General features: G+C 39.5%; 1 protein-coding gene across 1 annotated transcript; it reads right to left on the bottom strand.

The window, feature by feature from the left end:
- Positions 1 to 9,000: 9,000 nt before the first annotated feature.
- SLC7A11 (solute carrier family 7 member 11) lies at positions 9,001 to 96,322 on the bottom strand. Its single transcript, XM_006124420.4, has 12 exons — positions 95,623 to 96,322; positions 92,617 to 92,743; positions 87,306 to 87,421; positions 77,787 to 77,912; positions 72,392 to 72,491; positions 68,751 to 68,795; positions 35,472 to 35,595; positions 34,365 to 34,468; positions 33,750 to 33,846; positions 29,707 to 29,856; positions 27,716 to 27,893; positions 9,001 to 20,685 (listed from the first exon to the last, which is right to left on the bottom strand). The coding sequence occupies exons 1-12, from the start codon at positions 95,897 to 95,899 to the stop codon at positions 20,618 to 20,620; spliced, it is 1,512 nt and encodes a 503-aa protein (XP_006124482.1). The 5' UTR covers positions 95,900 to 96,322; the 3' UTR covers positions 9,001 to 20,617.
- Positions 96,323 to 120,118: the final 23,796 nt, after the last annotated feature.

Here is a 120,118-nt window from a genome sequence, read left to right as displayed (position 1 = left end):
GAGTCCTGAAAATTTCCCGAGCCAAGTTTTGTTAGCCACTACACACTTACATAGGTATTTATGTTTTCACCATCATACAGTTATGGATATGAAGAAGAATTTCCCATCTCTCCTAGCAGCTGCTTTCTCTGCAGTTTTCCAAGAAGTTGCTTTACACTTATCTTGGGCTTTTCCCATGCACTACCAAGTATCTTAGGTTGTTAATGGTCTTTACCAAGCATCAGAAGTCTGTTGGTGGGGCTTCAATTCACAGTACCCTTTCAGCTGCACCGAAGTTTCCCAATGTTCCCTCACATTTTTTATATCCATATATGGAATAAATTTTGTTACCTCCACTGAGGCATGTGTGGATGTTCACCACCAGCAGAATCACATGCTGTCACCTGTGGGCGGCTGGGGGCACTCTGTTAATCAGCTGGCTGGCATTTGATTTTTTTCTTGAGTAACTGCCCAAGCTCTCAGCTTGCAGGGAACACTCTTGTTTCCCCTCTTCCAGATGGAGTTTTGGTAACAACCATACTCAGCTCTTTCTCAGTTTCCCATTGATGCTATTGTTCTGTAAATGTCTTCCAGTTCCACTATTGTCAACAGACTCATTTGCAATGTCAGAAACTGAAAAAATCAAGAGTGCAAAATCAAATCACCATATGGGTTGCTCTGGCTTATAATATACTCTCTCTCTTTCACTCTCTCTCATATACACATTGCTAAATCAAATTTTTCTCATAACTTCAGATTCAAGACAAATGAAATCCCCCAACAAAATAATCAAACCAAGTCAAATTGATCTCTTAAGTGAATCAATAGAAGCTTAACTTAAATGGATTGGGGAGCTTATCAAACTTGATGTAGTAAAACACTAATAAGATTACTTCCAATTCACACATATAGTACTAAATTTTCAGCACAAATTGATCTGATTACCAAGGATGAATGGTCACCTTTAATAATGGATTAAGGCTGTAAAAGCATCCCCCTTCTATTCCAAGAGCAGGTTTTCCTCTTTTGCTCCTATAGATTGTATGCCTCTAAATATTATATTCCTGCTGCTGTTTTACTAATGGTATTATAGAAAGGTTTTAGAATGCTGTGATTCTGTAATTTGGTTAGAGAGGGATATGTATATAAAATATTCCATGGTATGATTCACATTGAAGTACATTTACTTCAATGGGATCAGAAATAAACGTAAGCACCAGCTTCTGCCGTATTTCACAACAAGCAGCTATTGACACTCGGCTATGTGCATAGCAAGTCAGTACTTAATGGGCCAGCTCTCCAGGGGCTGTGAATCACTACAGTTTCATTGCCTTTATGGCACAATGAACATAAAAAGTGGAACAATTCGTAGGGACAAAACCAAAAAATAATAAATCTTTAAGTCAATAATTTCACTCCTTTGCACAGAGCTATAATTTGGTAAATTGTATACAAAACAACTGAGGCCCTTTTGGAGTTCTAACACTTGCAAACAGTTGATCAGCATATAGCCATACAGGGGCAAATCCATGCAAGACAACAGCTGACATTTCCAGTTGAGAAATAGAGTTCCAGGGATGAAGGTAATCTTATCAGACTCCTGTGTACTCTGGAGAACATTGAAACTAAACTTGTGGTCTAACATTGCTGGAGTCTGTTCTATGTTGACATTTCTACAGGAAGATTTATTCTCCAGAGGTTTCCAAATTAGACTTCCTAATGAGAGAAGAGGTTCTACCCCACATTCCCCAGGGATGGAAGGAAGAAGTTCCTTACTCCCTCTTGGACTTCACTAGAGGCCAAAACAAGACAATTCAGGACAATTCAATTTTAGTTCAATAAATCACAATGTTTTAATTCAAGTCAACCTGATCCAACATGGATATTTCATTTAGATTTTCTCCATAGGAAATTTAAATATTTCACCAAAATGGAAAATTTCATTCAGAAAATTTTTGATTTTATAGAAGCTGCATTTGTGCTTGAAAACCATTTTGATGGAAAATTCTCCAACAGCTCTTCTCAAAATCATCTTTCCTCTCTGTGACTCACTTCTGATTCTCTTAACATTTTGTGATAAGCCCTATCAATTCTCTCATACTCTACTCCACAAAAATAGTGTAGAGAGGGCTGATATTTCTAATACAAAAAATGAGTCCCTCTTTATACGTGAAAGAGAATAACAAAAGGCACAAAGAAAACAAACAAATTTTCTTTAAAGAAATTTTTTTTCAACTACCCAAATGATTGTATGAATTCCAGGGTAATGTTTTAGTTTCATGGTGGTATAAAACCTATATAACATTACAGGATTGCCAAGCATGGCTTGTAACAGAAGGTGAGGCAGTATCAGATGGAGGATAAAATGTCACAAACATTTTTGAAAAAAAAAAAAGAAGTCCTCTTTTTCTTCTAATAATTTCAAAATTTTGATGAACATTTTAATTCAGCCCTACTGAATGCACTAGAGGAAAGATATCCTGACTTTTATTATTTAGAACATCTTAAACAATGTTTTATTGATATAGTTTTAAATTGCAGCCCATATTTCAGTCTTACTCTGTCCATATACATTTTTAATGCGTGATTATAATATTGCCTGATGGATTCTACTTTGTGTGCCTACATTGAAGAGGTCAGAATGGATCTCCCTCCAGTAGTCAATCGGTGGCTGAGACTCTGAGGCAGGAAGGCTTCCCTGTTTTTCTAACAGCCTGACTCCATCCTGTTTCTCTTGGAGTACGTCTAAACTGCATGCCTCTGTCGTCAAAGGCATGTAGATTTGTTGTTTTGGCAAAGGCAAATGAAGCCGCGATTTAAATGATAGTGGCTTCATTTACACTTACATGGCTGCCGCGCTGAGCCGACAAACAGCTGATCAGCTGTTTGTCGGCTCAGCGCAGCAGCCTTGCAAATTTAAATGAAACTGCAATCATTTAAATCGCGGCTTCATTTGCCCTTGCCTATGTGTCTAATCTACATGCCTCTGATGACAGAGGTATGTAGTCTAGACACAGCCTTGGTTGCAACTGTCCCCAGGGTCCTATGAGTCTGGCTCAATAGAAAAGAGAGTACGGTCCACAGTAGAGATATGTCTACACAGCAGAAAATATTATTCCAAAATAACATATTGCGCATCTACACAGCAAGCTCGTTATTTCTAAATAAATTCGAAATAATGGGCTTCTTACTCTGACTTCTGTAAATCTCATTGTATGAGGAGTCAGGGAAGTCAGAGGATAACTAGGCAAATATAACTTAGATAGGGCCACGATAAGGTGGGTGCATAATTGGCTGGATAACCGTAGTCAGAGAGTTGTTGTTAATGGTTCTAAATCCTGCTGGAAAGGGATAACAAGTGGAGTTCCTCAAGGGTCTGTTTTGGGACCCGTACTGTTCAATATCTTCATCAATGATGTAGATATTGGGATAGAGAGTACGCTTATTAAGTTTGCAGATGATGCCAAACTGGGTGGGGTTGCAACTTCTTTGGAGGATAGGGACATAATTCAAAATGACCTTAGCAAGTTAGAGAAATGGTCAGAGGCAAACAGGATGAGGTTTAGTAAAGAGAAATGCAAAGTGCTCCACTTAGGAAGGAACAATCAGTTCCATACATACAAGATGGGAAGCGACTGTCTAGGAAGGAGCATGGCGGAAAGGGATCTAGGGGTCATAGTGGACCACAAGTTGAATATGAGTCAACAGTGTGATGCTGTTGCAAAAAAAGCAAATATGATTCTAGGTTGTATCAACAGGTGTGTTGTAAGCAAAACTCGTGAAGTCATTCTGCCGCTCTACTCTGCACTAGTTAGGCCTCAGCTGGAGTACTGTGTCCAGTTCTGGGCGCCACATTTCAAGAAAGATGTGGAGAAATTGGAAAGGGTACAGAGAAGAGCGACAAGAATGATTAAAGGTTTAGAGAACATGACCTACGAAGCCAGGCTTCATGAACTGGGCTTGTTTAGTTTGGAAAAAAGAAGATTAAGGGGGGACATGATAGCGGTTTTCAAATATCTAAAAGGGTGTCACAAGGAGGAAGGCGAAAATTTGTTCCTCTTGGTTTCTGAGGACAGGACAAGGAGTAATGGGCTTAAAGTGCAGCAGGGGAGGTTTAGATTGGACATTAGGAAAAAATTCCTAACTGTCAGGGTGGTCAAATATTGGAATAAATTGCCAAGGGAGGTGGTGGAATCTCCCTCTCTGGAGATATTTAAGAACAGGTTAGATAGACATCTGTCAGGGATGGTGTAGACTGAGCTTGATCCTGCCTTGAGGGCGGGGGGCTGGATTCGATGACCTCTCGAGGTCCCTTCCAGTCCTATTATTCTATGATTCTATGATTCTATGAAGTGTGCTCTGTTTTGAAATAAGTGCTGTGTAAACATGTCTGTGTAGACATGTTTTGAAATAAGCTATTTCGACTTAAGCTACGCAATTAGTGTAGCTCAAGCTGAGTAGCTTATTTCGAGTTTAGCCCTGCTGTGTAGACGTACCCTAGGTAGGAAGGAAAGGGATTTGAAAAAACTTTTGCAAATTTTTCAAGGTTGAGCCTCCTGCCCCCACTAAAAATGAAATATTTCATCTGAAGTTATAGTATCTTATCCAACTCAAGTTAACTATCTAAACTCATCAGTATTACAGAATGTTTCTTTACACTGATCAATTCTAATTCATTGTATATAACTTCTCTAGATTTCTGGAACAAGACAGACTTTCTGTTATAAGCAGTTATGGCACAAGGTTTATTAGAATCTACCAATAATTTTGACCTAAGTACATTCTGCAGTGAATTGCTATGCTTTTTGCTATACAAATTACCGAATTAGATTGTACAGAAACATTCAGATCTAAAGAACTCTCTGTATATAAAAAGAATAAGGTGGGAATTTAGTACACTTAAACCTCTTTAATTTGGCAACCCTGGGAAACAGGGCATTCCAAACTAAAGAATTTGCCAGGCCAAGGAGAGCACTCTTAGGTCTGGGCATAAGGGGAATGGGAGTGGAGTCTTACTTGGTGTTCCACTACTAGGGGTTCACGTGGCTCCACATTCCCAAGCACCGCCCCTGCGCTACTATGGGAGCATGTGATGGGGCGAGCCGCCTCCTCCCCACGGACGCCAGCCCACCCCACACTGAACGCGCGGTCGCCCTGACGCTCCTGGGAACCACCCGGAGAGCGGGGATAAACTGCCGTGCCTGTTCCGCCGCCACGGCCCAGCTGATGGGTGGCGCGCAGGAGGTATGGCTGGCTGAGGATCAGGGAATGGGAAAGGGGGGCGGAGCCAGTCGGTGCGGCGCCTGACGTCATCAGGGCCAGACGCCGGCGCGGGCCCTTTGAAAAGTCCCATGGAGTCGGGGACAGGGGGGAGAGGAGAATGGAGCGAAGCGGAGCGGAGAGGGAAAGGGAAAGGAGAGGAACCAGGAACGAGAGGAGCAGGGTGGAGGGAAATAGGAACAACACCAGGAGGGTGGGTGAAGGCAGCACGGATAGGTGGCGACCACGGAGGTACTAGATAGGGGGTAGGAAGGAGCCCAGGGCGGGCGAGCCCCGGCGAGCTGGTGCATTTCAGGCAGGCGCCCCACCAGCAGGACAGGTCTCGGTGCACCTGTCCTTAGGGCCCTGGGTTGGGGTCCGGGAGAGAGGGTGGGCCCGGACCCCCCTACCCCACCTCGGGGAACTACAATCTAGGGAATAACCGGAGGACCAGAGAAAACAGGGTGAGGGACTGGGCTCACCTGTTACAGAGCAGCAGGGAAAATGCTCAAGGGAAGCACTCACTGCACTGCCATTCTCCCAGCTGTGAGGAAGGGAGAGCAGCAGTGTGAAGAGCCACTTCCTCCTCCACCTACCAGGGCCCATACCATGGATGTTCCTGGATTAGGAACACCTAGAGCTCATGTGTATCAACATACAAAACACTCAACAATATTAAAAGTTCAGGTTTTAGCAAAGCATAATATTAAGCCCTTTCAGTTTGTTAATATAAAATATTATTTTCACAATAACAATCTGTGAAATTAAATTTGTGGAGGGTTTAAAATCAAGCTAGAGGACACAAAAGTTGGTGTTTTCAAATACATTTTTTTTCCAAAGAAGGAATTCTCCCACCATAAAGCAATACCTAAGAAAAACCTGTAGGCAACAGGAAAAATAGGGTGCATACTAAGCAAACTGGAATGATTCTGAGGATATCTGACAAAAAAAAAAAAAAAAAGACAATTGGAAGGCACCGGCAGGTTTTTTAAATATTACCAATTGATAAACATGGAGATAATGAAGGCCAGACAAATTTAAAGAGATATAAAATTTCCTGGACCGTATCAGCAGACTATGAATTACTGCTTGGAAAACCCATTAGACTTGGCACATTATAATATATGGCAAAACCAGCTAACACAGAGTTACAGTAATCAATTCCTGAAACAACTGAAACATAAATTAAAATCATGAACATTATGGTAGGGATCAGACCTAAGTTTTATTAATGAAGAGAAGGGAGTTTCTAGTAAATAGGATGTTAATGTAAAATCTATAATCATGCCTATGTCTCAGACAACTGTCTCTGTAATCATAACCTTTGATCTACTGAACATTACCAAGGCATAAATTGTGCCCAGTTCACTAAAGAATAGTCTCTTTTTTTCAGTTTCAAACAGAAATATTTCCCATGAATGAATTATAGAAAGACAGACTGCGTAGTCAAGATTTTCAAAAATGCTCTTAAACTTATCTTTTGTGTGTGCACTTTGAAGACATTAAGCTTCATTTTTTAAAATTATAAATCTAGGGCTCACAAGGTTATTCTGAAAGGGGTCAGTGTTGCCACCCTGATTTCTGCACTGCCTTGAGAGTTAGGTGGCTAGAGAGTGGCAACTGCTGACTGAAGGCTCAGCTCTACAGGCAGAAGCATAGAAATGAGTGTGACAATACCATACTATGCTATCCTTCTATGCTGCTGGTGGGGGCACCGCTGCCTTCAGAGCAGTTGAAGCTCTTCAGTTCTCCAGCTCACAAGATAGTACCAGCAGCAGCAGTACAGAAAGAAGCGTAGCAGTATTGCAATTCCTCATCCAAGAAAAGCTTGCAACCCCTTTCTCTGCCCTCCACCTCCCCCCCCCCCCCCCCCCCACAACTCTGTTTTGGGTCAGGGCCCTTGCAATTACAATGCTGTGACATTTCTAATGTAAAAGTTAAAAATCCTATGAATATGAAATTTACCAAATGGGCCATGAATTTAGTATGTTCTAATACAGTCCACCAGGGTTATCTCTAGTGGACTCTAACCTCTATGTGTACCTGTGCCTTTATGGGTATCAGGTGATCACAGCTCCCACTGGCCAGGAACAGCAATCTGTGGTCGACAAGAACTGTGATCACCCAATACCTGTGGAGATGCAGGTAAACATAGCAATGGCAGCCCATCAGGGACTATCCTTGGCAGGCTGCCACTTTTTTACTGCCCACCCCTGCCCTATACATTATATGGTCCTCAGAATTTGTTGTACATGCACTCAGCTATATATGTGAACTAACGCCAGGATTTCTGCATCTGGCAGTTGGGCTCACCACTACCTGAGAAGCAAATTGACTTTGCATGTGTGTCTCCATTTGTATGAATGAAATTCAAGCACACAGTTGTGTGATTTGAAAATTTGGCCTAGCCATTTGTCCAACAGCTCATGTGTTTTGGACGTTTACTGCTTTTTTTCTTTCTGTAACCTTTTCAATTCTTTATGCTATCTTGAGGCATGTTGCGCCAAGTTCAGACATGTTCAAAATTCCAGGCCTACATTTTGTGCATAATATTGGTACATTTAGTAAATTCAGTAGAAGGTGGTAGAGTTCATTATCAGTAAACAATACCCATCACCAACTGTTGTTTGTAGTATCTCCCAAAACTATCCACCGTAGGTGAGAACCATCACTTCTAGATGTTTCACCTTAAGGTAATCAAAATCATTTAGTGAAACTAAGCATAAATATTTTAACCATATTCTGAACATACACCCACCATTGTTTTGAGTCTTTCCTGGTATTTCTTTTTATTAAAATTACAGGTACAAAAGGTTGATGGGCAAATATTGCTTGAAAATTTAAGATTATAACAAGAATCCTTACTTTTGGTCATGGCTACTTTCTGCTACTCAAACAGGGGCATATTCATTGTGGCAAAATAGCTTTGTAGTTCAGTGAAAATGATCCGGTAAACTACCAATTGAATTACAAAGTCACACATCTGGATGGAAGATGCTAGCAAATCAATTTATTCTACAGTGCATTATGTGCCTTGAATTCTTCATCTAAGAGACAAAAAGTATCACAAGCTACCGATAGCCAAGAAGTACCTTTTTCTAGGGCTTCAGGGTGTAGCTGAGTTAGTCTGTACAGGATTAACTTAAAAAACAACAAAAGGTCTGGTAGCACTTTATATGTTTTGTCAGTCTATAAAGTGCTACCATACCTTTTGTTGTTTTTTAAGTTTATCCTTTTCTTGGGACATTTCATTATTAGCCATACACAGGGAAAGAAAAGGCAGTTATTTTATGATCAGTCAGTCATGTATGAGAAAATTCGGTCCCATCTTATTTTGCCCCATTTACTTTGGGGAATAGGAGATATTTTAAAAGGTATGGAGAGAGAGATTGAAGAGGCTATTAGTGCTTTATTGTACCCTATTTTATGATGTCATTGTTTAAATCATTTAAGTGTTTGCCTAGATTATAAATCCATTGCAATAAAACTATTGGGATGATTTTTTTCTAGGACATACCAGTATCCCTATGCCATGCCAACCAGCTTTTTTTGGATGCTTTGTGAGTGCAGTGCTTTCCCATGATTCTGATCTAGAGCCTTTTCCCCATACACTGTATTGTGTGTGTGTGCGTGCAAGTGCACAGCAGGTGATTTTACGCTTTCTGGTTGTCTCTTCTTGCATATTAGGGATGGAAACTTGGACAAATGCATCAGCAATGCAGCCATTCTAGCTTTGCCTTAGAAATATTATTACAATAATGAAACCGACATATTAAAGAATGTTTTATTGATTTTTTTATTAAACTTCCAACACAGAAATGCATTTCTACACAACTTGCTTTGAACAAATATATCAAAACCACATATACAGTGTAAGAGGAAGCCAACTAAAAGCATTACAGGTTGAGTATAAATACATTTCAAATTACACTACATAACAAAACATGTGCGAACTCATATTGCACCAATCTGTCTTCTGTACATTGGCACATACATAACAGTTACCAATAGGAGCACATCTTCCAAATGAGCCACAGTATTACTGTTAATACACAAGCCATCCATACACAAACACAGGCAAGAAGCCTGACACCATAATTCCTTTTCACCCTGGCTGTGTCTACACTGGCATGAATTTCCGGAACTACTTAAAACGGAATACTATTCTGTTTTCAGTTTTTCCGGAAAAGGAGCGTCTACATTGGCAGGCTGCTTTTCCGGAAAAGCCCTTTTTCCGGAAAAGCGTCTGTGGCTAATGTAGACGCGCTTTTCCGGAAAAGAGCCCCAATCGCCATTTTTGCGATCGGGGCTTTTTTCCGGAAAAGACTACTGGGCTGTCTACACTGGCCCTTTTCCGGAACAGTGTTCCGGAATAAGGACTTATGCCCGAGCGGGAGCAGAATAGTTTTTCCGGAATAGCGGCTGATTTTGTACAGTAGAGCGTCGTTGCTTTTCCGGAAATTCAAGGGCCAGTGTAGACAGCTCGCAGCTTATTCCGGAAAAGCGGCTGATTTTCCGGAATAAGTGGCCCAGTGTAGACACAGCCCCTTTGTTCAGGGCAGTTGCTTAGCTGCAGAATGTATTATTTCAAGTATTGAAGTTTGGTGCAGGCATCATTGTAAGGAGCCCATCAGCAACAGAGCAAAACCTAATAGTAGTGCCAGCACGGTCTAAGATATTTGCCCACATACAAAAATATCTCTAAAGAATGGATAAAAGGAGTATTGGGCTTCCACTTCACTAAGTATCCAGTGGGGAATGCTATTCCATTTCTGAAAGTAGTAACATAGCTGAACAGGGGTATGGAGAATTTTATCACCCGCATGTCCACTTCAGATAAAAGCTTTACATTTCCCTCTTTCTGGAGTGCTCTAAAAATTGTTTTCAATTTTGGGGAAAAAATGGAAAATTGTTTTGTTTAAGATATGGGAGAAGGAATTAAAATTGCTTCAGGATTTTCATTGTAAGATATAATAATTATCATGCAATATAACCTGAAGCACTTCAGAGTTCATATATTGTCACACATATATGGCACCAGTACACTACATGCTATTTTATAAGTTACCATGCTTTTCATGCCCTAGAATGCCTTTGCCTGATCTCAAGCAACAGTCAAGCTGTTTGAGGCTTGCAGTCAAATCCAGCCTTGTCAGAAAGGTAAGATAAATCATTTCTGCCAAGCTGACAGTACAGGAAATGATTTATTGTGCCTTTTTCTGATTCATGTTTATTATAAAATCACAGGTAGCTAGACTTTAGCATCAGTAAAAACTGCTGCAGTTTTGTTCATTGGTGTGCCGTTGCATGCAGAATAAACATCAAATCTCACAGCATTTAATGATTTATTTTAATATATCTGGCACATAAATTAGCCAACAGAGCTATGAAATATGAACTGCAGCCAAGGTAATTTATGAATATTGAATTTCACTATGCAGCATGTCACCTGCAAAATATAGTGAGGACTCCCTGGAAACGTCATTCCCTGCCCCAAGCAGCCTATAGTCAGATCAGATCATCTGAAAGATTAAAAAATATGGAATGAAATGCCCTCAGTCTCAAAAAATTCCAAACTTTTCCCCTTAAAACTGATGGGGAAAATTTTTCCAATGCGGGCCATGATATTTGAAATCATGCTTGTGTCAATGCATTAAAATCTACACTTGCATACACAAGTGGTTAGTTATGAAAATGAAAAGCTGAGCCATAAATTGGATGTTATGCACACAACTACCCATTATGCATGTGCAAATGTTCTGGTGTCCATGCAGAGACCGATATGCTCATTTTAAAAATCTGACTATATCTCTATTTTTAGTACTTACTAGTTTCCTAATACACATTCTAATTTCTAAAAGTGCAAATGGCAAAAACTAGGCTGGTTTTTATACTTGTCCTCATATCTTTCGTAAGTGGAATGGGTTAGCATTGGCGATAAATTAGAAATACAGCAACACATGCAAGATACTCTTCAGAGGCTTGGTAGTGAATGTGAAAAACTCTTAATAGCCTCTGTTTACAGTATCTTGAGAAGAGTTGCTGTGGAAGTGCTTGAAATCATGTACCGTAAATTAGCGTATATAACCCGGGGGTTATACACATTTTTACAACACTCCCCTCCCCACAGGTATACATGTCTGCGGGGTATACACATTTATTTTTACACACAAGCCTGCGCTGTGCTCTCCATTCCCCCGCCCAGAGGAGGATGGGTTGCTCCTGACTGTAGCTGCGAAGGGCCTGGGGGCAAGTGCAGCTCCCTTCCTGCAGGCCGGCCAGCGTGCCTGTGCTGTGCTCTCGTTCCCCCCACTGGCAGCTGGTATGTGCAATCACCATGAATTAGTGTATAGAACCCACGGGTTATACTCATCCACGGGTTATCTAAGACTTTTTCTATACAATCAGAAGAAGCCGCGGGTTATACTCGAGTGTGGGTTATACTCGAGTGTGGGTTATATATGCTAATTCATGGTAGTTATGTGAAAATCAGGAATACTTTAATTTGGAAAAAACACTATTTCATCTGGTATCTGCTGGATAATTCATTTTCTGTTTTGACATGACAATTCCCAAACATGAAAAAAAAATGTTTTAAAAATGTAGGAGAAGGGTGCCCGGGTTTAAAGTAAATGCAGATCTCATAAAATGTTCACTTGCAATAGAGCCACTAAAAGGAGATGCTTTCACTTGATAGATACTCAGAATCTTCAAATGAAGTCAGGGTGCATCTTGAAAATGTAGGCGAAAGAAATAGAATACCAAGGATGTAAACAATATATCCCAATGCAAAGGCTCAATTTGAAAGAAGCACATATCAGTTTTCCAATAAAAACAGCTGCTGGGGTTCTTACAGCAAACCTGTAAATGAGTAAATAATGCCCAAGACTTTCAAAAAAAAATTCATTGCTTCCACCTGACTGTGCTCTATGTATTACACTGTTTGCCCCTAATAAAGCGATTCCATATTTACAGTAGTGGGAAGCTTTTAACTAAAATGTTTGCTACATATTCAATGGATACCACACTCCTATAAAAACTCTACATATGGTTTTCTGACAGTTGTTTTAGGTATAAAATAAGAAACAATTACAAAAATCCACAACCAAAGAACCTGTTTGTCTATACACAGAGCAGAGTTTCCAGTGCTGTGTCAATTTGGCACCTTTTATAAGCACTGTACTCATTTTAAAGCCAAGATCTTTTTGACACTTTTATAACCATTAAATGTGCAGAGACTGAGAAAGAGCAAGTGCACTCCAAGACTTATTCACTCAGCCATACAGTTCTCAGTCTACTGCACTATGCATATGCATTGATTAGTATCCCTAGAAGTCAGCTAGATACCACAATTAGGCAAGCAAAGCTTGCTACTAGTAATTTATACAATGTACTTTAGATCCAATTACACAGTAATGACTGAGTAGCAGATAGTTGCTGGCAGCTAAAACTGCCTCAAATGGCTTTCCTTGAGGGAAAGCCAATGGGCATCAGGGAAAAAATAAAAACAGTCCCACAATATTTAAAGCCATACTTCCCATCCACAAAGTTGTAATACTCCAATCAACAATTGGATGGAAAAGGTTTGTGTCACAAATAGCACTTTTAAAATGCAATTAGAAACATTGGTTTAAAAAACCAAATGCATCTTAGAACTCTAGGATCTAATCCATTTTAAAAGAGAGCACTCTGGACTGAGGGATGTGTTATGAGTATAATTACTTCAGGCTCATTTACTCTACGTGCACCTCCAGATGCGTTAATTCTAAGTGGTGAACTGGGGTGCTGGAGCTAGAGGTTCTTGTAATGCAGCAGCACCCTCCGATTTGAAGTGGATTCCATCATATAGAAGGATTACAGTTTTGTTCAGTGGCTTTCAGCATCTCCACCCTAAAACTTATTCTAACACCACTGCAATGAGATCCCAGCAACATTAAGAAAGGGGTGGGGGATGAAGAGGAGTTTTTCCATTTCAAAGATCTAGCTGGGAATGGGAAAACATCTGAAGAAATGACTACCATCTGGAAAATTTTGTAGCTCTCCCTATGAGAGAGAGAATGCATAAAAAGAATGAGTTATGTGCAATGAGCACTGGTCCTAGCCACAGACGTTATTGTAGAAACTGTAGATCCTCATAAATATGACAGACTGAAAATATTAAAACCCAGTTTTAGAACGTAATTTTGTTAGCATTCTTGTCATAATGTGTTTAAAGCAAATTGAAACTGCCAGCTCTTTTGAGCCTTTATTGAGAAGTGTATTTTAGCTACTTGGTACATTTACAAGAATCCCACTCCTCCCACCCCGCAGCCCTCTCCCCCACCCAAAAACCCATTTGCTTGAAGAAAAAAATAACATTTTTAAGTTAAATTTCCTTTAAATATAAAACAAGAACAAAAAAATGTAAACAGGAATTGGCAAGTCAATGTAGTTATAATTTCTTGGAGTTCCTTGCCAAAAATGCAGCATACAAGCAAAATCCAGTCCTGGCTAACAAAGTTTGGTAACAAGAGAATCCATTGGCCAATGTAAAAATCTGTAATCAAAGTCAACATGCTAATATATTGCACTTTAACAAAAATGGGGTGAACAGAAAATACATTCAAGTATGACCCGATGTATACAGACAGCTGAACCCTAAATCCCAGCCACAAAGCATAAAGTGAAATTACATTATCATTAACATTGTGCAGCTTAATGATACAATTGTTATGCAGACATAACAGTTAAGATATCCGGTGCCAAAATATAACATTTTACAGAGCGAAAAAAATGAGAGTCCCAAATATGTCTCAACTAGACACTAGTGACAAGGTATTTAATGCAAGGCCAGCCATTACCAAAACACCATTGATACAAAAAGATGAGTGGGACAATGCAGGGAATCTCTTCATAAACATATAAAGCAGAAATGACCTTTCATGATGTGCGGAGTAGCCTTCATAACTAAACATCTCAGTAGCAAATCTTGCCTTTATTTTGCAGTGTCTCCAGTAGTCCTAATGTATCAACCCTACATCAGCCACTGGAACTGCTTGAACAGAAATCCAGACCACAAATTACTGGGCTTAGTTCTTTGGTAGTATGTGAAAGCAAGCACAGCTTGCATACAGCAAAGGATGGGCACAAGCATAGGTGACAACCCATATGAGTACACTGTGCTAATCACGGAATACCATGCATACTTCACTTCCTGCTCTTGGCATCTTACTGACTGTAGAATGCTGGCTGAGTATTACAACTTTATTAAGCATAACCTGGCCTGTCTACATTGGAATTGTATTCATTCTATGGTCCAGCTGAAGTAGTGAGCCCACCGAGGTTAGTAGCACCAAATTAAATTCATCAGCCTGGTTTTACTTGCTCTTATTCTGGTTAATTTATGTTATAATGGAAGCTGATTCTTCCAGAGCCCAGCTCCAGCTCTTAGTTGTCCTACCCACTTCTAAACAAGATCAGATGTCCTACCCTATATAATACTTGTCAGGATGTAAAAATCATTGGATACAATGTTTGATATGGATATAGTACACATCAGGAAATATTTTAGCTGGAATATCTTCTTCATAAACACATACCACCTGTTTAAGCTAGGCTAAATCCTAATATAATGGCCAGGTTTGCATAGGGAATTTGAAGGCATTAGATAATATGCAAAGTCCCTTTCATCTTACTGCATGTTATGAAAATTAACTCTCCATTATACTAACAATAACTTAAAATCTTTCCCCTTTAATAGTAGAATCCTCATGGTTAAAATTAGGAATGATTTGCATTTAGAAATAAGAACAGTCACATTCAACCACCAAGAAAAGTTATATTTCTTTGTCTCTTTCTGCGATTAAAAGAAAACAGAAGGCTTTTTTTTAAGTGTTGGATTGAAGAAGGTAGGGCATCACTTTTTAAAATATATTTTTCTATGTTTAATTCAAAATTCCAATTTTCTTTTTTTTTTCAAAACTAAAAAAAATATGCACTTGCTCTATACTAGGTAATCAAAAACAAAAAAAAAGGGCAAGAGAAAGTTTTCAGGGAAAGCTTATTCAATTTCTTTCCACTGGAAAAAAAAATTAGAAATGTTACTGAAGTGACAAATTTCAAAAAATTTAACTATTTCCGGTCAAAACAATCATACCACATTTTGTATAAATAAATATATTTACAGCCTTCAAGATTAAATATATCACATGAAGTTTAAGGCCAACATGGAGTTTATAATGGATATACTTTCAAAGCCTTTATTATACTGGCTTTAATTGTTTAGTGTCTTGTTTTTGATGTTGTTTCTCAGCCACAACCGCTAATATCAACTGACCTTTTAACTGATTGTGCCAGATCAGATATATATTTATAACAGATCATAATAAGCAGGTTTTGTGACTATATATTAGTAAAAAGATATTACTTGTCTTGAACTGCAAAATCAAAGTAAAATATTTGAAAATCTGTACACAAAGTAAATTATCTCTATGTATTTAGAAAAATATAGCACAGAAGTTGTATTCATTTTTCTAGTAGCCTCTTTCCTAGTGTTTATAAGTGTTTATTTAAACAATTTTAATATATGAATTATGGAAATAATGCATACCTATGTACTATAGGGGTGTGTGTGTGTGTGTGTGTGTGTGTGTGTGTGTGTGTGTGTGTGTGTGTGTTTAGAACTGAGCATATAGGTAAGCTACATTGCAGTTAAGAGTTTGGTTGCATAAGAAGTGTTAGATATTTGGAAAATATATAGAAATAGGTTTTTAAATTTCAGGAAAATGCTACAATGTTGCATGTCTACATTGATAAAATGCATCTTAGCATCTTCTCAACATTTGTAAACATTCACAGTCCTACAGTAATAATATTTAGATATGAATGAAAGAGTGCATACATACACGGACTGATTTTAAAAATATGGAAATAATGTCTTTTGTTTAAAATATAGACTTAGTTTTAGCAAGCATGCTAATAAAAACCAGATTTGTTCTTAGACTGCCCTTTCTATGTTATATTAGAAGTTATAACTACTCATAGATGGTGGAAATAGTTACATAGTCTTATTAGGAATTTATATGGCCTTTATCTAGTATTTTAGCACCAGTCACATACATCACAGCTACATCTACATTGGCAAGATTTTGAACAAGTACTTTTAACACAAGAGTTTTTGTGTTAAAGTATTTGCGCAAAAGAGCATCTATACTGGCATGTGCCTTTGCGCAAGAGATGTGCTTTTGCGCAAAAGCATCCATGCCAGTGTAGACGCTCTCTTGCGCAAGAAATTAACGTTGCCTGTCTACACTGGCCTCTTGTGCAAGAACAGTTGCGCAAGAGGGCTTATCACTGAGCAGGAGCGTCAGCGTATTTGTACAAGAAGCACTGATTTTATACATTAGAACGTCAGTATTCTTGTGCAAGTACTCGCGGCCAGTGTAGACCGGTGGCAAGATTTTGCGCAAAAGCAACAACTTTTGCACAAAATCTTGCCAATGTAGACACAGCCCACTATACTCAGACCATAAGCTTTTTTAGGGTAGGCACTGTGTTACTGTTGCATGTTTGAACAATGCTTAATACAATGGAATCTTGATCCCTGACTGGCACCACATTATCTGGAGGCAATGCAGTAACAAATAACACGCAGATATTCATAATTGAAAGTAATGTCCATGTAATTCCTCTCCTGATTAGTTAAGGAATCATAAAAATGTAGGGTTGTAAATGACCTACGGAACTATCTAATCCAATTCCCTGCTCGGAGGAAGAATTACAGGGCAGATTAAGACTATGTAGCTGCTGGTCAATTTAAGATGATTCTTCATTGCCTGTACCCATGGAATTCTTTATGCCTGTGGTAAGCAAGTGCAAAGCATTGCTGTTCTGATTTAGTAGTGATTTATACAGACTTTACAACAGGGACAATAACATGGCAGTGGCTTGCTAGAGTTAGCCACGGCTGCTATTTTTACCTGCATGGAAACAGGTATTGGGATTACTGCTCCTATTGGCTGCAGATCGCCGCTCCAGGCCAATGAGAGTGGCGGGAAGCGGAACGGACCACAATACAGCCAATGGGAGCTGCAATCACCAGTACCTGCAGCCATGCAAGTAAATATAGCAGTGGGGACCTCCAGGAGCTAACCCACATGGACCAGATCTAGCCCAAAACCTGGTATTTACCCACTCTTCCTTGACATCAAGGTAAACAAAAGCCATGGTTCTCAGGACCTAATGACCTGTTCCTGAAATATGAGATCCTCACAGCCACTCCAACTCCTGCATGCTAGGTGAAGGAGCAGCATAAAAGGGGCTCTAAAAGCCCTGGATCTGAATAGAGGAGAATAGCCCCAGTGCACTAATTTAGTAAGATAACATCAAGCTATTATATGATAACCCCTTCATATGGTCAGGCATAGATGGTGGGAGGCTAGGAATGGGATGGGCATGTCAAGCTGGACCTGCAGCACTGCTGAAGTTCTGGATGACACTGATGCCCATAGAGAGCTATGGGCAGGATGCTAATAACTTAAACATGCCTCTAGACCACTTCTGTCCCCAGAGTACTCTGGAGTAGAGAGCGTGCAATGATGATTTACCTTCACTGTGGCCTGCCCTTTCCCTGGGCTGAAAGCTATATGTTGTGCTCTAAGGACTGCAACTCAGAATCTCTCTGAAGTCTTTCCAGTGATAACATTTTCATTGGGAGTTCTGCCTGCATAGGGAATATCAGACAGAGCTTGAAAAGATCAACACTAAAAAGAAAAAAAAATCATGTCCCATCTTCCCAGGAACTGGTGTTTTGGTAGTAGTTGCCTGGTAAAGATGTTGAGGGTGAAAAAAAGGAGTATAAAAGTTTACAGTCCTGATTCTTATCCAAACTAGTAATAGTAGGACACAAATCTTTAACACTATACTAGTTTCATTGATTTGTGTGGGTGCAGGATTGGGCCCTAAATGAGAAAAACAAACATAGATTTAAAATGCTATTTTGGGGGATCTTGAAGATGACACCTTAGAAAAGGTGAAGAACACCATTCAAGGATTTCTATATTGTCTATTTCTTTTGTTTTGTGCAACCATTCCCATTGCTTCAGCACCCAACACATGTTCTTAGTACTGACTTTTTGTAACTCAGTGGACATCCCATCAAAATATTTTTGCATTAACATTGTATGTATTCATGGAATTGAATAAATACTTAGTATCATAAGCCTATGTGTGCCATTTTAAAAATAATTGTTATTTCACAAGTTATTTTCTTCTTTCAAATGCACAATTGCAGAAGATGAAATGATTTCTCTTAGGAAAAATAATTGCATGAGCAAAACAAATGCAAGTGAAAAGTGAATGTTGGAACAGACTCTCTTAACACTTCTAAATTTCAGCCTCTCTAACAAGAAAATGAAAATAATACAAGAGTAAACTTAAAGGGATCCAGTCAACTTAAAAATGTGTCTGAAGATATTTGCCTACTCTAGTTTCAAACAACTTCTTAATGTTACTGTAACAGAAAGAGATTAGAGGAAAAATACTGTCCTATTTACTTTGTCCATTTAACAGCACAGAGGAAACAGTGACACTAACCGCACACAATCTAGTCAATTATTACATCTTCCCTGTTTCTGTGGGTCTTTCACACAAACAGGAGAGAAAAACAGTGCATAAAAATCAGGAAAATGTGATTGTAAAACCACAAAAACTGGCAGGAGAACTCAGAAGCAATGTACAGACTTCAAACCTCTTCTCTGTTAAAATTGGATTACTTCAGGTTGACAGGATCCATTTAACTGTAGAAGTTTTGATAGTTCTAGTGTTTCCTCAGCATTTATCACTTTAAAAGACTTTTGTCTGTTTCATAAAAATTTGGAAAAAGCAAACGATCTAATAGGCAACAGTTTTACAAGTAGTGCATTAAATATCTAATTACTTTTATTCTAACATATTAACTGTAAAATCTTATCATAAGGCTGGAGTAGTCTTTGAAATATAGAACCATTTTCTTAAGCATTTAAAATATTTTAATGTTCACCTACTGTGCAAAGTATTATCAACAGGAAGGGACAAGCTAAGTCACAATTGAGCTAAACTTACCCCAAACCACAACCTGAAAACCCCCAGCAACAACAACCTGTTTTGATTGTCAACCATTTTGCCTTCAATTTTTGCAATTCGGTTTCCTCTGTAATTTCTAGTTTCAGTTGAAACAATTGGGAACAAGGATGTAAGTTTTGTAGGAGAACATTATTTGATGAGATTTCGAGGTCTAAGAACATGGTATGTGTATAAGAAAATATCCCATAGGTTGTGTATATATCCAATTCAACATTCCAAATTTCTCTAGTTTGCCTGTCACTTAGAATGTTTATTCCAAAATAGCTGTCCTTCCTTGGACAAAATTCCCATTGATTTCAGAACTGGTGACACTTCCAATCACATCTGTTAAACAATTGTAATTGACTTTAATGGGAGCTTTGCCTAAATGAGGACTGCAGATCCACATTTGCCTAGACAACAAATATTCATGTATGTTCAATGGTTGAATTTTAAATGTCTTGTCTTATTTGAAAGAATTTACTCGAAGCAGAGATATTTCTTATACATTTACCATGGAAGTAATAAAACCAGTGCTAACTAGTAGGCTGGTGGAAACTTATACAATGGGTCAAATTACTAAATATCTATTTTCAATACTCATCTATTGGGAAAAAAAAGCCTTAGGAAATGTAACAATCCTACTAGTCCACCACAAAGATGGGTGAAGTCACTATGTTTGTATAAGGGGAACTGATATGCTACTTAAATTGAGACAAGGGAAGTAACATGTGAAACATGTGAGTGAAGAATGGAGGAAGAGGAAGAACAAGACTGACCCAAACTTTTAGCTAAGGAGTCTTACCTTGCCCTTCTCTCCAATGAAGTCTAGGTTCTTCATGAGCAACGTGTAAGAAACACTATTTCTGATTACAAAAACATTTCCAGAACAAATGGTCATTGACAATGCAGCAAAATCCCCAAATTGAAGAATCTAAGGCTTGCTAAACTTGAATATTATAAAAGAGAAATATGGATGAGATTGTTCTTTGTTTTCTACTCTCACAGACAGAAGAGATGGAATTGATGTCCACAGCAGTTCTGTGGCTTCTGTTATTTTATAACACAGAGCAAATATACTTTCTACATACCAACTGTTTGTATGAAAACTTGAGAATGTAAAAAACAAACAAAGAAAAACCTAAAGCTCTGGTAACCAATTCATTTTCAGGTTTCATTGTAATTGTCTTGCTCTTGTAATTCATTGAACGTCCAGGGAGGGAAAAAACTCTCCTCACGTGAATGTTCCAAGCTGGATTGGGACATACAGGCAACATCTGTTTCTTCAGGATGTAAGTGATCATGATTTCAAGTTATCTTCTGTTGGGACAACTTCCAGGATGATCTGCAGGGTTTCAGTTACCTTACCTGGAAAGATAAAATATTAAAGAAACTATTAAAGAAACTGGAGATATGTAGGAAGCAATCAAAGAAGATTCTCCTAGAAGAGCTGTACAACTCACCAATTATACATGTCCATAAATATTTAGATGTACCTGTCATAGCATCATAAAATGTACCATTTAAAGAGCCATACCACTGTCTTACCCTTTCAAGTAATATTTTGCTCAGCTCTGTGCCAAAGAGAACAATTATGAAGCATAGAAGGGCTCTCATTTGTTGGCGAGACTTTTCTCTCTATTTAGACATTATCTCTAGAGTTAATTCTCTGCACAGTTGTTTATCTGAAAATAATGTCAGTGTTGGACTAAGGCCCAAATATGCTAAATGATGCACCCATATTCTGTGTCAGAATCTCCTTGATCCAAAATAAACCCAAATAAATAGGTACATATAATATAAATGCACTGGTTTAAACATGTTACATGTTAGAAATATTTTCCTATTACATAGGAACAGCCGTACTGGGTCAGACCAAAGGTCCATCTAGCCCAGTAGCCTGTCTGCCGACAGTGGCCAGCACCAGGTGCCCCAGAGAGGGTGGACCAAAGACAATGATCAAGTGATTTGTCTCCTGCCATCCTTCTCCAGCCTCTGACAAACAGAGGCCAGGGACACCATTTCTATCCCCTGGCTAATAGCCTTTTATGGACCTAACCTCCATGAAATTATCTAGCTTCTCTTTAAACTCTGTTATAGTCCTAGCCTTCACAGCCTCCTCTGGCAAGGAGTTCCACAGGTTGACTACACGCTGTGTCAAGAAGAACTTTCTTTTATTAGTTTTAAACCTGCTACCCATTAATTTCATTTGGTGTCTTCTAGTTCTTCTATTATGGGAACTAATAAATAACTTTTTATCCGCCCTCTCCACACCACTCATGATTTTATATACCTCTATCATATCCCCCCCTCAGTCTCCTCTTTTCTAAACTGAAAAGTCCCAGTTGCTTTAACCTCCCTTCATATGGGACCCGTTCCAAACCCCTAATCATTTTAGTTGCCCTTTTCTGAACCCTCTCCAAGGCCAAAATAACTTTTTTGAGGTGAGGAGACCACATCTGTACACAGTATTCAAGATGTGGGCATACCATAGTTTTATACAAGGACAGTAAGATATTTTGTGTCTTGTTTTCTATCCCTTTCTTAATAATTCCTAACATCCTATTTGCCTTTTTGACCGCTGCTGCACACTATGTGGAAGTTTTCAGAGAACTATCCACGATAACTCCAAGATCTCTTTCCTGATTTGTCGTAGACAAATTAGCCCCCATCATACTGTACGTATACTTGGGGTTGTTTTTTCCAATGTGCATTACCTTACATTTATCCACATTAAATTTCATTAGCCATTTTGTTGCTCATTCGCACAGTTTGGTGAGATCTTTTTGAAGTTCTTCACAGTCTGCTTCTGTATTGACTATCTTAAACAGTTTAGTATCATCCGCAAACTTTACCACCTCACTGCACCCCTTTCTCCAGATCATTTATGAATAAGTTGAAAAGGATTGGTCCCAAGGCCGGCCCCTTGGGGGACACCACTAGTTACCCCTCTCCATTCTGAAAATTTACTATTTATTCCTACTTTTTGTTTCCTGTCTTTTAACCAATTCTCAATCCATGAAAGGACCTTCCCTCTTATCCCATGACAATGTAATTTACACAAGAGCCTTTGGTGAGGGACCTTGTCAAAGGCTTTCTGAAAATCCAAGTATACTATATCTACTGGATCCCCTTTGTCTGCATGTTTGTTAACCCCTTCAAAGAACTCCAATAGATTAGTAAGAAACCACGCTGACTTTTGTCCAACAAATTATGTTCTTCTACGTGCCTTACAATTTTATTCTTTACTATTGTTTCGACTAATTTGCCCGGTACTGAAGTTAGACTTACCGATCTATAATTGCCAGGATCGCCTCTAGAGCTCTTTTTAAATATTGGTGTCACGTTGGCTACCTTCCAGTCATTAGGTATGGAAGCCGATTTAAAGGATAGGTTACAAACCACAGATAATAGTTCAGCAATTTCCCATTTGAGTTCTTTTAGAACCCTTGGATGAATGCCATCTGGTCCCGGAGATTTGTTAACATTAAGTTTTTCTATTTGTTCCGAAACCTCCTCTAATGACATTTCAAACCGAGACAGTTCCTCAGATTCATCACCCACAAAGGACGGTGCAGATTTTACATGGTGGTTAAGCCACGGTGACTCTTTTTTAGGTCTCTTGCTATGTTTTTTAATTTGGGGTATACGTTTAAGTTGGGCCTCTATTATGGTATCTTTAAAAAGTTCCCATGCAGCTTGCAGGGATTTGGCTCTAGTCATTGTGCCTTTTAATTTCTTTTTAACTAACCTCCTCATTTTTATGTAATTCCTCTTTTTGAAATTAAATGCCAGAGTGCTGGACTGCTGAGGTGTTCTTCCCACCACAGGACTGTTAAATGTTATGGTCACTATTCCCAAGCGGTCCTGTAACGGTTATCTCCTGGATCTGATCCTGCACTCCACTCTATTCTTCTTTATTGAAGATAAGAATTAGGGATTAGTAGGATTTGTCCTTTAAGAGTTTTTCCTGTTTACACTGTTGATTCATATGCAGGCACCAATAACAAATATTGACCAAGGAAAGAGTTGCTTCTTCCTCAAAGCTAATCTTAAACTGTGAGGCATCCTTGCCAATAGAAGGCCTGATTCTCCACTGCCCAGTACCTTGTGTAGTCATTAATAACAGTGCAAAGTGAGGGCAATATGGGTCCAAAACACTACCATTCTGATTTGTTAGCATTTTAAACTCACTCTGCACTGGCATAAATGACTTAAGGTGCAAGGCAACGGAGAATCTCTATACTGCTCTTCTTTTTCTACCCTTTTAGTTTCGGTGGAGAGTTTGAATACAATATTTAAGGTAAGGATTTTTTTCCTGAAGAAACACTTTTTATTGAAGCCTGGATTATGGAAGTGAGACACTGAAAAACTGATGGTACTTACGTGCTTTCAGCAGTGGCTAGAGATATTTAGTCTGATTCTCATTTACACCATTCTGGCACCACAGGTCATATCTGTATCCACTGTAAAACCCTTTTTATACTTCCAGACAGGGTTGTCTTTATAGGTTATGGTGTCCTACAAGAAGGCAGGGGGAGGGGAAATGGAGGAGGGGCAGGCTGGTGGCATCCAGGACTGCAGGAGGAGCAGGAGCAGGACAAGAAGGCATAGTCATGGGAACTGGGGGGTACTGCAACCCTCCACACATACATATTTTACTTGTGTTCCCAACTGTCGCTAACCCTGTGCCCAGGATCCTCACCAGCTTCACAAACACAGTCCCATATCTCCCACTGTGCATTCTACTTGTGCCTAAGAATGGCCCTGCTTCCACAGCAGTTTAAAGAGACCTTAGCATAAATGAGAGTCAGGTTTATTGTCATCTAGACCTCCTGTGCAGGAACTCAGCATTGTTATCTATAACCACAGAGCAAAGGCTTGGAATGGAAAAGAATTCTCACAGTAAAAGCAGTGATTTAGTGGACATGTATATGACAGGACAAGGAACCTGCTGCTGTTCTGTAGCATAAAGCTAAGATGAATTCCTGTGGAGCCCAACCTCATTAACTCAACAAGCAGAGCTGCACTGAACATATCATACTACTCCTTGAATGGGCAAGTGGCACCCTCTGATGTCAGGAAATAGCAGCTAAAGAAATAGATGGATTTTATATATACAGCATATCAGATTTTATATGTACAACATATCAGCATATCAGGCTTGATATGGACTCAAGCCTCAAAATACAGAGCCATTGCTGAATTTTAAACTCCTCAAAGGTTGGAGTTACTCAGCTCATTATACTGAGACAGGGCACTGGGTAAATAGAGATCCAAATATGGGGCTGCTAATGAACACCCCCAAGTTCATGTGTTTTGAATCAGGTACACCTCTGATCTCTGTTACATTCTTTTCATTATAGATTTACTTTTGTGGGTGCCCTTTTTTTTATCTTCAGTTTTAGGTTAATTCTGTAAATGGTGAGAAAACAACCCGGTACAGATACGATTTGTCCAAGCACTGTGTGTCCTAGGTGTCTAATACTAGTGAAATATTAGCTTTCTAGTGCAAGATAAGGAGACATTTGAGAGTTGGGGAAGGCAGGGCAAACCCAAACATCTTTCTGGCTACCTGCATAGGCCAGGCATATTAATTCCACAGTGAGAAAAGTTATTTTTTATTAAATATGGTAATTTGATAAATAAGAAGAATGTTTATGTTGTAGTCTCTGTGGGAGATCAGCTAACTGCATTATTCAGATCTCAGAGAAGTATCTTAAATGGACTTATCCTGAAACAATGTATGTGAAAAATGCTCTTTGGTCTCTACAGTGCAACAGTATCAACTTCTGCAAAGTAAGATCTTTTTTTTTTAAATGACCCCAGGGATATTTCTCACTGCTTACTCTGAAACAAAGCTGTTTATTTAATGAGTAGGTTATCACCTCCTCCCCACCCCAGAACTGCCAGCATTGGTTTTCTCTAACTACTGTTGTTACTATAGGAATAACACGGGGAAAGTGAACAAGCTGTTTCACCCATATTGACAGGTGTCTGCTGCTTTCTCCTCTGAGCCAGCACTATGTGACTATATGTGTTACACAGACATCTGGCTTGATTTCCTGCATGAAGATCTGATGTTCTCCAAAGGGCTAGAAGAATCAGTTGGTAGAAAAGGTTTAATGTATATCCAATCTCCCTTAAAGAGAATATTTTCCTTTCACCTGAGTAATATAGTTCAACACTGGCATCCTGTGGCCACAGAGTTTCAAGGAACCATGTTGCAAAACCTTAGAGCTTCTCATCAGAAAAATGCAAACAAGTAGTGTTGGTTTATCAGGAAAATATATTCCAGTTGCTAAACTTCAAGCCAGAGAAATCATACAGTAAGAAGGACATCACCTCTTCAGAATAAGGTTGGTTAATTGCTGTTCAGGAGTCTATTAAATCATTGTCATTTGTACCAGTGCTTTCCACAGAGACTCTTGTGACACCAGTAATAACAAAGTAAGTAAGTAATTATAACACAGCACCTAATACATATATTTATTTTAAGATTTTGACTAAAACCTCAATGGCCAAATTTAGATTTTCTTACATTGGCTAACACTTTACTTTGCAAACAATGCTATTGACTTTAATAGAACTTTCCCAGAACTCCATGCATTGGGTGGCACAAACTGGCCTATCATTTGCAGAAGTACAGGCTGCATTCACACGAGCATTTTAAGCATCTTTAATAGGACAAGCTCATTTTAAATGCCCAATAAAGCCCAGTGGCATGGAGTTGGGGAAAGCTCTTGATTTTTTTAATTTCATAAACTACAGGGGAAAGTCATCTTCTGTCAATGTCTGTAGATTTTGCAAAATGTCTGCAGCATAAGGCAAGCTTTTCACCCAAGTTTGTTTAACATTACTCACCATTTCGCAAATCTCTTAGGAGATAGTTTTCAGTGCAAACAGAAGCATAAGCACTGTCTTATGATAAAACCTCATAAAATAGGGCTGAGTGACAAAAGGAAACATGGGAATGGAACAGCATTTTTTAAACTAATTGTGCTGTTTTTCCCTCTCTAACCAAAAGAAATTCAGGCAGCTCTTCCCCAACATATCAAAAGTTTCATGTGATTTTTAAAAAAAATCCAAAAATAATAAATAAACATTTTCCTCAGATTCAGATGTTAAAAAATGACAGCTAAATTCCTTCAGGTAAATATGTTGGAAGTCATTCACAGAAAAGATGTAAACAGCCATCATAACAATATGTCAAATATAGAGCTTTTTATCTCGTAACTTTACTTTTTAATAGCCATTCTTCCTTAAAAAATGAGGTGTACAGGGTTCTTTCAAAAAAGGGGAGGGGGTTCTTTAAAAAAAAACCCGTCTAAACTGCGTTCACTTTTGAAAAAGTTTTCAGAAGATTATATGCAAATTAGCACCGAATTTGCATATCTCCTTTTGAAAGAATAACATAGTCTAGATGAAACCTAAGAGTCACATCACCATCTGTTTTTTATGAAGGGCTTGATTCCAGCAGCCTTGAAACTAAGTCCTGTGGAAGGTGTTTGGTTTGAGTAGCATGTGCAGAATCTGGACTACCTTTGGGTCAGATGCTGTTGTCCTCTCATGGAAACATTTAATCTATTGAAATGGGCAAATAGCTGTGGTCAGTAAATTAAATGGGATCCGATGCCTGTGGCGTGAGTGAAGAGGCATTCAATTTTCTGAAATGTCTTGGTTGTTGTTTTTTAAATGCTTGACTGTCTGATTTGGTTGAAATTTCAAAGAATGAGCTTACTCCAGACATGACCCTTACAGGCGAGTTAGTTTAACTGGCAGAACACTGGCTACAGCATTTGACTGAAAATCAAGTGGCTCTGCTGTCCTTGGAATATGAGGGGTTGACTCTTTAAGAGGAGATGGGCTTCAGCACCATTTGTGACATTCTTAACTTGCTCCCCTGGAAAAATGGCTTAATCAGGCTTCTGGAATGGATAAGGGAAAAGCCTGGATAGTGAGATGCCAGAGGAGAGAAGGAAAAGTCAAGGAAGGCCTCTAGGAAAGTAGCAAGCTTTGGAAGTTACTGCTCAGTAGAGAGCCATCGCAATTCAGGAGGGACTAAAGAGGGAGACACAGAAAAAGAGGTCTGTGATTGGCTGAAAGCTGAGACAGAGGGAGGTGCATCAAGTAGTATTAGTTATTGAAAATGGACCAGATCCTCCGTATGGGGGGACTAAGCCTAGTTTGAAATTGGCAAGACATACTTGACTTTGTGTTTATGTTTGTACTTGGATAATGATGGAGTTTTTGTTAATTACTTAGCTGGATGGCCAAATCACTGCATCTACCAAACCAAACAGTGGAGTTTTTGAGAAGACTTAACATGGGGGAATTGAGGCAGGAGTTATGGAGGTGGCAACCCTATTACAGGGATTGACCAAAAATGTGGACTTACCCAAGAGTCTTCTGAACCATCTTGGCTTCTTGTCCCATATGATAAAGAGGTAGTAGGCAGGGACACCCGTCAGGGTTATGGCAAAGCCTATCCCAGTATTAACAGGATCAGAGTAAAGTGACAGTGCAACCATGAAGAGGCAGGTGAAGGAAAACAAAGCTGGAATAAATAGCGGTACCTGAAACACAGGCAAAAAAAAAAAGTTATTACTTCCCGCTAACCTTGGTTATTGAATGACACAGGTATTTAATGTTCCATGAAATGTAAATTGGATAAAACACAGCAGCACACTATAGTTCTTCAGAAATACTAATGTTTAGAACATGCCTTTGAAATGTAACTAAAGAAAATAAATTAAATACAGCATTATGCAGGAAGCACTACAGCAGTCTGTTAATTACACACTAAAACACCAGTGCTTTGCATCTTTTAAAATGTAAAGGTTGTAAATACGTTACACTACAAAAGTCCTTTTCTAGTCTTCTATTAGACAAGAAGCACTAACTATAGTAAAGATTTCCTCAGTGATAATTACCTATTAGATCCCATTTTAATATAAAGCTAGGCGCTCAAGTCGCCAGCTGCCTTTTAAAATTATAATGTACATATTGATATCCCTCTGAAGGTGCAAAACAAAATCTGGCTAGAAGAGCACAAGATTGTAATTTAATCATGGATAAAAGATATTTGATAGCATGAGATAACTGACAGGTACTGAAGTAGTATTGTGCTTCTGACAGCATGACTGATAAACTTATCAGTGTCTCTCTGAAAACAGAAAAAAATAGCAATTAATTCTCTCAACTTTTGACAGTGACGATATAAACTGTCTTTTCTCCTCTTGGAAGAAGGTGCCTGATGCTACTGCTAACTAGACACCTGGTGTAATGGCGAATTCTCAAGAGAATTCCCTTGCCCTTAGACATTACTGATACTATATTATGCCCTGTTAATGTGTAGTAAAACGAAGAAATCGAAGAGAAATATGCTAACCTGCTGTCCTTTCATTTACATGCCTAAAAGAATGCAAGGAGACAGACTTATTTTTAAGTTAAGTTTCTTTCACCTGTTTAAAAAGAGATCAATTTTTGCCACTTTTACTCATGCTATGTACCATCTTGCTTTACAAATAGCCTCAATGCGAATACTCATATAGTAAGCTCATATAAATAAGGTATAGTATACTCATATAAATAAGGGTGGCAGAACAAAGGCTGGAATAAGTATTAGGCCAGATTTGAGCAATTTTTCAGGGTTCAAATCAGTGCACACACATAACAGTGCCTGCAATTAACTGTGGGCACAAATATCGGTAATTTAATGTCCAGTGACCTGTTTGCACCTGAAATGTGTGATTGATTCCAAATAAGATTCTGTAGAGAAATTAGGAAAATAAAAATAAAAAATATACCTTTGACATCTAACTATAATTATTTGTGCCTGACATTAACTCACATTGCAAAAACACGGATGACATTGTTTGGGCCTGCAAAACAGAAACCAGATATGGGTCCAGATGTAATGTCCCAAAACACTGGCCTTTTCATAGATACACAGTTGTGTACAATTAGGAGGCATCTTCACACAGTTTGTTAGATTAGACATTAATCACAACCTACTACCTTACTCCCTCAACATAGCCTGTGTGCAAAATTGAAGAACTTCATTTTCACACACCAACCTACATATAAATATACAACTTCTCCTCAGACCTCATCAACAGTGAACAAGAAAGACTTCTCTAGAGAGAAGCAGTGCTAGATTAACATTTTTGTTCTTCTTTGGAGATCTTGCAGAGAGAAACAAGCTGGAAATTCTAATGTTAAACATTTAAACTATAGTTAAAGAATCAGTTCTGTAAACACAGCTTGCTTGCAAGCAGTTTACATTTTACTCCAGAAAATCTACTGCCTCATCAGGCTATGGGAATAGAGGAGGGTTAAGTATATGGAGAGAGATTTATGTAAAAACAGTCAAATTGCTAAAATTACCTTGAAAGGACGAGGCATATCAGGACGTTTATATCTGAGGTAAATCAGCCCTGCAACTACCAGTCCAATAAAAAGCCACCTGGCAAAACTTAAGAAGTTCAGGAGGCTGTAGAGATCCCCAGTGAAGAGCATTATCATTGTTAACGGGTGCTGCAAAAGAAATTCAGAGCATAAGAGAGTCTTAATGTCCCAACTGCTTTTATTTACATCGTCATCTTGTATTTATAGTACACTATAGGTGACTCATGGTAGCATTTGGGGAATACACTACCCCTATTCCCCCACCTAACTTTAACTGCTATAGGGAGTGCCCCCCATACTGCCTCCCTGCTCTTATGGGTGGCTCTCCCCCTCCTACCCTCAGGCATCAGACCACCCTGCTCAGAACCAAGAACAAACACATTGCTGAAATGCAATAATCTCTGGGGTGAAGAACAGCAGCGAGCTTCATACAGAAGGATGTACACAGCAAGAGAAGGGGAAATTTTGGTCAACACCAGGACACACCCCTACTATGAGATCTTTAATGTCTACGTACTTTGGCAGTTAATTAAACTTATAGTTACTAACGTGAATCTAAAGCAGAGGTGGGCAAACTACAGCTGGCAGGCTGCATCTGACACATCAGTCCTTTTCATTCCTGTTCCACACGGCTCCCGGAAAGAGCAGCGTATCCCCTTTCTGGCTGATTCCTAAGCTTAGGGCAACCAGAGGGCTCTGTACGCTGCTCTTGCTCCAAGCACTACCCCCACCGCTCCCATTGGCTGGGAATTCCTGCTGAAGGGAGCTGCAAGGGCAACACCTGCAGACAGGGGGAACCACACACAGAGCCACCTGGTTGCACCTCTGCTTAGGAGCCAACCAGAAGGGGGTCATGCCGCTGCTTCCAGGAGTTGCTTGAGGAGTAAGTACAGCCTGGACTCAGCATCCCTTGTCCCCCCCAAGTCCCAGCCCCCTGTCCTATCTCTGATGCCCTTCCCATGCTCTCAACTCCTTGGTTCCAGCCTTGAATCTTCTGTTGCACCTCAAACCCCACCCTGGCCCAGAGTCTGCACCCTGAGTCAAAGCTCTCATACTCCCTCCCCTAAGCTCCAACCTCCTGACCCAGACCAGGGCCCCCTCCCATCCTCTGAACCTCTCAGTCTCAGCACAGTCCCTTCCTGCACACCAAGCCCCTCATCCGTGGCCACCCCAGAGCCTCCACCCCCATCCAGAGGCCTCCACACACACACACACACCAACCCCCTACTACAACCCAAAGCCCCCTCCTGCACCTTGAACTCCTCATTCCTAGCGCCACCCCGAGCCCTCACCCCATCCTATATCCCCAACCCAATTTCATGCGCATTCATGGTCCTCTATACGATTTCCACACTTGAGGTGGGCAAATCAGAAAAAGTTTGCCCACTCTTATTCTAAAGAGTAGTGTAGAAACTCCCACACACATTTGATTTGTTCTATGCTACAAACCTATTTTAATAAAAGGGGTTAGCTTAGGTTAAAGAATTAACATTTAGAGCCTAGATCAAATGGCTGGGGAATGTCCACACTTGATTTTACAAGCATGTTAAGAATCACAAGAACACAAATAAAAAATGTCAAGTGAAAACTGGCTCTCAGTTTTTATGTCCTAATTCAAAAGACACCGCCAATTTGTATTTTTTGTTTTTTGAATGAAGGGCTAGGTCGACCTTGCTCTAGGCTATGTGTTCACTGCCAAACAAAAAAAGTGAAAAATCCTAGTGGAGACACACTGGGCAGTTTTTACTGAGATGTAGTGAGGCAAGGTCAGGAGGCGAGGGGAGGGGGGGTGGAGCTCACAGGGCTGGCCTTTCTTGCTAAATTGTGATAAAAACCACTTCTAGTAGGATTTTACAGCAAGAGCTAGTTAACTTGTATTCATTTCTCCATTAAAAAACAAAACACACATATATTTTTGGCCATATCTGGGCTTTGGACAGACAGTGTAAATATATCAAACACGGGGTTTACCCCACTGAGCATCTCCTGTGACTTCCAGTCCATTATGATTTACACAGTGCTCACACTGTGTTAAGTTCTTTACAAATAAAAGAAACAGGGCAAAATCCTTACCCTGCTGAAATCAAGGGCAGTTTGGCATTTGATTTCAGTGGGGACAGGATTTCACCTATAGACTCGGCCCCCTAAAAAATCTTTAACCTTAAGCATGATGCTGCATGTCAGGTCAAGCAAAGGTTGGAGGTGAGAAATAAAAAAGGCTGCAAATAAGATCTCACAGTTACTAGGGCTTGATATATGCAGGTTTTGGTCTTAAAAATTCTCCAAGCCATAAATAAGTCAGTACGTAATATGCAATGTTTTCCTTTCTTCACTCTGTGTACATGCTCATTTTCCTTCTCTTCCCCAAATAATCACATTGCATTCTTGTGGTGCTCCGCCCTCTCCATACCACACAAAAGGAAAACCTGCAGACATGCGACAGGTCAGAGCAGAAAATATGTTCATAATGACTGCACTTAAATCTAGGATTGCATGAACAAAAGGAAAGACTCAGAGTACACTCCATCTTCCTACAGAAGCACACTGCTTTTGCATGGAAAAAGCAGGATGTGTAACTCGAACTCGCACAATAAAAGGGAACTAAGGGAAGCTGCACTGCCCATGCACTATAATAAAAATGTAAGTCACGAAAGAGCCAATAAAATAGTAAGCAAAACAAATGGAATGTTGCAGGGTAAAACAAATACACTAAAACATCTCCCTCCCCCAACCCCTGTAAGTACAGACCCCAATTTTCAAACTTGGGCACTACATTTTGATATCTAAATGTAACATTCAACATTTGGTGGATGGTGACACTGCAATTGGATGTGTGATAGCAGCACATGGAGTCGTACTGGAGCTAGCTTTGATCTCACCAGTGCAGATACCAGCTACAGTGGAACCATGGCAGCATGGGAGCCAGCACAGTATGTCCCCAGACTCCCTAGTGGGCTTGTAGTCAGGCACCTAGGCCATCCTGCTGTTGCTATCAGCACCTGTGCTAGACAGACTAAAGTTAGCTTGAGTGTGTCTCCACATGCTGGGCCTGACTGCAGTGCAGACAGAGCCTTAACCCGACACTCGCACATCCCAAAGTGCACCTACTGTAAGTATTGATTTAGGCCCAAATCCTGCAATCTGAGACTTCCACACCAACATGGAGTCCCACTCAGATCCGTGGGACTGTGCAGGGGGACAAGGGTCAAGCAGTCTGGAGCAAGGCCATTGGTTTAACGGGGTCTGATGTGGAGCACCCACAATCCCCATGAAAGACTGAGCCCCACATGGAAATTTATTTACAGACATAACAGCGGAGTTTAAAAATTAGGGGTTGAACGACTGCTCTTTTTTCCCCTAATGCTTTATTATAGAAACTAGTATCCAATGAACACAGAGCCAACTTTTAGCTGTGAGTCTGTTGTAGGAATTAGTAACTGGCCCATCACTATACTACCTGCTGCTTTTCCTTTCTTCTCATAGCCTTTCACTATTGTTTCTCTTAGCCATCTTATCTAGCATACGCTCTCACAATGACTAAAAAAGCAATCACTGTACTGCTCAGGACTCCCCCCTCCTGCATTGTCTTTGTGTATAATTGCTTGCATTTTTTCACTTTAGGGTGCTCTCAGGCAGTACTGTTTAGCGGCACTTCCAATTACGTGAATTTGAGTTTTATTTCTCTACTTCCTTTTCTATGAGACTTCATGTTGCTGAAAGAGGCCCAACTAATCACTTTCTTTCAACCTCCCAAATCCTTAGAAATAAAGTGTAATGAGACAGGATTTAGGTAGCAGCCTCAGGGAATTAAATGCTGCTATCAGAAACACAAAGCAAGCGGTACTAGAATACACCACTTCAGAGTCTCACGTCTGTGCTTACTGTCCTCTGCCCCTCACCAAACCCCACAATATAAATTAATAATAAATGAAACTCCAGCAGTGCCCACGTTCTGCTTGAATCCTCCCAGGCAAGTCTGTAATACACAATCTTGTGCAGGAACATTTGTTTGTATGATTTACCAAAACAATGACAGCTGGCAGAGGAGTGTGCTTGCGGACATGAATCATGGAGAGAATTTCCGGAAGGTGACCCTCACGGGATGCAACGTAGAACATCCTAGCGGGAAGTAAATGTGAACAGACTTTAAATACACTCATTATAAAGAAGAGTCAAAAACATCTCACTAGAGATGCAGAACACGTTGAAAGTTATCCTGAGCAGTACTACTTATTTTTAAAATGTTCAGCTTTCAAAAGATGTCAGAAGCCCATACTCAGAACCAAAGCAAAAGGCTTCTAACCATGTTCCATCTCAATATTATCAGTCTTTACAAGCTGTTAATAGAATGTTTTCCCACATTTACCACATACGTTAGAAATAAAGCTTTAATGAGTTAGGTATTACACTAATAGGGATTAATATTTAAAACAATTCACAAGATTTTAGCAATATGTTGGTAATGCATGCCAAACATGATAAAAGTCATAATGATAATTGTAGCCAACCTCTCCTGATACGTAAAGGAATTAATCCTGGTTTAATTTGCCCTCTTTGGTTTTGAGTCATTCCTTAATTGTACCCACTTTTCATCCCCACCACCTTGTGCCTCTCCAATAATGTCTTGATTTTCTTACCTGGAGACAGCAAAGATGCCACCATTCATAGACCCAAAGCAGGAAAGGGCAACAAATATTGGAACAGCTAACGAAAAATTTCCCATTAACCGTTCAGCAAAGGTCTGGTACAAGAGAGAAACACGAATTAACAGAAAAAATAAGAGATTTCACATGACCCTATTCTATAAATTTGTGACATTGTGTACTGCATGTTTGTTCTCTTTTTTAGTGTGATCTATATGGGCAAATGTCTGCTCCTACTCAGTGAGTAGCATCTTATTTGGACAGCAGTGTCTTATTTCAATGTGCCTACTTGCCAACAAAGGTACTATTTCATGGAAGAGGGGCAGAATCTGTCCCTAAATATTTATTGTTTTAAATAGTCGACTATTCATTTACATTATGCAAAGGAAAATCTATATCTAATCTCCTTTTGGCATACATATATAAACATTCTCAATAGATTTAGAATGATCACCATTCTGTGCTTCCATCATCCTATAGTGGCACCCTGTCACATCCTACTCTCCTAGGTTTTTACCATAAGAGTCTGGTTTTTTTATCTTTATGGTTTGAAGGAGCACACTGGTGCTGCCCAGGATTTTCTGTGTTCCCACAAAACATTCTGCTGCTAAAGGTTGTACATTACAGAATTAGTCACTTGGAAATAGTGTGTTCAGAGTCTCTCATTTTAAAAAAACAATCCCTTAGCCGTGTCAACCTTGGTATGTGGTGTTATACTTGTCTATTGCAAGACAGATGCCACAAGAATAATGAACTCCATCACAATTCAGCAAAACACTTAAACACATACTTAAGGGCATGCTTAAGATCAAGTCCCAGTGACTCTAAAGATTCAGCTGAATAGGGATCAGCTAATGTTATCAATAAGCTTAAACTCATCGGTATTCATCAGTAAGGGATCCAGTAAAAATCAATGAGACAGGAGCCCATGCTTAAGTGTTTTGCTAACTTGGGACCTTATAGGAGTATTTCTGTGTAGCTTCATTGTAAGTTTCCCACTTTTTTATTCTTATTTTCAGGGGAAATGACCAACTTTAACAACTGCACATCTGTTATACTATAGCCAGATCTATACATTCGCATTTTTCCTCCATAACTTACCACTGCCACAGCCTTTGAAATTAGCAGTTCCTCGGGGCTTATTGCAGTGAAATAAGCCACATTTGTTAACACATAGCCAACTGTGACAATAACCATCGAAATGCATATTGCAAGTGGTATGTTTCTGGAAGACACAAAAAAGCTCATTAGTTGCAATCTGCTAGTCATTCCCTCAAAATGAAGCAAATGAGAACATGAGAAAAAGTCATTTGGTCTTTGTCCTTTGTATGCCTAGATCTAAGATTGGCATGAACAGATGAGCAGCTGGTGATCTAGAAAATTATAACTACAAGCTACAGATTTAAAAAAAAAGAAATTGACATTCCATGTCTCTAATTTGAGTCAGCTATTCAAATAATAATACATAAGCAGAAAAATTCTATCCCTCAGTCATGCATATGCAACAATATCCTCAATAAAGCTCTACCGTGTGCCAACTGACATTCACACTGAAGACTGGACTTTATGGAGGTAACAGAAGACTGAATTTGCCTCAGAAATTGTAGAAATAAGCATTAAAACCTTGTTATTTTATCAAAACAGGATGAGGACAAAGGAAGTGTTAATAAACAACCACTATGTATTATACAGCACTTTTGATCAGTAGTTCTGAAAGAAGACAGTGTCATTACCCCTGTTTTAAATAAAGGAAAACTGCATTGTGGAGGCAAAATGACATGACCAAGATCATGCAAGGATGCCAGCAACTGAACTGGGAGTAGAAACCAGGTCTCCTGAATCCCAGTCCAGTAAGCAACTCTACTCTGTAAGCAACACAGCCTACCTAGAAATTACATGCTATGGCCCAGATTAAGTAACGATTCAGATTTGAGAATTAAAGAATCAGTCTTTAGTTTGAGCTAACAGAAAGAAGCATGATACATACAGGATACACATTTCCTTTAGAAGGGGATGCTCCTGCTTCATGGCTATTCCCATCATCTGAGTCAGTCAGGAGTAAAGTTAAGCAAAAACTGATTTAGTTCACTACTACTACTAAACCCATGTACTCCAAGTGGAATACAGGTCATCTACAAGTCTCTTCCACTTCACTCTGTCTTGAGACAAAACTTCTAGCTGACTCCAGGAGTACACCAGTTGTTGGGCAATTCTAAAAATGTTCACTGGCAATTCTAAAAATCAGAGAAGAATGTACTTGGGATTAAACTGAAATGGATTTTTTTTTTTAATTTCAGCAAATTGAAAAAAAGGTTTGTATCTGATCAACATCTTGTTGGGCTTAAAGCAGGGTGCTTTAGTTTTGAGCATTTTTAGTAATTTTAAGTTTTTTGTTAATGTTTTGAAACAAACATTTGTTTTGAACCTAAACCAAAAAAATGTTTCAAACATGGCAAAACAAAACAATTTGATTTAAAAATGTTGCCCAGCTCTATTCATGAATGTATTTCATAGGATCAAAAGGCTGTTATGTGTAGCAATCTTTTGTATGAGAGACATCTGTGGGAGTAAAGACGGAGGAACAGGAGTTCTGAATGATCCAAAGAACCTGCTAGCACACCCCCCAGAAGAAACAAAATCAGGTAGCTCAAAGAGCACCTTTGGGATCCATTATGTACTGGTTTTATCATAACTCTTGCAAACTACATTGCCACTCCTGGGTAAGAATTTAACAAGGACCTTTAACATTGTAGGCTGCTGGCCTGTCTCCTGCAAAAGGCTGATATCTTGCCCAAATTCTGGATTAGAGCTTTCTCCTCAGAGCTTAGTTTATTATTCAAAACATAAACACACAAAAAAGTTATTCCCTGTCTTTCTATAGGCAATCCTGGAGTCCCCTATCCAGTGCCTGCCACAGGAATCCATGGGATTGCCAATTTTAGTTGGATGTATTCCTGGAGATTTCATCACATGACATAAATCTTTAATTAAAGATTAATCTTTAAATCCTGGAGACTCAAAGACAATTCTGGAGAGCTGAGACACGTTGGTTCCTAGGGTTTTAATGCAGTGCTGTTTCCTTGACCCAGGGATTTCCTCCTCCTACCATCACCACCTCAGCTGAGCCATTTCTGGCTCTTATAATTATCTCACCCTCCTTCCAGATGGATCTGTGAAGACTTTCTACCAAGCCTAAACACCTTTCATTAAAGGACTGTGCCTGAAACCACAGCTGACTGACTCCAGGCCCTTGGAACTTAAAGGGGCAGAACACCCCATGGCAGATGCCTATATAGAGCTTTCGAGTTTAAGGGACGTTATGGAATGAGAGACATTAAAAATACAGATAGAAATGTAGCCATGTTAGTCTGGTGTAGCAAAAACAAAAAACAGGACTATGTAGCACTTTAAAGACTAACAAGATGGTTTATTAGGTGATGAGCTTATGTGGGCCAGACCCACTTCCTCAGATCAAATAGTGGAAGAAAATTGTCACATCCATATATATACACCATATATACTTTGGTATATATGGTTGTGACAATTTTCTTCCACTATTTGATATGAGGAAGTTGGTCTGGCCCACGAAAGCTCATCATCTAATAAACCATCTTGTTAGTCTTTAAAGTGCTACATAGTCCTGTTTTTTGTTTCATTAAAAATACAGTGGCTGTGCCACTGTTCCAACATCTTAATTGCATTCAAAACTATGGTGAGTATTAAAGGAACTACTGATAAATAAGTAAGTGGTCATGTAGCAATGATTGAAATATGATGGACATCGTGGCACTGCATAAGTTCAATGTCATTTAAGGAAGAGGCCCGCTATCTTAGGTAACATAAGAAAAAAGGGAACCCAGCAGATTATACATGTCATTCAAGGCAAGAGCGAATGGGGTGGATGGGACACTACGCGGAATTCAAATACTGGTAGAAAAGCCATGAAATTACTATTGCATTGTTACCAATATAAAATGTCCTCTGTCTGCTGGCATAATCTCCTGTTCTGACTTTGAGTTCAGGTAGTCAAAACCACCTGAGCTAAAACTGTCTGTTCTTCATATGGAGTACTTATCAACCCCTATAGAGCTTAGTGCTACACGGTGCCCCTAATTCAGAGGTCGATATAATGTCCTCTCAAATAAAATGGCAGTTCAAATTAAAGAGGAAAAGTGCACTTTAAAACCTGAGTGTATATAGCACACTGAGTCCTAGCTCATTATGCTGAGTAGCACGAACCTCTGCTGATAGAAGAAAAAAAAAAACCCATAACTAGTCAGCAAGTGCCATTCATTTTACATTGCCTGAAGATTGGGAATCATTGTGTTTCCAAAAGCCTTGAGCAGAATAAGAGGTTTGGTGACCTCTCAATTCTTAGTGCTCTTATGTAAAAGAAGTGTTCCATCTATACCTCTTTTTTCTCTCCCAGAATGATCAGGACCGTAGGGGTTTGCAATATATTATCATGTAACACCAGTGAGTGCTGCTTGTTAGATGGCTGCTTGCAATGGCAAATTTTGACAAAAGTATCTATCTAGTTTCATGATTTAAGGGATGAGTCATCCAATACTGGTTGATTTTTCATTCAGAACTACATTTTGTCACTTCATCATTGTATAGTGCATAAAGTCAGATCTGAACACTATATTGAAATACTGAGTAGGAGCTTTAAGAGAGTTTTTTCTACTGGTCAAACTGAAGGAAGAATTCCCAGTGAACAATAAGATACCTTTATTCACCTCAGTCTCATAAATTAATCCTTTCACTAATACGTGAGTAGTTCTAATGCTAGAACAAAAACTCTAGTTACAAATCAACTGCAAATGAGTATTCTCAGTGAATTAAATTAACTCCAGATATACTAGATCCATAAGGTCATGTGAGCGATATAATCTGTTATCTATGAGGCACTGAAAAGTTTGTGACATTTTAACAAATTCACAAAGGAACCTGAGCATATAAAATCCAAATTTAAGGACTACCGAGATCTACAAAACTTCTATTCAGCTGCCACCAAATACTGTAGGCATCTGAACTCATTTGTACCTATATTTTCAAAGTCCCATAGGCACTTAAGTGTCTGCTTCTGAGCATGTTGCCTGATGCAGGTACTGGAACACTTATTTCATAACTAAGTCCTAGCATGATCTTCAAACTAGGTGCTTACTGGCAGAGAAACATCCATTTTTCCTATGTAGCCTGGACTAATAGAGTGCTTGGAGCATGCCTGACTCCTCACAAAACAGCTCTGAGAAAGAAAAGCCTCTGATACAACCGCTAGGCCAATGGTGAGGGTACAGAAGACACGCATTGGTAGTAAACCATCAATGTTCTCTTGCTATGTTGTTCCTACACCGTTGTTGTTTTTATGGGTGGTGTCAACAATTCACAGCAGGGAGTGTTCCCAGGAGAAAAGTTGCTTGTTACAATGGTTGCTATTACAAGATGTTGCTGCAAACAAGTGTCTACTGTTCTCACCTGGGACACGTTATTCACCTGATTCAATTCCCTCTCTGCTTCAGGAGAAGGGATTCCCCAACTCTCCGATGAGTGCCCTATATCTTGAACTATAGTGTTATTCTCACTCTTTCTCTGGGCCAGTTCATATTTAGGGAACTTTCAGTCATCTGGGTGCTTATCCCAATCAAACCAAACCTCTGAATTTTTTTATGATTTACCGATGACTAATTATCACTGGGGGACAAATCCCACTATCCTCCCCCAAATATGGTGCAGTTCCCATGCAGAAACAGAAAAGTCTGAATTGGAAGTGTACAAACCATGTGGTTCACAGAACACAAGTACACCCCAGAAAATTAGGGGATAGGAATGGAATTGGTAAACCCGCAATTATGTGGATCCAAAAGTTCATCATCTGCACCTTCTGTCAGAGCTCCACTACTTACTTATGGACCGGGAGAGAATTTGTTCCTTCCTGGATTTTGTCTCCCACCTAAAGACAGCCCAGTTGCTCAGACTATACAGTGATTTCAGGATTTGTTCCTAAGTTCAGTAAAATCATAGATCATCTGTCAATCTGCTCCACTACTGCATTACTTACTGCAAATATTTTCAAGAGAAACATACAGGGAAGACACAGGAAGAAAAAGATGAGAACCTGGGGATAGGAAGAACAACTTCAATAAGTCAGGTTATGAACATTCCCAGAGGTCTACAGCTCATATCCCAGCTTTAATGACAAGCTTTATAACAACAAACTGTAAGTGTTCAGAGCTGAGACCACTGCAGGCTGATCTTCCCATGAAATGACAGGTGCACTCTCAAAATATGCTCAGCACAGTCAGTTGAGTTCACAGCCATAAAGTATGTTGACTCCGCACACCTTATAGTTCCATGGCCAAACCAAAAGTCATTTCCTTGTCTTCACTTTAAATGTGGATTTTACTAACGGCTTAGCTCAGTTCACTGTCCAGGGAAAAACACCATACCCAAAAAAGTGAGGCTTGAGGCCTGCAATAAGATGTGAGAAATGAGCAGTTATAGGTTAGCAGCTGAATAAAAGCAAAGGAACAAATATAAAAAGCAAAGTAAGAGAAAAACTACAGTAAAGTAGGCACAGCAATTAAAAGTAAACAGAATATAGGAAATGCAGGATATTCCCCAATAAATAATTTGCTGATATTCCCTCAAATTTACTGCGTAGTCAGTACAAAAAGATTAAAAGACAAACATGCAAAAAACTATGTGAAACCACTTAGTTTGGCTGAAGCCAGATTTATTTCAGTATAGCTTAAATTGATTAGAAGAAAGTTTGAACTGATCTGAAGTATGCCACTCTTAAAACAGAAATGAGAATACTGCATACCCCTACGTTGGCAGTCTAGCTAAATCTGTTTAATTTGACTGATGCAAATTTTAACATGTAGAAGATATTTGAAACCAATAGCAATTCTGAAATGACATGAAACTTTCAGTCATTAGTAATTCAAACAACAAACATCCATTATCTGCCACAGGCCTGTCTGCCAATGTCCTATCTAATGAGGGTATATTACTCTTACACTGAAGCTGCTTCATATTACATTCATTGATAAAAGGCACAAGCTCTGTTAGAACTCAACTCTCCCTTTCACACAATAAGTCAGATTTCCTACTTAGTCCAGCAAAATTGCAGATTTTTACTTTTTAAAGCTATTATAAATTATGGGCCTGATCCTATCACTAAAAGCAAATGGATTTTAGGTCTGGATTTTCAATTTAGCAGGATCAGACCCATTGTTTGCAAAACATAATGCAACTAGTCCAGTGTATCAAAATAAACAAAAAATCTCAAATAACTTATTATCATTTTGGGTAATAAATTTGCTGTCTTGTAATAATGGTGAAAGCCATTTAATATTACATCTGTGTAAAGTCTAATCAGCAAAAGGGTTAACTTCTTTCACATGGTTACAATGTTACTATGACAGGAAATTAAGTTTGGTTTTCATTATGCAGCACTGTACATTCTGGATGTGGGGAGGGGGGGTGTTTGTTTTGGTTGGTTGGTTGTTTTTTGTTTGTTTTGTTTCAGTGTGATGAATATTTATCATTATAGGACTTTCGGGTTCCTTTATAGGAATTACTTTTGTGTAATGATATTGCCTTAGAGAACCACTGAAATCTTTTAAAAAAATAATCCTGAAAGTGCATTGCTTCCAGATTTGGGCAATTTAAAAAATATATATATATTGCCTGGGTCATAGAGCCACAGTCATGGTAGAAGAGGTCCAGAAAACATTAATGCCATGTATTTCTCCAAATAATAGTTCATGGAAGAAAATAAATGCAGCACAGAAACTACAGCTACACGGCGATATTCCACACTGCACTTCCTTTATACAACATAAGCTTTTCCGGAAGAAGGACTGTACAGGGAGAAAACATGAGACTGGTGCTTGGAAGGAAACAGGCGCCAGGAGCTTGGAAAGTGCTCAGTGGAAGCACAGATGATGCACAAGGTAGGAGTAACATCTCTGGGTCTCGGATCCATACCCACAGCTTTTCATCCAAAGCCTGTATGCATGAATGCATCAAATCCACTTGTCACACAGACAGAACAAAATTATATGGAACAGTTGCAAGTCCCCATCCACAGATCTGTTGGTATTTTCCATGAAGAATTGTGGGTGTGTAGGGGGGTATACAATATAACCCATTCTATTGAAAGATAAATCAAAATGAGTCATACCTGTCTGGTAAACTTTGAAGACTACAATCTTCATTTTCTGTATCAGGAAGGGGTGTAAAATGAATACAAAGAACTGAAAAAGGTGCCACCTCTCAGGGCAATCAAGCACAAATGGGCTTGAAGTTGTGAACTTTGTGAACTATGTGCTTTAGAACCCCAGTTTTCAATGCTGCAGATCTTCAGTGAGCGTATTTGGAAATACTAATGGGTATATGTGCAATAATTTTTAGGCTTGTAGCCTTGAGCCATAGGTGATTATTATTTTGATTATTACAGGGAACATTGTGTGAAGAAAATCACTGCTCTTTTCCCTTCAATGCCTGTCAATATGTTTTATTCTGGGCATCCATATGTTCTGAAGTAGGATTGTTATTTATGGTCTTGCAGCTCAGACAATCTTAAATCAAGTGAGCTCTATTCATCGTCTTTTGATTATGACTTTCTGGGGAAAGAAAGGCTAGGCCATTAAGCCACAATTTCATTTGCACCACCCCATGTACCAAGGAAGTTATTGCTGGAAAATGAAAGGACCTGATTCTTTACTTCACTGTATGGCTGTGTCTACATTGGCACCCCTTTCCGGAAAAGGGATGCTAATGAGACCAGTCGGAATTGCAAATGCCACGGGGGATTTAAATATCCCCCGTGGAATTTGCATGAACATGGCTGCCGCTTTTTTCCGGCTTGGGGTTTTGCCGGAGAAAAGCGCCAGTCTAGACGGGATCTTGCGGAAAATAAGCCCTTTTCCGGAAGAACCCTTATTCCTATGAAAGTAGGAATCTTCCGGAAAAGGGCTTATTTTCCGCAAGATCCCATCTAGACTGGCGCTTTTCTCCGGCAAAACCCCGAGCCAGAAAAAAGCGGCAGCCATGTTCATGCAAATGCCACGAGGTATATTTAAATCCCCCGTGGAATTTGCAATTCCGAAGTGTCTCATTAGCATCCCTTTTACGGAAAAGGGTGCCAGTGTAGACACAGCCTATTAGTTTTCGGTTATTGAGATCAATGAGATACACCGGCATGACATAGGTATAACAAAGTGGAAAATCTGGCCCCATACCTGGCAAAATTGTGGCTATTTTTAAATTACTTGCTTTTTTACTAACCTTGCTTGGATTATAATTGATTTAAAGAAGCTGCTGTATGACCAACTGACTCAGACAGATCAAACAATGTTAAAACAGTGGCTATGACTCTGAACTTGTAGTTTTTTGTTTATTTTACAGCTGTGGTTTCCTGACTCAATGAGTAACAAAATGCAAAACTCAGAACCTAGAATGGTACCATCTTAAGAGACAAACACCGATATCTGCAGCATATTGTCCAAGCCAAACATTTTTAGTCACAGTTCTGAGCTGAACTGGACATGCCAAAAGCCTTTGGCAGGCTTGGTGCCAAGTGCCTCATTCACCCAGTAGTTATATTTAACATGGTTTAAACCTGACTGCAGCCATATCTTGTTCTAACTCAGTTTGGCTGGCCAGAATGCACAGGACCAAGCCACATTAGAACATATGGTTCTAAATACACTCCAGGTCTGACTGCTCTCTAATAAAGGTTGCATCTTCCATAAGAAAAGCCATTTTACAGCGGAAATGAAAGAATTCATTCATCTGAAGCTTGGTCTAACCAGCTAAAAAGAGCGTTCACACTTTTGATAGTTTTAGACCATAAAAGACAATCATAATAATTTTCCAAAAATTGACTTTTTTGCACATCTACACATTAATCAGCTTTATATCATTTTGATAATGAGATCCTGTGTCTTCCTGCACAAAACAGATAACCATGCCTAGCATTCTCACTACAACAGCAGAAGTAAATGACATATTAAAGTTGAAGGCCCAGATCCTCAGAGGAGAGTGAACAGCATAAAGAGTATCTGAGGTATGTAAGCATGCAGTGGCTTTGAAAATGGTTTGCACTCCCCAAGTCCTGGGCCAATTGTACAGTGGCCTGGTATTCCAGCCTCAGTTAGATTGTCCTTAAGGATGCCATGCATTTCAGTATCTGCTAAAAGGCCTAGTGGGAAAGCCCTGGTCATGATCCTTCCTCCCACATCCAGTATGCTCCTTCTTTGAGAAAGAGCTACATTTGGAGCACAGAAGAAGCCTCATATACAGGGATAAAACTGTACAAGTTTAAAACCTCTATGTTTAACAGACTGCAGAGTATTTTTCATATATTAACAATTTTTACTTAGCACATCATTAAGGGTATGTCTACACTACCCCGCTAGTTCGAACTAGCGGGGTAATGTAGGCATACCGCACTTGCAAATGAAGCCCGGGATTTGAATTTCCCGGGCTTCATTTGCAAGTGCGGTATGCCTACTTTACCCTCCTAGTTCGAACTAGGAGGGTAGTGTAGACATACCCTAACTGATATGTGATAGAAATGTAGCCGTGTTAGTCTGGGGTAGTTGAAACAAAATGCAGGACAATGTAGCACTTTAAAGACTAACAAGATGGTTTATTAGATGATGAGCTTTCGTAGGCCAGACCCACTTCCTCAGATCAAATAGTGGAAGAACTGATATGATACTATTTCCTAACTGATATGATACTATTTCAATGAATTGAGTACTTTCAGACTCTTGTACATACAGTGGACATCCTTCAAAGATAAATACTTGTTCTTGCAGTTCCTCATTTTAAGTATCGGAGCATCAATTGAACTGGTCGTATCTTTAGAACCAGTACAAACTTTTTGAATGCACTTACTGTAACATGAGTTAAAACAAATCCAGTTCTCATAGCAATATATCCTGATGCAATTTACATCCACATTTAGCTTTACAATGTATTGACTACAGGCCTCCTTAGATACTTTTCAAGAAGGCATACAAATAGAGTGACTGTATTTTCCAAATGGAAAATGGGACATCCCCAGCTGCTCACCTGAGACCCCTTCTATGCTCTCCTCCCCAAGGTGTTGCCAGTCACTGGAACCCTGCTGGACCCCTGCATGCTAGAATGTTGCCTCCCCATCCCACCCACCCATGTATGGTTGGCATCTCTGCTTGCCCGGTTCCAGGTTCCTCCAGCTGCATTTGTCACATTTGCTTTTGCCAACTAATGTAGATGGCAAGGGGAAACCAGGACAAATGTCCACTTTTAGAAAAAATAAAAATATTGAGTCAGGAAGGCTGGCTTAAAAAAGGGACTGTCCTGGCTAAAACAGGATTTATGGCTAAAACTCCTCTACGTCTGGAGAGTTCAAGAGGCTACATTTTCTGTAATAGTTGAATCTGAAATCAGGCACTGTTAACAACAACAAATATCTGTTCATTTTTTAAGAAAACAAATGGGTGTTTAGTCCATATCTGACCCCGACATACCCATTACAACAAAGGCGTGGGATTAATCTTACCTAGGAGTACCAACACAAGATCTGCCACTGCCCTTCCTATGCAGAAAAGTATGTATTATAAGAAGTGTGAAACCTACATTCAAATGTTTCACGCAAAAATCCATCATCACCTCTGGGTTCTCAGTCAACTCTTTCATAAACCATTTCCATGCTTCCATCAAATGTCAATGTTTGATATATTTGTTGGAGAAGGTCACAAACTTCCCAGAATGACTACACAAATTCAATAAAGCAGAGATGTGAGAACTCAGATTTGACATTTGTTGTATAGTTTGTACTATAACTTAAGATCACCTTAGTTCTTTGATGTACTTTATCTTATTTTTTCCCTTCTGGAAGCACTTACATCACTGCCTGTAGCATAGTTTATGATGAGAAGTGATACTAAAACATAGCATTTATATGAAGGGATAGAAGCTACAGACGCAAACTTGGCACAGGCTTTCCTTAAAAAAAAAAAAAAAAGAAAGCAGCATCACTGGTCTATACCAGTATCAAGCTCAGAAACAAAAATGCAAAAGCTTCTGGGTTCACGGCATTTCTTCCAATCTGGAGTTTACAACCCTAAATCTCAGTTTCACCTTCTCCTCTGCTGCTATAGGAGAATGCATAAACACACACACATCCCAACAGAAGGTTTAAAAATAATAGATGGGGCAATTATGTATTAAAAACATGAGACTTATTTTATTGCAGTAGGTTCTCATCTGACTTGAGAATGATTAAATTTCTGAACACCTGATTTATGAGCTGGAGATACTGTCCCCTCACCTTCCCCCCAAAAAATCATTTTTAGTATTACAAGGGAAAAAAAGGAGAAAAAGAATCCTTCTGAAATTCAAGTCCTATTTAAGATCAAACATAGCACAGGGCTGCAGCACCCCCTAGCTTGAAGTGGTTTCCACTATACACAGCATTTACAATTTTTTTCAATGGCTGTCAGCATCCATACTATAAAAAATGTTCCCATGCCTCTGACATAGCAGTAGCCCTGTCAATATTCTTTCCCATAAAGCATGAAGACAGCCCTAGGCACCTGTCACTATTGTGGAACTCAGAGGTATAAACAAGGTGATCTGAGTTGAGAAAGGAACTGACTGGGCCTTGCAGCTCTGGATATCTGACCCAGATGAGACCAACTGAGGTACAACAAAAATGTCATTGCCAGGGAAGAAGTGATGGGGCAGGGGGTATATCACATTAAGATATAGAGAGGAATGTCCCATTCAAATATTAGCTGTCAAATCATCCTTTTTTGCCATAGTAAGAATTAGGATATTTTGATTGCGAATGGGTTTGGGGTAGAGGTGGAAGGCACAGCACTGATCTACATGTATATCTAGTATCTATATCAAGAAATAGGTTTCCGATTTATAGAATAGCAAATGGTACACTGACACCTCAAGTAATGTAATGGAGCAGACTGGCTAGGTTGCTATCCTTCTGAAAATGAAATGCCAAAGCCTTGTAAAAAGCTACGTGAATACAAAGCACTTTGCTCAGATGCTAAAGAGGTTGAGGGGGGAAATGGTGCCCTCTCCTTCTTGTATCTGAACTTTTTAGGAATCATCGCTGTTAGCATTTTAATAACCCAGTTTGGTAACAACAAAGGACGATATCTTAGGTTCACGAGGTAAAAAGAAAAAAGAGATCAGACTTTTCATATTCATTACATTCTTTGACATTTAATTCTTAACAGGAGAGTTTCAACAATGACAAGGATCATAAAGGAACAATTTGCTGCTGTATGTTACCATTGATATTTCAGCATGAATTGAAATTGCACTATTCCATGATGAAAAGAGCAGCTACTTGTTACAAAGAGCACCATGGAAACTGAATATCATTTACCAACAAAGGCTGTTCTATTATAGGAATTTAAAATGAGAAAAATGGTAACACAAGTGCCTTGAGGGACATTAATTAGTTAGCACTTTTAAAAAATAAGAAGCATTTTAAAGAAAATTAAAGGAAGGCATCTTAACAGAATTGTACTGCGACGAATGGGCTTATCCAGCATGTAAATAACTTTCTCCCAAGAGAGCAAGGAAATTAGATCTTGCTAGATATATTGCAGCAAACTTACTATGTGCTTGGCATGCTTTATGCAGCACCTTGAAATAGGACCTGTAAGAAATGATCAAGTTCTGACACAGCACATCAACCCAGAAAATTCCAAGTGCAGTCTGAAATATGCTCATGCACATATGGTATGACATGCTGTGCACACTGACTGAAAATCTCTGAAATGAGTTTAACGGGGACTTAAGATTTGTGTTTGAATTTCCTTAGTTTGGCTTCTTTGGTATAGTTAATATCAGTTAAATACAAACCAGCTAAATTCTGCTGTTAAACCTGAACAGCTCTACTTATAAACTGGAGTTGCATGGGTGTACAGAGAGTAGAATATGCCCCTATTTTAATCACAGGAGAAAAAGGTCTACATTTTTAGAAGTAACCAGTGATCCTGGGTATCTCAGGTTTGGATGACTAAGTTCATAGAATCAGAGTTGGAGGAGACCTCAGGAGGTCATCGAATCTAACCCCTTTGCTGAATGACCTTAAAGGGTTGATTTTAGAGGGATGGCAGGTAAGCTTTTATGAACGCTAGGTCCCTTTTAAATCATCTTACATTTGGAATCCAGCAAGAGAAGAAACACCAAATCCTTAGTCACTTTTGAAAGTCTTGGTACCACTGTCAATAAAAGCCAAATTTGACCTACTAAACAAATATTACAATCTTTTGGGGACTGCCCACTGGTTAGCTTGTCTATGGCAAAACAAAATGACCCACCACTGTTTCATGCCAAAACTTAAAAGAAAACAAAAAAGAAAGAGTATCTTCCCTTTGTGATCTACATACAATATGCCATTTTATTCTACTTTAAAACTAGCATAGAAGAACACTAAAAATAAAAGCCAAGCCTCTCAAAAATAAAAAAAAATATTTGTGAAGCCAACATACAAAGTAATACTGAACAAACCAGCTCTGATTCAAATAGCCTTCAGTAAGCCTGCACTTTTGCACTTACAGGAGGGAATGGGGAAAACGTTAACCAGAAGGAAAAAGAAACTTGGGCCTTGACCTTGCAAGCAACTGGAATATGTGGAGAGCAGACTGCAGAACTGAGAGCACAGTGAGGAAAAGTGTTCCCATAGCATAGGCCAAGGGCTGTCCAATCCGGTATCTTGTCTCCAGCCATGGCCAAGATAGAAGATTCAGAGAAGGGTTTGAGACACCCTGCAGTAGACAGTTATGTGATAACAGCTCATAGAGAAAAATTCCTTCTAGTTCTCAATGGATAAAGATTGGCTTAACATTACATGATTGAAACATGAGGTTTTATATCCCTCTGAAAACACAAAAAAATGTTTTTTCTGTAATGATTCTGGATATAGTTTAGATCCATATGAATACGTAACTGTTTAAAATTGTGATGATGCATCCCCCTTAGTGATATCAAATAGCAATGAGATCTGTGGATTATTTGTGTGTTGCAAAACTATTTGCTTTCTATCACTTCTGGATCTGTCACAATAGTAGCTCTTTGTTCTTGTCTCTTGACATAAAGTAAACAAAAGCACCCAGTCCCCTTTCTCGTATCATTCCTTATTTTATATCCTTTTATCATGCCTCCTTCCTCTTGCCTCATCTAATATAAGGCAATCCCAGACAACATTTGAAGCACAATTCATCTAGGAGATTTCCATACCCTATTACCTTTTTAAGATAGGGCAATCAGAACTACTTTTAATATTGCTAAGAGGTGAGTTAAATATTATTTTACTCGCCATTCATTTAATACATTCAAAAGCAATGGCATTATAAAGATGCACGTAATAGTAGTACTTAACTCAAAAGTCCCATAAATTAATCAGAATAGATAAATCACGGCAGCATAACTTGCAAATGCTATATTTATTTAGGTGCTTTTTGTAAATGCAAATTATAGTGTCTACAGCTCTTCTGGAGCTGTAAAGGTCTTATATAAATCCACTTAATTCATAGTTTATAGACACAGACTGTATTGTAAGATAATGACTTTCAGTGATAAAAAATGTTAACACCGGGCTTTTTTTTAATGTGACTCTATACAATGTATCAGTAAAACTGGGAACTAAGAGCTTATAAATTGTCTGCATACAATGCATACGTATATCTGAAAGCAGCACCTACTAATTTAAATTACATTTGCTTTGCTATGACCACAGTGTAACAAATATAACTTAGCTATTTAGCTATTGATTAAAGTGGAGCAAATAATGAAAGCATTTACTGAATATTTCACTTGAAAAATATGTGACATGAATTGAACAAGATATTAAGCTAACTTTGTTGCTGACCCAGGCAACATATGAACATCTTTTTCTTACAAATCTGTAGGATATCACTGTTGCTATACAATTTTTTGTTTCACTAGAGAGAAAATCTAACACATCAGTGGTTCCACTCTCACCATGAAATTACTACTCCTGGTATTAACTAATTATCCATACTTTAAAAAACTCATTGAAACAAACTCAAAACTATATATAGAAAATCTCTTGTACTTCCTGTTATGTTTTTTTCCATATTTTATTCTACTCATCTTCTGTTGTATTTTTGATGCTTTATTCTCCATACATCACTGAATTGAATTATAATGGTTTTATTTAGAATGATATCATTTAATAATGACACATTTTTCTCTTCCATGATTGGAACTCAAGTTCCAAGTTTCAACCTGTAGTAAAGTTTAGATTATGCTGTAAACTTTTAACAATAACAATTTTTATGTTTAAGAATGATCCTAGTATAACAGTATATTAGTGTAACGCCAGCTTCCTGCGATGCATTTGGTATGTTCAAGGCTCAGTTCTTCCATCTCTTGTAATGAGGTTGCAGGATAGGAGAGGAGGAAAGAAACGTGTATAGAGAGGCTCTCCCTTAGGGTATGTCCAGACTACAGAATTTTTTTTAAAAAAGTGGCCTTTTTTCAAAAAAACTTCACCTGCATCTAGACTGCCATCATGTACTTTTGAAATTCAATTGAAAGAATGGGCAGTTTTTTTGAAATAGGTAAACCTATTTCGAAAAAAGGCGTTCTTGAATGCAAACAGGGCTTTTTCGAAAGAGAGCATCCAGATTGCCTGGGTGTTTTCTTTCAAAAGAGCAGCTCACTTTTTTGAAATTCTTGTGGCTGTCTAGACAATCTCTTTCGAAAGAGGCTTTTTCGAAAGAGCTCTTTCGAAAAAGCCTTTTTCAAAAGCGGCTTGTAGTCTAGACATATCTTACATGCAACAAGAGGGAAGGAACTCCTCTGCAATACAATAGTGCACTAACACACCAATCTTTCCCCAACCTAGCTACCAACACTCTACCATCAGAAACAAGCAATAGCCAGGAGCTTGAAAACATATTTATGGATCCTAGTCAAAACAGCAGTAAGCAGGGTTCCCTAGGTCTGTGTGTGGAAAGTATGCACTAGCTCTACACAGCATCATGCTGAACTTGCTGGGTAGATGATACTGGGTTTCACACAGAGATTTTAATTTTATTTAAAACCAAAGCATGAACTAATGCCATATGGGGGAGGAAGGGAGGGTGTTAACGTCATCTTTGCTGGAGCTGCTCCATTCCACAGAAAGGCATGCTATGTGGGGCACATCTTGAAGTCCTAACTCAGACAAAGTTCCCACTGACTTGACTGAATATATTACACATTACTGAACCCATGTTAGGTGAGATGAATCCATAGCTTTTGAAAAGTACCAAATTGATAGGGTCTTTTGGTGAAGCACATAGGACAGGAATGGAGCAGGGTATAAATTACTATGAAGCATACAGAAGGCTCCAGGAGATTTCATGGCATCCAAGATACCAGCAATTCATCTGAGATCCCCTCAACTCTTTTGAGGAAAGAATATAGCACCCAGTATTCACATGAGTGTTCAGAATAGTCATGTTCTTGCATATTAAAAAGAAAGCTCGTGATTCTGGAGCTCTAACTTTTCACCTGTCCTGCAGGAGATTTCAAGTTCTTCAGCATAAAGCCAAGTAAAAACCTGAGTTGCTATAAAGAAGAACACTATCTCCTTGCTCAACTAGTAACAGTAAAGCTTGAGGATTGTATGGTGAAAGATAAAACTGTTAAAATGTACAAAAACCATCAACTTTTCAAAGGACTTCAGATATCATAGAGGCATGAGAAGGGGAAGAGTTGCTGTTATATGAAAACCTAGAAAGTTTCACCTTTACATGTGAAGTAAAATAAAGCTAAGATGGAAATTTTGACAAATACACAGTGGATTATGGGTAAAAGCTTCTTTTACTTCTTTTAGAAAGATGGATTTATTGTCGCTCCGCATCACAAAAAGAAAAAGAAAAGCAAACACACTCAGCAGATTAGTGCATCGCTAGTTGAAGCACCAGGGCTTGACACAAAATAACCAGATGCATAGTGATGTACCACAAAACGAAATAAAACATGAAATACAGAGATAATCCAGAACTGTTAGCTATTGACAATTAAATTTAATACAAATACCTGTGAGCCACTAGACCAGCATAAATGGTAAAATTCTATAACCACAAACCTCAGTGTAAACTTTTTCCTCTCAAGTGGTCCCTTTACTTCTGAACCTGGAATGATTTTGGTCCCTACCTTTGAAGAAACCCAGAGGATGTGGCTATGGAAGGACAGGAAAACCGAGTTTCCTTTTATTGAATTTTGCATAATAGTGTCCCCGCAATGAGAAGGAGCTTGAAGCTTTAAGCAATCAGCAGGGGAAAAGCCTCCCAATGCAGTAGATCTAGCTTTTACCTCTCACAACTTCATGGGTGGGCACCTGACTCATGTGGACCTGTTGGGCTTTCCTTTCCTCAGTAGCATGGAACATTCTGGAATCACATGCTGTGATTATCTTCAAATATTATAAAGTCTGAATGGAACTATCATTCAGCTGGTGTGCAAGAGATAGTGCATTTCTCCCTTTAATGGGGCAGGAGAGATCATCTCAGAAAATAGAAAATGATTCCTGATTCTCCATCATGATGACAAGAAACTGTAATTTGGTACCTCATTACCAAATTCAGGCTCTTGCTTTTCAAATTACAAGTGAAAGTAATTTTTCTATGATTTAAATAGTTTTCAGAGTGTGCTTCAGGATCTGAGTGGCTCTCAAGGAGCCAACCATTTCCACATCCATCTCAGTTTATGGCATGCCCTTCAGCAGAAGATATCAAAACAGAGATAAATCTGAAAACTGGTTCCAATCATAACCATATCTAAACAAAAAGATTATTCTGCCCTCTCCCATTGTGATTATACAGATAATCTCTCCGCCCGTTCACAATGTCAATTACAGAAATTACTTTTGTGGAAAATAAAATGAAATAGACTTTTTAGTGGCCTTTAATGCAATAAATGTTGCATCCTCCTTGAAAAGAGCTAATCACACTCTCTGCTCTTTCCCTCACACCCATTCTGTCCTTTGTCTTTTCCCGCTCCCCTCTACAACTTCTCTGCTGCCTGGTCCCCTTCACCTCTTTTCCCCCCGAACATATTTCCCCGTTTCTTTCTTCCCTTCTTTCCCCAGAATTTTTAGCCAACCACCTGATCCTCTTCTCCCCTTGCTTCCATAATCATTATATCTGGCTGCCTCATTTCTTTCTTCCCTTATATTCCTCACCAAGATAGCTGACAGCTCATTTCCTCTCCTCCTTCTCCTCTTACGTTGTAGCACTGGTAGAACAGTTTCTTCTACTTAATCCAGATTTTTTTACAGGCATCCACACTCTGCTTTGCAACGAAGACCTTAAACTCCCATAGAAGCATTTAGAAACAAGGATAGCCAACATTGTGTGACTAGCCATCTCTGAGTAAATCATCATTGAAGAATACTTCATGGATCATGAGTGGTTGACAGGCTATAGAGTGGGAGTCACACATGTAGACAAAAATACCTGTAACAGGGTGGCTTTCCCAAGATTAAAGTCTAGTCCTCCTCACCTAGACTATGCACACATCATGAGCCACATCATAGAGAGTGAGTGCAGAGTGATTAGCCTATAAATAGCAGAAGGAGGTTGCAACGAAGGGGGTGAGGGAGGAGTTGTGGCAGAGTATGCAGAGTGGAGAGGATGACTCTGAGATCAGAGGAATTGCCCCATGCCAAGAACCATGGAACACACTCTGATCAAGCAGGGGAGAAACTGCAAAGGCCTCAGTAAGAAAGCCTGAAAGGGAAGGAAGAGAAAACCTTGTGTTGTGAGGAGCATGAATGACCTTTAGATTCTAAGGGTATGTCTACACAGCAGCGTTATTTCAGAATAACTGACATCTACACTACTAGCAGTTATATTGACATAATGTTGAAATAATGGCATGAAGTTTTATGTGAGCATTGCAAGAGGACAAACAAATGCAGGCTGCCTACAATGTGACCATTAGCCATGAAGTAGCAAATGAGAAGTAGCTGTGCCTGGTTACAGTACACCATCAAAACAGAGAGACATACTTCAACTTATGCCAATGCAATTCATTTTTCCCTTTTGCCTGTTTTTTACCCCCAGTTACATTTGCCCTATCCCCCCTTTTTCAGCTGTCAGTCTTTGTTATTCCCATTCTCATACCCTTTTAACACATCTGCATTGCTTTCCTAAAACATGCAAACCCATAAGTCTAACAGGATGACATCACTTATGATCAGACTCTATATCACTCAGTTAGGAGAGTGGAAAATAATAACCATGCTGGAGCTCCTCTTTAATTTGGATACACATATGCAGAGATGTGAATACATGACAGCAACACTGTTAAAAGCAACCCTGAGCAGAACACATTTATTTTTTATATCCATTTATACTCCCTTTGTTCCTTCTTATGTGTCTGCACATGCTAGGTGCCTGATACTAACTTTTACTGTGAAGGAATAATAATTTTAACTACAAAACAATAGCTATATCAAAGAATTCAGCTGAGATTTTGTTTGTTAGGTCTTCAAAGCCTACAGGTCTAATCCTCCAGGCTTTACTAATGGGACTATTATGTGTGGATGGAGTTCTCACACAAAGGTTGTGAGATTTTGTCCTATTATAATTTAGAAGCAGTCTTATCTTTTATTTGATAGTGAATTGGTGCATTTCGCCTTTCAGGCTGCAATTTTATGAGGCATTCCTGTGTTAATCAATTGTTAAACTATATCTCTGCAACATTTATAGAAGCCACAGATAAGATCAGCCTCAATCCTGACTGATACACACATGCATTGATTGGCGTATCATCTCGGTCTTTGTCTCAAATAGCTCTTACTGGCAGCCAATCTGTGAAACAGAGCATCACAATTCTTTAATTTTTACATTAAAATAGAGAGACAATGGAGTAGATGTACTAGACAAAAGGCCAGAAAGTCATCTGATTTTAAAGTACCAGTGGGCTGTCTTCTCAGAAAACCAATTCAGAAGTCAGATAGGTTTTCGGAAAACAGCCTTCAGCAACAGAGATTACTAGTGCCTTAAGATGCAACTAGAGATAATTTCTATTTCCCGTGGTATGACTTTACAGCAGATAACTCTCTGCACAGCCATCTTTCCCGACAAGCTGTAAAAATGACTTGGAAAATTGAAGAAGAGAAAAACTGGGCGGGTGGAGAAAAGGCTGTGCAGAACTCATTAGGCATCACAGTTGTGACAATTTGAGCTAATAATTATTGGGCTGTTCAGTCTCTGAATGTATTTACATACACATGCAAAGGAACCAATCCTGGAAAGCGGCGCACAGACCCAGCAGCAGCAAGAATCATCCTCTACTGAACTGCAGCCTATATTGTGGCCCGGAGGCTGCAACAGCCTTTATGCTGCCTGCACGCCACTTGAGGGGAGATAATAACAGGGGCATTCATACAGTGATTCATTGTCCCCGCTCTCTCCCTGCACATAGCCCTCAGATGGACTCTCATGTGTATGTGTCACAATAGCAGAGGAGGAGAAGAAGGAATTGCTTTCCAATCCAGAAAACCTTTTTTGCATGCATGTTCTGGGCCCACAAGAGCTGAGTGGCATGACACAAACTGTGCTCTCCAAATTCTGCCTCTGACCTCTCCCAAAATGGCATCACCTCTGTGTAGTGGGCTCTGCTACATGCACAGAGCAGAGAGCAGGATTTGTCCTAGATAGAGTTAATATCAAAGACTTGCATTAAACAGCTAAAAACAAGGACATTCAGAATGAGAGGGCTGAATGTGCATCCTTAATTGATCGTGCTGTAGATAACAGGTATCATGGCTCACATTACACAAGGCCACCAAGTGGTCTGAGAACCCTAGTCAGCTGCAGTGGACAGATGAGTACTGCAGAGGGAATTAAGATGACCAGGCAACTTAACTCTGAATATGCTGAAATGCATTTTTAGCCGTTGAAAATTGACCCAACAGAATGGAACATATACTTTCATCAGAAAATTTTTCACTTGCTTACATGAGCATGGAGCCTGAGAAATGTTCCACTGATATATATTCAAGCCAGTGGGCAGAATATAGCAGCCAGGATAGATAAAATAAAGACTCAAACTATGGTTCAATTCAAGTCCCTTTCCGCTGAGCTGGCTTTATGAATACAAAGAGGATTTTAAACAGGGGCAAAGCAACTCAAAAACACAAGGGCCTTCCAGCTTTCAGCCTTTTCTGCTCTTTACTTTACGTTGCCTCCATTTGCAGCCGCTTCCCCTGTATCCCCACCCCAGGTCATCCATGTAATAGGCAGAGATGTCAATGGTTCTCCTTAGAACTCCTCACATGCTGAGGACTAAGGAACACCTTCAAATCTTGCAGATGGCATGCAAACTGCCAAACAAAATTACTGTTTTTCAGCTGCTTTTTCAAAAAATGCCCCAAAAGTCTTGACTGGCCTGTATTTTAAACTAATAGCAGTCAGGCCAGTTAGTCCAAAATGAAAGCATTTTGAAACTGCAGAAGCTGTGAAAAGCATCTGAAATGAGCCAGGATTTGGGGGAGTTTATTGCACTCAATTTTCAAAGAGCTGAACAAATCATTCTTTCCCTAAAAAATTGTATTTTTTTAAAATCCATCCAGGAATGAAAGATGAAGTTTCAGAAAGGAATTTATAAGTAATTAAGGAAGACCTAAAAATAGGTGGGTATAATGGAAATGCAAACATTAATTTTTAGTTGATGGGCCAGCTAAAGGTCTCAGCAAATGTGCAGAGGTTAAAGAAAACTCACTTTATCAAGACAGATCCTTGGACTGGCAAACCAACTGTCCCACCTTAAGCAACCATGACACACATTCACAGAGGTGTGAAGTAACTACATAGAAATACTTTGTTACACTACTCAAGTACATTTTTTGGGTATTTGTACTTTACTCAAGTAATTTATTTTTGTGGTACTTTGACTTTTACTCAAGTAGTTTTTTTAGAAATTATTGTACTTTTTACTCCACTACCATTTCTGGATGCGCTTAGTTACTCACTACTTTCAGCTCCCCACTGACAGTTGTGCAAGCCAGCATTCTGATTTGCTAAAGCACAGCCACATGTGCAAAGCATTCAGCCATCATGCAACGATGATGGGTTTTTTTACAATAACCAAACAAGCACAATAACCCTGCCAATGAAGAAGCCTTTTAAAAGTCATATCAACACCTTTTTATCAGTATCTATGCAGTGGTGGGGAGCCCTGAGCCTCGCAAGCTGGATCCAGCATGTGTGGGAAAAGCAGCACAGTGCCGCTCACCCTCCCCACTGACTGGAGGAAGGCAGTGCTGGAAACTGCTCATGAGAGGGCTTCCCCGCTTCTCCCATTGACCAGATTTGAGCCAATGGGAGCAGCAAGGAACTAGGTAGTCTCCCAGCCCTGATCCTCTCCTGCACCCTCCCACCCATCTAGACATTTCACCCTCAGCCCGCTCCTGCACCTCCTTCTTGGCCAGAACCTCCCCTTGCACACTAAACCCCTCATTTTGGCCTCACCCCAGAGCCTGGGGGTGGGGGAGGCTCACAAAATCTACTAACATCAAAAGAGTTAATCTGGCCTGTAGAAAGCCATGAAGCTTGGTTCTCCCTGCTTCCTCTCCTCTCCCTCCCCTCTACCTTTTACTTCTGGATACTTGAGTACAATTAAGATGCGATACTTTTGTACTTTTACTCAAGTACGTTTCCAGAAGGATACTCTGACTTTTACTTAATTACATTTTTTTCAAAGTAACAGTACTTTTACTCAAGTAACTTTTTGGGGTACTTTTTCCACCCCTACATAAATATGCACCCATTTCATCTATGAGTAAATTACATGCACACAACTAAATGACACATACATTTTCAGAGGCTTAATCAGGAGCAAAACTAATGTTTACTTTCCAGGCAGGAAATTCCACATGTTACATTAATCTGCTTTGTTCCCCATGCTCAGCAGATTCTCTTTCTAGCTAGTGAGGTACAGATACATAAGGATTTGATTGTGAAACCATTACTTGGATTTTCCAGAATGTTCATACATTAGATAGCATGGTAACCTTAAAGACAATAGTAGACCACCCCTTGAGCTTCCGTAGGAATCAGCTTCCAACTCTGTCATGAGCAAGTTAGGTAGCTCCTACCTCTGAATATCATCTGGAGTAAGAAAGGCAGGAAGTACCTGAACAATAATTTTTTCTCTCTCAGTTCTGTGCTCTTGGGCAGCTGATCTCAGTAAATAATTATCATCTCTCATTTTCAGCAAAGTAGTGCCCCTTTAAAGGAGCTATAAGAACTGAGTTATGCAGCAGACTATGGATCCTGAACCAAAGCCTACTGAAGGAAACTGGAGACTTTCCATGTACTTCCATGCATGAATTAGGAGCTGTCTCTCACAGGTCTACAGAAATTGATGGGAGTTTAAGGTCCCAGTCACCATGGAGGATTGATTCTAGGGCTGTAAGTGAAATTTGAGGAGAAATAATATACATTTCTCAAAAAACATCATTTAGAAATAGTTGTTTTAAAAAAAACATACAATGATTCTGAGATCAACAATAAAGATTCAAAACCAAAAACATTGCTAGGCACAAAGCATATAAAGAAAAAATGAAGGAAAATACAAAATTGCCCTTCACATTTTACTTGAAGGTAGCTGGGCACCTTATAAATTCACACCAGCAAATAGGCTTTGCAAAGCATTTGAAAGATTAATACATGTCACCTTTGATTACCAGAGGATAAAATATTACAATATAATCCTATAATTTCTGCATCACTTATTTTGCACTTTGGCCGTACATGAACAAATTGACTTGGAGCCAAATGTATCTTTTATGCATATCTGAAGCAGACTAATGCAAGAAGGATTTTGATCCCAAGGTACAGCAACTATGTATTCCTTTAGGCAGGACACATTAATCTGGGTACAAGCTTCCAAAGAGAGGAAAAATAGAACTGCCTAACTGCATCTTGAGAACAGGTCTGCTGTATTTTATTGGAAAAGAAAATTCAATCCATTTTAGCCACCCCTAGAGTCCTAGAACCCAATTGTACAAAGATTTGCACATGTGCCTATATGGACTATGAATCCTCCAATTTACGTCATTGTGCACCAATCTTTGCAGGAACAGGACCTTAAAATGAATAAGGAGGAGACATATCCTTGTGAATAAACTCAATAAAGTATCTGAATACATGTCAAAGGCTAGTCTTTACAAACCTAAAAGTAACTGCAATTTTATAAATGCAATGCTTTGTACTGCTATTCATTTTTCATCATAAGATCTAAATCACAGTAAGAGATTGAATCAGTGGGCTCCAAATCAGGCTTTATGTCTTTTAAAACCTCATAAAGTAAGATATTATCTCCATTTCACAGATCTGCAAATTGAGGAACAAAGAGCTTAAAGCCACAGTTTTAAAAACTGAAAAAAAATCCATTTTAGGGACCTCATTTTCATAAATGCTGGGCATAAACAATTCTTGGTGAAGTCAGTGGTAATGGTGGGTGCTGAATGTAATCCAGACGTACACCATGTGGCTGTCTTTTTCTCTCTGTCTCTCTCTCTCTCATGGTTTCCCCACAGGGAGAGGTTAATGGGTCTGTTACTGCAAAGCCTTTTTTAGCTCATGCTTTTAGGTCCAGAACTTCTGGGCTTGCCTCCGATGCAGACAATCCATCAAGGTCATTGAATTGTTGGTGAAAGCATGATTTACGTGCAATGGATTGACATTAACGTTTTGGTGCACCACATTGTGACACATCAAGAAGACCACGAACTGCAAATGTGCTAGAGTTTCACACATTTTTGAGACCTCCTGCCTTCCATTCATTTGTGTCTACATCATACTCAGATATTTTGGAAAACAATTTCCACTATAGCATTTCCCCTTTCCATATTGATTGATGCTAAGTGTGACATTCAGGTATTAATTAATACAAATTAGACACAGACAATATAGTAATTAAACATGACAATCAAATTATTTAAACACAATATAAAAACAAAATCATACAAAGCATTTTGATACCCAATTTTGCCAAAATGACTGATGATATCAAGCCTTGGTAACTTGCTATAAGTCTACTGCTTCTTGGCTTCTTAGAAAAGAAGGAATAAATGAAGTGAAAAGAACACTGGAAAAGTCTAATAGACAAACTGACTAATCTCAGACCCCAAGGTCATAGCAAAGCAATTCATTTCTTGGCTTTTCCACAGCACAAGACATGATTTATCAATCTGAGAGCAGGCTTACAAACACTATACATCTCAATAATACATTCTTTGCACTATGTAACTTTTTAAACAATGATAGATTGCCTATGTTGAACCAAAGTTATTTTGCAAACAGAAACAGAATATTTGCAGCAAAATGACCCTTTAAAAAAGAACAATGCTAAATATATTTAATCACAAATGCTAATTGTGCCATTTTAGAGCATAATTGTTTCCCAATAAATATGCTTCCAAAGAATGTTTACCAATTTCAGGTATTACATATTGTTAGACATCAGGTCACTAAACAAATGTCTTCTTTTCTACATCATTTTATGTTGCTAATATTAGAGACCATTACAGTCACTTTGTTTTTTTTTAAATATAACATTTATAACAATGGTAACAACAACTATATATGTTTCCAGACAGAAAGGATAGTTTTGTGGTTGAAACTAGATTGTCACCCAGGAGATCTGGATTTCATTTCCAGCACCACCAGAGATTTTGTGTTTGTCCTTGAGCAAGTCATTAATGACACTGAGTCTCAGCGTCCCATCTGTAAAATGGGAATAACTCTTCTGTCTTTACTATGTATACTCTAATTTTGCACTGTAATCTGTGCAGGGTCAGTAGTCCATTTACATACATAAAAATGCAGGATTGGAGCTTTAAACAATCAATGATTCTGAGCAGGACCATCTCCAGATACAGTAGGGATCTGATCTTGATTGGGTCCCCAAGGCACTACTCCAATGTAAATACATCCCAAGGGCTCCTAAAGGTTCTTTACTAATTAGGATCCTGACCCTGAAATCTTTTCCATGCTGAAGAGCAGTAATGAAGGGATGGATGTCTGTATTTAAGATTTTAACCAAAAGTCTACGAGGAGGTATAAGCACAACAGCATAGAATAACTCTAAAGACCATATATGAGATGATTCTGAAAGTTCAATGTGCTCAACTTCCAGTCCTCTAAATTTAATCCAGATACTGCTTCCTCTGCTATTTTTAAAGTAACAAGTTTGCTTCCTTTTAGAGTACTGGTTGATAAAACTGGTCATTAACTGGTTTTTTAATCCTGACAAGGCCTGATCCTTATCATGTATGAAAAATGAAGTGCCCACAGCTGCAGACGGCTTGATTGCATAATGCAATTTTTAATGAAGTTTTATTTTTAGCATTATTCAAATATTTTATTATGAATATATATGTAGCATATATATGTAGAAGTTAATTTTACACTGCAGAAAAAGAATGAATTTCACTGCAATTCCAAATATTCTTTGTTAACAACATTATTTCAAGTTGTTATAAATGCACAGCTAAGCAGCTGAATACTGTGACCTCAGAGAGAGGCTCCATGAAATATTAACCACATGTTTCTTCGGGTCCCATTAGTACACTAGAGCCTTTACTTTTTATACTTGTGCTTACAAGAAATAAAGAATGAAACTCCAGGACTGAGAATAAAATAATTAAGAGAGTTTCAGCAAAAAATTTAAAAAAAACCACCTACCCTTAAATCTTTAAATTGTGACAAATTAATGCACTTTTCAGAACAAAACTAAGAGATTTATATTAGGGATGTAAAGTGTTAATCAGTTACCCAATATGATGGTTAGGAGGCATGCTGGCCAGCATTCTGTGACTAAAGGGTTAAACTCAGGTAGCTAGATGATGTTGGCAGGGTTTTTGATTCACTCAGTGGTGGCAGCTACCTCCCAAGGCCAGGGAATCTGTGAAGATTTGGGGAGCTTGTAAACAGAAGCCTATAGAGGCAAAGTATTTTTAAGGTCTCTTGCGGGGCCCCACCTTCTGCACTTGGAGTGCCAGAGTGAGGAACAGCCTTGACAGCCAGTTATCTGGTAAGCATCACCCACTAAGGGGTACATTTTCCCCCCTCCTGTTCAGTATCTCTGTATTCTCTATCACTTATGTCTGTCTAAGGTTTCTTTTACAACTTGATATCTGAGTGCCTCAGGCTCAGAGGATTTAAGCTTTTTAAGGCCCTGATCCTGCATTTGTTGCCTGAGGGCAGATAACTGTGCCATGGGCAAATTCCTGCTGACTTTAAGGAGGTTTGTGTGGGTGCAACAGGCCTAACCAAGCACAACCAATTGCAGATGGTCTGCCACAGAGTTTCCAGCCAGTAGAGTTGTGGGCTGGCAGTTTTTGGAATCATTTGTTAATTATTACATACAATTTTCTAATATATTTGGTACACCCCAATAATATTCTTGTTCCTGTACCTGACAGATGACAAGTTAGTCTTTTTCCTGAAGAGTTCGCAATCTAGAAGGGAATTCACAGGTGTCTGCAGTTCCTTGCACTTAGCATAGGCTCTAAAGTACTGGTTCCTTCCACTCACTACATAATGCTTGTATGGAGAGGGATCGGAAGGTGAACTGGTGAAAAGTGAACTATGCACTAAGGGTATGTCTGACTACATCCCTTTTCTCTGTAAATTAGACACTTTGAAATTGCAAATGAAGCTGGGATTTAAATTTCCCGCACTTCATTTGCAAACTGGCAGCTGCGGTTTTTTTCGACACTGGGCTTTTTGATAGAAAAATGGCAGTTTAGATGGGGATCTTTTGAAAATAAAACCCTTTTTCAAAAGATCCCGTACTCCTCAAAAAATGAGGTTTACAGGATCTTTCAAAAAAAGATTTATTTTTGAAAGATCCCCATCTAAACTGCCATTTTTCTATCGAAAAGCCCTGTGTCAAAAAAAAATCATGTCTGCCATTATGCAAATGAAGCACGGGAAATTTAAATCCCGGCTTCATTTGCAATTTCAAAGTGTCTAATTTAGATCCCTTTTTCGAGAAAAGGGATGTCGTCTAGACACACCTAAATGTGGACAGTTGTTGTGAGCAGTATTCCCTCTAAGGTGAGCAATTCATTCATTTCTGTCTCTAAACAGGAAGATATCTGGGTTTTACTGGGTTTGTTTTAAACTAGATAAAGGGGAAAGAAAATGTAGGGTTTTTTTCTGAAACTGAGAAAAAAATGAATGTAAAATGAGAGTGTGTTTAGAATTCACAGTATTTTAAAATAAGTGAGGTTGTAGTGTGCCTGCATTCCAAGATATGTAATTCAAATGATTACATTCTGGCATACCAACTATTTAAACATCATGACCACTCTGATATTCTCTTACTAGCATTCCACTATGTATAAAGAGATTCTCCAAAGTTACTCAATATGGGTTATTGTTTGTAAAACAACATTTACAAATATTGTTTATTATTTGATAGTGTCTGTGTATCCTTAGAAGCTTCACAATACAGATAACATTATGAATAATTGATTCTCTTGTGCCATAGAACCATTTACAATCCAGTGGCACACAGGTACCCTAAATGCAGTGATCTCACTTAACTACTTAGGTCTTATTCCTAATGTAGGTAGGGGACACCTTATCTTGCTTAGAGCCAATGAAATGGCTGCGAGGTGCCCCCCCCCACCCCCCTTTAAAGCTCCATTTCATTCTGGATGAAAACTAGAGCAGTGCCGCAGTGTACTTATTCTTGGACTCCCATGACTTCTATGGAATTGTAGACCGTGCGTCCATCTTGAAACTAATCTAACATACTGAAAACTCTGCAGTATTGATTTTCTTTTTATTGCACTACATATTAAATAAACATTTAAAGTCACACGCCTTGTTAATTATCCCTTGTTTTAGTATTCTGTCTTCCATAACTTTAATATATATATATATATATATTTGATAGTTGTTAATAACTTGGGTGCCATGGTGACACACATCTGAACAAGCACACATGACTTCAATATTGGTGCACAAGACAAAACTCACTCCACTCATAGATGGAAAATTTTAGAGGGAACCCTGTTTGCAAGGTCTATATTTACTCTAACATCTCCATATACCCAGTGATATAATTAGTTACATTCTCCACACACATCTTTTTCGACATATTTTATTACAGGTTGGCAGAAGGTTGGCTGACAAAGTTTAAAAATAAACTATCATTCACTAGCTGCCAGGTTTTTTTACATGCTGCGCCACACCTGGAGATATACAATTGTGACTGATTCTGAAGTAAACATTTACCTTGGCACATCCCTTCACAGAAGGAATCACCACAAACTTCTGTGCTCCTGAAGTAATTTGCATCTACAGCCATTTACAAAAATTTTACAAATGATATGCCTGGAGGAGTTACTAATCTTAACCTGCTCAAGACAACATGCCTCGCTTTTGTTTATATCCCACCAGATAATACCCCTCCAATACTGCCATGTGATCCTTAACATAACACTGATAGAAAGGTTTCTAAGCAATGTCAGCATCACATCTCAAAGAATTTATACATAACAGCATGACCTGATAAGTACCTGTCACCAGCTGATGTTTAGGGGCCTGAGACTCAAAGTCAATGGAAACACTCCAATTATTTCAGTGGCAATTAGATCAGCTCCTATTAGAATTAGTCAAAGCTATCTTCAATTTTTGTTGCCACAGATGGGCAGTGGTATCCTTCCCTATTTCTGGAGAAAATTCTACCTGCTATAATGCAGAAGCCCTTTTAATATGCTTAACAGAAAGGTGCATCTTTACAATACAGCCTTCATGCGGCAAATGAATACAAAAATCCACTGTTTAATTGCTTCTGTTTCTGGACTGATTAATGCAATCTAAACGGCTTCATTCAGCACAGCACACATAATAATTGGTTTAGTCCAACTATGTTTTGATAGTTATTAAATAATGTATTGGAAACCCTGATCCTTTTGTTATGTACTTCGATATGCATCTGGAGAATGTGCCCTCAGATGAACAGTAAAGGCATCTTCTGAGGAAATGCATCGAATCAGCTGCTGGGCTATGAGAATTCTGAAACAATACAGATGTCCACAATTCTTTGGTCTGTTCCAGCCATGCAAAGCAGCCATGATGCCATCTTAACCAGCTCTCTAAGGATTCCCCTTAGCGATGGAGAATCTCTGAGTGGATGTTCCCATAACAGAAGAGCTGTACCCAGGGCAGGCTTAATGCCACCTTTACTCTTCAGACTTCCCCTCACTGGTACTGAGAAGATATGCATGCAGATGAGAATCTAGTCCACTATGTGTATATTCTGTGGGATGTAATATTATATGTAATTGTACTTTTAAAGAAAAAAACTATGTCCATATATATATATATGTCCCTTACACTCATCTAAGTGAATGGCAGACAAAAAATTTTGTTGACCTAAACAGAAGAAAGATTGTCCCAAAATTATCCATAACAAAAATCATCAGTAATGTTCCGTAATTACTTCAGTGTGCAAGTTTTCAGAAAGATTTAACTATGTGAAAAGTCTGGCTTTGGTTTTCTGCGTGCATACACATGTGCACATGTAAAAAAAAAACACTCATGTATATTGATACTAGAAGATTTACCTGGTGTTGCTTGAGTTATTCAAGTCAGGGGGCTGAGGGTGTGGGAGGTGCAGGAGTCAGGGCAGAGACTTGGGGTACAGGAGCTGACGGCAAGGAGGTGTGGGGGTGTGGTGTGGTGCAGGAGTCAGTGTTGGGGAGTGAGGCAGTGTGAGGGGGGATTAAGGAAGGAGGTGGGAGTTAGGACAGGGGATTAGGTACTCAGGGCAGGGGGTGGGGCAGCGAGCAGCTGCTCTTCGGGTCAAAACCAAGGTCATGCTGCCTAATCAGCAGTTGCTCCCCAGGCCCAGCTAGGGTGGCAGGTGTGGTGGTGCCTGGCCAGTGGCCACTCCATGATTTACCAGGGCTGTTGGGGCAACAGAGACCTCTCCCCTGGGCTGGCTGGGACTGCAGGGCCGCACTACCTGGCCGGCAGCTATTCTGCACCTGCTTGCTGCCCTGTCTGTGGTCATTGTGGAGTATAAGGGTATGTCTAGACTACATGGCTCCGTCGATGGAGCCATGTAGATGTGTTTACTAGACATCGGGAAATGAAGCGGCGATTTAAATAATTTCACAAGGCATACCCGGGCAGTCGATAAAGGCTTCTCTTGTCAACCACAGCGCGTCCAGACTACCGCGTTGTGCTACCAAACAGCTGATCGGCTCAGTACGGCGGCCATTTTGATGTAAATGAAGCAGCGATTATTTAAATCACCGCTTCATTTCCCTATGTCTAGTAAACTCATCTACATGGCTCCGTTAACGGAGCCACGTAGTCTAGACAGGGCCGGCCTGAGCCCTTTTGGTGCCCTGGGCCCGAGAGCATGGTGCCTCCCTAGGGCACAGGGCGCATGCGCAGGCCCACCTGTGGGGCGCGGGCCCGACCCCCTAGAGGGCCCCGCAGCTGTGGAGGGAAGGATGCTGCTGGCTGGCGCCGCGGGGCCTGCGCTGTGGAAGCCGGGCGCACAGCTCTGATGGCAGCTGTAAGGGACGCCACACGCCCCTTACAGCTGCCATTAGGTGCTCCTCATTGGTTGGCACCCTGAGCAGCTGCTTGGCTCATCCCTGCCTCCGTCCGACCCTGAGTCTAGACATATCCGAACTGTCCCTCCTTTTCAGTTTGAAGAGAAACAACCACATTCCAGACACGTCCCATTGTCCTGGCACAACCAAACCCTGACCTTGCTTTAAGCTATGATGAAGTGAATCTGCATGCCAAATTTGGTGGCCCTTGCTCTTATCATTGAGAAGGAGCTCTCTGAACATTCACAGATGGAAGGAGAGACAGACAGACAGAGATGCACAAACTCTCTCAAAAATATAGTAGACTAGCCATATAACTTATAGAGAGGAGAGGAATAATTCTATTCATAAATCCTTGACCAATTCACCTGCAGGCTGCCCTAACCAATTCCCCCAGGACTTACTGCAGCATTTCACACACTTGAATATAAGCAACAACACTAATAAAAAACAACAAAACCAAAAACAAACAGCTAGAAATAGGTTCCTTTCCCCTTCTTTCTCCTGCAGTTGTACTGTTCTGATGCACATGTATGTGTGTGCACGCACATACCCCCACATCAGCGGTGTACATTTTACCATCTTTAAGACAGAATTTCACAGCTCAGAAGCCAAATGAGTTGTTTCCAGAATCTAGTCATTTGTTTCCTTTAGGGAGCATATTCATTTGCAATTATTAGGGGCAGACAGCTCAGAAGAGTCAAAAGGAAATCTTGTCAGTTTTTTTTTTTACAGGTGACCAGAGCTACAAGCCCATGTTGGTTGTAAAAGACCAAGACTGTGTCACTTTGATTGTTGCGTTACACTGTGGAAAACATTTATACAGCCTGTAGCTATGAGTCTCAGATTCTGGGTCTGTAAAATCAGACGTGTGGGCTCGCACTCCAGTGTTAAAAACAGCTCAAGAGACATTGCAGCTCCAACAGAAGACTAAATGTCTACATCAGTGGTTCCCAAACTTTTCAGCATCAAACCCCTTTTTGATTTTTGAGAAACCGTCACCCCCCTCTTCCCCGCGTTAGCAGCAAAACTTGTTGAGCAAAAATTTTTTTTTTTTTTTAAAAAAGGAACTGACCAGGTCCGAAAAACCAAAAAAAGAATCAAAACGGGGGGGGGGGGGGGGGGGTTTAACAGGGAGGTGGGGGGCTGGGTCACCTCCCGCCCCCCCATGGAATTTCTTCACACATACACACACACACACACAGTTTGGGAACCCATGCTCTACATAGTTATTTGTACCACCTTAGCATGAGCCCTGAGAGCCCAAATCCATAGACCTGAACTTTAAGATTAGCTTCCACAGGCTGCCACTTGTTGTGAAGATATATGTTGTGTGGTTAAATCAAGTTATTCTTTTGTTGAATTTGTTGTTTAGATCAATAGCTAAACAGCAAACTTGCCACACAATGGAGCATTCATTCTTGGGCCTGACTCTCTCCAACAGGACACTGAATGAAAGGATTGGTAGTTAGTCATATCCTGATGGCCCCATTCAGAATTCTGGAGATCTAGTTAGTTTTCTGCTTTCTGTGCATATGAAAGCAGAATTCACAGTGAGGTCACTACAGGCCAGAATGAGCAAATCTACAAGCAACAGCAGTTCAAACAGATACAAAAATGTGGAAAAAAAGCAACTTGATCAGCATGCAGCATTTCCAGTGGTTTTTCTACATCATTTTAATGTAATGTTCATTTTAAAAAGGAAAAGGGGAAAATAAGATACCTACTTTTCAGGATTTTCCACTTCTTCAGTAACAAAATTGAGGTAAAACCTAGAATAGGAGAGAAAACCATTACAAAACTGTAGTGCATTTTCACCCTAGATTAGTTTTCCAATAGTCATGTAGATGTTCTCAATTCATGGTACAGACCTGTTCTTATCACAGGTTCTTTACTGAGCTACATTGGCAATTATACTGAGTAAGGAAATCACACCTCCTTATCCTTCTGTTTCCCCTCCATTTTGGAAGAAAAGTTGGTTTGCTAGTTATCAAGGAAAACAGGACACTAGACAAAACACTACACAACACCAACATGGAATGACATTGCACTTACGGTTTTTTTCCCCCAAGCTCATAAGCTGAAAAAAGTACTGCGAAAATTCCCCTTCAAGCCACACAAATTTCAGTCTAAGGCCCTGGCCTTAAGCTTGAATCTGACAGAATGTCTTGTAGAGACTACATCAATGACCTTGTCTGGGACTTTGGAGCAGCAACCAAACAGGAACAACTTTAAAGAATCTATCTCGGATATTAGCCAATAATGGAAGTTGTTAACTGGAAGCAGTTAATATCATATAGCTAGCAATCAAGGGCATTAATCCTGCAAGTCATGGCACTGACTTGGTTGCACTTAGGTGGTTGCATTCCACTGTAAAAGCCAGACAAGGCTGTGCATCTGCATACATAAGTCTATGCAGGAGGCATAGTCCTACATACTGAGCAGTAGCAAGTCTCAAACTTCTTGAGTAACTTGCGAGTGTGCAGAGTAAAAAAAGGGAGGGAGGAGCAAAGTAAGGATATTGGCTCCTGCCTAATAAATGTAGCTATGTGCTCATGTCTTCAATTCTACTCCAGCTACTAGACAAATAATTTGGTGACCAGGCATCAGTCCTCTCAATAACGCAAAGTTGTGTTTACTTGCTTCCTCTATTCTTTGTCCTGCTTGCCACTTTTCACCCACCACTTACATACATAATATTCTGCATCTGGTCAATGTAGGATGAAACCCCAGACATAGCCAATTAAACACCCTTCTTTCTTCTTTTTTTACTGCCTATTAGTGTGTGTATTAAATACTGCCAATAATTGGGTCACAACAGCAAATTTTGCCCTGCCTCTTCATAGTTATTTTATTGGATTTATTTAGCCACATGTTGTTAACATAGAAAGGCTATTGTGTGACATACCATATTGTTCTTGTCTGTTCTGCTAAAGCAGGGGTGGGGAACCTATAGCCCGTGAGGCTCAGCTCTGGCTGGCTCCCACCACTGGGAGGTGGGAAGGCCTGATCAAAGTAAGCTGCAGGCTAGATTGGACCCATAGGCTTTGCCTGGTTGGAGGGAGGAAGTGCTCCCTGCAGGCACCATCCACCTGCCACTCCCATTGGCTGGGAAACATGACCAATGGGAATGGCAAGGAACAGTGCCCTCTGGAAGCATTTCCCTGAAGTGTGCAGAGCTATGTAGAGTGCTTGTGCCCCCCCCCCCCCCCCAGGAACTGTGCCATGCAAGCAGCCCACCCTTTGTCTGCTTGCAGACCCCACAGCCAGCTCCTGGCACCCTCCCTCCCACCCTCGCATCCTCACCCCCCAGCAGCTTCCTCCCACACACTGAACCCCTTATTTTTAGCCCCCACCAGAGAGTTTAGGGGACTCCACCAAATCTACTAGCTCTGAGCCCCAGGAAGAGTTAATCCAGTTTTCCGGGTTAGCTCTGGGTCTTGGCGCCTCCCCCAGCATGTGGGGCTGAAAGCCACATCTGTGAGGTGGGGTTTTTTTTTCCTTTTTATTTGTGTGTGGCCCCCAACTGATTTTTCTGAGCATCAGTGGCTCCCAACCCCTGTAAAGCAATCAGTCTAAACCAGTGACAAAGAGAGAGGTAGCTTGGAAAGAAATAGTGCCAAGAGTTAAATCTGTTTCTGATTATTAATTTTGTAAATGGTAAATAAGATCAAGGATCTAGGATTAAAAGTTGGTAGTTAGGAAAGCAAAAGGCAAAAAGTTACTACTATTAGTTCAAATGTAAGTTTTGAGGAGCTCAATGTTTTGGTTGGGAAAGCGAGGCAACTAGGGACTAACAGGTATGAAGTCACTATTTTTAAAACTTCTATTTTACCATTTTCAGGGTGAGTAATGTCCAAACAGGAGTAAGTGGCAATAAAACAAAAAAGGTAATGAAGGGAAGTATTTTAATCTAGTGTCCATTTCACAGATAAATGAGAGAGAGGAAGTGGATGAGGGAGGAGAAGAGAGGGAGAGATTTCATATAATCAAGATGATTCTTTTTGGCTTTCAAAATGTCTGCTCTATTTTCTGAACCTTTAGCATTCAAAGGCTTATGAATAGTCTAGGGTGGATTACATACAATTTAATGTACAAGTTTTGTTTGGTAATTCACTGTGCATGTTTGTAATGCCCGTATACAAAAGGGGAGCTACAGGCTGACAGAAAATTCAAATACCTGACTCTACCCATTGCCACCCCTCTGGACCTCCAAAAAGAAAAAACACTTCTCATTCAGGTCTCATCCTCTGTGTAAGTGCTTTAGTGCCTGCGAGCAGCATGTGCAGGATAAGGAGGAAGAAGGCTTACAAACAGAGTTGTCTCAAAATAAACCCTGTTTGTGCATTACAGTCGTTTTAAAACTCCATCTGCACTGTATATTGGCAATGCAGAGCACCTATAGGGCATAAATAAATTGTAAGGAAGCAAGTAGAAATACCAACCTGTTTCCAGCCTACAATAGCATAGTTAGTGACAGGCAGAGAGACAGCACTTGGAGCAATGTTCTGAGCAAGATACTTTGGATCATATTCTAATACCTTGCCTCTGAATACAGGCCATCCTCGTTACAAGTTCAAGATATGTTCCCAAAAAACTTGGACTTATAGCAAAACAGCTTAAAGTGGGGATTTTTTCCCCACAGCTGACTTCCATTTGTGCTTTTGTGGGGGGGAGGGAAGGGGGAGAATGAGAGGACTTATAATGCATCAGTTCCTACAAGCATCAATGACTTTAGTGTGGAATGGATGTTTACCAGGGTGACTTATAGTGGGGACTACTTTACTCCCTTTGACAAGGTATAAGATGCTAGTCAGCAAGTGCAAAGTGGTTTTATATCATTACTTTGTGGCTCAGCTAAAGTTATTAATATGCCCTTCCAAGCACTCAATTTTTACTTGTCTTTTGGGCTACGTGTTCATAAAGTGGAGACTGAGATTTACATGAAATACAATTCCTCTTACAAATTGCTTAACTCTCCATATAAAACAGTATTTGTGCATGCAATTATCCATATATTTAAAAAAGGGAAAAAATTATGCTTGGCTTTTTAGAAAAAATAGATTCAGAGAATTAAAATATGTTCCTCTTTATTCATTTCAGTTCTAGCCTGAGGCCAAAAATATAAGTCAGTAATTACTTTGAGCCAGATTCTTCCATGTTTATCCACCTTAATACATTCATTCCTCAATGGAGCTACTCAAAGAGTAACTACTGAACATATGTAAGACCAACAGAATCTGTCCTTTAATGCACAAAGCAATTTGAAACCAAATGTAGAGCAAGTCAGTCACTTTTTATACCTGAATATATGGCTTGGTTACAGCACAAACTCTATAACACAAATAGACATCTTTGGACTACTTACCAGCCTGAATAGGCATACATTCCTGAATAAAAAGCAAGAGGTAATCCCATAACACTGGCATCATTTCCTGCAAATGCATCTTTAAAGTGCTGTGTTTCTCCTGCAATACAAATAGAAATGATACTGAAACACTCACTAGACAATTTTTACCCATGACTACTCCCTTCTGACCATCTTCTCTACCTTTCCCTCTTCATAAGAAACAATTCACATCATGAAGAAGTGACTCATCCAGCTAGTTTAACTTCAGATTCTGCCATTGAGTTTAATAGGGCTGTTTGAGAGAGGAACCCCTCCTCAATGTGAATAAGGGTTTACAATCTGGCACTGAATTTGTGCCCTGATTGCATTCACTTTCCACTCTAGGAAAAGAGTTGCCAATTTTATTCAGATTTTACTGGCTATTTGTGGAGACAGCTAATCTCTTCTAATCAAGTAACAGGAACAGAGTGTATGTTTTATATATCCAGCTAGTACAGATTGTACATGATACCAGTAAGCTACAGCCAAAGAATCTTCTTGAGAAATTATTTGGTGGATTATTTCAAATAAAGAAATTTGAGAAAATCCAATTGGCAATTTGCAAGCAGAAAAGTTGAAAATTTATCACATAAATGACTAAATATGCAGCTATCAGCATTAAATTATTAAAGCACATTTTAAATGTGTCAATCAGTTTACATATTTTTCACATTAACTACCAACCTCCTCTGCCCTGCCCCCCCAAAAAAGGTTTGTGAACCAAGTGATACATGAGAAGCAATGTATTGCTGTATCACTACCAGAAATGGAAAAGTTAACCAAACCCCCAGATCTGACACTTAGGGAAAGAGAAGTTTCCAAATCTGGATTTGAAAAGTCTGGCTCAGACCTTTTAGGCCAAATTCTCCCACTGACCACAAGAGGCTTTCAGGAGCTTCAATGGGAGATGCCTACAGCCATGTAACATCAGAATTTGAACTTCTGTATTTATTCTATTTTCTTTCTTCATCTTGATTCTGAGTGTAGACAACTGCTGTGCAACTCCAATGACTTTAGTGGAACTATTGCTGATTTTACACCAACGTACATGAGAACATAATCACACTCTTAATTTTTCCTAATTATTCTTCATAATTATACTTTACACTTTAAATAAGAAAGAACACTGCCAGTTTTTCACTTATAAACAGCATTAAAAAATAAAGCTAACCCTGAATTGATAGCTAAAATCTGTCCAACATTTAAGCTATTAGCATCCAGTAGTTTTCTACCATATAACATTCATGACCATGAGTCACATTATGCTAAGCAAGAATTATACAGCTATCAATTCAAACACTTGCGGGTAAACATATTGAAAATAGTACCCGGGGGTGGCTCCAGAGATATCATAATAACACTTGTGCCCATGTTTTTTGCAGACTGTTCTAAAAAAAAATCCCTACTCAATTTCCGGTACAGATTGTTCTGAATGCACTGCAGCAAATTTTTAAAAGATAATGGGGGAGAGGTGTGAACTGGCAAAACAAGTTCTACCCTGTAGGCACATGTACATTCATATCTCAGGAAGCCAGGGTTTTGCTGCACTCCAGTTCACAAACATTCGCATTTGGAAGCTGCAACAAAAGGTTTCCACATAGAAAGAAAAGCTTGGTTATAGATCTGTCTGTCCTCTCTGCACAGGAGTTACAGAATCTGCTGGGGAAACTGGCACTACAAATGTATGCTGTAACTAACAATAAACGTTAAGTGTGTACTTTGCATTGATCCTCAAGCAAAGTTACTCTCATTCTCTGCTATAAGGTTACTGGGTTCAGTGTGGCTTGTAAATCTGCTCTAGCATTATTTTGTGCTCGATTTTCTGAGAAGTTGTAAGCCTGTGCAGGATCAAATCCATAACTCCTTACTCAGTTTTCACTCAGTCTTTGTTCATTTCAAATTCCTCACTTGTCATGTTCCTGTAGCAGATATGAACTGGTACAGAGCTTCCTTATACACACTAGATGTTCTTTATAAGATCCTTTAGTGCTTTGTCAGGTACAGCTGAGGGTAGCTGTAAATAACATTTTCACACGCAACCCTCATTCACAGGCATTCGCATATCATTAAGAAAGCAAGTCAGTGATGTGTGAATGGTGAAATGTCAGGTGTAGTTGAACACTTGGAGATACAATTACAAATCTGTGCCAAGGTGATCAGGACTTTGGTTGTTCAACCTTGAATCCTGAGCAGCAAGGATGTTCAGCAATTTCTGTAAAACAAGAGCTCTTTTTTGTGGTGACATGGAACATACAAGCCTACTGGACAGAGATAGCACATCAAGATCTGAAAGATGTACAGTATTAATTGCAAAAAACCTGCTAGATACAACAATACCACAGCTTGAAGTAAAAGCAAAACCAGTCTTGAAGATAAAGGCTCCGTAATGAACTACAGGTAGCTGTAACTTTTTTTGCAAAGGAAACCAGGAGAGAAAGACACAATTGGTGTTACTGGTTTTGCCATTAAATACAGCCTCCTGAAATCACTGAAAATGCTTGCCTGTAGGCAAAAATGAACACCTAATTACTCCACAATTTTCCATTGGAAATTCATGATACTGTGACTCTTGGGGTATGTCTAGACTGCATCCCTCTGTCAGTAGAGGGATGCAGATTAGGCAGGTTGACATTGTAAACGAGGCAGGGATTTAAATATCCTGTGCCTAATTTGCATTAAAATGGCTGCTGCATTTTGCCGACTCAGCACTTTGTCGGCAAAAAGCAGCAGCCTAGAGGGGGAATCTGTCGAGAAAGAAAGCCTTTTTCAACAGATCCCTTATTCCTCCTTAAAGGAATCTGTCGAAAAAGTCTTTCTTTCTTGACAGATCCCCCTCTAGACTGCCGCTTTTTGCCAACAAAGTGCTGAGTCAGCAAAACGCAGTGGCCATTTTTATGCAAATTAGGCACAGGATATTTAAATCCCTGCCTTATTTGCAATGTCGACCTGCCTAATCTGCATCCCTCTGCCAACAGAGGGATGCAGTCTAGACATACCCTTGTTGTGCTGCAGCCATGAATAGTTAAAAGAACAGTTCTACTCTGATTTGGATGATATAACCCAATGTATACTCCATGAAGACAAACTCATACTTCTGGGAGGCTTTAATGCCATAGTTGGAAAAGACAGAAAAAATAACAGGAATGGTCTGCTACTCAGCAAGGGTGCTGAGCATGAGATCGTTATTACTCACAGAATCTTCAGGCAAGCTGATGAATATGAAATTTTGTTGATACACACAAGATGCAAGCACCTGATTGAGTATGTCATTACATGGCAGAGGTCTCAGTGGTCTCAAGACCTCCAGAGCAATGTGAGGCGCAAACTGCTGAACTGACCACAAAACGAGCAGAGCCATTTGTAATTTCCACTTTGTTGCTCTGCATTGAAATGATGCTGAATAGATTAAACCACATTCGAACACAGCAAAGTTGAAATATCCACTTCATCAAGAAAAACTAAGGGAAAATGTAGAGGAAAATATAATAGCAGTGCATCATCACCTCATACTTGCAGCTGGTGAAACAGTGTCAGAGAAGCTTCAAACAGAAATTGAATCAGGATTTAGATTGGACTGGTGCAGCACAGTGATGGTATTTGTTGTGAGGCAGTCAGGAAACATGCATCGAACAAACATGGAACTACATGTTGTCTTCATTGATCTAAAAATAGCGTTTGACACTGTGAACAGAAATGGCCTCTGGAAAGTTTTAGAAAAGTTCAACTGCCCAATGAATTAGCATTGCATGCTAATTCCATGAAGAAAGATCTAATCAAGAACTCTCAGATGGTGACCACTCTAATCCCTTGTCCATAGCTAACAGGGTGAAACAAGGCTGTATCCTGACACCGGTCCTCTGTGGTCTCTTCTTTGATTTATGCAAATATAGATGCTGTCAAAAGGGTAAAGTACATTGCTGATGGAGAACTCTACTATATCACTTTGAGGCAATCATTGGTGAAGCTCTCTTTGCAGATGTTTTTGCTTTACTTAGTCACAATGAAACTGACTTACGGCTCATCCTTGAGAGGTTCTCAGAAGCCCCAAAATGGTTTGAATTCATGATCAGCCTGAAAAAAAATTGAATTCCTCTTCCAACCATCCCACCAACCACTACTGCTGAGCCAAACATCAGCATTCCTGGTACAAAACTAAAGACTGTCAATTACTAAACATATCTCCACTGTAATATCTCAAACAATGGTTCCTTGAATCAAAAAACTTCGAGAAAGACAGATGTGAAAAGCTGATTGAAAAAAAAAAAGCCAAGCATCATGCCAAGTCTTTCTGCAGCATTCCTAGATGACATGTGCTCATGATGTTACTCCTCACAAATTGGCTTATCTAGCCATAAGAGAATACATGAGGTGCCATGACATCTTTGTTAGAGACATTGTTGTTGAGGCTATGTGGAATGATGTAAAAGTAGCCTCCTAAGCTGATAGCACTATGTAACACTTGCCAGGTAAGATCTTACAATGTGCTTATTAAAATCAGAACCTCTTCTTATCTCCCTTACTCTGAATGACTTTTTATGCTTTGCTACACTGAAATTTAAACATCAGTATGGAGAGACTTCTGAACTCTTCAGACTTCCTTCACTGGGTTTGTATTAGCGTTGCTATCTTGGTTTTATACTGTATTTTATTCTTTCACTTGGACTCAGTAAAATGTGTATGTACAACATGAGCATCAAATGCAAATGGGCAGGTCTGTTAGTTTAAACAATATCTGCAAAAGCCAATGTCAGGAACAACATCATTCTCCCAGGCACACACAAAGAATGATCACCTCAATATTTTACCACAAGTAATTTAGCATTTGTGAGCCTCACTACGAGCAAAAATGGTTTCCATTATAACCCATTTTTTCACATGCTCATAATGGTGCGAGAATTCTGAACTGTGAACATTCCTGTGACTAATTTACAATGTGTTTAATAGTAAATAGGGCTAAGTGTGAATGCAGTTTAAAAAATATCTTTGCCAGATTATTCCTAACGTCCAACTTATTAAAACATTTATAGGAACAGGACATGCCCATATGCCATAAAACTGATTCTGTCCCTTCTCCAAATAACAGCTTAGATTCTGTCCCTTCTCCAAATAACAGCTTAGATAAGGAGTAATTCTGTGCTTCTTCATTGCAAAAAGGTGAATTCAGACTCAATTCCCCCCTTGGCATGCTGCTGCAAACACCAGTTCATCCCAGTGTAGATCCATTTCCAGTCAACTGCATGTCAGTGCAGCGCTCATGTTAAACAAGCAGAGACTAATTAAGAGTTTTTGCTGGTATAAGCACTATTTGGTGGCAGTGAGGGTGGAGGAAAGGAGAGAAAAATCATTTAAAAAGCATTTACTTTTCAGTTCATACCTTTAATTAGCTGCATAACTCCAGGGACTATAATTATCAAAATTGCTACGAGCTTGCAAAAGGTAAGGATAATCTGGATGCGAGCACTCCAGCTGACACTCATGCTATTCAGGACCATTACCACTGCTGCGAGAGAAGACGAGAGGAAAAGTTAAACAAAAGTGTTCATCCCATCGACAGTACCATACATTAGAAATGGAACAATGATGAACAATGGGTGCTTATACATGAATAAAAATGGAGACATCCTAATAACTTTTTACCTCTTTTCTCCTCACCTGCCCTCTCCTCATTCTACGCTAAATGCCTCAGCTGAATCCATCTTTCTGTCCCACTGCTCCAACCATCAATCTCTCCATTATCTGCCTGGCTTTCCATCTCAAATTATAGCTTATCACTCTTTCCATGTCAGAATTGTTAACTGTTGGTAATAAGTGGGCTGATACAACACTTTTTGATTTAAAACAAAAAAAATAAATTGCACAGCCCAGCACTCTGGATCTCAGTATTAATGTTGGTTTGGTTGTAGATTTGCATTTTTAAAATAATAATTAGTAATAAAAATAAAGCTGCTCAGACTCACTTAGTCCCTGCATAAATGTGTCTGTAGCTACATCTCTGGCTTTATTTCCACTTACTCTTCTTCTCATTATTAATCCTCTTTTAGGACCCTGTTGCACCAGGCACAAAGGGAGCATGATGCAAGGAACCTCCCAGCCAACTTTGGGCATTCTCGGACTGTTAATGTAGCTATATCCATAGAGGCGTTGCAATCCTCCACTGCTCAGTTTGGGCCTGTGTCAAGCTCATATTCAAAGACAGAAGAAGAAGGAAATATTCTTGCATCCTCACCCCCAAATTATGTACCCTAACCATTAGGGCAAGCACATTTTCCTTTTAACACTGACTAACACAGAAGATGAATAACGAAGCATCTAATTTTATCACAATTATTCTATGTAATGATATGCCTGTAGGAAAAGAGGAGATAAAGCTGTATTAGTAAATGAATAATTATATAGAGCACAAAAACTTATGGCTAGTCAAAAGAAGAATACGTTTTTTAATCCCTTGCTGGAGGAAAGGGTGAATGTGATAGTTAAAGCCCATCAATTGATTCTCTCTCTGTTTCCATCTAGAGGGACTAATTGAATAAGCTTAACATAAGAATCCTTCCTTACTTCAAAGCCTTAGGAGCACTGGTTTATCTGGATTACTGGCTATCTCACACACCAATGGACTTATAAAATCACAACTCAGGAGTGCCCATTCAGAGGCTGAAGCTTGGAGCTTAGCAAATGTCAGTGCAGGTATTGCAGGTCTGGCCCTGCACAGACTCTCCAGTGCCTAGAATTGCTGTTTCATCAAGTGTCTTTACAAGTTAGGTCTAGGACTACAGATGATGCTTAACCAGCAAAACAGACCAAGGTTTTACTGTACTTCAGAACTGCGACAGTATCATTTGGGCTACAACAAAAACTAAATTGTCTGACTTTTGCAAATTTCCTTATAGTTCAGAATACTTAATTTCTACATGCATACTTGGATCTGGCAATACATATAATATGCTGGGAGTCTGATCCCCCTCAGTGATACCTGACATTGATATTACCTCAGTTGATTTAAGTGTTAAAAGTTCCTCTAGTTCTAAAGCAAGGTAACACTAGTTCTGAATCAGGCCCTAAATGCTTACATATGTCGGACTCACTTGTTTGTTGATCATATACATTTTTACAGTGTAAGTTTTTGAAGCTACCCTTAAATATTTATTGAAAAGTAAGCAAAATATACTTTAAACAACTGATTACCTACACTATGAAAATCCAACATCAGTAGCTATTCAGTGGCTCATTTCAAATTTTCTAGACATTTCAGCTTAGAGTTGTATTGTGGCTCTTGTTCAAGACAAAGCACAGGCAGGGGGCACAATACAAATATAAGATGAAATTTTCAGCCCAGCATTTTAAAACTTACATTCAGCTTATGCAAAGTTCATGTTCCATGCCAGGAACATTCAGTTACACAACTCAGAACGTAGTAAGCAACATGAGCAACTTTGCCTCAAAGAAAACTGTTCGGTACTCACCGTTTTTTAGTAAAGTGATCAATTTTCTTATATGTGCATCAGATTTTTAACATCTGGTAAACAAGTAACAAGAACTAGAGGTGTTCATACAGATTATGTCTACACTGCAAGAAAAGACCCATGGTAAACCCAGGCAGGCCTACCAATGGGGGCGGAGGGTGGAGCGATCAAATGCCCCAGGGTCCAGTAATTTAGAGCAAAAGCAGCATGCCCACATGTCACATTATTGGATTCTAAAGTGAGCAGCAGATTACTGCTGCGACCACGGGTGGGGAGGGGGATTTGCCCCAAATTCGGTACAAAGTGAACCATGTGAGGTGTCAAACAAAAGCTTATGCTCTACTGATTCTATGTATGCTACTCATGTACTTGTGTGATGTCTGTATGTGAAGTTATGAATATGGACTCTGTGCTGGTACTGTGAATGCTCGATGTCAGGCAGAGAACAATGGGCCTGGACTGTCTGTCGTGAGGAAGGAATGTCCAGTGAATGACTATTCTAATTAGTATGGCTCTAGGACAATGGCTCTCAGAGCGGCCAATACACACCTGAGGAATGCAGCTGGAAACCTACAAACCAGCCAGGACATAATGGCTGCTGGTATGTGAAACACAGATAGGTCACTTGACCATGTGACCAGCTCCAGCATGGGAGACACCAGGAATGAATATAAAATGCCATGAGGTGGTCTTGTCTTCAGTCTTGCTCCTGCTTCCGGATGCAGCCTTGCTAGGGACAGAGAGCCGGGAAGGACTACTGACCCATCCTGACATAGGATATACAACAAAGACTTCTAAGCTAGCAGTTTGTAACATCTCTGCTAAGAGCCTGCATCAAGAACTCGGTGATTGATATATGTAATGTATTCTCCTTAACAATCTTACTCTCAACCTTTTCTTTCTTTTATTAATAAACCTTTAGATTTTAGATTCTAAAGGATTGGCCCAGAGTGATCTTGTGGGTAAAATCTAAGGTATAAATTGACCAGAGATCTGTGGGTGGTTCTTTGGGATCAGGAGGATCTGTTTGGGGTAGGTGAGATTGGGTTCTATAACCTCTCACCTGTGTGTAGGCCCAGGCTGACTGTGGCACAGGGAAAGCTGGGCTGTCTGAGGGGTTTTGCTCTTGAGGTTTCCTGCTGGCTGGATTGGAAGCTGAAGCGCTCTGTGTGATTGGTTTGTGGTCTATTTGGGAAAGGTCTCCAGACGAGGGTTGTAAGTAGCCCTGGTTTCGAGCAATTTGCCCTCAGTAGATGCCCTCAGTGGTGCCCAGACCCGGCCCGGTCCGTCACACCACAGCTCTACATTGTTGGTGGAGTGCTACGTGGTGTGCTCCGGACAGCACTAAGAACAGATGGGGGGGGGGCTCCTTCTGCCCAAAGCCCCATCCTTTCTGTAAGCACAGAGCCGCCACCCCTACATACAGCTTTCCTAGGGGTCTAGTCGGCTCCCCTAAACCCAAGTCATGTGATTTGGGCTCACACAAATCCATAGAGATAAAATGTTGCAGTTCAGACATTCACCGCAGAGGTCTCCAGCAAGGAAGGTTTCTGAAGCTGGACTTCAGTGCAAGCCTGAATAGGGTTGCCAGGTGTCCGGTTTTGAACCAGACAGTCCAGCATTTGAGCTTTCTGTTTGGGAAACAAATTGAGAAAATATAAATGTCCGGTATTTTCTAAATAAGGTGTAACGTAGATTGTGATGTAATGACAAGTGTGTCCGGTATTTTTGTTCAAACCATCTGGCAACACTAAGCTGAATACAAAATATTGTAATTTTATTGCCCTCTGACCTGAGCCTGTGAACACGTCAACTGACCAAAGGTCTAAGACTAGGGGCCTCAGCTTTTTTATTGCCGTTTAGACATACCTATTGGTTTAGCTCATGCACAAATCACAAGCCATAAATTCATAGGAGGTGTGATGGGGCATCTGTTCTGCACTGGCCCTTTAAGGGTTAAAACCCAGCCCTGGGAGAGGGCTGGAACTGTGGAGCCAGCAACTGTGTCTAGTATGAGCCAAATAGGACCCAGCTGAGGGCTGTATAAATAAAGGCTCCTGGCAGTGTGGAGACAAACACACTCTTGCTCTGGCTGGAGAGCAGAAGGGACCTGGCTACCAGGGAAACTAGAGGCTTCCTGAGACAGGGCAGTGCTGGGAAGAGGCAGTCAGAGCTAGGGAGCTCTGGCAAGACCTCACTCCCAGGCTGCAGGGCCTGAGAATACTGGTACGGTAGTTAGAGCAGGACTGGGGAAAGGCAGGCAGAGCTGGGAAATCTCTGGCCATGCAAGCTCCCAGTTCTGCAGGGCCTGAAGCAAGGCCTGAGTATACTAAGGCTGCAGAGAACCAGCAAGGGCAGGCAAAGGCAGCAGGTCCACACCCCCTTTCTAATGATAAGTGGCCAATTCAGGCTGCAGTTTTCCCTAGTGGTAGGGGCTAGATGAAGACTGGCAGTGGGTCACTGAGGCCAGGAGGGAATTGGGACCACCCATATCCACCTGACCCCTGAGTCTTAAGTTCTTTGACTAGCCCAACCTTCTGTCCAATGTCCACACTGTCATGTTTAGCACACAAGGTCTAGCAAAGCTAGGACAAGTGTGTCTACCTGCAGTATTTGCACTTGTGGCTTATAATGGCCATGTGATTTTAGAGGAGGGAGCAGATAGCGGTAAATAGAAGCTATGGGGGAAGACCTGAGCAGGATATGGAAGAGGCTATAACAACGGTGCCAATTATCAAGCTAGGAGCTGTGTACCAGATCAAGAGTCCCTAGGTAGCATCCGAGTGGTTTGCATCCACACCTAGGTTACATCTAGACTACCGCGTTTTGTCGACGGAAGTTTTGTCGACAGATACTGTCGACAAAACTTCCGTCGACAAAGAGCGTCCAGACACATTGAGTTCTGTCGACAAAGCAAGCTGCTTTGTCGACAGAACTCCGTAGTCTGGACGCAATGTTACAGGCAATAACACCTTCTGTCGACAGAGTTCTGTCGACAGAAGGTGTTATGCCTCGTAAAATGAGGTATACCAGCGTCGACAAAACTGCTGAGTTCTGTCGACGTTATGTCAACAGAACTCAGTGGTAGTGTAGACGCTGGTATAGTTTTGTCGACAAAAGTCCACTTTTGTCGACAAAACTAGGTAGTCTAGACACACCCTTAGATCCTACTGTCATTTGCCATAATGACTATGAATTGTGGCATGGAGGTTCACAGGATGCCAGCGCCTTATAGAGACACCCCATCATGAACTGATCACGAACAAAAAAGTGTCAGGTTTTTTTGTTTGTTTGTTTTCAGGAAATCTTGGTAGTTCCACACAGCTGTGCTCACCATTCTTTCCCAGAACAATATGGCTTGTGTTTAGGAAGGAGTTTATATTTGGATTATTTGATCCTGGAGCAGAAATCAAAGACAAAGGAAATGTGAGCCAAATACTCAGGGTAGCCCTCAACTACACATGAACAAGTTAAAACCTCTTAAATCATACATGAACAGCTGATCCATTCTCAGATGATAGCTTCGTACAGTTGAAACCTGTTTACCTTCTCATTTGATGTGGAGCACAAATAAAGTGAATAGAACTGGCTCAGTTTATAGTGTATATATGCTCAGGTTACACAGTAATAACACAATTCAATATACTTATATAATTAATTTAACCCCAAGAATGCATATTTACACACTCAAACACTGCTATGCTCTGTGTGTAAATAGCATTCACTCTCTCTGTCCTAGAGTTGAAATTACATGAAATATAGGCCGTTTGGCCCTGCAAACTCTGTAGTGAAGGGATTTGGAGAAATTGCAAATGTGAAGGCGATGCTCAGCTTTCATTTAAGAAAAAAAAGTATGTTTTTAGCCCTCTGCCTTGCAAAGATCAACTTGGAAAGCACAAACTGACATCAAATGATTGTTAAGTTTGAAAGGAAGAAGCAGCTAGGTTCCTCTTCTGTAGCCAGAGCCTGGGGCAGAGGGAAGAATCTGAAGATTATCCTCCATACAAGCATTTTTATGTATAATGAATCATTTAAGCTTCGGGTGTAGTCACAAAGAATTCTCTCACAAACCCTCACTAAAATCCTCAGGCTGGCTCTGGGCATGGAGGCCAGGCAATTGTGGGCAGTAGATGGCGCTACTTGGTGTAGATACAAGCCATATGCATTCAGTCTGCCCTAAATTGCTATGGTTTGGTATGATTGCCGGGGGAAGGGGAGGGAATTTTGTATCTAACATGTTCTACAGTGCTATAAAATAATAAATAATTAAGTAATGAGGGACACTGTCCAGGAGCTCAGTTTTAGCTCTTATCTGAAATATGGCAACTGCAGCAGCATGGTGCCCCCTAACACAATATAGGACACAGTTTTAATGCCACTCTAAATATCACCATCTGAATCATTAACATGACTGTGAATTTTTCTGGGAATCTTCCCATCCAAATACTAATCCAGCCCAACCCTTTTTATCTGGTAAATCTAGCACAGGGAGAAGATCAAAGGGTAAGGCGGTAAGCCTACAGAACAAAATCTCCCTTAATACCAAAATGCACAGTGCAATCATGCTTCCAAATATTTTATTCCCATATCAAGTGCTAAAGATAACCTGGGTGAGCCAGAGATCTATAAAGAACAGTCTTATCACTCTGCATAATCAGCCATGGTAGCCAATGGAGAAAAGTGACAGAGAAGTGGATAAGTAGGACAAGAGATAGGGTAGCTAACTTGCAGCTTGACTTAGATTATATCAAACCCTTGAATAGAAATAGTCTCTGATCTGGACAGGTGACTTTGTATACAGCCATGCTACTACTACTAATCATTAAATACTTTAGATAATTATGTCCGTATAAGAGTAACAGTCAGACTTTCAGATCCCTGAGTATATGTGCATTAATCTGATACAATAAGCAAAATGCTACATTGTTACAGAAAAATAAACACTAAACTCCAAACAACAGCATTTCCCTTGACATCTTGTTGGTCACATTTACAAGACTTTCTACAGGAATCTCTAGTTTCAGTGAGACAGTAACTGATCCTACCTGCTCTGCAAAACTCTCTTTCAGTCACCATAGCAACAATTTGCTGTTGACTCCAAATTCCCCTCAGGGCATCATTATTTCAGGATAACTCCTCCCTCCTGCCACATTGCTTCTTTGCTTAATTATTTTGTGAAATCCTGGCTTATCACAGAGATTTTCAATTAAATTAAAAGTAATAAAAATACTAGTTTAAATTGTTCACTTTTTGTGAGTTACATGCCCTTAACAAAACACTTTAATGAAGTCACCCCATAATGTTCCTTCTGTCTCAGTGACCTTGAAGTTCTTGAACATCTGCTTTACTCTTATCTTTTCCTGAAATACTTTAGGCAGATGTAACTATAAAAAAAACTAATTAACCTCAAAAACTCAAGCTCTTAATTCAATTACTCATATGGCTTCCGCATAATTAAAATAGAAAGAAATGTGGTCACATATTGATTTTTTTAAAATACTCCTGGAGGAAAAGAACTTCTACAAATAACTTGTTTCTTTACACCTGAGATTGGAAGTTCAAGGTCAACCCGAATCTATCTCCCTAAATAAGAGAAAGTCATTGGCTGTAATTACTTACACAAAACAAAACTTTCTTCCTGTGTGACTTAGACTGTTTTGTCTTCACTCCTTTTTCATCCCTTTTATGTTGTTTCTAATATATTTGCTGCCCAAATTAAAAACACTGCCATTCTCATTCCATCAGTAGTGAGCACGCGAACATAGGTGGTACCTATATGCCAGTTGAATAACAAGGTGGAATAAAAAGACTAGAAGGGGCTGTTTCTATTGCGGGTGTCAGTGTTATATCTGCGCTGAACTCCAAACATACTCTGATAGGAGATGGCTAAGCTCATAGCTTACTGAAATACAAGCTAGACCTGGGCAGGAAATCCTTTTCCTCTCCCCAGAAAACTTTGAGATTTTAAAAAATGTCCTGTTCCATATTGAAAAGCTTCAATTTAGTCCCAAACTTTTTCACCATGAAAAATGATCTTTGAGAGACCCTCCCCCAGAAAACTCTGTTGTGGCTTCAAGTCCCTGCCCTGCCCTGACTCTCAGGCTACTGGGTATTTTGGGGTGGAGCTCACTCAATTTCCCCTTGGAGATGCTCCATTTTATGTAATTCAGGCCTCAGCAAAATATGGCTCACGGGCCAGATCTGGCCTGCCAAGCCACCAGATCCAGCTTGCAGAGGCATCAGCGAGCCCCAGGCAGGCTCCCCTGCTTGCTCTGCAGCCCCTCTTGCTGTGCAGATATGCAGCTGCCGGGCTTCCTTTCTGTTTCAAAACTAGAGGGAAGGAAGGAAGTTTCAGGAGCCGCCCTGGCTCCCAGCACAATCCCATTGGTTGGTTTCTACCCAGAACAACAGCCAGCCAAGAAGAACCATGCCCTCTCTCCTCGGCTCAGTTATTCACTAAAGCACATGGCCAGGCAAGGAGGCAGGCTGGCTGGCTAGGAAACGTTTTAAGCTCTTCAAGCCTTAGCTTGGCAGGCAGGCAGGCAGGGTGGTTTGGCTGCTGGCTGGTAAGTCTGCTGGTCACAGCTTGCCCCTGGCACTCCAGCCCCTCCCTGCCCCCTGCAATCAACATACCCAAACCCTCTATCTCCCTCCTGCACCCATACCCCTCCCAGATCTGGCACCCCAATCTCCTGTCCCAGATCACAATCCTCTTCTACCTTAGGTCACATCCCAAACCCCTGCACTCCAGTCCCCTGCCCTAGGTCACAACTACCTCCTTCACCCAAACTCCCTCCCGGTAAGGGACTGAGGTGTGGGAGGGAAACTGGAGTCTCCAGTCTCCCTCCCATACCCCAGTCCCTTACCCCAAGCTCCCCCCTGCACCCAACCTCCATCCCAGATCCCGCATCTCCTCCATTATTATCATGGAAGAGTTCAGCTCTCATCCACTTTCCAACATCTTGGAGTGACCCCCCATCAGAAATTATTGCCCACCGCTGGTGTAATTACTTAAATATTCAGTGGGACAGATAGAGACTGACTCTATGGCCTGGTGGTTAGGGCACTTACCTAGGATTTGAACCTGCATCTCCCATATACCTAGGCCAAACAAAAAAACAAAAAAGAGCTCTGCGTGAGCTCGAAATCTTATCTTGCTCACCAACAGTAGTTGGTCCAATAAAACTATTACCTTTTCCCTGTTGTCCCTCTAATATCCTGTGACCACTGTGACTACAATAACACTGCATGTGATTAATATTTAATTTATACAAAGTGAAACAGTTCCAACAGAAGAAACAGAAAGATCAATCCTAGGACATGCAGTAATTCTGTAATGGTTCATATCAAGGGACTATCTATTCAATGCATGACTTATTTTCTACTTTAACATCACCTTTACCCATCCCCCAAAACTTAAATTTAATACTTACTGATGCCAACAGCTGTTATAAGCTTAATTGCTAGGTCTGGAATTTCACATTGGATAAAAAATGGTTCCAAAATATAGCGTCCAAATGCCAAGGATATCACTGCTGTCGCAGCAGGGCTACAGTAGACAGAAAGAAAGAATAAAAAAATTATAGTTAATCTACAACAGCAGATAAACAACTTTCACAGAGGATCAGCTACTTTATCATCTTCATTATCAAATTAACTGCAATGTGTCCTTTTAGAACTGTGTAAAACCAGAGTGTCTGAACATAGTGGAAGTTCTCAGGAATACGTAATCATTTATGTTTTGCACAGGTACTATTGAATTGTCATCATCACTTTTATCAGCATGGACTGACTTATGACTTAACTGGTTGTAGCATAATCAGAAATGAAACACATTGGGGATTTATCAACAAAGTCCTTTATTCATTCCCTTTAAGTCAAATAGGATCAGGTACCAGATATAACTGGTATTTAAATCCAACATTATAGACGTTTATGTGGATAGAAGTGCAATGTTTGTATGCATCTCATTCTTCACAAGGGCTTTTCAACAAAGTTCAGAGGTTCTGCTTTATTCAGATAAGCACCGTGAAAATATCCAACACTTCTACTCAAGTTCTAGAATATTTAATTGGGAATATTTAACTGTGTCACTAAATTGTAATTGTAAATAGGCTTCTGTGAATCAGTTTTGCTTCCTTTCCTGGTCAAAAGATTCGGGTCCCTTACATTACTGGAGAATATTCCTCAAAGAAAGTGAAGGAGTACTTACTGCAGAATGAAATGCGCAGAAAGAAAGTCCATATTACAGAGACAAGTGATTTGATTTCAAGAGCAGAAGATAGCTCACATCAATATATACAAGAATATATTAATAAGGAATATGCCTCCTTCACTTTTTTAAAACCAGGAGAAAGTTAACATGAGGCCTTAGTATTAACCTAGGTATTGACATCAGTTTGCCCTGTTATTCTAGGTTGGATGTAGTCATGGTTCCCTACAGAGTGGAGTTCCAATAATTGTTTCCGGAAATATTATTTCTACCTTCTAAGATGGCTATTTGTGCTTCCATCACCACGTTACAAACAATAAGGAGCTAAAGGCCAGGGATACATTTCATCTGATTTCCCTCGAGTATGGCCCAGCCTGTTCAGATTAATGATATAGTATTTCTACTTCCTCTTGTGGTCAAAATCAGGAAGTACAAAAAGTGCTTGCAAATTCAAACAAAAGAAAAAAGTTAAGTTTACTTTTCAGTCAACATTCATTAAAGGTTTGGCACAGTCCTGAGGATAGATGATGAAAGTTTACGATATTTTATATTAAACTTGTTCAACAATCCCTACCAGAGTATCTTTATTGAAAAGTTTTAAAAACTAAACAAATGGTGAAACCAATAAAAATTAAGCAGGAACATGTTGAAATTGCCCTAAAAATCTCTAGAATTCAGACAGACTTTTACTCTCTGTTTATGGAATTTATACATTGTAAAGAATGGTAACAGCTAATATCCCTGCAATAAAATTTGATGAGACAATTTAAAAATTTTATTGAGAGGTTATTATTGTCTGGTAAATTCCACAAGGGATTTCTGAAAAGAAAAATATTTTCTTAATGTGTGATGTATCCACAATATCACAGATTGTGTTGAGTGAGACTTTAAGCAAGCAAATGGCAAAACTATTATAGAATCTCAGAAACTAAAAAACCTATTTAGTTTCTGAGTTAGATAAAGGAGGGATGCTATTACAAATACTTACCCCTCCCACACTAGCCCTGGGCAGGGAGGAGGGGGCAGTTAATGGCTTAGCAAACACTAGGTCCTATTTCTCTTCTCATTTACTTGTCACTATTATGGGGATGTCTGCACAGCAGGGCACAAGCTGAATGAAGCTACACAACTTCAGCTATGTCAACTGTGTAGCTGAAGTTGAAATAGCTTTGTTCGGCTTTTGGAGCTGTCCACACAGCAGGAATTCAAAGGAAAACACCTCATTTGATTTCCTTTTCTCCTCGTAAAATGAGGGTTACAGGTGTTGGAGTAAGAAGTCCCCCATCTCGACATTATTTCAAAATAATGACTTGCTGTATAGACATGCATTTTGTTATTTCAAAATAACACCAGTTATTCCAAGATAACACTTCTGTGTAGATGTACCCACATATATTAAACTTCAACTAGTTACCTCTAATTTACAGAAATAAGCAAGAGGAGAAACAAGCATCCCAGCATATTGCAGTTTGCATCAGGTTGTTTGTATTACTATAGATCAGCCGTCAGACCAGATCTTTTGAGTAGCCACACAGACAACTTCCTTCTTGAATTCCAGTGCTCTCTTCAGAACCTTATCTAATCTTTTTACAAAGACCTTCTCTTAAAGAGATAGTGATGATTAGCTGCACCACTATTATTTTTACATCCCGACTTCTCCTAAACTGTGCCTGCAATAAATACTGTGACTTGAGCACTTACATGCTCTCATTTTTCTGGAGATTGTGCTAATAGCTGCAATCCACAATTAAGAAATCAGAGGGTCAAAGCAACAATACACTTTGCATTGCCCTGCAAAGGTGAAGAAAAGTTGGCAGAGTACAAGCACCTTATGCTTTTTTTTTCTGCTTTCAGTAATAGGCAGAAAGAGAATTTACCCTTTGCAAGGAAGGAATAGTAACCATGTACAGAGAGAAGCAGGAAAAGTACCAACAGCACATACTATAGCTCTGAATCAGTGCAGCATTTACTTGAACTATGCCATTGTCTAACATATGGTTTAAGCCATGTTAGCAATGTGTTTAAACATCTTGGGTCTTGCTAGCATGGTTTCCCTGACTTGTGACTAAAGAAGGTTTTTTTTTTGCCTGACATGGTTTTATAATACACAACTGACATCGTTTCGGGGGTGGGGGGGGGGGAGTGGAGAAGGGGAGGAGAGAGGAATGTCCCTGAATGCACTCATTAGAGAAAGAGCTTGTGAAATGTTTTATTCTGGATTGTGGCTGCTCACTAGTCCATAGTTTTCATAATCCTGCAGTCTGGCAGAGGAAAAAAGGCACAGCTGAGGAATGTGTGTGTGTATCTAAGGAGTGACTTCAGTCAGAAAAGAACACAGATACATTTTGGAGGACTAGTTCTTTTTACAACAATAACCGCTTTGTTCACAGCTGTCGGAGTCAGAAATAAAATTCTAGACAGAATTTCAGCAATGTGGTTCTGATAACTGCAAGTCATAACAAATGGCCCCCAGAGTTATTTCTCAGAATTATTGATTCAAGGAAGCCTTGACTTTATTCTCACGCAGAGTTTATATTTATTTGGGTGTGGGACAGGCTGTGACGATAATGAATGTTCTCATGACATCATCAGGAAATTGACACATTTTAAATAAACTTTGAATTCAGAGTGACTTAGCATTATTACTGCTTTTAACCAACTCATTGGGTACTAGAATTTGGATCCTTGCCTAATGCTTGTGTAAGTACTGCAGCGAGATCAGCTAAAGCATGTGCACTGTGATTAGCATGCTGCTTGAGAGGAAGTGAGTCTTATTAAGTCTAGGAAGATTTGAAATGACCTGTGTTTATTTTATGTAGATGAATTGTCATAACTATATAGAGAACAAGAACTTCCCACAGAACTAGTTCAAATAGATTTGAAAGGACTTCTATAATCATTTTGAATATGACAATTGATATCCATTAAAAATGCAGATCTTGGTTTGATATAAAGAGATGTATTATTCTTTAAGGGTTCAACAGTGTATACAGTCATTGCATAAGTCACAGAGCAACACAATAACACAGATTCTTGGCCCAAGTTAAGTATCCAGGGACTTAAAGCTACTTTACATGGACAGCTGGAAATTCTCCTGTTTTAGAATAATACCCGAGTGGTATAAAGCTGACATAGCCAGCTCCAAATTTCCCACACCTCCACAGACAAGAAAATGTGGGGGCATGGACAGAGCACATGGTGCTCTGGCAAGCCATCACCATCCTCTAAGGATATGTCTACTCTACTAATAATGTTGACCCCAGACTTGGACCCAGAGTCAGGACCCCACGAGGATGAAGGGTCCAAGCCTGAGTCAAACCAAGACCCAGAGTTCAAGCCCTGTTGCTTTGCAGTGTAGGAGTCCATCAAAAGTATCCCACACTTTTATGGCCCAACTTCTTTTGTCCTCTAGACTGTTAAGTTTGGTGAACAGTCAGGTTTTCCCAAAACTGCACCATGACCAAAGGGCTAGAGCAGCCATGTTTTGGAAGAGTAATTTGACTCAGGTTTGCAAAATGCAGTTTAGATGCTCAAACCCAGGGTTCAACAATTCCTAACTTGAGGTTACAAATGTGTGTAGATACTCAACCCCTAGGTTAACAAACCCAAGTTCTGCTAACTAAAATTCCATTAACTCTGGGTTACACTGCAGTAGAGACATACCTTAGAAGACAATGCCTGCCTCTACTGAGGCAGGTAAAAAGATAATTTAGAGCCTCCTTTGCCTTCCTCCTCAATTATGCCAAGCTAGTGTTCAGTCCCACAAAGTTTACTAGATAAATAGGCAGCCAACACATGACATACTAGATGATTAAAAGTTTATTTTATTTATTTTAATTTTATTTTATTTACATATTTTACCCCGCCTTTCTATTTAGAATATTCAAGGTGGCAAGTTTAGTCCAGTGGTAGGTGATAACTTTATTTACCTGAGCATCTGCAGGTGCAGATGCTTACAGCTCCCTTTGGCTGCGGATCACCATTCCCAGCCAATGGAGGCTTTGGGAAGTGATGTCCCGGTCCATGTCACTTCTCCAAGCTCCCATTGGCTGGGAACGGCACTCCACAGCCATCAGGAGCTGCAAGTGCCCTTACCTATGAAGATTCATGTAAATAAAGCAGTGGCAGCCCACCAGGAGCTAACCCTGGTGAGTCATATCCAGCTTATTGCCCACCCCTGGGTTAATCCTTTAGAGTATTTTTAAATATAATATTTGGGTATCACCACTCGTACTGACATGAGTGAGCTATGTAGGCTTTGCAGAAGAATTGAAATCAAGCAGCAGAATTTTTTATGAAAACCAGTTCATTTTAAATAATTTTTCTTAAAAATATCTTGAAGCCAAATCATCAGCACTGGCAAATGAAATAGAACCAATAAGTGTCCTGAAGCAGAAATATTAAAAGAACATAGCTGGAAGATCAAAATCCATTTGATTATTTCTATCCCCTGGTATCTGAGTTTTCCCTTTGTATTTGAAACTGCATTGGCAGTGCACAGAGAAAGTAAATAGAACCCTCAACAAGCTTACCGTATTATAAGCAGTTCCACCCAGACTCTAACAAAAGCCAGTAATGGCCCAAATGCCTCCAGGATATAAGTGTAATGGCCACCAGATTTCTTGATACATGTTCCCAACTCAGCATAGCACAGCGCACCTATGGAAATGTATTTAAAATTGAAATAATGTATCACGTGACATAACCAATAATATTTATTTTAAAAATTTGTGATACTTTAGTATTAGGAACAGACTAAACAATAGTGTGTAATTTATGGAGTATTTTTTTCTGACAAATTTCAACATATTTCTTCAAATAAGGTTTCATAAATACATTTTTCATTAGTTCAGTTAGCCCTGTAAGTGGCCAGCTATTTGTGTGTAATTTATGCAATGATGTTTTTCTGTAACCCACTGTATAGACAATTTGTAACTACAGTTTCTTATTACTCAACCAGCTCTAGTGAACAGATAAGTTAGCATGACACAACATTTTTACCTGTCTGGCTATCCCACAAACAATGACGAAGGCATGTCCGCACTTGGAGCGCAAGGTGTGATTCCCACCTCAAGGAGACATACCGTCCTAGGTCTCATCAAGCTAAAACTAGAATATGGGAGCATGAGCAGAGGGAGGGGCAATGAATCCTTTGATAACGAGCCCTTTCAAACACTCATTCTGCTGTGATTCCATCCTGTTTACAGCAATCTAGCTACACCCTCTTGAGCTGTGAATCCCATCACAGCTTGAAATGTAGATGTACCCCAATTCCAGTGACTAGGAAATACCATTGATTCAGTCTCTGCTGAGATTACAAGGGCCTAGACACTGTTTACTAGTGCTGAGGCATGTAGATGGAGCAATGTCAGGAAACGTGTAGTCAGGACTTCATGCTATTGGATGGTAAATGTGTTGTTTACAAAGCCTAGCAACCCACCCCCAAAATCAGGTTGTTCACTGCTTGCATGTTACTGCATTTCTTCCTCGCTCTGGGAAGCTTCTATATTTCCTTAAAAGAACAGCTGACTTCACATTTCCCTAGTAAGAGGAATCCTTCATTCTTCGATGTATTTATACAGGTTGAAATAAAAAGAAAACCAGTGTTTTGTTATTATTTTAGGAGGTCTGCTCCCTCAAAAAAAGTGATTTGGTCCACTGTGAAGGGACTGTAAGAGAAATCTACAACACCATGACAACCCCCAGAAAGCTCCCAGAGGCTGCCACATGCACAATATGCATTCTCAGCCTTTATGGAGCAAACAACAACTTGCACTAAATATCCTTAGCCATGTGCCATCCCTCCATTCTTTATATCTGTTGGCATGTTTAATAGGCCTTCACACATTTGAAAAGCCAACAGATTCTCAGTTCCATGTATGGACAGCATCAGTCAATGAGAGATTTATCAGCATTAACAAATACAGTCAACCTGTCCATTAGTGTGCACACAGTATTTAAGAAGCCTTTGGGAACCAATGGTAAAGTGATATGGTACATAGTATTATGAGTAGTAGTACATATGGAGTTATCAATTATGTGTTTCCTAATTAATTAATGTGAAAAAGAACAATATATATAGTACCTTAAATGTCCAGTGTGATGTGGTGACATGCATACATCTGATATAGCTATTGCAATGCAAAAAAAAATGCCACATTATATACAATTTCAGAGATGGATTTGTAATTTAAAGAGCTTCTGCTCTGTTCTTTTTCTAACAGCAGTGCATTCAAGCATATGTTTTAATGACAACTACTAGGCATATCTCATTTGGTAAACTTTTTTTCAGATTATTTAGGGTACCTGATAATCTATTTACAGTCACATTTAAGAAACCAATTGACAGATTTTTCTTTTCTTGCCAAGCACATCTGGACAGATGCAATACACAATCGCTTTGAGGTAACTACTGTATTGTTGCCATACATGTTTCACAGACACCTTTACTGATTAAACAGGTGATCTTTCCATAAGATTTTACCACAATATATAGTGTAGGAGAAGTCTCCATAATTTACTACATTTTAATGTCTAGCTCATAAAATGCATAACTAAATTAAATTATATAGTGCTATGTTGAGGCAAGTTCTATATTTAAATTTAATCTAAAGGCCAACGTCTCATAACTAGATTCCAAGTTATGTATCAGCTTTCACTTCAATTTTGGAAGAGGGTTTCAGTCTAAGGTGGAAACTCCAAAGTTCTACCATTTTTGGTGCATTGGCATAAAAAAAATAGTTCAGTTTCTGTTCAAAATTGATCTTTTATTCATCTATGTTTAGGGCCTTAATGTTCCTTCTTAACAGATGATGCCTCTTAAGTCCACAGAGAGTTTACACAGGATCACATTTACAGGGCTTAAGCCCTGTTTTACTCAGTAATTGCCATCAAGACCACCTGCCAGGAAACAAGGAGTCTGCCAGAAAAAATGGCAGTAATCAAAACCCCTCAGTATGTGTTAACTGCAAAGGTCCATAACTTTTTGTGACATGTTTTTCCATAGAGATATCGTGAGTTGGCGAATAAAGTGAAAAAAGAATAACTAAGTTCTTTCTCACTTACTCACTTGCTTGCTAATAAAAAATTTATCCAGCAGGAATTATTCAATTCAGAGCTTACTCTAGTCAGTGGGGTACTGGATCAAGCTATCTATACATTTCACAGGTGTTCAGACTGACTGGCCCACATCCCCAACTGCCAGCACCTTGCAAGAATGTTGTAAACTGGCCGTTACGGCTGGAACAAAAAGTCATAAATAAAACAAAGGATTGTTCCTTCTCCCGTTACTGAAAGAAACATTATTTCATCTTATAATAGTTATAAAAAGGTACAACAGGGTATTGTCTCACATTGCTTGTAAAGATATAAGACTGAATGCGCAGTTCTATATGCCATTTACAGACACTATTAAGTAACAAACCATATCTGTAGCCTTATTGGTCCTCATATATCAGATTGGTCTGTGATATTCAATAGCAGGGGGAAAAATTCACCAGCTGCCCCCCAGGATCAATTATAAACTTTCACCAACTTACCAAACATGGAAAGGACACCACACACTGTCCAGACAATCAAGGACATTCCCACACTGCCTGTGTTCTTTAGTATCCCTTTGGGAGAGATGAAGATTCCTGCTCCAATGATAGTGCCAATTATAATGGAAACCCCTCTTAAAAAAGTTACTTTCTTCTTCAGCACCACTTTTTCTTCCTGGGATGGCTTTTTACTGTCCAGAGAGGGCAACCTGCCAATAGATTGCCCCTGCAAATAGCTTCCATTAGAGACTGTGGAGAGAGCAGGTTTCCTGAACATGCTATAATGCCACCAACACAATTAAAAACAAAATAAAAAAGTTTCTAGCTAGCACCCAAGGTTTCTTCCTGGATCTTTGTGCTCTCTTTCTAATTGCTTTCACTCTTTCTCCTTTTTGTTACTTTTCAAGCTGCTGCTGCACCCAGGTATAACACTCTGAAGGTGTATTTTAAAATTCCCTGCTGTATAAATACTACTTAGTAACACCTGTCCTTTCACGTTGTTAGCTGGTGCTGCTCTCTCATTGGAAACCAGCTCAGCTTCCGCATGGACTTGTATTTAAGCTCCTGTCATACTAAGTTAGTCCTGCTGAATGATGATGCAAATTCTCCAGGTTTGCATCAGCCACAAGAAAAGGCTCTGGCATTACTCAGCATTTTCAGATGGTAACAGCATGTTGCACAACTGATTTGAGCTTCTTAGGAAGAACAAAGCTCTCACTTGAAAGGAAGCTTAACGAATCAGAAGGTAGTATATTACTGTCAACACCTCCCCCCCCCCCAGATATATTTAAAGCAACTTGTAGTTTGACACAAAAGCCTGTTTTTAAAACACAAAGATCTTTAGCCAGAAGGAAAAGAAAATCAAACAGAATGCGTCACATTTGGTTCTATTCCAATTTTTTTCCGACTCCTTTTAAGCTAACAAAGGTTTTGTGAGTTTCAACTTTTATTTCTGAGTTCTTTAGTTTTCCCCAAATCTATCCATTACATGTAAATTTACATCAAGACTACATACCTTTACATAAAGATTACATATAAGCCATTTGCTATCTTGTGTTGCCTAGCAACAGCCAAATCAGACTAGTAAAAATCCACTGTACAGTAATTCTCACATGTAACAGAGTTTCTGGGATGTTTGTAAGAAACTCAAAAATGAAAATACTCCTTCAAGCCAGGTAAGCCCTCTTGTTAACAATCACAGCAAATTCTTTCAAGATATGAGAGCAAGAGGTCTGCATTTCAGAGCACTGATTTGTCATGTAATAATGTCTCAAAGCAGAAACGTTATCTGATTTTCATGTCACCATAGTGTCTTCCTGAGTGGATTAACTAATCTGTGCTTAGATGAATTACTTGATTGCTAACTCAGCTACATCGCTTTTTTATATTTTGATTTAAAATCAAGTAACAATTTAAAAAAATCAGCTTCCACTAAAAAATCAGTAGTTCTTGAGCACTTACAACCTCATCTTGGGACAGCCGGTACAGTATATGCCACAGGAAAAAAAAATCCTATGTAGCAAAACTATCACAGCTGCTCATGGCTTTGGGGTCAATCAGCATAATGAGAAGTAGTTATTGCCTTGCATGTTCCTTTTGCAGTTATTGCTTCATTAGCTCTGAATAAGAGGAAAAAGATACTAGCTAAACGTTTTGTCATTTCAGAAGGCGGCACTGAGCTCTAAGCACAACTTCTGTGCTTTTAAGTGTATCTCAGACACAGTAAATATTAGAGCATCATAGCAGTGATGTTTATGGTGCTGCAGTAAAAGCTGAGTCAATGTTTTTAAAACCTCATATTTTCAGGGGTTATGACTTGCCTATAATAATTTGCAGAGTGATAAAACTAGGCATAAAAAGCCTGGCTGTTTTTAACATACAGAGAAACAAACAAAAATAGTTTTTTAGCATTGGATATATATTTGTAATGCTATAATATTTTTAAAGGGCTTATTCCTTCCTTCACACCCCTCCATCATGTATTCAACAGCAACTCATTTTATTTCTCTTCTGTTTTATACTTCTCATCAGCACATCACTGGGTAAGAGAATATTGCTTTCTATTAATGCATGAGGTAGAGGAATTCCTACAGAATAATTCATTATGGTCCCTCTACTAGCCATACATGCAACTCTACCAGCAATTGAAGCAAGTGACTTGAACTACAAGCCAAGCCAGATCAAAGAACTAGCCACTAACCTGTGCTGGCTTGAATACTTAAATTTAAAGGGGCTGTATACTGAACAATCACAAGGAGAGCTGGTCAGGAAATATTTAACAAAATGATTTTCAGCCAGAGCATATCATTTTACCAAAACTGAAACTTTCCTAGGGAATGTGTCAGTTTCAATGACACTTTTGTGAAGAATTGGTTTCCCAAGTCCAAAGTGGAATGTCTGGTCTAAATGAGAGAGAGAAAAAGCAGCCTAGAATAGCTAAGAGTCTGATGACTGGGAAAGTCACCTAAGATGTGGAAGACCTAGGCTACATCTACTCTGCAGCTCTTTCCGGGTATACTGGAGGTATTCCAGAAAAGCTATGCCGCGTCTAAGCAACGTATCAGCTTTTAAAAAAAAAAAATCGGAAAAGCCAACACGTTCTTTCACCATCCCTATAAACCTCATTGTATGAGAAAGAAGGGATGTGCTGAAAGAGGAGGTTTTTCCAAAATCTGGCACGTGTAGATGCGCTAAATTTCAGAAAAGCCTCTTCCAAAAGAAAAACAAACCCCTGCCAAAGAAGCATTACACTGAAAATGTATTGAACAAAAATCAACTATAAATGTTGCATGTATTTGGCATGTCATTTCATGCAGTGTACGAAAGGGTGCTAAATTCTGGGCTTTTATAGTAACAACAACCTCGTGTAGGTACACATACTTCAGACTGGCCAATCAGACTGATTGGTTTAGATTTATTTTTAATTAAGCGTTCTGGTGCTTTTCTATTTTTCTTTTCCAAATCCTTCACTTTTGAAGACTTTCCAGTAACAGCATTTATAACTTTTATTAGATTCTGAGTTTCCCAAATGCTTATATCAGCATTTTGGGGTTATTAGAGCCAGAGAGATTTAGAGTAATTTATGGGATGAAAGTCAGCAAGTATGGCACACAGCCAGCCCCAGAGTAGAGGAGTATTTGAAGGAGTCTTAAAATCATGTTTCCATGCCTTCCCTGTCCAGTATATTCCTTAGCTGCAGCTGAGACTCTCCGACACTCTGTTCTTATATGTCCATACCTCACCTGCTACATTTTGAGGGCTCTTGTAATATAAACAATAACTAACAACAGCACCTCAGTGAGGACACAGAAGGTGAAGTTTGATTTTGAGTCTCTAAATTGGTCCAAGAAACAACCTGAGGGAATCAGGACAAGGCAGTGTTTCTTTGTCAATTTCGTTCACATACTTCCCAAATTGTAGAGTCCAAATTTCATTTTATATTTTTTTTTACACAATAACAAGATAGAGATGTCTCTTACTGCCCTGACTCTTGCCAGTTACATGATCTATAATTGAAGGAAGTACTTTTATATCATACTTCTGTCTCACTATCTGTACCGGCCTAGTGCATGTCCTAGGGAGGTCATATCTACTGGCATCCTGCAGGGGTCAATGCTGGGTTTGGTACTGTTCAATATCTTCATTAATTACCTTAATAATGGAATGGAGAATATGCTTATAAAATTTGCAGATGATACCAAATTGTACTTTGTAGGGCAGGATTAGAATTCAAAATGGCCTAGACAAATTGGAGAATCAGTCTGGGAGCAAGATGAAGTTCAGTAAAACAAGTGTAAATACTACAAGTGTAAAATACTTCCCTTTAGGAAGGAAAAAACAAATGCTCAACTGCAAATGTGGAATAATTGATAATACTACAAAAAAGGATCAGGGGATATAGTGGTTTACAAAATGGGTATGAACCAACAATGTGATGTAATTTAAAAAAAGACTAATATTATTCTGAGGTGCATTAACAGGAGTGTCAGAAGAAAGATATGGAAGGTAACCATCCTGTTCTACTCAGCACTAGTGAGACCTTTGGGCAGTACTATGTTCCGTTCTGGGAACTGCATGAGAAGAAAGATGTGGTCAAATTGGACAGAATCAAAATGATAAAAGGTTAAAAAACCTAACCTATGAAGAAAGATTTAAAAAATTGGGTAAGTTCAGCCTCATAAGCATTTCAACTCATACATAATACACATCTTTAAGAATATCTAAAAATCCTGAAATGTGAATCAAGTACTACTGTTGGACACCAATTTTTCTGGAAGTCTGGGTACTGCAAACTTCTTTTTCTAAATGTCCATGCCATGTACTCATACTGGGGCCACTATATGCCTATAAATAGTTCATGGTTCACCACCCCTCTGACGCCTCCTGCTGGACATTCTGGGAATTAGCTCCATCATTCTTTGGGATGGCCCCAGTTGGTGGTGCTTCACCACTGTCTCCCCCCACTGTCTTCACTGCCTCCACTATCTTGGCCCATGGCATTACTGAACCACAGAGTCCCCCCTGAGTACATCCCCTCTGGCAGCATCTCAGCCCCACTATCGCCTTCCCTTCTGGGGGGATGTGTGACTGACGCTCCTCGCTTGCCTCAGTGGCCAAATGCAGTCCTTATTTAGGCCAGTCTCCTGGGACATCCATCCCCCCACACCCCATGCTTTATGAAAACTGGCTTATGAATATAAATGTACATAACTCAAAGATGCTTTAAACAAAACACCTCATGTAACCTATCAATTCTTATCTTACAATCTGTTGGATCTGTATATCCTATTTTGGTGCACGTGTCTTTCTTGTATGTGAAGTTAGGAATATGAAGTACGAGTCTGTTTATAGTTTTAAATGTGCTAATGAGAGCCATCAGTGGTGCCCCTGATGCCTAATGGCTTAGTGATCAACTCAACAACTTGTAAACAGTCTTGTTTTTTCCTGTAAGTCCAAGCAGTGGTTGGTTCTAGAAAGGCATATGACTATACTACCTGGTACTCAAACCTATTTTGAACCTTGTATTTTTCAATGGAAGAGGTGATGTAAAACAAAGGATTCCTACCCTGGGGGAAAGACTTTAAGCAATGGGATGCCATCAGCCCTTTTGTCTTTAGCTGGCTTTTGAAACTGACTGTTACACTCTAAGAAGAAACACAGAGCTTTGAAGGGTTGGAGACCCCACTAAGAGTAAAAGAGTTTGTTCAGGCCAGGAATCTAGGTCCACCTGCTACTCTTGGTCCTGGCCCAGGGACTCTACTGCTGGCAGCTACCTCTTCCCCTTCCTCCCATTCCTGCTGTCTATTTTCCCTGGTCCCTTCCCTCTCTTTCACTCCCCCAGGGAGAGGGAGTGCTTCTCTCCTCCTGCCCTGCTGAGCAGCCCTTTTATATCTCACTGTTCCAGCAAGCCTTCCCCAGAATGGCTCTCCCAATCAGCTTTTCCCAGATTGGCTGCCCTCTATGCACCTCCCTAGAGCTCTACTGCCCCTCAGAGCCCTGTCTGGGGCTAACTTCCCACTACAGTGCCCCACTTCTCACTGCTGTCCATTGGCAAAAGGAAAGGAAATCAGCAGAGACTAAATAATTCTTTCTCCCAATTCAAAATCTGACTATTTAAAGCTATTCACTTCATCCACTTTGGCAAATATTTGTTAGTCCTTTTTTGCAAATCTGATATGGATTTTCTGCTGTCTGCGCCTATTTTCAAGGATAACAGAAAACAGTGACAGGCACATTACTGCCAGTTGGCTCACATTACACAGTAGGCTTGCCAGATCTATCCTGATGCAGATATGGCCACCAAAAGCATCTTCCTTCAGTTTTCATTTGAACTGTTCTAAGTGAACCAAGGATTAAGGCATCATTACACAAACACAACACTATATGTCGCTACATTTCCCAAGGAGCACCTCTCTACAGATTACATACATCTTCATTGCATAGGACTCAAAACATTCACACTACCCTTTAATACCTACAAAGATGTTGTTTGTTTCTTAGTTTTGGTTTTCATCTTTTTTAAGGAAGGATTTTCTTCAGTAGGCTGCTGACATTTTTTTACAGCAATGGAACACTCTTCCAAAAAGAGAGATTCCGAAAATAAGAATTTACTCCACATGGCAATGGGAAGGGAGCACCATGTCTTCCATTGGTTTATTCCAAATGTCATAATAATTGCACCTCCAAAAGTTTTAATAGACAAACTAGACCAACAATGTGAAGTAGTCTCTTTCTGAACTTTATCATTAATATTGAACTGTTTATAAATATATCTATTTTCTGTGAATTCTTAATCACTGCAAGGCCTGGCCAATACTATATACACTTTTGTCTAAAATCTGTGGATTTCTGAAGATGACTAAGTTAGATTCCAGTGTGTCTACTCATCCATGCATAGAGCTCCTATTGATTTCAACAGGCCTTTCATGAGCAGAAAGATTGCACAATTTTTATTACCATTGTTGATACAAACTTCAGAGGTTAGTTTGTTTAAACCTGTGCTTGCAAATGAGGCTTAGTCATAGGGTTCACAAATAATGCCACATTAGTAACTACACTCAAGATAAACATTTCTGAGAATGAGAAAAAGACACACACAACAATGTAAATTACTTAACATTCAAGTCTGGACTTGTTTTTTTCCACTCTGCAAGCCTATGAAAGGCATGAAATCTGCTTAATTCCTAGGTGTAGTAGGCACACCTTGTCCCTCCTACCAGGTGATTTGTGTAACCTTTTATTGCATTAAGTAAATCAAAGTGTCACTAGCCCAGCCTTTTAGGCTCAACACTGCAATTGTTACTGATGTCATTCAGACATAAAAAGAAAGCTGAGTAAGAATGAAAAGGCAAGGAAATCCCCAGTCTCTTCAGCACTGTCAATGGGGAAGACGAATAAGGAAGCTTGTTTAACTAAAGTGATAGAAATGTAGCCGTGTTAGTCTGGGGTAGTTGAAGCTAAAGTGCTACATTGTCCTGCATTTTAAGACTAACAAGATGGTTTATTAGATGATGAGCTTTCGTGGGCCAGACCCACTTCCTCAGATCAAACTTCAGGTTTGATCTGAGGAAGTGGGTCTGGCCCACGAAAGCTCATCATCTAATAAACCATCTTGTTAGTCTTTAAAGTGCTACATTGTCCTGCATTTTGTTTAACTAAAGACGTTCTTGTATGATTTAGAGATATTGCAGGATTAGACATAGTCCCCTGGGGACATGCTAACATAATTTCAAACAAATCAGAGTATACAGGACCCAATGCCTAAAAAAAATATTTGAATATTTGTTTCATACATTGCCACATTTGATAACCTTGCATTGAAATAGTTGCTTTTGTCTGTCTGACTGAAACAAGTTTTTAACTTGCATAAGGTAAAGAAATCTGAAAACCAGTTAGAAAATCTGAGTCTTTAATGGGAATTGAGTGGGAATGGCATGTCTCAGGAGGTGCACAGCACCTCAAAAGTTCAGCCACTAATTTTTTTAATGAAAGCTAAAAATTCATCTGCAAGCTTTTGTTGTTGTGGGAAGATTGCAGCAGAATAGAATCTGTTCTTTTCCAGGAGCTATGTTCAAAACACGATTGGTCTAAACTGCCGTGCCAACTGACTCAGGTTTGCAGGGTGTAGGCTTAATGGGCTGTTTAATTGCAGTGTAGACATTTGGGTTTGGGCTGCAACCTAGGCTGTAGAACCCTGCAAGGAAGGAGGATCTAAACCATTTATCTTGTTTGCAAGTAAAGGTTGAACCTCTCTAATCTGGTACCACCGGGACCTCTTTCTGAACCAGAGAATGTTCTAGACCATGGGCAATCAACACTGTCTAGCAGCATTACCAACACTTTCATTGCTTATTGGGCTGTTAGAGGACATTTAGGGATAAATTAGAGCTAAATAACAGCACAGAAGCCTGGGAACTTAGAACATTTAGAACTAGTGGCTGAAAACAAAATTTATGGGATCACAGGAAACTTGTCCAAACCCCATGAGAAGTGGACATCTGGCCAACTAAAATCATTCTGGATTACGGATGTTTCCAGACTAAAGAGTTCTTGACTACAGTGATAGAAGTACCACTTCTCCAGATGTAACTTTTTGCAAGATTTTTAAAAGACAAAAATGTATAATTTTTATACTAAAAGATAGGAAAATAACTAAAAGAAGAAATAAAATACCCTTACAATTCAGAAAAATAAGAGAGACAATTCAAATATTACAGTGTATATTTAAAATATTCACACTAGATAGTGTACTGCTTCCAAAAATGTTTATTCAATCAGCAAATAAAAATTTAATTCAAAGAAGAGTGGATAGCCACATAAATTTAGTCAGCACTTCTGAAGATGCAGGTTCATGTGACTTGTCCAAGGTTCCAGGGAAAGTCATTGACAGAGCCAGTATTAGCACTCGGAAGTTCTTGATTTGTTCAATCATTTTTCTGTTTGCTTTTATTTTTCTTTTAGTAAAGAAAAAATAAGAACTTTTGGATCACAGGCCAATTTACAAAATCACATCGACCATGTGATATATGTACTTTATCCTCTGTTTGAAGTGTTTGGTAAAAACATAAGATTCACATCAGGGATGTAAGGGAGTAGTCGACTAGTACCTGGAAAGTTCACAAGATACATAGGGTACATAATCCACATTGTCCCTGAGTTTTTAAGGGGTGTGAGTTTTTAAACAGCAGATAATAAGTGTTCTCGGATACTTCACCCACTCAGTGTAAAGAGTCAGAGTCAGTGGTGGTAGCGCAGGTATGTTCATAGGTAGTGTGTGTCCCTTGGTCAGTCGGTGTCTGGTGGGTCTTATATAGAAAAATATAGTCTGTCAGAGAAGGAACTGGATTATTTCCCTAACCATATCCCTTGTCAGTTGTCTCGTTCATACATCCTGGTACTGCCAGTGTCCTGTGATCTGCTCCATGTAAATATCTCTAGACTATCTGATGGCATTGGACACCATGAGCTGCCTCATGAGCGAGACATGTTCTCTGCATGTTCTCAGTACCAGCTCATTGTGGGGGCCCTATGCGCTCAGGGCTCTCACGATCAGGGCATGGATATGGACACTGTAGCCTTGGGCTCTCTGGATGTCGGACAGTGGGATGTATTTTTCCAACTTCTGAGATCAGGCCCTTTAGAAGATATACTAAAGCAAAACTGGCATACAGAGTAAATTCAGAGGTTTTTAAAGAAGCAATATCACTTTCAACTCTATATGTGTGTGTGTGTGCGCGCGCGTGTGTGTGTGTGTGTGTGTGTGAATGAGCGTGAATGCTTACTGTGACTGATCTAACATCAAACTAACAGGAGAGGTCAAGTTAATTTACTTCAAAAATCTGTTCTTCAAAGATTTAAATGAAGCTAGGTAAGAATAAAACCTAATCTGCTGTTATCTCAGTTTGTCAGTCAGGTCATGAATTTACAGGCTTTTATTTATTTTAAATAAAAGAAATTGGTATAAATATGTGAACAGAATGATATAGGCTCAGAAGAGATATATCAGTTGTTTGAGGGTATTTTAACATAATTCAACTCCATTTCCTTTAACAAAAACAATTTTTCTTTAAAATACTTTGGGTTTTCATGAAAACAATTTTTTTCACAAGTTCATTTTGTCAAAAAGCAGGTTTCTGTTGAAAAAAACAAGTCAGTGGAAAAATTCTGACCGTATCTACTCATTCTATAGTCACTTGAAATCTCCAACATTATTGCCTTTTAGTTTCATTAATTGGGTAAATCACTGAAACCTTTTTACGTGCTAGGCAGTTTGACAGTTGAAAGAAAATGAATTATTAACACCATTCTTTAGCAAAAGATTAGCCTACAGATTATTTAAAACAATGAATGCTTCTTAACCCATATATTTTACAAGCGTTGTCTGGGACTATAACTGTATCTATACAACTCGGACTGAAACAGATCTTGCTTTAAGGTATGTTAGCATAGCTCCATTTATTTCTTATTTCCCTCAGTGAGACTGGGTGAAGAATCAGTTTATTGACTGTATTCAAGTCTGTTGAAATATTTGAAAAATTAAGTAACAGTGGAATGATCTTTCAAGAGACTGAACCCTACTTCGGTTATCCTGACTCCTAGTTAGAAGAGCAGACAGAGTGGTGTTAAATAGGGCTATGACTTTAAATAGAAAACAGTATGTTCTTTCCTTTTAAATGGGAAAATCTCTTTCTTCCCCTATGAATAAGCACTATAATGATTTAACAATCAATATATTTATAGCATGCTGAATAGATACTATAACCATAAGACAGAGTTTTTGATAGGCTGTCCTCTTCCATGGAAAGCCTTGATAATTTGTGTAGCATGAATAACACATGAAATAAAATGCAAAATATTGAAAGGTCAAAGTAGTAGAGACCTTTACAGTATTTAAGAGGATGCATTTGGCTTGAACATTCTAATACCTATTCTCATGATAAAGCCTTCACTGAACACAATGAGGCCACAGTATGAAGCCAACCTTCTGATAATGATCTTTATGATCTGGACACATGGCCAAGAAACACTGGAGATATTCCACAGAGATTTCAACAACCTACACCCCACCATCAACCTCAGCCTGGACCATTCTACACGAGAGATCCACTTCCTGGACACCACCGTACAAATCAACAATGGAAAATTAGACACCACTCTTTACAGGAAACCCACCGACTCATACAGTTACCTACATGCATCCAGCTCCCATCCAGAACACACCACACGATCCATCGTCTATAGCCAAGCCCTTCGATACAACCGCATCTGCTCTAACCCCACTGACAGAGACCAGAAGCTTCAGGATCTCTACCAAGCATTTATAAATCTCAACTACCCACCCAGAGAAATAAAAAAGCAAATTGAAAGAGCCAGACGAACACCTAGAAACCATCTACTTCAAGACAGACCCAAGAAAACCAACAATAGAACACCACTTGTCATCACCTACAACCCCCAACTTAAACCTGTCCAACACATTATCAATAAACTACAGCCTATATTGGAACAGGATACCATACTCAAAGAGGCTCTGGGAGACAGACCCATAATCTCCTATAGACAACCACCTAACCTCAAGATGATTCTTACCAACAACCACAGGACATACCACACTAATACCAACCCTGGTACCTTCCCTTGCAACAAACCCCGTTGCCAGCTTTGTCCACATATTCATTCTGCTGATACCATTATTGGACCTAACCAAGTGAGTTATAAGATCAAGAACACATATTCCTGCGCATCCAGAAATATAATCTATGCTATCATGTGCCGAAAATGTCCGTCTGCTATGTACATTGGACAAACATCTCAGACACTTCGCCAAAGGATTAATGCCCACAAAACAGATATCAGACAAGATCACAAAGAGAAAACAGTTTCTTGCCACTTTAACCAGAAAGGACACTCTCTAAATGACTTAGCCACCTGCATTCTGCTACAAAGACCTTTTACATCTGCACTTGAAAGGGAATCCTCTGAACTGTCATTCATGTTAAAATTCGACACTTGCCAACAAGGACTTAACAAGTCTTTGAACTTTCTCACCCATTACCAAGACAGTTTCCCCAATTATCACCTGTAATACCATTAACTCACAAACATCCCACTCTCCCTACCAGCAATTCACAGACACTTACCTTCCTTCCTCCCCCTTCCCACCCCCCCGCATCCCCCTTCTGTTCTGCAATGTGATTTGTCCTTTTCATATTTGTTCATTTTTTTTAATTGTATCCTTTGGTATATATGGTTGTGACTACTTTCTTCCACTATTTGATCTGAGGAAGTGGGTCTGGCCCACGAAAGCTCATCATCTAATAAACCATCTTGTTAGTCTTTAAAGTGCTACATTGTCCTGCATTTTGCTTCTGATAATGATTCTGTCAAGAACTGGCAATGGGAAATGATGCTGTGTTGGAAGCAGACTTACAAAACTGAGAATAAACTGAGTGGAAGTCTGATTGTGCTGTTAGCATAGTTCTGTACATCAGCTTCACTTTATGTAACCAAGGGGTTTAGAATTCCCAGACTGACCAATGTGTCTGGGAGATGTGTAAAGTAAAGAAGCTGGGTGGCTCAAGTATTAACAACAGGATAAAAAGCCTAGTGTATTTCAGACCTCTAGTCTGAAGATAAAAAATGGTCTTTCAGCATGACAGATACCACTGCCTATGGTTGTGAAAGGCAAGATACAATTTAAAAAACATTGGCCCACATGTCCCCTGTGGCATGACTACTTTTCTTTGATCCACTGGCAGGTAGTGGACCTAGAACAAATCCCTGACTGACCTATTGGCCAGTTATTGCTGTTGGCAGCTATCTTTGTTTTTAGGTTCTTAGGCCACACCCCTTCACCATGGTATCTGAGTAGTATAACACTTTGGCTGCTTTAAATTATACTGGGGAATAGGCCGAACCCTAGCCAGCTTTGGGGAGCACAAAAGAGGCTAAGAGTTACTTAAAGTCACCCTCCTCTTCCAAATTGTCCTGTGTGTACATCAACCAAGGATTTCGGCCTTTGTGGGGAAAAAAAGTTGCTCTGTGTATTCTTTCTGAAAAGTGCTTCTAAAATTGTAAGCTTTATTTTCCAGATTGAACTAAATAGCTTCAGTTATCCTTTTAGCCTAGTAAATTTATGGAATGTTACACATATATATTATATGATAATAAGGTTTTGTTGTGTCAATTAGAAAGTCAACTGTGACATGAAAAAACAGAATGAGAAAGTTGAGATGCTCTTGATTTTCAGCTATGGAAAGCTTTTGCATACTTTGACAGTTTTCTCTTATAAAGTAGGGAAACAATAGCTGCACTGGCCCAGCTCAATGAAAGAATTAGAAATCATCATCAAAGCAGTGCTGCAACCGGCTCAAATATGCAGCCATGTTGAATCAAAAGAATCAGCACAAAAGAAAACCTGATTGTTTTTAGCCAGTCTATTAACATAAGATCAATTACCAAGTAATGCTAATTAGGATGTGGAGTGGATTTTAAATACAAAAAGAAAGCAAAACAGGAAAAGATCTAAATATACATATATGTATTAGCCTGTTGAAACAAAATACACTTCAATCTTGCTTTCAAAGGCAAAGGCTGGTTGTAATGGTTGTTATTAATTAATTTAATTTATTTATTAATTATTATTATTATTTACTTGGCCTCACCATTGTGCTCAGCACTACATGGAACATAAACAAAGACATGAGAGTTTTGCACTGACTTCTAGGAGGCTAGAATTTCATACTTGGTCTTTAGCCCATGCTATTTAAAATAGATTTAAAACAAAAATACAAGAACAAAGTGTACTGACTGACCAGATGATGCATTGGGCTGTCTGGGGATTTTTTAAAATTCATTTTCAGCTTGAAAAAGATCAATTAACTTATTAGGAAATCCTGGCGGTATACAGATATAGATAATAAAAATGGTCTGCAAATGCATGGGCATGTGATTAGTTTAGAATAGATTAGCTCAATAAAATTAGATTAGATTCTGTGAAGAACTAAAAGGAGATTTGGAATACGTTTACTGACATATAAGTAGGATACCTCGTTGTAAATGACTTCTAAAGTACCTTTTGAGAGCTTACAATACCCACACTACTGTTGCAGTTCTGTGTTTCTTCTAGGGAGAGGCTACTGAGCAGGGAGTCCACACAAGGAAACTCAATATCCTGCAAATCCTAGACAAGGTGAAGGATTGCAAAGAGTGACTCTGGGCAGAACCAGGCACATTATCAGAGATAGGCAAATACTGGTTTTTAAGTTTGGCAGCTCCGAAAAAAAATAATTTTAAATAAAAATCAGCTTCGGACCAAATAAATCCAAAAATTGCCAATTTGGCACATTGTAAACAATCCATTTCTGACTGAAATATTGGGAATTACAATGAATAGTAATTGGGACATACAAAAGGACTAAAAAGACTCTGAAGGCTGATACGGCATGCTAGGATGTGGTCATCCCAAATTCAAATTCCTTCTCCGGTGACTAACTATTAATATGAAGTGGAACAACTTCAACAGGAAAGATTGAAACAGGCCTACATCAGACTAGCCCCATGGCTAGAACATTGGCTAGCAACGAGTTCAAATCCCTTCTCCTGATGAGGCAGAGGGGGAGGAATTGGATCGAGATCTCCCTGATTCTGGGTGAGTGCGCTAAACTTTCTGGGTGAAAGTTACAAGAGAGACCTCCAGTAAATTTGTGACAAATTCTCAATGGTTTTAAGTTCACTGCAACTGTGTTCTTCGGCGTATAAATGATTTATCTGAACATTTTCATTCAGCTGACTTGGGCTTGTGCGATCAGGCTTCAGAGCTCTAAAATTGCAATGTCATAATTTGGGTTCTGCACAGACCTGGCCAAAGAGTTTGTGGGGCCCGCGGTGGCACGCTGACAGCAGGGCCTGGCCAGTGGATGCTCTGGTCTAAGTGAGCGATTACAGAGTCCAGCCCGGGCAGCACAAGTCGCTCGCTGAATAAATTCCACAACACACTGGCAAAGTCAGATTCTGTGCTCCCCATACAGATAAAACACAGCCTGCGGCGGAAAGAGAGAAAGGCGAGCAGATCAGGGCTGCATTCTGGCTCACTACAACCAAACACAGATTAGAGCTGTCAACACACACGCAGGCCAAGCCAGTTCCTGCAGCCTTTCCAATGCAGCCAGGCTGGAGCCCAGATGCCCACAGGGCGAGGCAGGGAGACCCCAGCCCAGGAAGTGGAAGGGTGCCGGGCCGGTACCTATTCAGATATCCTGTGTGAAAGCCAGTGAGATGAGTAGCAATGGCAGCCCCATGGCACCACAGGTGACCAGCTTCTCCAGCTCCAGCTGCAGCCCCAGCCCTTTATACTTGGGCTCAGCATGGCATGGGGCCCAGGCAACTACCTTGCTCCTCTCACATGGCTCTACAACCCTGTGGGGTGGAAATGGTTCTCAGAGCTAGGTGCCAGCATCGCAGTGCAGACATTCATGCAGGGGTCTCATGTGAGGAGTGTCTCACACCCCAAGCCTGCACATCTGCACTGCAATTTTAGAGCCCTGAAGCTGGAGCCCTGTGAACCTGAGTCAGCTGGCCCAGGATTTGAGACTCAGTGCCACAGGGGTTGTATTTTTCTGAAGAAATTTAAATTATTTCCACATACGAGCTATTATAGGCTTGCTAAATAAATCTTTCCTCTTCTCTTTCTATTTATCATAAGAACATTTTCAAAATGAATTCATAGTCAAGCCTCTCAATAATTAAGAACATAACTTTAGAAACAGATTACAAACAAGAGTGCATTTGAATAAATTAAATGTTCAAATACATTGGTTAAATTTAGGGATGCTCAGACAACTAATTATGGTGAAAATACAGTTGTGCTTGTGTTTGTAAGTTAATGACCCCACCCAACAGCTTGCCTATGTGTTTCTACTCTCATTGCTCCCCTTACATGTATGATCATGTTTGTTATTCAAGTTCCATGTGTTAGAATCTGAAGGGGTAAATAAATATAATTGTACACTATTTACAGACATCTAGCATTGGAATAAAATATGCCCATGTCAAATACTGTTGAGAGATTTTGACAAAAAAAAGTATTTTGTATCACGTAAATGTTCAGAATGATGAAAATGTGTGGGCTCTCCTCTTTTTCAGGACCAAGTTCCCAGTGGGGTCTCAACTCCAGCTCTGTTGATACATGTTCATGTTTCTGCTTATTGTTTTTGTTCATTATCATTAGTACTCACAGCTTTAAAAGTGGAACATCAATTTCTGCTCATTTCCACACACAAAGGGATTTTACTTACAAACGCTATCCTTTGAGCTCACAAAGAATCAGTTGTTCAAACATCAAAAGCAGCCAGATTTATATTTATAAACTTTATATATTTTTAACATGTTAATGAATATATATTTTAAAAATCGTCATGCTCCCCACATGGGCAATGGTGATCAGGTATAGATGAACAAAGTAATTTAAGAATCATTGCTCAAATTTAAATTCAAGGATAATATGTTAAGGAAATATTACTCCATCTATGTATGATCCCATGTTATACCACACCCTGGCTATGTCTAGACTGCCACTTTCTGTCGGAAAAAGGTACACAAATTGTGCTCTGCAATTTGCGTACCTTTTTCCAATATTTTTGTCAGAAGAGGCTTTTCCAAAACTTGGCCCATCTACGCTGGGCCAAATTTCAGAAAAAACTCCTCTTTCAGAAGAGTCCTTCTTCCTCGTTGCACAAGAAAGACAGGGCTTCCGAAAGAGCACGTCTGCTCTGCCGTAAAAAATGTCGGAAGAGCAGACGCGTTCCCTGGAGTCTAGACATAGCGCCAATAATTACATATCTTTCTGATTAACTTTTCTTATTTCATTTATTGGAGAGTTTCCCTATTTTCCCCAATGTAGCAAAATCATAGCTGCAGTAAGCAAATGAAACAAACCCCAAGCTCTCATAACTGATGATCATCACAAAGAGATAAATGATGCTAAGCATTTCCAGACTTTTCATGTATCTCATTTCCTTACCAAGGAAATGAATCAACAGTAAAGATAATCAGTGCAAATGCTGCATTATAAATGTAGGCACAAACCAGAAATAAAGAAAGAATAATAAATAAATCTCACAAGGTAAAACAGTGTAGGTTAATTCTTGGTGGCATTTTATACAAAAAGTTGTTGTCTATTATCTCTTTCACCGAGGCTGCTTAAATATGTCAGAGAAATTCATTGTAGAGAAAAGTCACCTGAACATTGACTTTTCAGGTGAGCTATTAGATCTTTCTTATGAATTTTCTGGGACACAAGCTCCTTTTTAAGACGCAATATCACTGTGACACAGCTTCTCCTTACTGTCAGGCCACACATCATAATTGTTTTATAAAGCCATGTTCATAGAGCCAATATTTTCTCCATGATCCATTTAAGAGAACTGTCACTAAAGAAAACCACTCAAAAGATAGTCACAGAAGTAACCCTCTGTCTCAACCCTTGAATGTGGGATAGGAAACACTATTCCTTGCGACCTTTAAAATTAGACTGGATAACCACTAGAAAAGATACTGTCAAGCAATCCTGCCTTTGGCAAGGGGATAGACTAAATGAACTACTGTAATAGTTCTTTTCTATTTCTTACTTCTATAACTGTACAATAGAGAAGGTCTTTAAGATTATGTCCTACTTTATTCTTTTAAGAACTTATAGTAGCTTCCTCTGTAATAGCTCAGCAATCAGAATCCAGGAATTCTAGTGGCACGTTACAATATATTTCACAAATTATCTAAATATGCTTTTAAAAATGCAAAACTCCCTTTGCAAATTGCATAAAAAATAAATACATTCCATTCCTGGCATGTCATTTTGAAGTGCTAGTCATGGTATAATAGACTATTTGAGAGATACAATAACAGGGTTAGCATTTATCATTTACTCCGAGGTCTTCTGAGCAGAGGCAGACAGCTTATTCAGAAGATGAAACAGAGGAGTGTCAGAAAGTGCATTAAAAGTTCCTAAGAGGTTCTGGTGACTGTCACTAAGCTCGTTTCACTGCAACAGATTGAAAAATGTGAAAGGTTTTTCAGCTGAAGTCTTGTGCGATTAGAAAGAGGATTAACATGAACAGTCTATGAGCTAATGCCAATTTCTTTCTTTCTCCTCCTCTCCCTCCTTATCCTGAAATAAAGTTTTTTTTGCTTCCCAATACAAGCGTTTTCTCTATTGGGTGTAATAGATAAAGGAGATAACATTTTTAATAGAAGCAGTTCATGCAATGTAATTGTACACTACCAGTATATACTGTGTAGTAAAGATTCACCCAAAGCAGACTATACTAAATTAAAGGGCTATTGCAATGACGTAGGGTCACAGCCATTCATTCACCCCATTCATTTGCTGTATGCATATTTGCACATTTTGCTGTTCCAAATATGTCCTCAAAACCTATTCAGGCAAAGGAACAAGTTCAGGTTAACATTCAAAGCCAATTCATACAGAAATAAACCAGAAGTGTCTCAGGACAATCAAACTAAACTTCAGAATCTGATCTCTGCAGATGCAGAATAGGAAAACATTACTTCCTAAGATTTCTAATATACAAAATCACCTACACAATGCAGTCAATGGACCAATTTTTGCCTTCATTTACAATTACCCTACTTTTCTATATGCTGATTTTGGCCAGGTTTCTATAAATACTCTGATCATGTACATGAAATCACTTTTGTATAGAACAGCAACACAATAGGAGAAATAACCACTGTCACTAGTAACACTACCAATTTCTTCAGGGTTGAAGTTTAATTAATTAACTTTACACTTTCTAAATAAACTTAAAAAACAACAAATGGTCTGGTAGCACTTTATAGACTAACAAAACATGTAGATGGTATTAAGTTTATCCTGTACAGACTTACTCAGCTACCCCCTGAAGCTTCCTTTACACTTCCTAACGTCCAAACCTTTCATTTAGGTGCTCCTGTCCAATGCAACCTAAATGCTACAATAAAAATTAAGGGTGAGGGGGACAGTTTTAAAAGTCACTGAAAGTGGGAAAATGAGTGACAGAGGGGAATTAATAACCTTCAATTAACATTCAAATGATTTCTCTCAACTTTCTTTGATGAGAAACGTTCTGTCCATAAGAATGTGGAAGAGGTTCCAGTCCTGATTTAATTAATAATTGATGGACTCTAGCTTGAAAACACTGCCTTAGATACAGTATCCAAAACAATTTTCCAAACAATCTTTTTGTTCAGTGGATAGTGCTAAGAAATGCTTAATATGGCTGATTTCCATGTCCCAAGCAGCTAACTTCTGAGCATACCTTACTCCTGTCGAGACGGACCATGGTTGAAATTCTGCCTCCTCTGAGGTCAATGAGAGCATTGTCACCGGTTTCAATACATAGAGCATTTCTCCCCCAATCTTTTGACTGTTATGGAGGGAAGAAACTGACTAGCAAACAAAGAGCATAGCCTTTTTTAACCAGGAGAGCCAGTCTTATTCTATTCTATACACTCTTACACTGCCCTCAATATTGTAGCATCTGAGCATCATCCAGTTGTCAGCATTAAGCAATATGACTAACAGATGTCAAGTGCATTTTCTGCCTTCTCTCATACCCTTTTCAGGAGAAGAATTGTTTATGTAGAGTTTTGTTTGAGATAGAGAGGGGTAGCATACATATTGTAGCTGTTTCTGTTACAGAAGGCAAGGTTGAAGAAGTGTGCCTTGCATATGGAGCAACAGAAAATATGCTTTTTGCTCTGGTGCATATAGAAAGAGAAAGTTTCTTTTAGCATCCTTACTCTACCTTGTCTGCTTCTAGTCAGTAATTTTAAAATATACTATGGTTAAATACATTAAGAAAACAAATGTAATTCTAGGGCAGGTTCCACACGTATACTCAAAATCCCCAAAGCTGAAAAATTCTCTGAAAAATCTCCAAAACACATAAAGCATATGAATCTCCAGAAAGATCCAGTCCCTCCAAATATCCCCAAAGCTCTGGGGCCTCTGAAAAATTTTGGGATAGGGTAGAAATATTTAAAGATCACTTCTTTTATTTATTTTTCACTTTAAACAAAACCCCATTATATGTTCACAAACGTATTATAACACCTACACTAGTGTACACTGTGAACATCTCAACATTTACCTTTTAATTTCTTTGGTTAGGTAGTGGTCAAATTTAATTGCTGAGGGATGGGGGCATTAATTTCTGAATGGGGCTTGTGAAAGGAAGATTATATGCCCCATTATTAGCATTACATAATATTTTATCCAGATAGAGACAGAGCCAAAAGTGAATGAGACCCATCAGTCTGTTCATTGAAGTAAGAAGCTTTGGTAATGCTTACACATTCTAAACTACTTCCGTAGATACAACTTCAAACAAGTTTCTATTTGCTTTCTTTGTAAAAGCTTCTGGAGGCATGCACTTAGTAGAGCCAGTGTGCCCTCAAAGCAAAAACAAACATTAAAAACAAAAAAAGCTGGAATGTAAAAGTACCGCACTAATAATAAGCCAAAGGACTAGATGTCTGGACATTGATACAGCAGATATCAGTGTACACTAGTACAACTGTTTTGCCAAACCATTTAATAGGTGAAATTCTGCCCTTACTTTCATACTGAAACCACTGCTGAGGTGGCATAAGTGTAAAGAGAATACCAGGGATTGCCCCTCTGCCAAGTATTTTGGCCAAACTGGACAGTCTCTAGGACAAAGGATTAATGGACACAAATCAGATATTCGAAATGATAACACACAAAAACCTGTTGGGGCACATTTCAACTTGTCCAGGCATTCATTAATGGATCTAAAAGTGACTATATTATTACAAAGCTACTTCGAAAACCAGCTGGAGAGAGAAGCTGCAGAACTTAATTTCATTTACAATCAAGGTTGTAACCAAGGTTTGAACAAAGACGTGACCCGGATAGGGCACAGCATTCCACACCCTAATGACATAAAAAGCTAAGCCCCAGGTACTTACAACCCACTCTATTAGACTCATTTAGCAGGGACACTCTAATTGACAATATTTTTTTCATTTTTTTTTTTTTGCTTCTCTTTTCCTCCCCGACCCCTCTCTTTCTCTGCTATGTATTTGTACCCTGGACCCCTTGCTCCATTCATCTGAAGAAGTGGGTTGTGCCCATGAAAGCTCATGATACCATCTACGGGTTTTTTTAGTCTATAAGATGCTGCAGAACTATTTGTTCTTTATTATGTTTTTTTCTGGGGATTGGTTTATTTGAATTTTAATTTGGGGGGGGTGTATTTCTGAGAAGTTGTTTTTAGCTCTAATCATTCATTAATTCTCTTTTCATCATTTATTATATTCTGCCATGTTATTCAGGCCATTTGCATTTCAGAATTTAGATACAGGAGACTGGGATGTAAGGTTCTCCAACAGATAGTTAACCCTTAAGGCATTAACTAACTATTCAAATTCAATTCCTAGTGCTCACAGAAATCTTAGAACTGTATTTACAAAGACAGCAGTTTGTAGACACAGAAGATACCAGTGGACAAGATTACCAGCTCAAAACATTTCCAAATAATTCACTTAGAAAATAGTAAAATCGCACCCAGTTACATTTCATATGTCAGAAGTGTTTAAGGCTGTATACGTGACAGGTTGACATTCTGAAACCAGCTACATTTTCTAAACTGAAAATCTATATGCTCTATTGTTAGTCATAGCATTCCAGACAAGGGACTTCAGACAGGAAACAGAGAACTTTAATTAGAAACCATGAAACTACACATTTTTGCTAGGAGGGCTACAAAGAGAGATTTATTGAGTGCTAGTTACAGCCAGATGTTCAAAAGGATGCATTCTGTTTGTGGAACAACACCCACCATAGGTCATCAGCAGGCATGAACCTGTGACCTACAGCATCACACAGACCACAGCACCAAAAGCACTGACTACTTAAACTGCACGAATACCACTATTAGCTTGTAACAGGAATAGGCTCGTATTCTGGATGTGGATGAACCATTAGAAGAGGCTTCCATTTAGCTAGCATGTTGCACTCACCCCCCTGTAATCAGGCTCATGTATTTTCATCTGCAGACCAGAATGCCCCAGCATAATAAATTCTGCATATTTAACCAGGTGAATTACAGAATCATGTCCATGCAAATAATCATTGATTAATCACAGTGTGTAGCTGTGAAGTTAAGTGCAGCTGGAGCCATTATATTTGCACATGGATATCCATCAGTTAGCTGTGCTATATCTAAATAGTAGTCCGTGCCATATTGGCTCTTAGGTTCAAAATATTTATATGTAATTGCTCATATTGCTTAGTCCGTGCCCTTAAACATAATCCTATGCTTATGGCACAATTGTTTGAAGTGGAAATGGCAACAACACGCTCATTTATAAAGTATTATCTGGAGCTTTTATCTGTTTAGAGTATAGCTCGTTTTTCTATAATTTGGTAATTACTTCCAACATGGCATTGCATTTTTAAGAATAACAAGATGGGCGAGATAACATCTTTTATGAGATCAATTTCTGTTGGTGAGAGAGCCACACAGAGTTCTTCTTCAGGCCACAGAGGTTACTCATCTTGTTTCTTTAATATCCTGACACCGACACAACTACAACTATACAGTAGTATAGTTCGCCGTTAATGGTGGATATGTTCCTGGCACCACTGCAAATAGCAAAATCTATGAATACTGGGGGCAATGGCTTTTGGCCCCCCCAGTGAGTTCCCCATGGCTCCCAGTGTGGGGAGGGCCTTGACCACTGCTGCCGTCTGGCAACAGGCACCCCCCAAGGCCACTGTCTCCCCTCTCAGACCAGAGAATGGGATGCATGTGAGGAGGGAGGGCAGGAGAGACTTGCAAATAAGCAAAATTGCAAATAGTGAGTCTGCAAATTACTAGGGTCTCCTGTATGGATAAAATGAGGCCTGTATAAATTAGCTGTTGCCACTCAAGAGAGAAATCTTGGAGTCATTTGTGAATAGCTCTCTGAAAAAAGCCACTCAGTGGGCTGCAGCAGTCAAAAAAGCAAACAGAATGTTAAGAATCATTTAAAAAGAGATAAAGACCAAGACAAAAAATATCTCACTGCCACTGTATAAATCCATGGCACACCCACATCTTGAATATTGCATGCAGATTTGGTTGCCTCATCTTAAAAAAAGATATCTTGGCACTGGAAAAGGTTTAGAAAAAGATAACAATGGAATGAGGCAAAATTATGACACAAGATTAATAAAACTGGGAGTTTTCAGCTTACAAGTGAGACAACTAAGGGGGGAAGTAAAGTGGTGACTGTTGTTGCTGGTAGGGAAAAAAAAGTGCTATTATAGCTCTTCAGTCAGAGGGCTAAGTAGGAAACCATTAAGAGTCACAGCATTTTCCTTCCTCCTCTCCTTGTCCCTCTGACTCATCCATGCACACATTCACAAATTGCTTCCTGGCCATAAAGAGCACTCATGAGAAAAGGCTGTGTAGTCCCCCTCCTCTTACCAAGCATCACACATCCCAGCTTTAAACCCGGTGCAGCCAGATGGAGAGTCAAAGGTCATTGATGGTCACTGATTATTTTTAAGTTCCATCTTCTAGCTGGAGCTTTTCCCATGGATATTTAATATCTCTGCAAGTGCACTGTGTGTGCTTTGATGTGTGCCAGGACTTTTGTGTGCTGCTATTGTAAAAACCTGACCAATGGCAACGCTCTCAGACTACACAAATGTGCCACTGTGCAATAGAATGGCACCTCTGCTCTCTGTTTAATACTAAAGGATGGATTGTTGCAGATCCTTATGCAAGGCAGGAGGGTGCAAGAAGCCATCTCTCCTGCTTGTAGACACAATTGCCAGCCCTGTAAATAGAACTAGCAAACCTCAGGGCACATGCCACACCAAAGTGACTGCAATGCAGAGAAGTCATTGGCCACATCTACACCAGGAGCTGGGGTGTGAACACTGAACTAGCAAAATATGTTGATGACAAAAGTGAGTGAGGATGGAGGAAATCCCCAAGGACTTAATAAGTCTAGTAAATGGGGTAACATAATGCTCAATGAAATGCAAAGCAAGCAAAGACACCTATAAACACCACAGATAAGTTATAAATTACTGTGATATCATAGGGTCTAGACTACAAGCCTCTTTCGAAAAAGGCTTTTTCAAAAGAATCTTTCAAAAAAGCCTCTTTCGAAAGAGAGCATCTAGACTACAAGCAGATTTTTTGAAAAAGCGAGCTACTTTTCCAGAGTCTAGACGCTCTCTTTTGAAAAAGCACAGTTTGCATTCAATAGCGCTATTTTTTGAAAGAGTACTTTCAAAAAAAGGCATTATTCCTCGTAAAATGAGGTTTACTACGATCAAAAAAAACTGCCACATTCTTTCAATTTACTTTCGAAAGAATGCGGCTGCAGACTAGATACAGGTGAAGTTTTTCAAAAAAAGGCTACTTTTTCAAAAAAAAAACCCTGTAGTCTAGACACACCCATAGTGTAAATGAGCTCAGAGGTACCAATGAGAACTTCTGATCAACATGTGAAAGTTGTCAGGGCAATTAGGAAGTTTGAGAGCATGCGTATGTAAGGATATCCTTCCTAAGAAGCTCTAAAAACCACACCCTCTCCTCTCTTTTTTTTCAAATCCCTTCTGAAACCCACTTCTGCAACTCCTACAAGAAGCTCAAGGACTAAATCCTCTGTTCATTTATGTGATTTATTCATCCTCAGAGCAAATTGCTCCTTTATGTTGATGGCAGAGATCTAGTATTAGGAGGGAAAGGAAAAGGGGGGGTTGCTGCTGCAGATGGGAATTGCTGTAGAGGAAAGATGAGGAAGTTGAATGATGGAGGGAGGATAAGGGGGAAAATTTTCAAGCAAAAATGTAATAAAACATAATACTTTGGCTCACATGTTGATTCCTTTCCCTTTAACCTTCTGTTTTTCTCTTTTTGACACCTGCACTCTTTGGGGCAGAGACTGTGTCTTAATCTGTTTGGATGGTGCCTAC

Source organism: Pelodiscus sinensis, chromosome 5 (genome assembly GCF_049634645.1).
Source record: "Pelodiscus sinensis isolate JC-2024 chromosome 5, ASM4963464v1, whole genome shotgun sequence".
Classification (NCBI taxonomy): domain Eukaryota; kingdom Metazoa; phylum Chordata; order Testudines; family Trionychidae; genus Pelodiscus; species Pelodiscus sinensis.
This window is presented reverse-complemented; position numbering and strand designations above follow the sequence as displayed.

Coding starts and splice junctions, on each gene's coding strand:
- SLC7A11 (XM_006124420.4), bottom strand. CDS start 95,899: ATGTTCAGGAAACCTGCTCTCTCCACAGTCTCTAATGGAAGCTATTTG. Junction 87,422..92,616: donor GTGGAACTGCTTATAATACG/GTAAGCTTGTTG, acceptor TGTCTACTGTAG/CCCTGCTGCGACAGCAGTGA. Junction 34,469..35,471: donor TTTCAAAGGCTGTGGCAGTG/GTAAGTTATGGA, acceptor CTCTTGTACCAG/ACCTTTGCTGAACGGTTAAT.